General features: G+C 45.9%; 3 protein-coding genes and 1 long non-coding RNA gene across 8 annotated transcripts in view; 2 read left to right on the top strand and 2 right to left on the bottom strand.

Annotated features, from left to right (window-relative positions):
• PHF20 (PHD finger protein 20) overlaps window positions 1-52,595 on the top strand; it is a 65,708-nt gene extending 13,113 nt beyond the window's left edge. For 2 of the 4 annotated variants that reach the window (XM_017836468.1, XM_017836470.1), the window contains exons 5-21: window positions 5,563-5,734; window positions 5,884-5,968; window positions 6,693-6,772; window positions 10,151-10,538; window positions 10,953-11,060; window positions 12,030-12,206; window positions 13,183-13,356; window positions 20,434-20,712; window positions 29,173-29,352; window positions 32,393-32,491; window positions 33,087-33,248; window positions 35,416-35,612; window positions 40,770-40,869; window positions 43,611-43,806; window positions 46,292-46,691; window positions 48,163-48,346; window positions 49,869-52,595. In XM_017836468.1, the coding sequence (XP_017691957.1) occupies window positions 5,563-5,734; window positions 5,884-5,968; window positions 6,693-6,772; window positions 10,151-10,538; window positions 10,953-11,060; window positions 12,030-12,206; window positions 13,183-13,356; window positions 20,434-20,712; window positions 29,173-29,352; window positions 32,393-32,491; window positions 33,087-33,248; window positions 35,416-35,612; window positions 40,770-40,869; window positions 43,611-43,806; window positions 46,292-46,691; window positions 48,163-48,346; window positions 49,869-50,011 (3,124 nt within the window). In that variant the 3' untranslated portion in view covers window positions 50,012-52,595. The remainder of the gene's footprint in view (window positions 1-5,562; window positions 5,735-5,883; window positions 5,969-6,692; window positions 6,773-10,150; window positions 10,539-10,952; window positions 11,061-12,029; window positions 12,207-13,182; window positions 13,357-20,433; window positions 20,713-29,172; window positions 29,353-32,392; window positions 32,492-33,086; window positions 33,249-35,415; window positions 35,613-40,769; window positions 40,870-43,610; window positions 43,807-46,291; window positions 46,692-48,162; window positions 48,347-49,868) is intronic. The other 2 variants (XM_017836469.1, XM_017836471.1) reach the window with 2 other exon arrangements.
• Window positions 52,596-56,466: 3,871 nt separating this feature from the next.
• SLA2 (Src like adaptor 2) lies at window positions 56,467-58,699 on the bottom strand. Its single transcript, XM_017836443.1, has 7 exons — window positions 58,612-58,699; window positions 58,391-58,541; window positions 58,170-58,256; window positions 57,818-57,921; window positions 57,123-57,272; window positions 56,854-56,977; window positions 56,467-56,756 (listed from the first exon to the last, which is right to left on the bottom strand). Exons 1-7 carry the CDS (start codon window positions 58,697-58,699, stop codon window positions 56,609-56,611), a joined length of 852 nt encoding a protein of 283 aa, XP_017691932.1. The 3' UTR covers window positions 56,467-56,608.
• Window positions 58,700-62,534: 3,835 nt separating this feature from the next.
• NDRG3 (NDRG family member 3) lies at window positions 62,535-122,986 on the bottom strand. Of its 2 annotated transcripts, XM_017836481.1 has the most exons (17): window positions 122,932-122,986; window positions 96,661-96,766; window positions 92,756-92,791; window positions 75,120-75,225; window positions 74,306-74,426; window positions 73,781-73,843; window positions 73,396-73,456; window positions 71,662-71,748; window positions 71,068-71,124; window positions 69,478-69,581; window positions 69,067-69,132; window positions 68,568-68,619; window positions 67,234-67,281; window positions 66,531-66,566; window positions 66,390-66,441; window positions 64,570-64,608; window positions 62,535-64,069 (listed from the first exon to the last, which is right to left on the bottom strand). In XM_017836481.1, the coding sequence occupies exons 2-17, from the start codon at window positions 96,715-96,717 to the stop codon at window positions 63,891-63,893; spliced, it is 1,164 nt and encodes a 387-aa protein (XP_017691970.1). In that variant the 5' UTR covers window positions 96,718-96,766; window positions 122,932-122,986; the 3' UTR covers window positions 62,535-63,890. The 2 variants fall into 2 exon arrangements, with proteins under 2 accessions (XP_017691970.1, XP_017691971.1); XM_017836482.1 differs by lacking the exon at window positions 64,570-64,608.
• A 10,368-nt stretch (window positions 122,987-133,354) lies between these two features.
• LOC108507997 lies at window positions 133,355-140,839 on the top strand. Its single transcript, XR_001878308.1, has 3 exons — window positions 133,355-133,442; window positions 140,012-140,224; window positions 140,642-140,839. It is a non-coding gene; the product is annotated as an uncharacterized LOC108507997 (long non-coding RNA).
• The last annotated feature ends 845 nt before the right edge of the window (window positions 140,840-141,684 follow it).

The raw sequence follows: 141,684 nt of genomic DNA, 5'->3' as shown, positions 1-141,684 counted from the left end.
GTAAAAAATACCCAAGGCAGTTCCTCACTGCTTCCTTTCCCAGTGCTGTTGTGAATTCATAGGCTTTAAAGTCTGATTGAATGGAGTGACCTGTGCTCCTGTGAGGGTGGGTGGTGGGGAAATATATTCTATTCTAACAAAGTCTGCTCTGGAGCCTGTCTTGCAACCCTCATCTGTGAGAAAAACCTTGACTAACCACCACAGTAGGAAGATGGAAAAGGGCCTAAAAGCTACTTGGGCTAACTTTGAGCTTTGTAACTGTCCATTTCTGGTAGTCAGCTCAAAACTTGGCATTTAATAATTCTCAGTGAATGAGGCATGCAATGAAAATTGTTAGAGTCAAAAGACCTCCTACAAGAAATAATTTGGCTTTAGCTCCTGTAGATAACTTGTCTTCCCAGAAATCAGTTATAGTTGACCTTTATTGAGGAGTCTGTGTGAGGCATGACTGTACTTAAGGCTCTGGGACCTGCCAATAGGCTAAGTGTGCAAAGCCAGTGTTGAAAACCATGTGGACATCTCAGAAGGATGGAGCACTGCCTTAGACATAGGGAATTTGTTCCAAAATATTCTGGTTGCATGCAGAGTATTTCTCTATTTTACAGGTACAGGAGGATTGGCGTTGTGAAAATGAGTAAACGTAGCTCCTTCCATAAAGAACATGAGTATGAACACTAAATCATATTTACATGTTAATTTGGCTTACCTGTGTAACCCAGAGTTGCATAGGTAAGCACTGATCTGAATCTACCTGCATCTTTGGTATTCTTGAATTTTGTTTATACAGCAAAAAACAAGCAGTCAGGCCTACAAAAATGAGATCTCTTAGCCTGTCTCTGCTGTAGGCTTATTAAAGATGCAGTTTGGTATAGCTGGTGTTTGAGGAAGGCTAATAGCTCGTGTCCGTGTCTTATCCTTCTGACATGTTTGCACAGCCACTGTCTGAGTATGGGTGTACACAACTCTTGCATGGGAAAACTTTGGGGGGGGAATTCAACAACTTACTGTGCTTTCCACATAACCCTTGGCCTAAATTTGAATTTTGGATATGCTGAATGTCCAAAACCAAACCACGTTCTTTGGGTTTTGGAAACACTTGATTTTAAATGACTTGTCTTACACACAGTGCTTTGCAGCTCTGATGTTACAGCTTAGTTGTGAACTCTCCAGTTGTGAAAGCTTTCATTTACTTGCTAAGTTTTGAAACCGGGGTTGTGTGTATTTCTGTTTCCAGGGTTTCTGAACTGTAATTTGTAAGAGCTGGGGGCTTATTTTCTCTGAGCAAAAATATCAGTGGTGTCAGGCTGACACAACTCCTTGGTGTGGATTTGTAGAGGACAGCAGACTGCTCTTTCCCCTGCCGTGTTCACCTGCCCCTGTGTGACCACAACCAGCCCATGGTGTGGTTACAGAACTTACAGAACTTTGTTTGCTGACACTTACTTTTCCCAGTGCTAGACCTTTGGAGGTTTAATTCTCCTGTTTGGTCTGAGGGCTTTCATTTCTGTGCTCAGTACCAAACACATCCGTCAGTTCATGGGCCACCACTGCTGCTCAAATGGCAGTGGTGCTTTGGGAAGTACTTCATTTCAGAGCCCGATGTACCTCCCTTTCATGGCAGTGACTTGTGCCCTGAATTGCTAGGACTTAAAGGGTGTTTGGGTGTGATGCCAACCCTACTGAAGAAGAGCAGATTGCGTGTGTGCCAGCAGAGTAGTCAGTGCGGGGTCTGCTCCTTGCCAGAGTGCAAAGTGAGTGTTGCGGCTGTAGAGCTCATATTGGAGGTTGCTGTGCTGTATTTGGAATTGCAGCATATTGGAAGTGCACTTCACTCCCTGGTGCAGTTGCCTGTCACCTCCTGTACTCAAACTCCAGGGAGTACAGTGAGTACTTTTGATGCTTGGCTTAGTTCTTAGGGCTTGGGTTGATGCATCAAAGTTGTCATGAAAGACTCGTGACAGTGTCTGTTGACCTCGAGGTGCTAAAGGAGAGCAGCTCTGGCCATATGGAGGTGCCCCTGTGCATGCTGAACGGTCTCCTAGTACATAGTGCTGGAATTAAGAGGGTGGAGGAGTGGGACTGCTCCAGTAGGACAGTCCTGCATGGACAGATCCCACAGGGGGTTGCTGTAGTGATGGACATGGACACGCTGTCCTGGCTGAATTGATTTCCTGAAACCTTTTACATGGGATCATTTAAACTCTTCAGTGCTGGCTGGCTGCATCCTCTCTTACTAAGAAGACAACTGCACTGGTTACCTGTACCAGGCAAATAATGGCATCTCTTGTGTTACCTTATTCTAATGACACCTCCCAAGTTTTTCTGTCTGTTGTCTGAGTAAAATGGATGTGAAGAGACTTTTGATTCTGGTTAGGGCTCTTGAGTGTTGAAACCAGATTAGTATTGTGAGAGTGTGGTGTACCCTGTTAAGATTTAGATTGTCAGTCCCATGAGTTTAATTGTTCATGCTGTCAGGAATTGGTCTCAGTACTTGAAATGATGAACCCCCATGGCTGTTGTCCTTCGCAATTCTGGTTCTTCCTTTCCTCTCTGCGTTGCTTTGACTGCACTAAACTTGTCACTTCCCAGCTCCAAGGGAGTGGGAGTTAATAGCAATTCTGTTTTGGTGTGTAGGAAAGAAGAATGGAGATAAACTGGTCCAGGGAATTTCCAGATATTTACCTCTTCCCAGAAGAGGGTAGTTTTACATTTGTGTCTGCCATAAACGCATTTTCATACTGTTTGCTGTGCTTTGACAGACGTGGTCTGAAGTGGCCAGTCATTGTTGACTGTGATCTCTTGAGAGTTACGCTCTTTGAGTTTTTGATTGTCACTTGGGTTCTTACAAAGCTAATGCCAGCAATTTGGGCATCTTAAAAGGTTTTCCCTTACTGTTTAGCCAGTTCCTAAGCCTTGAAAGGTAGAGCTCACCAATCCTTTCAAATTGAACTGGAAAACTGCTTGTTTTGCCCTCCCAGTAAATTGCAAGAAGTTGTCTCTGATTTCAGCTTGTTTTTCCACGGTGTTTTAGATAAATATTCAAATCAGTACCAGTTGGGGATTTCTTACCCAGGATCAGTTAGCTGCCTTGAATACCCATTGAGTCAGCTGAATGCTTCCTTTGTGATTTGGGGGAGGATGTATTGGGCTGCCCTGGACACATGGCTTGTAGTCTCTTTTAGACCTTAGCCAGGCTTAGCTATTGGCCTTTCACTCTGTGTGTCCTCCCAGAGTATGTTGTTTTTGATAAACAGGCCTGAATTTAAGTTACCTCTGCCCCTTGACATGTTCACAGGCCTTTTGGAGGATGTGTATGGATGTGCTCTGTTACTCTTCTGTAGAGATGAGGGAACACTTGTGCCTCCTGACACGGTGTGCTTGCTCAGTGCTGTGAAGGGATGCAGGTGTGGGAGGAAGGAAGCTTGCACTCTCAGTGTGTGGTGCTCAGGACTGTTGGGAGTCTGTGAACCTTTCTGCTTTGTTTTGAAGCTGCCAGTGCTGTCATCTGAAAGGAAGGTGGTATTGGGGAGGGGGCTGTCAGAGTTCATGGACAGATCTAGCACAGGTTCTAGCAGGTTACTATTCCAGTCGAGAGCACTGAACAAACATTAGTTGATGTTCATTGCTTCAGAAAGAGAAGATTTGTTGAGGCTTTGCAGCTCTGGTTCAACCACACTAACTCAGCCAAGCTGAAATTTGGTCTCACTGTCAGGTATGTTTTTCTTGATGGTCTGGACTCCCATCAGGGAGTCTTTAGAAGGTGAGGTGGGATAAGTGCAGATGGCACTGGTGTGTGGTTCTGGGATGATGGTTCTGGAGGAGAAGGTTCTCCTTTTTACCGCGTATGAAGTGGGGAACAGTCTTGCACCATGGACTTAGTTGGCTCTTGTCACTTGGGCTTGTCTCTCCTCAGTGGGAGACAGTGAATTGTGTTTACCAGAGATAGTTATTTGCATGAAAGGGGTTATCTTGATACTGAGTCAGTACTCTGTCACTTCTGTCAGCTTCCCTCTTCGTCTTTGAGAACTAGACAAGTCCCAGGCCCACTGCAGTCCCGATGGCTACTCTCTTATTGAGAGGACCTGAGATCTCCTACCTGGTTTTGCTGCACTCAGATTGTAGGGAATGGGATACTGATTTTTGTCATTACCTGTACTTAGTGATATTCAAAAACAACCTATGTTTAGTAGAACTACTTTGTGACTCTGACTATTGCCCCCTCATGAACTTGTGCAGGGCAGTGCTTGAGGTCACCTAAATATGAAACACCTTGACTGTCACATGAAGGAAGTTGCTTCTTTTCTAGGAACCTGGTAGTGAGTTAGAGATGTCTCTGCCATGAGTATCTTCCATTGGACTTCCTCTCCTCCACAGCCTTTGCTGCATGTGTTTTGGCAATACACTGGGATGAACTAATGGCATGGTTTGAGGCATGTGGTACTGAGTGTTAAGCGGGGCCTTAGTCTGTGGTTGCAGTGTAAGTGTCTAGTGTGGCTTATTTGTATCTCTTTCTAAACAAATCATGACTGGATGTGTCTCACATCTGCTGGAGGATTTCAGTTGTAGGTAGCTTTGCTTTTCCTGTGTGTAGGTAGGGTTGTAAAATGGTAGCCCGGGTTGCATTTAAGTCTTAATTCTGAAGTGTCTGGGCTTTATTGTGTAGTATCAGTCTCCTTTTGAGATGCCACTTCTTTCTACCACTTGTTCTATCTTTTAAGTGTGGTTTACCAGGTAAAGAATACTTGTGGATTTGGGTTTTGTCTTCAGCCCTTTGTTCACAGTTCACTGAGGCCTTGCCTTTCTTTCAAAACAGTGAAAACACCAACAAGTGAAAATGTCCTCCTGGTGTTATTGTGGAGAGGAAAACATTGGTACTTGGGATGTTACCTTCAGTTGGGGTAGTGAAATATGCTGTGATTCCGAAATACTTGTTGAAGTTACAAATTACCAATGCAATTTAAAGAAATACATAGTTTACAAAGTCTTCCTGATCAGAAACATTTGAATTTGACTCATCTCAGTTTTCTCTACTTCTGAGAGATTTATATTTAAAATCCCAGGACTTTGCAGATGAAATTTAACTTTGAGAATTTAAAACTTAGATTAGGTTTAGCGTGCCTGCTGGGCTTTTGCTGTTGCACTGGGAAGATGATTCATGATGCCTGTTGATGGATATCTGGGAGAAGTGAGTGCATTGACCCCCAGGTGTTATTCTTGATAAGAATGAGCTAAAGCTATTGGTTTTGTAAAATGTGAAATATCTAGGTGTAGGGAATGTTTTTCTTACTTTTGGATCTCTAGTTACATTTCTTTTTCCACCCCAGACTAAGAACTCCTTAGTTGTCTCCTTTTGCTGCAGCCAACGTTTGCCTTTGCTGTTCAGTTTTGGGGTTTGTTCTCTGCTTTGTTCAGTCATTCTGTAGCATCTTTATTGCTTATACAGTTGACACATCAAATTAATAATAAGACTGGAGAAGCTAAGCCAAGCTCTATTTGTATGAAGTGTCTGACACAGCTTTACCTTACTCTTAATTAAAGTATTTTAATCTACCTTTGTACCAGGTATCCAGCTCACATTGAAGAAATTGATTATGAAGAGGGAAAAGTACTTATCCATTTCAAACGCTGGAACCATAGATATGATGAATGGTTTTGCTGGGACAGTCCTTATTTGCGTCCCTTAGAGAAAATACAGTTAAGAAAAGAAGGATTGCATGAGGAAGAAGGTTGTGCAGTAAGTAGAACTTACAGGACATTTGAGTATGTAGCAGTTTAATGTGTGGTTTCTTTTAAATATTGGAAGGCTGATAATTGTAATGTTTTAATGAAGTTATATGTTTCAGTAATTCTCAGATGAAGACACTTTTGACTCCTGTCTTGCAGGGGTTTCACATCAATGACCAGGTGTTGGCGTGCTGGTCTGACTGTCGCTTCTATCCGGCCAAAGTTACTTCTGTAAACAAAGATGGTAAGGACTTGTTTCTGGTTTTGTGATGGTTGTTAGCAATGTATTTCTAATTGTATTGGGACCTCTTTGCTTAGATGGAAAGGTAGTACAGCAGACAGAAGACAACTGTGGGAAATTGTATTTTCAATTATGTATTCATCTGCCATCAACTTTTTCAGCCTCTTATCCTGTCCGTGAGATAAAACCTTTCTGCTGGGATATCCAGGCAGTAATTTTTTTAAGTATATATTTGAGAAAAATTATTCCTTAAGTTTGTTGTCAAGAGATGCATGTAACTGCAATAAAACTAGTGTCAGAGCTGCAAAAGCCCTTTAAAAACCAGAGGCGATGTGGAAGGGAACCATGAAGGACTTTTTCTAGTGCTGGGCTTACTTTAGGTTGACTGTGTTGTAAGATCAAGGAGAAAAAGGCTGTGTAATTATGTATCAGAATATTCCACCAAGAAAATTTTGGAATTTTTTGAGTAAAGTGCATCTAAGGAGCAACTCTCTAAAGATTAGACATTCACCTTTATTCTGACCAGTTACTTTGGGTGACTTTGCTGAGTCTCCCTTACTTGGCCTGTGATGGGAGCTCTGCTGTTGAGGGTTCTAATGACATAGATAAAGCACCTTTTGTCTAGAGCTGTTTCAGCTCTAGAGTATTCAGCTGGAGTATTGGAGCTGGTAGGAAATGCTCTGTTAACTTCTGATCTTTGAACTCATGCTTTATTTTCAAATTTTAGGTACTTACACTGTGAAGTTTTATGATGGTGTAGTTCAGACAGTCAAGAACATTCATGTCAAAGCTTTTTCCAAAGATCAGGTAGGTATTGTGCTTGTGCTGCTAGTGTATTCAAAGATGAACAGTTCAGGTGGCTGGATTTGATGAATTATAAAACATGAAATGAATGAAACACCCTTATTGCTAAAACACCGTATGTCTGAAATGAAGTGTCTTAAAATGAAGAGGTTATGTGAATCTTTGTGGTGTGATTTCCAAAGCTCTTGGGTTCAGGTTCTTTAAGTGCACCTCTTGAACTAAAGAAGTCATTGAGATTAGTTTATGTATGCCTTAAAAATAAAGGGATGAAAACTGTGGAGGGGGCAGAAGCTGTTCTTTCCCAAAGTAACTACTTAATTGTCCTGAGGCTTTTAAGGAACATGGCTATTAATCTTTCACCTCACAACTTTGACAAAATAAGCTTTTTTAACTATTCCTTGTTCTGCTTCTGTGGTTTGGCTGTTCTACCAACCTTCACCTGCTCAGTGGTGGGTTCAGCCTTCAGCTCATGATGGAAAGTAGTAGTAAATCATTATATATTAAAAAAAAAATTGTCCTGCTTGTGAAAAGGAAGAAATACTGCTTTGTACATTGATTTTCATGTGTGAGCACTCTGTAGGAAAGGCTGACAAGTTCTAGTCTTGAGTAACTTGGTCAAAGTTTCCTAAGTACCTGTTTCAGAATAATTTTCATTACAGGGAGGGTTTAAAAGTTTTAGATCTTTCATCAGCTGTAACCTGTGGTTTTTTGTCATGCCCTCTGCTTTTAGTTTTCTGAAACTTGTTTGAGCAAAGGAATCGACTCTGTCTCCCCAGCACAAGTGTTAAATACAGATTCCAGGAGTGAATTATCAGCGATACAATTTGAATCTGTCACTGTTGTGAGGAAGTGTACCATTCCTTGGAGGTCTTCAGATTTCTGTATCTGCTAGGCTGAGAGGGAAAACTATTTCAGATTTGCCACAAAGTGCCCTTAGTAGCTTTTAAATGGTTATTTTGGTGCCTAGTTGAAGGTTGACTAATACTCACAAGGGAACTACCTGCATAATCTTCATTGCCATGAGAAATATTTCCACCATATTTAGCATTGAATAGATGAAGTTGAACAATCTGAAGAAAGATTCTGCATAAGAAAACCAAAATATTTTGTGTCTCCCTCGGGGAGTTTCATGTTTCTGCATAGCTCTGGAAAGTTTTTGAAAGGAGCTGAAGGATTGGGTTTTTTTCTCCTTTTAACCACTGACCCGATTTCTCAGTCTAAGAGAATCTCTTTAAGTTATGCTAGAACATTTTTTCTGTCCTTTAGCATAAAGCAGTATAAAGTGAGAGTTTCCTAGTGAGCTCTGTTTACACAACCAGAAGTAAAGTTTAAAAAAAAAATCCTTGAGCCACTGGAGAGCTCAGGATTTGGATCCAAGTGTGAGTTAGGTGAGTGTAGATTCAGGTACAGCAGCGTGTTGGACATGGAGGGGAAGGTGCCTCGCTCTGTTCTTCAGGAGGAGAGGCTGGAGCCACGAAGGCACACATGGCTCATATCTTAGTAGTTGTTAAGGGAAAAAAGAGGCTCCAAACCCACCTGATTCCTGAAGGGAGCAACGTAAGCTGATCAGAATTTCTTTAATGAGAGTGTAGAGGGTGTAACAGGCTATACTGAGCAGTGATAGTAAAATGCTAATGACCTGAAAGAGTGGGAATGTGCCTTTGCAAAGACATGCAGCTTTTGAGAGATCAGTGACATCAGGAGGTGATTCAGACATACTGTATTCATGATTCAGTTTCCTGAGAATATTTTGACTAAGATGGCTTATGAGAGTTCCAGTAGCACAGACTTGATTCAAATCAGCTGGTTCTGTGAGCAGCACAAGTGCTGAAACATAGTGCCTGAGGGTTGTTTTTGAGTTGGTTTTGGTTGGTTGTTTTTTTTAATAATGAAGCTTCTCCCATAGCTGTGGCACTTAAGGAGTTTACAGAAGACAGATTATTGTGATGTCTGGTAAAGGGGATGCTCAGACATTTAAAAAAGGTGAAAGGCTTTCTTCCCATTTGCCTAGTTGTTTTCATGAAATACATGGCAGTTTGATTTCACACTTTTGAACAGTAATTTATTTTTGTTTTTAATCAAGTCTGTCCCAAGTATGGTTGAAATAATATAGAAGGTGAAGCAGATTGCATGTTCACCGTTTTATTGCATCAATATTATTTCTTAGGGCTATGGTCTGAAAATACCTCTAAAGGTATAACTCCATGTAAGCCACGTATAGACAGGAAGATTGGGGTGGGAAGAAGCAAGATGTAGTGCAGTACAAGGAGATAGTGAGTTTTAAGTGTATTCTCTGAAATTTTTGTAGCTCAAATCAGCTGTCTCGCTTTCTTTCCCCAAAGAAGTGTTGAGGTATTTAGCCTTTGCTATCCCCTGATCCCGGTTCCAAGCTGAAGCTTTTTGTGCCCTGCAGAACTGTGTCTGGAAAGGAGCATGGTTGCTCCTTAATGCTTCAGGTTATTAGGCAACAGGAAGAGAGAAGGTGGTTGAACTAAAGGCAGTGTTGGCACATGACCAAATAGAAATTATTAATCCAGGTGCAAAGCTAGAAGGTTTATGTTCATCTGGGACAGCCAGAAGGAAGGGGAAAAAAACCAAAATCAGTGTATATCATCCTCCCCCATTCCCAGTGATGTTAATAGGAAGCCTCATCACAAAAGGGAAGGACATGAAGGAGCTATTGGTACAGGGTGTTCTTCCTGGTCCAGTGTTATCTAATAAGAGCTCTGAGGAAATGAGGTGGCAGTTGAATGTTGCATCAGTAGCGTGCTGGCCAGGGACTCTTAAGGATTTTCATGTCCTCTCATGATGAACACAGATTATAAAAAAATTCCAAATTTTGAGTTTAAGTTTAAATGTGTGAATTCTAACATCACATGGTTCCTGATGACTTTGGTGATTGCAGTTGCTTTACATGACTCTGCCTAGCAATTTTAGCAACAGTTTTTTAGCAAGCTAACTGCAGGTCTGTTTTGAGTGAAACTCTTCTGTGAAAGGAAAGCAGTTTGCACATCCAAATGATTGAGCTGTTTGCCCTTTCCTGTGCTCCAGACTCCCCACTCCTTCTGCAGTGTCCCAAGTAGACTTCAAACAGTACTGCACAAGCTGGTGGGGACTCAACCTGCACCCGAGAACAAAGGAACAGCAAGTCTCTTCCGCCCCTGAATTGTGCAGAAGGGATGTGTTGCACTGTGCTCTTGCTTTGTCCTGTTGGCATTTCACCAGCTCACGTGGCTCTGAGTTGTAACTGGGGATTGCAGTAGAACATGTACTTTTATCCTTTGAAAAACGGGACAGGGATGCAGGACTGCTCAATACAAAGGCGAGGGGTGACTTCAGACTGCAATAAGTTGATTTTCTTATGTCATTCTCTTTGTCTAGAATATTGTGGGTGATGCTAAGCCTAAGGAAAGAGGTAATGAAATTCCGTCATCTCCTGAAAACCGGGAGAAATTTAAAGAGCAGAGGAAAGCAACAGGTAACGCAAAGAAAGACGAAGATGAAAAGACATTAAAGACTGAGAAACGAGTTAAGCAACCTGATAAAGAGGGAAAATTTATAGTCATCTCGGAAAAAGGCAAGGTCTCAGAAAAGAATATATCTAAGAATGGAAAAGAAGATAAAGAGAATATATCAGAGAATGATATGGAATATTCAGTAGATACACAAATTGAGAAGAAGCCTGAGAATGACAATGTAAAGAGTCCACAGGAGAACACAAAAGAAACTAAACGAAAGCGTGGCAGACCACCAGTAACACCTCCAACAGGTATGTAGCTAAGGTTAAATGTTTAGGCCATATGTCAGAACATTTCTAAACTTACCTACAGGAATAAGAAGTGTCTTGCTCTTTCACAGCCTACATCTCTAGAAACTTTTAAAAAAAATTTAAGCTTCTCTTTGTTCAGGACAGCTGAGAGCATACTTGTCAGGTTTGGAGGCTCAGTGGCTTCATCAGAGATTACATTTAGGCAGGTAACTTCCATGTATTATAAAGCCTGCACTGTATTATATGCCTGCAGTAGGACTAAATGCTATTGTGTGGGCAGAAAACGAGGTGAAGCTGTATTTATGGAGGTCCAGTATTTTAGGTTGTAAGGCTTTGGAATTTGTGTTAATGTTTTGAAGCTTCATATCAATTCATATCAAAGCTTCAGTCAGTTTTTCTTCTCTATCTAAACAGAGCCAAGTTCCCAGACACTGCAGCCCATAACTTTGGAGTTAAGACGTCGGAAAATACCTAAAGGAGGTGATGTTCCAGCAAAGCGTCCCAGGATTGAAAAAAACCTGTGTGAGTGTTTTCTGGTACTCAATTCTCACACTATTTATGTATATAAAGGTCTTCAAGCTTAAGGGATGGGGGAGGGGGAAAAGTGTGTAATATTAACCTTAAACTCTGATAGATGCATTGACTGAAATTCAACACCTGTTTTTCTTATATTGGCCATTCATATGTGGCATCATCATGCTGGAATTCCCTCCTAAATCTTGGAAGTTGGGTTTGGGTAAAGGAGGCATCAGCTGTGAGCCTTGATAAAGAAGTTCACAGATGTAGGGGAGGCAGTGATTATATTGCCTCCGATATATAGAAGGTTATAAAAGCCTTAAAAGTTGTAGAAACTCCTTGGTTAATAGATGCAGGATTTACCACGTTATTTAGCAAAGGCACTTTGCTACATAAATATTCATGTCACTGCAGCCAAATAGCTTTCTGCTTTGTCTTTGTGTGTTGTGTGTTGAGGTTGAAGAGCTTGAGCGTGGTGATGAGGAAAGAAAATTTTATTCTCTGTAGTAGTCTCAGGACCAAGGAGGTGAAGATCTGAAGAAAGCTCTTTCCCTTCCTTAGGACCACAGAGTCTTAAAATGTCAGTGTGTGTACATTATTCAGCTTAGGGTCACAGTTGTTTATGTATCTGAATTCTCATCTAACTCCTGCTATTACTTATGTCTGTGGTACAGCTGCTGTTTAGAACAGTGTTGTACCAGATACTGGTTGTATTTGTACTTCAGTTCTGTTACTAGAAGAAAAAAGTTGAGAGCTCATTGTGATAGGCTTTTGCTGTATTTTTATTCTTATTTATAACTGTTACAATTGTAGCTTTTACAGAGGCTTAATCATCCAGGCTTTTTAGCTTTTGCTGTTAACCTCAGTCCTTAAACACACTTTGAAACTGTCACAGAGAGGGGAGAACTTAAGTTTGCTTGTGGGCTATTTAGTAATCCTGTAACTGCATGGTACCATTAAATATGTCTGTTCCAGCTCAGGAAAAATTCAAGAACTCTTCAGATAATGCTGAGAGAGACCAGATCAGGAGACGATCTTCAAGACTCTCGTCCAGTATTAGCCATGAGATTTTAAATACGGATCTTGTCACAACTTCTGCAGAAATTCAGCCCTGGAAAGATGCAGTATGTAACCAAAATGAGTCTGAGAAGGGTAAGTGGCTTCCTGGTGTACTCTGGATTTGTGTGGTGAGGTAGTAATCTACTTGTTATAAGCTCTGTATTTTCGCTCGCTTAACCTGCAGGCTCTGTATCTGCAATTAAAACCTGATTGCATCAGCAGTGCAGGGAAAACTCATGGAAAGTTTCTCTCTCTCTGCTGCCCTGGTTGCATTTTGCTTTTGATTCCCTCTCCATCAATAACCCTGGCATTTCCCTTGGGTGGTGGGAGCTTTTCCAGTGGAGGATAACTGATAACTGGCCTTGCAGAAGAATATTTTCCAACCTGTGGAACTCTCCAAAGAAATAGTTTGGTTTGATTGTGGGGGTGGGTTTGGTTTTTTTTTTTTTTTTTTTTTTGTTTTTGGGGTTTTTGGTGTTTGGTTTGTTTTTTGGGTTTTTTTTGTTTGGCTTGGTTTTTTGTGTGTGTGTTTCTGTCTGTTTTTGTTTGGGTGTTTTGGTTTGGGTTTTTGTTTGTTGGTTTGGTTTTGGATTTTTTGTGGTTGGGTTTTTTTGGTTTTGGTTTTTTTTTAGGAAATGCAGGTTAGGCTTGTGAAAATGAGGTAATTACAAAGTTTCAACACTTTTTCAGATTGAAGAAGTAACAGCCCAGATGCTGAACTTACAGTTCTTACAGTTGAATTCTGTTGAACACAAAAAGCATCAAATGGGATGTTTTATTGTTAGACTTAGGGGAGAGAGCACTCCCTTTTGTGCCCTTTTGGGGGAGCTCTGATAGTGGTTTGAGGAGACCTGTCCTATTTTGGGCTATAAACAGTTACTTAGCCTGTGTGTTTCTGAGAGCTGTAAATGTAGAGTTGCTCCAAGGAGCTGTGCTGTGTGTGACTCCAAGAGCAGTCAGAGCGTGGATGGGTATCGTTCTCCATGTAATGTGATGAACACCCCCCCCAGTGTTCTGCAGTATGATTTTGTGTGCATTTTACTCAGTGGAAATCCTTTTCTTATTCCAGCCCAGTTAGAAATTCCCGTTGAACCTGACCAAAGTTTCAGTGAACAAGGATCACCTGGAAACACATCGCAAAGTGCAGCACTCAGTACAGATGCCAGTTTACAGGAAGGAAAAGCAGAAGACACTGAGTGTTCCTCTGTTACTGTCAGAACTCAAGAACCTTCTGCTGCTACAGGTTCAGATTTTTCATATTTAATATTGGTGCATTTCTTAAGGCAACTGATGCCAGGTGTTTTGTGCTTGTACAAGTGTTACTAACAAAAACTGTGCATTCTTGCAATGTTAGCATTGGTAGAAAATGTGTATTTTATTCCTTATGGACTTGGTTTTAATCTTGTGCTTTGGCGATGGACAGTGATCTTCTTAAAAGTGGAAATCATAACTTCTAAATGACTGGGTGTAATATTTCAGCATGAGTGATGAAGTTAACAAATGCTTGTTCTCAGTGTTTGGAATTCTGGATTAAGTTGGACTAACATCCTAAAAGATCAGGTTCTTGTATCCTTTCCGTGCTGCAGGTATGTGGTAACGTTGCTGTTACTGTCTGGGAGTCCTGATTGTTCATTTTTATATCCTTATGTTTAGACTATTTAGAGGCTTTAGTGCAAATTTATGAAACAGTTCAAACATTTCAGTGTCTGTCTTAATAATATATATATATATATATATATATATTCTCTCTTCTCTTACCTGGGAGTGTTCCTACCTTGCTTTTTCATCTTAAAATTTCCTATGCAGATAGTACACTGTGTCAAAATGTGATGCTGTCCTGTGATTATTTCTCATAACTTTAATCCTTGGATCTACAGCTAAGTGGGAAAACTTGAACTACAGATTTCCTAGTTTCTGCTTTATCAAAAAAGCTGAATTTTAAATGGAACAGAGCATTTGGAGAGATTTACAGTTGCTCAGCATTGCTGGAGTAATGTCTGTGTGCTAACTTCCCTCCTGTTTGGTTATTTCAAATTCCCTGCTACTTGCACATACCCTTTTCCACTGCCTCTGGGGGAACTGCACAAGTGGGATGTCCTCTCCCTTTGCACCCTCAGTGCAGGAAGGAACTCACCTCTTTCCTTTTGCTCAGGTTGGATGTGTAAATGGTCTTTTACTGTTTAGAACTCTTTTGATGTTGGTCTCCTTCAGTTGTTGCTGAGCATTTGTAATTTGGGCTTAGACTTGTGAGAATTCCAGCTGAATGTGTAACCCCTGTGTGTGTGGTGTCAGTCCCACTAATGGGGGTGTGGGATGTGACCTTCTCCTGAGCCTACTTCATGAGGTACAGGCAGGAAGGCTGTGGGAGCAGAGCTGGGCTCACACCTACCCAAAGACTCTGATAGAGCTTGTGCACTCTTGTTCCTGGCACTTCTGTCAGGACTTGAGCAAGCTGGATTAATTTAGGAATATGCACTCACACTGAATTCTGACCTGAAGTTCAACATGGTGGTGGTACGTACAGCTCCACACTTTTTAGCGTGGATTTTGTTTTATTTAATTAAAGCCATCTCGTGTACAGTTATAAATGCCAAACATGCACCTGGGTGACATCCAGATGTGATGAGCAGTTGTTTTTGTTGGAGAGAACTTGTAAGGATGGGGAATAAAAACTGTACTGGGTCTTCTTGAGTAAATACTGTCACCTGAAATCAAAGTACAAAAATCTACATTTCCATACTTAATCAACATTAAAAATGTTATGAACAAGCAGTTTATTGAGACGAGTTTTAAAATACGTCGATTCTATCATGGATAAATGCTTTGTAGTTAAATGTGGATCTGTGTTTCCCTCCTCGTGCTCTGCCTTGCTCACGGGATCATACCAGTCCCTGCAGTGCTGAGGAGCTGCCTGGTGGGGACAGCAGGGATCAGAGCAGTCCCTGCAGTGCTGATGGGGCACAGCAGGCCTTGCTCTTGCACAAGCTTCTGGGGAGGGGTGTGGAGAGGCCTCTGGGCAGGATCTGAAAATGCCTCCGAAAATCTCCTGTGGCTTCCTGCCCTTGTGGAAGGGGTGGTTGTGTTACAGAGCCTGGGCATGTTGTCCTAAAAATAGCTGGTGTTGGAGGCTGAGAGCCGGGTTAACTCCTGTTGTGGGTGATTATGAAGGGAGCAGGTATGCGTGGCTCCAGATAGAATAACTGTATGTCAGACAGTTATGCTTGTTATGCACTCAGTCTGCCCTGTGTATTAAACTGATTTTGGGGCTTGGGAAGGGAAGAAGTGCAGAGTAGATGGTGCAGGTGGAAAATGGGGTGTTTATTGCATGCAAGATTCCCACAAAATAGAGCATGGAAGTTCAGGTCAGCAGTAACTTCTGATACGTAGAACAAGTGCGATATTGTAACCCAATACTAACATTTTTATTTGTAGGCTTTAATTCTAGTCACTTGATGAGAATTCATTCTCTTCCTAGGAAAGTAGGAAAGTACTGCAAAACACAATAACGTTAATAACCTTTATTTTCTTCAGTGTGATATGTTAGGGTTGTTAGTGAGTAATGCACCCTGGTAGTACTAATTTTACTCTGCATGATTTATAGGAAGAATGTAATTTTTATAGTATTTGAAATATCAGGATTTTTTAAGGACAAAAGTGTTCTTTTTAAAGGGTGTTTTTCAGTGGCTGGTTGATAGATGATTCAAGATTCATTATGATTGTATGTTTTAAAATGTATGTTGGTAATGTGTTCTGAAAGGGCAGTACAGCATTTCTCGTCAAAACTTAAGCTCCTTTTAAAATTTTTTCAACAAAATTCTGATTAATGTGCTAGAAGATAAAAATCCTGTTCTGCTGGCTTTTGGCGCCTCTAAGGACAAGGGACCAGAAAGGGTGATCAGAATTTAGCTAAATCAAGTTGTCTTCCAAAAAGCTGGTGACAGTCTGGTGGCAAATCTTTGCAGCCAGTTAAAGCTCTGTTTCATATATCTGAAAACAGGCTTACAAGCACTGTTCAGTAGGTGTGAGTTTACTCTTACAAACTGATTGGACTTTAAAGGTGAGCTGCCTTTGCTTTGCACAGATCTGCTATTATGTTTGTAGTTGTATTTCCCAGCACTCTTAAAATTACTTCTTTATTTGCAGAGACGTGCATCAGGGATTCCATTTGCCTTATGCTTACACCTGTTTTTCTAATTTTGTTGCTCTTAGCTTTGGTTTCATTTAAGGAGAAGCATCCATTTGAGAGAGCTGCTGTTTTCCTGCAGCTCACCTGTGTAGGCTTTGATCCCTTCAAGGGAGGGTAGAAGTTGTCACTTTGAGCTTGCCAATGTGGCAGGTAAATAAGTCCTTCCTGCCTCGCTCACTTAAAGCTCCTTAGAATGAGGCACCACAATCTGGTCCCAGTGTTTCAGTTACACCTCAAACTGCAGGTAGAGCCTTTACCTCCTCCCACCTGGCCCCTGTAAAGGTACATGGAGGGGCACATGGTGCACTGCACGCTCACACCCTCACTGTGCAGCACAGGCTTCCCTGCTTTTATTGATACCAATTTAGTTCCAGCACAGGGAGGAAACAGTGAGTGAGGGTCGTAGGAAATACTGCCTTGAGTAGTTCTTACATCACCAAGTAGTGTTACAAGCTCAAAAAATCATGCCTTTATAAATGTGTAATGACCTGTGACTATTGATTCTGTATGTATTTCTTACACCAGGCATCTCCTTGTATGGATTCTGGATGCACTGGAAATGCTTGGAAGCTGTCCTTACCTAAAATAGTTTGAGAAGACCAATTAAGCAAGATGTTTTTTGTTTCACAACTGAGATCTTGAAAGAAAGAGGTTTTTGAAAATGAAGGAAGAAATATAGTTTGAGAGCTTAAATGATGCTCAGGAACACTTGGTGAGCTCAGGAAAAACAAGATTTCAGAAGAAATAAGTTGAAAGAAATAAGTAATTAGTGAGGTGAGAAGTGGTCCAAAGCACAGTGTGAAAACTGTCAGAAAGGTCGTGGTAACAATCAGTTGTGAAGATAATGTACCAGAGAATATGTGTCCTGGAGAGACTCTATGTGTTTATTTTAACAGCAAGTGAAGAAATAATTTGATCTTCACATAGTATGTCTTCGGAGACCAGAAAATAGAGACTGGAAGTCTCCTCAGTTTAACAGGCAATTGTGTGTGGAGATCTGGTGGCTTGAAACTGCAACCAGGCCAGCTTTAACTGGGGGGAAATGGGAAGAGTTCTGTGCACTTCTGGCTTTCTGGAATCACCAGGGCGCTGCAGGAGATGCTGCAGGATTGCAGACCTTCAATCAAGGTACTGTGTTGCTGCCAAATATTCCTGTCCCAGCAGGAGTCAGGTCAAACAAAGAATGGGTGGTGGGGGAAGAACATCTCTGGTGGACTTGGAAGCTCCACACTGTGTGTTTTACTGTGGACTTAGTGCTCAGTGTGACCCTTGGATCATTCAGCCCTGTGAAAACTGAGGGGTTTCCTCACTGGAACACTGAGGGGATATTTTTGAAAGTTAAAGCAGACACTGATGCCTTGACCTTGAGTGTCTGTGCTCAATGTTGTAATGGCTAATGGAAGGCCAGATGAGGAGTTTTAATTTTGGTTATAAACATGGAATAGAAATAGCAGGTGTGAACTTACCATTCACTTTACTCTGTGCTCAGGGAAAACATCTACCAAGCTCCTCTGAAAAGGCAAGTGCCTGAAAATCTGAAGATAATACGGCAAAACTTTCTCTCTATAGAAACCAGTTTTAGTAGCATGTGTTGTGAGCAAAAATTCCATTTGTAAGGATGGCAGCTACCCCTTTGGGTGTTGGTGTAGGAAGTGATTTCCACAGCACTCAGCTGGGAGCGTTGGCTCTCCAGAGGCTTCCCTGGGTGGGGAAGTTGGGTATCAGCTGCCTGCTGTGCCCAGGTGACAGGGAGTTCTATTGTGTTACTTGCAGGGAAGGAAAATGCCCCCAGATGTGGTGGTGATGGGAATAAATTAAGCAATTTCAAATTGTGTGGGATTTTCTACATTTTTATTACTCTGAAGACATTCCTTTGGCATGTTGCAGTAATCTTTTTGTCTGCTTTCTTTCCCCTTGCTCCATACCTTTATCTCTTATTTCTGAGCTTCAGCTGACATGATCCTGTCCTCTCTTCTAACCTGTAGCTGATCAGTTAAAAGTCATTCCCTGTGGCTTTCTCCGGAGTTTGTCCAGCTCAGTGAAGGTGCTCTGAGCTGGGATGGAGGGCCTCATCCCGACAGTGGTACAACAGTTTCCCTTGTCATCCCTGTAATTTTTTTTGCTAAGTCTTTGGACCCCACTACTCCCTTCTGCTGCAGTTACGTTTTCCTATCTTCGTGTTAGTTATTAAATAATAACAAGTTCTCAGCATTCATAGTCCTGAATGCTGGTTTTTAGCTTTACAGTCAAGAGAACCTTTCTGTGTTTGCTTTCACTAAACCCACAGCCATTGCACTGAGCCTCCCTGAAATACTTTTTCCTTCTTTCTGAATGCAGCTTTTGATGGTCTGCAGCATATTTTGATTTTGGTTTGGCAAACTTTGTCATTCTGCAAGTGCGATTCAGTAGTCTGGCTTTGCTGCAGTCCTGTCAGCTGATGTCTCCGTCAGCACATTCTTAACATGACTGTGCCATGAGCCTCCTGCTCATTAACTGCTGTGAAACCCCCAAAAGCAGTGCCTTCGTTTGTGCTGTTTCCTTATGTAGAATCACTGAGTGTTCTTTCATCCAGCCTGGTGATACAAGTTCATCTCTCCCTGTACATCAGCCTCCGTGGTGTCAGTGCTTGTGTTTTCTCTGTGTTCCAGTTTTATTTCTTTGTCAAGACACAGTCCTTCAGGGCTGAGTGTGCCTCAGGCACAGCTGTCTCGGGTGCCTCTCTGCACTGGGACATAACCTTTGTCTGCAGCTCAGTGACACCGTTTTTGTTGCTGTATGCCAAAAACCTGTAAACAAACTGTCCTGTGTTTTTATCCCAGGACTGTATTGACACTACCTTTAACACTCCCATTCAATGCCTTCCTGCATATGTGCACTTGTAGAAAATCTTATTCTTGTTCAAATATTTCTGGGTCCTTTTGTCCCTTGTTTTCAACTACTTCTAGTGTAACATCCTGATTTTCATTCGTGCTCAGTCACTGTTGCTACATCTGGGTCTTGCTTTTGAACACTTCTTGCTTAATCCTGCAAGTTGAAAATACTTATAAATATGGAAATAATATTTTAGTACTGGCAAAACAAATTCAAAAATTGTATTTGGAAGCTGTTTTTTTTAGAAATTACACCTTTTTGAAATTGTCTCCTAGCTGGAGAGGGATTTTGTGACAGTGTGTGTGTTAGTGATGGATAATTGCATAGAGCTCTTTATATCTGGATGTTTCCCAATTTTTACCTCTCCTGTGTTGTATTGCATACAGATAGTGGTGACAGTAATCTGGTTTAGTTCAAAATGTTTCCTTTGTATGTTTCTTAGCAAAAACATGAATTAAAAATTTCTGAAATGGTAAAACAGGAACTAGGAGTTTACCAGGTCAGTTTAGATACAGCCCCAAGTTGCATGGCAGTGCTCTGTAGAATAGGTGCCTTAAAATGTTCTTCTGTTTGAGCCTGAAAACTTTCCTTGCTGTTTTTGAGGAACTAGGTAACTATAGCTCATAGGGAACGTTTTGTAACAGATGCAGGCAGTTTTCCTTTTGCTTGGTTTCATGCTTTCATTGCTGCTTCAAAATTGAAATAAATTTCAATTTTACTTGAAAAAATGTCTTTGTGACATATTGCTTCCATTGTCCTTGGAAATAGCCAGGCTTCAGTGGTGGGAGCCAGAAAGCAGTAGCAAAGTAATGGTTAGCAGAGAAGCAAAACTGTTTTCCTTGGAAAGTGCTTTCACCAAAGGTGTGAATAGTTATAAACAATTAAATAAATACTTTATAGGACATTACTTAGAGACATAATCTCTGTGTGATTCAGTCTTTTATCTGAAGGAGCACTTATACACTGGTATCAGCTGTTGGGCAAGGGACTCAGGGAAGCAAAATGTTGTTTTCTAACAGTAACTTACTCATAAAAACACTGACTCCATGACAATCAGTTTTTAAGAACAGTGTAGGCCGGAGTTTTCCTTTCAAAGCTATTGACCTTAAAGGCAGATAAAGCAATAACATTTTATTTTTAGCATTTCATGGCTAATATGTTTGAATGCATGCTTACTTAACTTTTTTTGATGTTTTCAGTTTAGGAAACCATTTGATAAATATAGCAAATGCATGGGGGAATTTATCTGTTTTGTTCTTACAGTAACAAAACCTTGTAGGAGAACAGACTTTCTTGCATCAAAAAAAGCTGCAACTGTTGACCAGGATCACAAGTTTAGATGCAAGTTCTTGGACTGTTCAAAATCCTTCCGCAAAGCCAAGTTATTGCATTATCACATGAAATACTTTCATGGAGTGGAGAAGGCTGCAGAATCACAGCAGAACCCTGTAAAAAGAAATATTCAAACCAGAGCTTCTTTGGCTTCTGAAAAAGCTAATCAAGAAAGGTCAAAAAGAGGACGGAGCACAGCTGGTTCACTGTGTAAGTATGGTGTTGATCTCTTCCTTTTTTTTAAACAGCAGCAGGCAGGACAGGTGGAAAAGAACAGAAACAGATTTTCTTTTGGGCTGAAAGAGTCTTTCTAGGGCTCAGTCTTAGCATTTTTCTATGTGGAGAAGAAATACGTGTGCCCATGGTGTTTTAGAGAAGATAATACTGAAGAAATTCCCTTCTCTAGAAATATGGATCATGTTCTGGTAAAGAACTCACTATGCATCTTCTCTTACTTTTTTGTAGCAACTCACTTGCACCTTAAACCTCTGTTCCTTTTTAAAAAATACAATTCCCTGAGTTTCTGACTTGATTTCTGTTTCTCTCCTGGCTTGACAAATAGTATTGGTTGAAGACTTCTGTCCTTTTCTGTATTAGGGAAAAAGTCTGGGTAACTCCAGTTCTGTCCTATTTCTTCCTTGGTCTTTACATTTCATGGGCTGCCTTCAAGCATGTGCCTGGCTAGAAATCCAGTTTCAGTTCCTGAAGTATTTACTGTTTTGTGGGCTGAAAAGTCCTAGTATTTAATAAATGCAGTTGTTTCAAATGGGCTTGAAAAAGATCCTCACACAACATATGGGTAATGGAAAGGAATAAAATGTAATAGTTAGCAAAAAAACCCCAAACACATTCTTTTTTTTTTGTAAGTTATAACCTTTTCAGTTTGCAAAATCACATTCGCTTCTGCTTCCCCCTTATTCTCTGAAGCCCTTTCTGCCCAGTGCCTGGCGTGACGCTGGCATGGCAGTGTAGGTCTAGCGTGGGCTGCAGTGGGATTGCTGATAACCTGGGCAGACTTTGCTCTTGTGGGCTGATGCCTCTTTGTACTGCGGGCCCAGAAAACTTCTGTCTTTTCATTCAACCTCTCTTATAAAATCCAGCTTTCTCCTTGCTGAATTCCTCAGTGTCTTTGTCTTTCCATTTGATCTTTCATTAATATTCTGTTTAAGAATTTCAATCTTGCAAGTTGCTTACAGAGCTTCAGCTCACCACAGCAGAAGATACCTTGTCTTACTTTGCTTCATGGCTGCTTTTCTTATGAGTCCAGAAAACAATTTTTCGCTTGAGGTGCTACTGCTCGTTCCTAAAAAGACCAGTGAAACTTTACATACTGTTATTACATGTAACCCCCAAATACTTCTCTAAGTTTAAATCCCACAAAGGCATAAGACTGGATTAGGTAGAGATAGTTTTCTTTAGATATATTAGGATGTGATGGCTTGCATGTGTTGTACTGTGCATGCAGCTTAACTGAGCCCAAATACTGCCTTGAGGAACACACCTGAGACCAGCAGTGTGAACACTGGCTGCTGACAAGTGCACAGGGATCAAAACAGGCTTTGTGCATCTCATGTGCTTCTCCATTACCAAACTTCTGTTAGGGTCTTTATAACTCCATAATTATTTTGATTTGTGAAGTAGTTTTCCTGTGATTGTCTTGGATGTACCGACTAGTGACTCAAGATCTTGACCCTTCCATTTATCCTTTCCAAGTGCACACTGTTGCTTTCATGTCATCATCTCATCATAATTCCTTGTGGTGTTGAGATGTAACTGTATTTGCTTATTTTAAGCCCCCACCCCTCTCATTGCCCATTTGTGGGTAGATACTTTTCACCTGGATCATTTCCATGATGTGCTTCATAGGATCTCCCTGCTCACAGCCCCTGGGGTGTGCTGACAGCTGGTGAACAGCACAGCAGGGTGGAAGGTGGGCTGTAAAGTTCTCCAGTCACCTTCACGGTCAGAGCCTGCTGGTGTGAAACTACAGTAAGGTTTTTCTTGATGAGGAAAAGTAATGTCATTATATATTAGTTACAGCATATGTCTGATACTAAGTGCCATTGGTTTGTAACTCAGCGTGTGTTCTTAATTTCTCTGGTTTTTGTTGTGGTACCACACAGTCCAAACCAGAGTTAATGGGGTTATGAGCTCACACCATTGTATTTGAAGTTCTGTTCTTCTGTCTTAATGGCACATGTAGGAAGCCAAGTCTGCTAAGCAAGACTTTCTGTGTACTGATGCTTTTATGTCACCTTTTCAAAAGGCTTTTCAGGATGTACTGCTTAGAGTGAAGGCTTTTGAATCCATAATTCAGTCCAGGATGTGCTGGGTCTACTTTTCATCCTTACAATCCTTCTGTGAGCAAAAATTCTCCTGTTCAAAGAGAATATATTTAAATTATTTTACCTTTGGTACAAATGTCCTTTTCTTTTACTTCACTATATTAGGTTGATTTTTAATGCTTAAGAAAAGGTGGGTATTTCTAACAGATAAAGCTTTAGAAATTATGAATCTTGTTATTCCATAAGCTTGAAGATGCTCTTGCTTTAGAAGCTTTGTCACACTTAGGTCCTTATTTGACAAGTTTTATTTTAGAGTTCTGAGACTCCTTACTGTTTCTGCTACACATAAAATAAATAAATGGGGGGGTAGTCTGTTACTAGATATAAAGTGAAAATACTTATTGCCCCTAAAGTTCTAGAAAAATCTGCAATATTCAGAACAGTAGCAAAACTTTTTCCACAGTGCTTAAAATTAGAATTTCAACACATAAAGAAGATGGATGTAAGAGGTCTTCAGTGACCATGTTGTGGCATGTGAGAAGGAGCAACTTAAATATAATTGCTTTGCACTAAAGTGGAGACTGAAATTTTGACATCTGAAATATGAATTGTGCCACTTGGTGTTGGCATCAAAGTTTGAGTGAGCTGGAAAGGTTAGTGTGGGACTGATTTGTCCTGTCACTCCCTTTTTCCAAAGAAGGATCTTGCCTTTGCAGTGGCAAATTTGACAATAGCTCTCTAAGTTCTGTAGTGGCTCTGAACAGAGGGGAAGGAACTACCATTGCTTGCTGCTCGTATTTTATATATGTCTTACAGAATATGCCTGAATAGAGTGACTAGGACTTTAAGGCCACTGGATGTGTTCAGGCAATACCTCTTTAATTAATCAGGAAGTACTATGAAATCATGATGATGAAGCAGCTCCTCCCCCATGCCCATGTTACAACACTTACCTCCACAAGTTGCTGCTATTTGGTCTCCAGGAAAGAATTGTTCTCCCAGAGAAGGCTGTTGATTTTGTGTCCCCCTGGACCACAGGAGATGGAGGTATTCCTGCCCTCAGCTCTCAGGTTGCATCACACCTCAGCAGAGCCACCTCTGGTAAAGAGGAGGGTGACACCTGCACTGATGCGTGTGGGTGCAGGAGCTTCCAAGAAGTGTTTTGAGCCTGGGCCGCAGACACTTCTCACTTCTCTTTTGTCTTAGACAAGAGAGTTGTTTCAGGTTTTGACAGTTCAGATTGAGATTTCTATCAGACTTCTCTCTTGGGAATTGAATGTGGTGGAGTATCTCTGGCAGTTTTGTCAGTTTGTTACTTGTTGATTGCTGTAATAACAAAATGGAGTAGAACTGGATTTCATGCCTGTATGCATTAGTCTTAAGACAGGCTTTTTTCTTTGTGGTCCCTTCTCTTTTGCTGCAGAACCCCTTTGTTGACTATTGAAGTATGTCATCACATACTGTAACTTGTGCCCTACAGACACTTATTGTAAACAACATTCTCTGAAGGTACCAGTTTTCTCCTTCAGATACGTCTATCTGTCCATGTAAAGTACCTGCAAATGGTTATTCTTAATAAAGATTGCTGTGTCTCTTCCTAGACCACTCCAAGGGCACGAGGCATGGAATAGCTCCCTTTCATTCTTTCTACCTGCTGCAACTCAGAATTTGAACATCTCAACTTTGAGTTTTCCTGAATTGGTGGCTTTCATTTTTTAGTAAAATATCTTCATTTTGAGGTTCAGCAAAATGTGGTTCATGCCTTTCATGTTTTCCGAAATCTGAAAGTCAAAACCTGAGTGCCTGCACAGCTCTTGTACCCCACGTCACGCCTTGGTGAGGCTCTCTACTTGATAAGGACTGGAGACTTTTCAGGAGACTGTAACCTCATTAGATGGGAACAAGTAGGGGAGTTGATAACGTGTACAAGGAAGTGCTATCACAGGTGATTTATGTGTTCTTAAAGCTCTTCATAACCACTTAGTAGTGCTGACAGACCTTACAGTGCCCCTCAGCACAATTGCTGTAGTAACAGGGACCTCATCAATTGATACCCGTTTACTCCTAGGACATTGTTCAGCTCCCCTGAGGAATTTTGCTCCTAATGGAAGGTAAAATAAGTTTTGGGACTTCAAAATTACTGTTCAGTATTAGGCCCTGGTTTGGTATGTGGATATGTAACAGTAGCCTCGGTCTAGGAAGATGCTGCCAGTCTTGGCTCTGCTGTGTTCCTTGCCATGAAAAAGAAAAGAAGGGAACAGATCTGCAGTTTGTAATTTGGAGACTGTAGAGAATCTGTTCCTACTGTGGAGTCCATAAAAGGCACTTAGAGAAAGAAAAAGCGTTTTGTCAGTAGGTTTAAATTTTTTTACATAACTTCATTGTTAGAAAATTCTTCCTGCTCAAAGTTAATTACAGTATGTCCTGTTAGTGAATAAATGACTTAATGCATGCATTCTTTACATGAATGCATGTAAAGAGAAAAGGGGCTTTGTCCTTACTCGTATTACTGATGAGATCTGAATTGTGCATGCATAGGGTTGGCAAACTTGCTTTGGCAGCTTAAACATCTCAGACATCTGGTTGTTACTGGTAGCTGTTCACAGGTGAACCTCTGGCCTGTGCTGTAGTGATTGATTGTCAGGTTGATCCTTTGGGGGATTTTTCTGTGTCCTCTGAATTCTGTCTGCCTTTTTGCTAGGCAGTGGGATGTGCATGGTGATCTACAAACACAGGGCTTCTCCTGGCAGCGGGTGAAGATGTGCATTAACACCCTCCTTGTTTGCAGAATTGCTGATAGTCATTGGCTTATCCTGACAACACTGTGTTTGGTGTGTGGGGATGTCTGTGAGTCAAGATGATATGTGGTCTTTCAGATCTTGAATGATATCCAAAATATCGTTTGCTGGATATTCTCAACAAATGATCTCACAGCTGTGGATGGTGAATACTGTCTGATTCACAGCACGAGACTGGGAATGCAGTCTCTTTGCTTCCTGGGAATGCTGAGTTACCTTCTGACCTGGGGTCTGACATCAGTGTTCCAGGGGACATGAAGCTCTTGCCTTGCCTGTCATCAAGCCTTGGTGTGCTCAGGAGTAAGTTCTCCGAAGCTCTATCTTTGTGGTTTCTGCATGGCTGAGGTGGTTTCACATCTCAGCTCTGTATTTGTTGATTTCTAAGATCCTTCACTGCTTGTGGGTCATCTCATCCTATGGAAGAGGATAATCCTTCCAGGTTTAGGAGGGAGGCCTGAAACAACTCCATGGGAGAAGGGTGGGGGCAGTTAATCAGGAGGCCTCCTTGTCTCCAGTATCTTGTGAACATATCTCCTGTTCCTTTTAATGGTATTTAGTGTCATCTGAGCTAGAAATTAATCTGCTCTAATGTTTAATCACCGTGTCACTGTTCAAGAACAGGGAAGGTGTCACTGCCCAGGATGTCAGGAGGTTTTTTGTGCCTTCTCTGATTTCCCTGAGGTGGGACACAGGTGCAGGTGTCTTCATAGGGCCTGCACAGACAGCTTTAGGAAACACATGGGGGTCTCCTATGCAGTCCTAGTGGGAGTCTCCAAGAGTGCAGTCCTGCTGTCACTACAGCCTCACAGTACAGTTGGCTTGGGACTGGGTAGAGGGAGAGGAGTAAGAAACCTTCTGGAGAGTGAAGGTTGGCTTGGGGAGTCCAGAAGATGGAAGCAGGTGGCACACTCTGCAGGTGGTATTAATGCAGGATGGGGGAAATGTGCAAGTTTTAAAGCCACATGCCTAAATACAAGGTCTTGCTTGTGGTTGTTATGAATAATTGCACTTTGTTCTTTAGGGGATAATTTTATAAATTGGCCTGAGTTATACTTGCAAGGGGAGAGGAAAAAGGACACTCAAGTGTGGAAGGTTTGCAAGTTTGCATTTCCATGGCATCAGTTTTGTCCCAAAAGTTTAGGATAAATTTCCAGGGTTTTTTTAATCTCATCTTCTCAAATTTAATCACAACTGATAAAATACATTTCACAGTCCTCAGAGGTCTTGTAGACCTTCTAAACTTTTCTATCAGTGGAACAAAGGTGTTTCAAAACTTAATGTGTTTGTGTCAGTTATTGAAGAAAAATACATCCAGTGTATGATAGAGTACCTTGAGCTCCCCCAGGACTGTGTTACAGGGGGCTGAAATATCTTAGATTATTATTAACCTGTGTGTCATAAAAGATAAGACATATTCTTGGCAAAAAAATCTCCTTAAAATTTAGTCTCACAAAGCTAAAGAGACCCCAATGGACACGAAATACCGTTGTATTGACCCAGAGCCTGCGTGCCCTGATCTCAGCCCACAAGAAGCCCAGATGTCCTGTGCTCTTTCCAAGACTGGTGGGATCAAGGTGGCCATGGGGTTCTTAAATGTTAATTCATGAAATTGAGTTGAGCTGTTGGGAGCAGGGAAAGCTAGGAGGGAAACCTGATGAAGGTTGTCTGATTTGTATGGATTTTTTTGTATTGTAATTCTGGGTTTCTCTGGGATGGCATTCTGTAAATATTTTTTACAGACATTTTTGTTGCAGCGTGGTAGACAATCAGGAAAGCTGGAAAAGGGCTTGTTTATGTGACTTCTCACCCTGTGCTGCAGCAAACTGCATTTCAGAAAGTTTGTTAGGGCACTGGTGTTCCCAAAGAGATTATGAAGTACTCTAATCTTATTTCTCAGCGACCGTGTAACCATGGGAAAAAGTTTTGTCTGAACTGATGGTGTCTTGTTCAACCCCTGGTCATGGAAGTCCTCAGAAGAGCAAATTCTGTTAGTAGGAAGTCTTACAAAAGTAGACCCAGCTTAAAAACAAACAAGCAAACAAAAACAGCACCAAGAAAATGAACAAAAAACCACAACAAAACCTCTTTATACTTATTCCTGCAAGAGAAGTTAGTCCTGTTGCAAATGGAAGGTCATGCATGTACTGTGGTGCTAATCAAGGAGTATCTTCTGGTTTTGGTAATCCTTTCTGGACAAAACCTGCTCCTTTCTACAGTCTTGCAGCTCTTGAGGTAAATAAGCGCCCAGAGAAAGGCACCAGTGCCTGGCTGGACAAAAGGCACCTTTTAGAGTCTTGTATGGAAGTCAGGGTTTTGTTTAATTTCTGTCTTTTGGGGCTGCTGTAAAGCAGTAGGGCAGGTGACTAGAAGATACCAGTTTGATTACAGAAATAGGTATGGGTGGCTCCTGTTCTTTTTTTCTTTAAAGTTCTAATGCATCTTCAGAGTGAGAGGACCAGGGAAGATGTCATCTGATGGCCTTCAGGTTTCTGCATCTTGGACTTCCTTTTGCCTGAAGAGATCCACTTGATCCTGAAAGTTCTGCAGTGTGCCTTGTTATTGCTTCAGCTTGAAATGTTGAGCAGGGCAGGGGGCTTGATACCATTTCTTCTCCTAAGTATGTTCTCTAGGACTCTTTTCCTTCTCTTTTTAGTCACTTCCAGGTTCTACTCAGAATTATTTAATTAGAGGTGTCCAAGAGGCATGTTAATCTTCAGACAAGAAGGAAGTTACCTTAAGTATCCACTGAACTTTTGAGGTGCTTGTGATGATAGAATGGGACATTTTGATGCAAGTCAGCAAGCTGTCACCTTGGCCACTGGGTCTCCCTGGCTTATTAATCCTGAATATTGTACTCCAAAATGTCAGTGTACTGGTCTGGTTTACTCTGCTGTACTACTTGCCTTGCAGCCTTAGCTTTTACCATCTTCCTCACTCTTTTTCCATGTCCAGGAGTTGTTCAGGAGGAGTTGCTGCCTGGAGTTAGGAGAAGTAACTGACTTGACTTAAATAATAATAAATGGAATCTCAGGTGAAGCCATTTCTGTATCTCATGATTTTTATGAATTTTAGGTAGTGATTCTGAATTCTTACATCTCGCTCTTGCTTGAAACACTGTTGTTTCAGTGGTATGTATTTTAAAACTGCTCTTCCTTATATATGCAGAGCTGCTTTATGCCATTTCTATGTGCCTCCTTACAAAGCTCACTTTGAGGACAGGCTGTGGTTCCTCTCACTGAAATAACAAGGCTCCTTTTCTCTTGGAGAAACTAATAAAAATGACCTGACCCATATCTCTGCCAAACTGAACTGTTTCTCTTTCCCCTTTTCTTTGAAGTCGCAGTATTTCTGAAAGAATAGAGCTTTGGGGAATGCATATGCATCCACTGTTTCTTTTTGAAGGGAAAAAACCCTCAACAAACCAAACAAGAGCACTGGAGGTTTGAGCCTTTCAGTCAGGGCTAGGACTGAGCTGAGCAGTGTCTGATCAGAAACACTCCACATGGACTCCCAGAGCTGCTGCTGCTGAACTAGACTGACTTTTGAAAGTATTTAAAGCTTGGTCTTGGTCTTTGTTCTCTTTGTAGATGCTCCTCTACACATAGCCCTAAGGAGTACCCCATATAGAGATGAAAAAATAGAAAAGAGAAGAACTTCAACTCCTGTAAGTGCATTAAATAGTCACCGCCATTCTCTTAGAGACCAAACCAGGAACCACATAGCGAGAGCACTGCGGAGGCCTCGGGACAGAGACAGAGTTGGACATGGTACGACCTTGGGTTTAACGTGCACAGTTAAACTTGGAAAGTCTTGGAAAACTTTTAAGCATTGTAAGGAACTGATAATGTTGATAGCACATGTTCTGTATACCTGCTTTTAGAGAGAGTAATTTTGTATAAATGTACGGTATGAAATGTAAACAGTGCTGTTTCACTGTCATTTGGTAACTTTTCTTGCTGTCTTCATTGGGGTTTATTCTTCCCAGTCAGTGGGTAATATCTTTAAGATGTACAAAGTACTTGAAGTATTAAAGGGCATGAAAAGGTTATTGCTTATTTTTACTGTTTGATATGTGGGTCTTAATGCTGTTAAACTCTTGACTGTCCAAAGCATTAAATGTTTTAAGTAATCCTGTAGTTATTGAGATACCTAAACTTAAAAGGGGGGGATGTGGTGGGCATGAGGCGCAGTGACCTGGGGTGTTTTATTTTGTTAGGGGTGGTTTTTTTAATAGCATTTGTTATAGCGTGTTTATACGAAACCTGCTCTAGTATAGGTGGGTGACAGCCACACAGTGGATGGGGGGATGTGTGTGCACACACATGCACAGAAACAATACATATGTTAAAGTACTTTATATGTATATAAATAATATATAAATAATTTCCAGCGTACCTCTGGATTTACTACATCGCCACTTTCAGATATGTAGTGAGAATTTGAGTCACGGTGATGAGGAAAACACAAACTCTGAGCTTAGACTATTCTGTCTGTAACAGGTGATCTGTGTCCTGCAGATCTTCACCTTCGCTGCCTGCCTGTGTGTTGTTCTGTTGATCATAGTGGTGAGGCAGTGCCTGGCACCTCTCTTTGTGCTTGGACATCCTTTGCTGCCCACCCTTGTAGGAAGGCCTGACTGAGATCCATCAGTCTCCTCGCTGTTCTGACTCAGTGGGACACGTCTTCTAGGGAGTGTGGTATTTAAAGATTAGAATGAACTTTCACATGGTGGAGGATGATGAGTACTCATCCTGGTCCTCATGAACCTCTGCCATTCAAGGAAGTTGAAGTCTTATGTTTTTGCAAAAAAACCCCAAAGCTTTTAAAAATGTAGTTATTGAAAATGTAGCTTCATTTTTAGGATTATACAAGGCAGTTTATCATTCTGTTTGATCACACAAACCTGTGAGGATGCTCCTAACCTAGACAGTCTCCCTATCTGGTCTTGGATCAGTAAGAATTCATTACACTTTAGAGTGCTTGTGAGAAACAGTTTGAGACAACAAGATTCTTCAGTACACAGTCTTTGGAAGGCTCTGGTATAACACTTGAATATTTGTTCTTTGCAGATTTTTCTTTTTCAGGGAGCATGCATTAACTATGGTGTGCAGTCAGAAGATAGCTGTACATAGAAATTTGCAAATACTTAGATTTTTTCAGATTTTAAGACATACAGGTTAGCTCAAGGGGGAAAAGTGTGGAACAAAGTGACAATTTCTGTCATATTTATGATGGATATATTCACAGTGACTGAGGCAGCTTACTCTGTGCTCTTGGATATCTTAAAACAAATCCAGCGATCTGACCATGTGAATGTCAGTTCCCAAACAAAAGGAAGCAAAATTTTCCTGCTTCTGTTAAGCTCAGTTATTCTCTCTTTGCCCTTCTGGAAGAATAAAATGGCAGAACTTCCTTGCATCCCTGTGAGCAGGGAGAAGGGAATGGTACCCGGAGGATCTTGAGCATTGGAAGAACAGGAGATATGAGGGCAGAGGAAAGTAAGAAGGAAGTTGTGCTGACACTTGAATAACCCCCTCAACTGCCACGGAGGGGGGAGGAAGATGGCTTTTATGCTGTCAGTCCTACTGCCCTTGGGGGACAGGTGACTGGGGTGGCCAGCTGCCATCAGGGCAGCAGCTGATGTGGCACTGAGACCATCACTGCCCACGTGCCGGGAGAGGCACAGCAGGGGCAGAGGAGCAGGAAATGATCAAGGACTGAGAGGATGGGGAGGTGCGGGGCTAAAGACTCTCCTGAGCACGTCTCCTGCATCACAGTTGATAAACATGACTGAGATTTGCAGTTTCTCAGCTGTTTGTGCCATAAACACGCAGCCAGTGAATTGGGCAGTTTGCTATTGGCATGTATGAAAGAGGGTGACATAATACACAGGTACTGCTGGTTTGCTTCATAAGTGGTTACAGACCAGCTTAAATGGTTTGTGCAGGAGATTTCTTACAGTATAAAGTGTCTTTAGGTGCTTATTCTGCCATCCATCACCAGAAATTGAAATAAGTTTGTGAACAGAAGGGTGAGTGGCTCAATCAGCCAAGCTCTCTGAGAGCAGAGCTGTTCTGAGGTGCAAGGCATCCCTCCATAGCAGGTGTTGATTGCACCGGAGCTGAGTGAGGATCATTTACTCAAGGAGCTGTGTAAGCATCTGGAAATTCTGCTGCAGAGGCCTAAATCTGAAGGACAGAAGTTGTAGACAAATACTGGGACCTGGAATGCAAGGATTTGTGCCCACGACCTCGCAGCTCGGTGCTCTGGTACCGCGCCTTGAGGATGGACGGGATTGACACTCAAACACATCCCATAGAATAGGATGGAGAACAGATGTTGAGAGAATAGTAATTAAAGCCATTTGAACTAGTTGTTACTCAATTTGCAATGAAAACAAAATATTTGACTGAGGAACTGAACTGAAGTTGGGGGGGTTGGGGTTTTGTTCTTGTCAGGCTTCTGTTACAATGCTACTGAAATGTTCATCCATAATAATTTAGAAAGTGGATATAACAAATCCTTCAGTCTCTTCTTTTTTTATAACTTCTGAAGCGTGTAAATAATAAATGGGCACTGCTGTACAGTTGATTTCTCCCAAACGATATTCTAATTTTTTTATGGGACAATCAAATTAGAACTTTAAAATACACCATTCCAGTTGAGAGCTGGAAATTCTTACAAATAAATTTTCTTGGGTTTTTTGCAGTGAAATGGCCTTGATTGTCCAAAGAAACCGTGGAGGTCTTTATAAGTAGAATAAATGTATATATTTAAAAATTAATTTGCAGTATTGTCTAATTTTAGGTGTTAAAGAACATGAGAAGAACAAAGAAAGAAAATCCAAAGACTATGGAAGATCCAAGTCAAAGAAAAAGAAAAAAAAGAAAAAGAGATCTAAGCCTGGTAATGCTCATTTTTCTTCTGTAGATGAAAATGGCTCTATTATTTTGTTTTGTTACCCAGTCTAGCTCACTCAAGAGCAGGCATTGCAGTTCAGACTGCTTTCTTCACTAATCTGTTAGCTCTGATTTTATTAACTGGTTAATTTTAAATTGTGGTTGGCAAGATCTGTCCACTTTGAAGTCTGTGGGATTAGGGAATGTGTGTAGCCTGTGTGAGTAGCAGTGGGATGTGAGGGCAGGTCTCCAGCCAGCAGTGCTTGTGTGGAAGTGCCTGTAAAGCAAAAGCATTTGTACACCTGCTCACCCTGAGGACTAGTTGGGCTGGAAAGGGTGATCACTTAAAACCTTTCTTGCTTCTGTCAGCAGTGAACAGTGACTGAACAGCTGAAAATTTTCTGCTTCAGACAAGAACTTTCTTGGCTGTCGAAAGCTTGCCCAGCTTCCTGCAGCACTGTGTAGTCCTGGAGCCCCAGCACACCGAGTGGGACGGGCTCAGTGAATGGCTGTGCCTGCTGTGGGCGTGCATGGGGCTGTTCCTCCCGTCAGCTTTTCTTGACCGCAGATTTCTGCTGTTAACACTTGTTACAATTTTACAGGGTATTCCGGCGTTGGGGAAAACACAGATGTCTCACAGGAGCTTTCTCCTGAAAAATCAGTTGTCACAAAATCTATTTCTTCAAATAAATCATCTGCCCACCCGAGCACACCTCTGCACTGTGCTGATTCTGGACAGCACAGGGGAAAATCAAAAGCAAATGGTGAGATGACTCTCCTGTGTGTCTTGCTGGTTCTGCCTTTTGTTGCTAGTAAATATGTGAGCTGCACTAACATACTTGTTAGTGTTTCCTTGTCCCTGCCTGACAAAGCTGGACCCACTGTTTTGCCAGATGATGTTGCTGCTTTTTGCTTTGACTTTACCTTCATATACACATTAAGACTGTTGCCTTTATTTTAGTAATCAGATTAATTTTGCATTTTTTGCATCACCTTATTAACTCTAAAATAACCGTGTTCAAACTTCATAATTACATTTTTCATATTTCGAAAGGTTTCTACAAAGTGAGAGCTCCTTGAAAGTTAAAAATGGTGCTTTGCAAGTTTGCTACAGAATGTGCTGTGTTTGAGAGACCGCTGGGTGTGGTGGTGTGTAGTTGTGTAGATACATTGTGATACCCGGTCATAATGACTCTGAGCTTCCCAATGAGGAGCTCTTGGGTAGCTGTTTATTGAGTAGGTGTTTATTGGTGTCTTCAGAGTACTTCGTACACAGAACTCATAAAAATGTGGCTACTGTGTTCCAGCTTTCATAATCCTAATATCTTGGTCCAAATTACTATTTACTGTCACAAGATGGTACACTAAAAAAGACAGCAAACATTTTGTTCTCTCTCTTGTTCTTAAAGCTCACAAATTAGAGGAAATAGGAAATGTATGACAGCTTGATGATGTACAAGAATCTTTAATTCCTTATTGTACAGCTGCACTGTGGAGGACTATTTGATTATTTTTTTGGACACAACTCTCATTGTTTGGCATTAGGCAAAACTAAAAATTAACTTCAGTTAATTCCACTACATAGGCAAAACAGGAAACATTAAAAACTACTGAAGTACATTTGGTGGTAATGTCTTGAAACACGTTCTGCAAGTCTGAGCAGTTGTGTTTTCAGAGTATATCAGCCATAGAACATACAGTAACTTGGCCATCAGTTGCTCAGACTTCTTTTGATCAATTCATAGACATTGAAAGTGGTGGAAAATATTGGAAATGGTTTTTATTTCATCCTTATCACAATTGCTTTGCTGCTTTTTGCATCTGCAGAAGTTGTACCAGCAATAAAAGCTGTGCCTAGATAAACAAAGTGTGGTGTAAGTAGAAGTGAAAGTCGTGTGCAGTGTGGCAGTGCAGTGTGCCTGACCTGTCACTTCAGAGCACCTCGGGAGTGTCCCAGCTCAGAGCTGGAATGAAACTTTGCAACTACTGTATTGGGTTCTCAGCCCCTTTAATTTGAGAACAGATGTTTCTCCAAAAGATGTAGTTTATAGCATAGACTGGTGGTTCTGGTTTTGCATTCTGTGAGCTAAGTGATAAAAATAGTTTTACCCACTATAGGTGAGACCTCACAACCTTACTTAAGAGTGACTAAAGTTTTCATCTTCCACTCCCCTCCAACTCATTAGATTATTTCCAAATAATTAAAATCCTTGTCTTCTTCATCCAACCCTCCCATTCTATCCCCAAGGAAGATGCAGACATTGATTAATATTATTGAGGTAAGAATCTCAATTTAACCTGCTCTTTCAGTAAAGATTTTCTTGGCAGTTTTATTCAATCTAGAGATGCATTAATGCTTTGGCTAAGTAGTGTGAATGCCTTCTGGAAGAATACCTTGGGCTATGCACTGCCCGTGAGTTGATCAATGGGTCCTAAACAGGAGACTAAATGAAAATAATAATTTCTGAAGCAGGATTAAATTCTGTGTTGCACTCAATGTTTCTGTCACGAAGACATCACTTAGTGAGATTGAATGGTTCATAAAACAGAACCCTCTTACTGCTTTTTGGGAGCTCTACACTAAAAGTGCCAAGTCACAATTCTGCACAAATTGCAGCAACTAGTATGAATCCTGTTTGAATGTACAAGTCTGGTTTTGTTTATTATACTTACCTGTCTAAAGAGAGTTTGTGCCTTTGGTTTGAGACACTGCATGCTGAACTTACCATTTTAATGACAGAAGCTGTTAAGTTGAAATATTTTTAAGGAACTATTAATGAAAATATGAAACTTCATGATGTAGTAACCTTCAATAAAGAGTTAAATTTTGATGTTCCTTAAATGACACTGAACTCATACTTTTAGGAATGTATATCTGCATACTTGGGATGAGATCTTGAGGGTTGTTTGACCTTTTTTGTAATCACTTAGGATTTTATATAAATACTTCTTGTGCAGAGGATGACACCCTGAGTGAGTCATCTATGGATAGCTTGCTTTGGAGTGACGACGACTGCAGTCAGGATGTTGATGTAACCACCAACCCTGATGAAGAAGTTGAAGAAAGTGATTTTGAGATTGTTCGGTGTGTTTGTGAAGTAAAAGAAGAAAATGACTTCATGATTCAGGTATGAATTGGAGGGTAAATGCTCATGTCAGTGGAAGGTGTCAGTGGAAAAGCATTTGTTGGTTTGCTTTTTTTTTCTTCCTGGCAAGAAGCTTGACTGGAACGTACAACTCTCCAGATAGGCTGAATTAAAAAAAAAAAGTAATTACTGGAGTGTTTTGCTTTGAAGCAGAGCTGCACTTGTCCATTCTGCAGTAGTTAGCAAATTCTTGGTTCCTAATCTTCGTAAGGCCATCTGTCCATTCCACATGTAGGTGCTATTTTTAAACCAGCTTCCCAGAAAACTCAGAGCAGCTTCTATTATCTCTTCTGCTTAAGACTGTTGGTAAAAACCTCTTTGGAAGTGCCCTGCCTATTTACTTTTACTCTTTGAGATGTTTGTAAATCGTCAGGAAATAATTCCCTACAGAGCTGCTTTGAACCGTCATACCCAGTTCCTCTCAGCTTCAAATAGTGAAGTCAAACAGATCAGTTACACTTCATTTTTTTTTTCTCTATTTTTGCCATTGCTCCTTGCATGAGCTGGTCCACACTGCTAATTCCCCATCAGTTTCAGAAGCAGCATATGCAGGAACTTAAGTGTGCGATGCTCTTGAACGAAGATGACAAGCTTTTTGTAGTTGCCCTTCTGAAGAAATGAGTTTTCTGAAGAAGTTAGTTGGTTTTGGGTGTTTAGGGGTTTTTTGTTTTGCTTTGTTTCTTTTTAAGAGGCTGCCACCCTCCCTATCTAGATCACCTTTTTCTTGTGTGGGCCTCCAATTCAAAGTGTCAGTAGTGTAGCCTTTGAGGTAATTACTGCATTCTTTTGAGGTTTATTTGTGAAAGGATATGGCATAACACTAACACTAACTTCAGAAATATTTTTTTGGCACATGAACCTCACTCCTCATCTGCAGCTTTTGGAGTCACTTTCCCAGGCATTGTTGCTAACTTTTGCAAGGCTTGAAATACACTTTACAGAACCCCTTACTGGTACAGTTCCTGGCCTGTTCTGTGAACTGCATTTCTCTTTGGCAGTTTGGAACTAGGAGGGAAGACAGAAGCTGAGCTAAACTGGCTTCACAGCCACTGCTGCTGTTTTGGTAGACTTTGCTTGAATGGAGGCAGAAAGTGTTAAGGTGAAGAGGGGAGCACCGTTCAAGTTGCAGCGTGAAGAATTCTTGACTTCTGCAACAGAACAGTAGAAACACCTTTTTTGCCCTGAACATCAACGGCCTAATTTTAAAAATTTTTAATAGTGCTGGCTAATGCAGCTCAGTTTGATGTGTGTCCTTAACAGTGGAGTGGAACAGCTGCCTTGACTGGGGAGTTTTCTCTGGCTTTGCATGCGATTTCATGGAGGTTTGCTGGGGAAGGTGTGATACTTTGTCTCTTAGTGGTGAATTCACTTTGATGCACACCTTTGTGTTAGTGTTGGATGCTGACATGCAGGGCAAAAGGTTCCCTGTGCATTGGGAGGGGAGGGTGCAGTGATGGGCAGATTGAAGTAAATCTGAGTGTACAGGAGAAAAGGAGTCTGACAGTGGGGAATAAAGGGGGTGGATGTTTTCTGAAATGACTTTATACTCCAGACTACCTCTTTGTGTTTTAATTTTCTGGGAAAACTTAGTTCAACACTAGGTCAGGGTTGCAGAATGTAGGGAACTGTGAGCTGGCTCAGGACACAGACTAGGGAAAGCTTTCCTGGAATGTTCTGTGGGCTGCTTCTAAGATCGGCTTTCTAGGTTGAACTAGTTTGGGGTTTTTTTGAGCATCTTGCAAAGTTTTAAACATTTCAGCTGTTTTATGAAAGAATTGACTGGGAGAGCAGGTTATTCTCTCTGGAAAAGAGATGCAGATGGACAGTGTGGTGAGTACCTGCATTCATTGTGAGGATTGAGGCAATAGGAATTGGGAAGCAAGGAGGTGGTCACAAGATTGTGTGGGGCTGAGATGGGGGTGCAGGTTAGGTGGTTTGCTTAAGGAAGCAAATGCTATGCTCCCCACAGCTTTCTGTCAGCCTGTGTTTTTGGGAAAATGTTTTGAACAGTCTGGTTGTCTGTTGATGTAGAAATGCCTGAGTTTACTCTTTTTAAGGACAGAGCAGTAATACAAAGCAAAGCTGCTATGTTATACAACTGTGGAATTATCACAAGGGGAATCTATTTTCAGCTTTTCAGAGGTGGAGTGCCAAGATTGACACTTCCCTTTGGCTTTATAGAGCGAGAATCTGGTGTAGTTGTCATAACTTTATAATTAGGAAAGATTTCTTCCCTATTTTCCACTCACACTTCAATCTGACACTTGGAAAACGAATTCAGAGCTGTCTGCCCTAAGGAACTTGGATTTAGATTGGTCCTTTCTTTCTGAAGATAGGTCATTTTGCTCAGGTATGGGGTTTCAGATGAATACTGTCCTTCTTTGCACTTTTCTCCCTTGGGATGTTTATTTTTCCCTTGCTTTATTATTCTAACTGAAATGTACTGGCACCTGGGGTACCTGCTTGAGCAGGCTGTGTACCCATCTGCCTGGACTTGGGATCAGAGTTAGGAACCAGGGCAGCTTCTTCATGCATGTGGCTGGAGGTTCATTTCTCCCAGGATACATGGATCCCCTCCTCTCTTACAAGAGGGAGAATGGAAAGTCATTTTCTCTTTGAGCTGTGCTCATTTCCATGAATGTGCCAAATTTAGAAATAATGGGGGAAAATGTTAATTTTAAACACAAGCACCTTATTTTCCCTGAAAGATTAGGGACAATTAAGGCTTAATGAAACTCATACACATTTAAAATGGGAGTTGGTTCCATTTAGGTATTTAAACTAATACCCCCCCCCCCGTTCCACTTAAAGATTTTATATAAACTTTCTTTATCCTGAACTTGCCTTAATTAATTGTCTTGAGCAATTTGTGCATTAAGAACGTCATGTATTGCACCACGGTGCAGAACTCCGGGTTTGCATTTATGGAAGTACCTGCTTCAGGTAGTAAAAGTTAAATCAAGAAAAAGTATAAAACCCCCAATCTATTGTTGGTCAATGGTCTTTTTCCCCAGTCTCTGTAACTCTGGAAGGAGGTTACTAGATTCCATTTCTGGAGCCTGTGTAAAGCAGCTGAGTAGCATTGCCCTGTGTTCCCTCTGGAGGCACAGTACTCCCTTTTCATGATGAGGCCCAAACCAGTCCAGACAGACTGTCATTGTCCCTTCTTTTTTTAGGTCTTTACACCTGAACATGGGTATGTTTGTGTATGATGTGTATGATGCAGAGAATTCTGGGGCTGGGTTTGGTGACCTCGAGTGATGGAAGTAAATGGACTTGGGATGTTTTTGTTCAGGAATGTGAAAAGCTGCTTTAAATACATGTCCTTTGTATTCAGTTATTTCTGCTGTTACTTGAATTTTGATTGAAATATTTTTGCACAGCACTGCATGTTTTTCTCTTCCAAATTTCCTACTTGGTGTGCTTTGAATCTCCCTGCTACTGCCTGGGCAGGGGTAGCTTCCCTGCAGCGTGTGTGCCAGCAGGAGCCTGGAGCCTGCATGCTGTGCAGTAGAACCTGCAGGTAAATGGAGGACCTGTGCCCTGGTGGGGTACATACTTAAATACCAGTTGAGTAAAGTAAAAAAAAGTTGGGATGCTTCACTGGAGTTCTGGGCAAAATTGCCTGGAAAATCACTGAGTGCAGTCCTTTGCAATATGGCATGATTTATTGGATGCAGGTGTAACTAGAACCAGGAGCTCACTTCTTGTTTTTAGCACAGTCTGTTTTTCTCAATCCATTTTCTTTGTTTTAGAACACCTTTTTCTAGCTCTAATAATCACCTTTGTGAAAGTAGGATGGTGTCTCTGCCTTTTTTGAAAACAACTCCTTATTGCTTTAGGACTGTTCACCCATTTTGTAAGGCAAAACATTGTTGGTCCCATCCTTCAGATACCTGTTTCTCTACGACCTTTTGCGTTCTCTCTTCCCAGGGCTTTTATTTCCTCCACCCTGGGCCACTCATTTAATGCAGTGAAGTATTCAGAACCTGGTTGTCTCTTTCTCTCCCTCCTACCTTGAGGAATGGCAGCAGATAAGAAGAGCATTAATAGAAGTGGTGTTGAACAGAGATGAGATGTTTAGCAAGTTGGCATCTTTGTAGGTCAGTGAGGAGCAGTAGCTGAGGTTGTTTGCAGTTGCTGATGGGGTGTGTTTTAGCTCATATTGGAATCCTCCTCCAACATTACCGAGACACCTGCATTAGGCTTTTGGCTCATGCTCTAAGAAATAAATCTCACTGCATGGGAAAACAGTGATTTTGAACTGACATCACAGTTTCAAATCAAAATTGACTTAATTTGTAGGGTTTTGTTCCGTGTTTCAGTGGTCTGTAGGCTGCAGTCGAATTTTGTCTCCTGTGAAGATATGGGAGGGGGGAGAAAATAACAGAAACAGAACATGTGAATATAGTTTTTTTTCCTGCTCTAGAACTGCTTAAGAACAGTGGCTCTCAGAACAGTGGCTCTCAGAACAGTGGCTCTCAGAACAGTGGCTCTCAGAACAGTGATTGTATTTTCAGTAGTGTAACTGTGCTAAATAGATCCAAACTGTGTTCCATCTTTGCCAATATGATGCCGCCCCTTGGCAGGATGTTGGAAGCTTTTGAAGCTGGTACAGCTGTATCTGCACTGCAGGTTTGTGCTGGTAGAGCTACCTTTGAAATGGATAAAATGTTAGTGCTACAAGAATCAGTAAAGCATAATATTGGCTAGTCCTGTGTGACATAAGTGTCTCTGGGATTTTGTAATTGAATGTGATTTACTGTTTGAGGGGGAAGCTTTTTAAATCAGAAAAATAGATCTGTTTCACTGGAAAAAGCTTGATTGCATACTGATTGCTGTCCTGGTTACGTGCACATGCATCCTGTGAAAGATCTTCATCTCCAAAGGGGATGTTTTTGTACCTTTCAAAATATCTGCTTTCAGTTTTTAATTGCCATTCTCCAGAAAAACACATGAAAAATGTCTGGGAAAGGCTCAGATTTTATTGTAGTCTGATTCCTTAATGTGTTTGCTTGTCCCTGGAAGGTGGGGGGTGGGTCTTTTTGTCTTAAAATATGTAGATGCTGTGTCTCTTAATTGATGTATTGAGCTCGTGGCCTTCGTTTCTGTTAATGTGCACTTCTTGCCTTTGAACAGTGTGAAGAGTGTCTGTGCTGGCAGCATGGAGTCTGTATGGGTTTGCTGGAAGATAATGTACCTGAGAAATATACCTGCTATATTTGCCAAGATCCTCCAGGTACAGAAATTTAAGATTACAGATCCTTCTTACAGATGTAGTACATTTGCTAGTTTTTATATATATATATAGCTCAAAGATTAAAGTACTTTTTTGCCCGTAACTGTGTCTGTCACTATAGGTAATTTTCAGTTACAGAAAGTTTAATTTCTGTGAATGTCCATGAGTCAATATTGTGGAATTACAGCTGGACAGGAACGGAGTGAATGTTTTCACTGTGATGACCATCTGTCACGTTTTGCTGTAAGAAGGACTGCACTGTCTGGCTGTGGAAAACGAGTGTAGAAGCACTCAGGAAGCTGAAGCAAAGACTCCCCACGGGCACGTCTCAGGGGATGTGGCTGCAGCTCTTCCCCAGCAAGGCTGGGCTTCCATGTTCTTTATAATCAGTCAGCACAGGGCTCTGCAGCTCTGGCTCTTGTCGTTGGCTGCATCCCCTGAGACAGCCTGTGTATTGGCATTTATCTGGGGGAACACAGTCAGAGGGGATTAAGCAACACTTTCCCTGCTCCTAACGATGTATTTTTAAATGTCTTGGTCCACAGCAGGTGAAATTACACTTAGGTGAATATTTTCTGACTTCCTACTCCATGGATTACAAAGCCTTGATGAAAATGGAAACAAATGAGGTTCTTGCTTGAGTCCATGTTTAAAAATGGCAAGAAAATGGATCTCTGGCCTAGTGAAAAGACCTTTTTGGTTTATATACATAGTTGGATTGTGATCTCGGATTTTTTTGGCTGTTGAAAGATACCAGCTCTTTTGTACCTTAACTCATGGATTTGTGTAGTTGGTTTACTGATGTTTGTACTCACAGCAAGAAAAACATGCCACACTTAAATTTTAAACTGTTTCACTACACAGATAACAGCATATTTAAGGGGGTTTTTTACAGTATCTTGCTTCTGGGATTTTAACCCTTTGTTTTCAAGATATTTTGCTTTGTGTCAACTGAAGTTAGTTTTAAATGTAACTAAAATGCACATGCAAACTGTCATCACACTTGAACATCAGAATGCTTTTGTGCAAAAACTGATTACAGTTTAATTTGCTTATTTAATCATTAACTGTTTTTTGAAGGTTCTAAAATTTACATTGGGGAACCTAATTTTTACCTCTGTTTTCAACAAGGAAAATGTCCAACTTTTTAACTGCATTGATGGCTTCTCAATTTCAGTGACTCTGCTTTTGGCTTGAAGTAAGCTAATAGGCTCTGTGGATCTACAAAGAAGTGGCTTTTAAAACTGGGCATGGCAATTGAGCAAAATCTTTTTTAGGAGCTTTCCCCAGTCTAAACTGCTGAGATGTGTTACAGCACCACTTACGCTTCTGGAAATAAAAGCAAATTTGGTGTAATTTTGTCTCAAAACTGTACGAACTGCTATTTTACTCAATTCTCTTTGAGTCAAGTGGGATTTTTAAGACATTTGTTAACATTTACCCCTGCTTAATCATGATCAAGATGCTTATGATGTGACTGATTCATTCAAGCTACACCATATACACCTCAAAAGGGAGCACTTTTTACCTCAGGGTACACATCATCTCAGTTGTTCAGCTGACCATGAAGTTCTAAAAGTCTCCATTTTATTCTTCTGGACTGAACTTTATTTTCTGTTACAGATGGCAACTTCTCTAATGCAGAGATAAATGAGGGAGGGCTAATGTAGGTGTATCAGGAACATCTGCAACGTGGTCCTGACCATACCTAGGAGAGTTCCTTCCTTCTTTGTACAGTGTGGGCTGAGCTGTTACAGCCTTGAAAACTCCTTCTTCCCTGGGTTGATTTCTGATGCCACTTAACACCCCTGTAGTGCCATCCCTTGTCCTTACTCTTTTCTTTTTTTTTAGTTTCTCCTTAACTGCTGAAACCTCCAGTCAGTATTGGCCTGTGTGTATTGGAGAGCTTTTTGGGGCTGTTCTCAGTCTGTGCTCCAGCATTATCCCTGGGTTTGGGGGCTTGCTGCCTGGGCTCTATGTAGGGCAGCAACTGTTTCTCAGGGTGCTGAGCTGTCTGCTGAGAACATCTGTTGTAACAGTACATTTTACAGGGTGTGGGGGAGCTTTTGTTGCATATTTGTTTGTGTGTTTGCAATTTAGCAAGCATCTACAGTTCTACTCCTTCCTGCTAATACCATTTTTTGGCAGCTTAAGTTACTTTTACTGATGCATTTATCACATTTAACTTTTCTTTTCAGTTGTTGTTGATACTTTAACCTCTTAAGCTAGAATTACCATCATTAATAGCCTAACTTAGGAGATTTTCCATCAGAACCTCATCATTGGTTCCTTTAAAATGTAGTTTTGAATATCTGTACTAATACATGTGTGATGTTTAAAAATAAGACCACTGGGAAAGGAAGTTCATTGATTTTTTCTGTGTTTTGCTGTCTACAGAGACCCGCATTCAGACCGTGGTTTGTCATAACCATAGTTAGACTAGACAGTGTGATGTCCTGCTAAAATATGCCTTTCTCTGCCTCAGCTGCTTGTTGCTGGATGTCCTTTGATGAAATTTGGGGTCTGAATGGTTTTACAGTTGGACAGAGGTTTTTGAGTTCCCACTTTACAAGGTCTTCATTTCTTCAGAGTTTTGTCTGCTTTTATAGGATCTTTAGAGGTGCTGTTGGTAAGAACAAATAAGCTTTTGCAATGCTTGAAGATAATCAGAATTACTACCAGTCATGTTAACATACCACAGTTAATGCTTCATTTTAACTCACTCGTTACTCTCACTTTAGGTCAGAGGTCCAGCTTAAAGTATTGGTATGAGAAGGAGTGGTTAAGCAATGGTCATATGCATGGCTTAGCATTTTTGGAAGAAAATTATTCCCACCAGAATGCCAAGAAGATCGTGGCCACTCACCAGCTGCTGGGGGATGTGCAGAGAGTGATCGAGGTGCTGCACGGGCTGCAGCTGAAGATGAGCATATTGCAGTAAGCACATTTCAGTGCCTGCTGGCACCTTCTCAGGGGCAGTTACATTGCAAGTAGAAAAATAGTCACAAATTCAGACTTAGGTTTGTGCTGCTTTGTGGATTTATAACATAGTTTGAATTGCTGATGTGATCTTGGAAAAGGGCTTGGCTGCTTAAAAGCTATTGGAGTGTGTTGAGTGTCAATTGACCACGTGTATAAAAGGGTTGGGAAAGTAGAAAGAGGGAAAAAACTAATAACAGCAGCTTCTCCTGGAGCACCTAAATAGATTGAAGTAAGAAGAGGAGGATAGGTATATAACCTGTAGCAACGTTCTTACAGCACTTACCTTCTCCATTCCAGTAAATTTAATCGTAGCTTCTCCATCAGGAATCAGATGTTTTTATTGGGTGTGGTGTGTTGCTCTGCTGCAGTGGGAGAGCAGATGCACCTTCAGCAACCTGCAGGGGTTCATTTCTGTGCAAAGGTCATTACAGCTATATCTGAAGAAAATAATATAATAATTTATATAAATCTTGATTTTCTTTGTATAAAATCAAGTTTTCTGCATCTTTTCCTGTTCAAAGTCATCCTTAGGTTGTGACGACTGAAAAAAATTTTTCCTAACTCAAATCCAGCAGTTTTAAATTGATTGAATTCCATTGTTATAATTTTATTAGTTGATAAATTGCACAGCGGCAGCTATTTGGAAGGCAAAGCTTTTAGTGCTTTCAGAGTTCTTTAGACCTTTTCCTCTTATCTGTGGTGATGCAGGAGGTCCACTGGCAGGACTGGAAATGCTCAAACAGTGGAATAATGCTTGAAGCAAGAGAGTAGCAATTTTAACATAAGGTTTTGCTTTTCCATTATGAGATCCTGTAGTCAGATCTGCAAGTAATCCCTTCCCTCTTTGGAGACTGGAACATAAATATAAGGCCACTCCTTGGGCCTTTTGTTAAAGAGTAAGACTTCAAATTCTGATTTTCTGATTGTGAATTGAGATTTATGTAGTGCTGAGGTATGGAGCACAGGACAAGTACGTGATGCTTGTTACAGGTTTTGTTCCTTTTCTCTCCCATGCTGAAGTCAGTGTAATGGCCTGGGTTAGTTAAAGGTGGGCTGCAATCCTGTTTGGATCATCTGGTTAAAAGCTTCAGCCCCTGTTTTCTTTGTCATCACATAAATCAGAGACAATTTGAAAAATTACTGAATTAAAAGAATTATTATATTGTTGATGCAGATCTACCATCTGGAGGAGAGGAGATGATTTCACAGCTGCCTTAAATTATTAGGAGAGCATTGCTCAATGTTTCAAGGAGTTGGCAAAGGATCCAAGGTGACAGTGGCAGTGCTATGGGAGGGAGAACCTTCAGCAGGCAGGAATTAAAAGGTTACTCAAGTATTAGTGTTTGAATTTTCATCCTTACGTAACCGGTGCATCATTTTTCAATTCTCTGTCTTCCGTAAAGTTATCCCTTGCTCTTTGCTGAGCAAAATAGTGTCTTAGGTGTAGCAGCTGAGTGGAGCTAGAGCAGAACGCTTTGGTGAGTGATCCCCTGGCTCTCAGTTTTGCAGGCATGCCTGAGAGTGGCCAGGGAGATCCATCCCTGCCGAGCCGGCGCTGCAGGCAGAGGTGCTGCTGGGAGGTGTCTGAGCAGGTCCTTGGCAGCTGTGCTGTGCTTCCCTCTGAGAGACATGGAAGAACCTGAGCTGCTGTAGGATGGGCGAGAGAGCAGTTACTTCACAAGTGAACTGCTCATGTGTTGTTGAGTGCTTTGGTGAGCAGCTGGAAAAGCGGGATCAGCTGAATGGAATAAGTCCATCCACCTTTGCAAGGAAGCAGAGAGGGGGCTTTGGGGCAGCCCCCCCTCTCTGTGCAGCCCAGTGCAGGTGCTGTAGGGTCAGGGTTTGCTCTGCTTTGCTCTCCTTGTACTGCTGGTTTGATGCCTGACACACATGTGGAAGAACATCAGTTACAATGCTCAGTCTAAATTTTTTGTTAGTTGTATCTGTGTAACCTGATATGTATAGTTGTCCCTTCTGCTGGAATAAATAACAGATTAGTCAATTTGAAAACAACTAAGATAAAACTTTTTATCAGAATAGGTGGAGGGGACAATGATATGTTGTTCTACCATACCTTGCTAAAAATATCCCAGTTAAAATTAATTTCTGCTGTTCGTAAAAAGCAAAATGTTCATCAAGGGCAACATTGGTGAGAAATTGTATGTGTCTATTTGCAACTTACTTTTCAAATTTTTTCTTAATGCCAACATTTGGCCTATGTACCACGTTACAGAAATGAAAATAGTGAACCTAACAGAACATTGTAGGAACATACACAGTTGAGGTCAGTGAGACTTATTTCAGAGTACTTGGGCGTTTTTTAGTGATTATGATGACTTAGCATGTAGTGGTTCAAATATTCTTATTTGATTGCCTTGTGTAATAGGATAGTTTGCTCAGTCACTTTAAATGGGTGGTGTACTTTTTTTTGTTTGAACAGAAATAAAGAACATCCTGACCTAAAGCTTTGGTGTCATCCGTGGAAGCACATCACAGTGGATGAAAAAATCCATACAAAACACATCATTCACTTTGAGGAAAACTGTTGCAAAGAGGAGACAGCAAGTTATAGAACTTGGAATGGGACAGTTGAGAAGCCCTCAACCATTCCTTCTGTGGAGGAATCTTACATTACAAGTGAACACTGTTACCAGAAGCCTCGGGCTTACTACCCTGCCATAGAGCAGAGGCTGGTTGTGGAAACAAGAGGTTCAGCCATGGATGATGGAGTAAATAGAATAAGGGAAAATGGAGATGATGCCCTGTCAGAGAGATTTGGCTGGAATCTGGACCAAGAAATATGCAAGATGGAAAATGAATCCAAACACAATTACTCTAAGGTATTTGTATTAAAATAGACCTCTCTGCAAAGAGCATGTGTTTGCCTGGCAAAGAGCAAACCTTTACCTTTTTTAATAGTATTTGGTTCGTATTAAGTTTTTTCTTGTGCTGTTAAACTTAAGTTGCCAGTAAGAGTTAAAATGATAGATGTGATCAATTCCTTCATTTCATATTATAATTAAAAAAACTAGGTTGACTTCTGGACCTCAAGTCACTCAAAGGGTATGGACCATGCATTGTGGTCCACTGGCAGTTCATTGCTGCTTACTTCTGTGTGTTAAATATAGAAATAAACACTAGGGTGCTTCTGTTAGTGGCAATTCATGTGAAATGTGGGCTGAGGAATGTTAGAAACGCTCTGGGAAATGGATGGACCCCCCTCTGCTCTGGAGCCAGGCTGGGAGAGCTGGAGAAGAGAAGGCTCCAGGGAGACCTGAGACCCCCTTCCAGGGCGTAAAGGGGCTCCAGGAGAGCTGGAGAGGGACTTGGGACAAGGGATGGAGGGACAGGACAAGGGGGAATGGCTTCCCACAGACAGAGGGCAGGGTGAGATGGGATATTGGGAAGGAATCCTTCCCTATGGGGATGGGGAGGCCCTGGCACAGTTTGCCCAGAGAATCTGTGGCTGCCCCTGAATCCCTGGAAGTGTCCAAGGCCAGGTTGGACGGGGCTTGGAGCAACCTGGGACAGTGGAAAGTGTCCCTGCAGAGGGGTTGGACTGGATGACCTTTAAAGACCTCTTCTAACCCAAACTATTGTACAATTTTATGATTTTGTGAAATACTGAGCTCCCTTTTTTAGGTTAAAGGTGTGGTGAACTTTTATTTCATGCATATGTAAGCTGAAACTTGTTATTTTTGAATTCTCTACCAATCAAGATTATGTTTCCCAGAAAAGAAAATATTTTATTTCTTCAGTCTAAAAGAACCATTTTCTACATCTTGTCCTATTTCAGCAGAAGGATGAAAAAAGTAGACAAGTAGAATCAACACTGTTGATGGTGTGGTCACGTTTTGTAAAGGGTGGTAATGCTTGAGATGCTTCAGTGAAAGTTTTAGTAGAATTGAGATTAGATTCCTTAAGGAAAAGTCTCTCCTCGCTGCAGAATTGTTTGCTCTTTAGCTGATCACTGGCAGGTGAAAAATGGCCTCGGCGTTCCCTGGGATGCACAGATTCAGTGCAGAATCTTCCAGATGGAAGGTGGCAGGGACATAACTACCCATGTGTGTTACCTTCAGCACATCAGATGCTTGTGAAGTGCAGAGAATAGTTCTCAGCAGAATACCTATAAAAGTATGTCTGTGTTTAGATCCTCTTGCCCAAACCAGTTTAACAGGAGTGTCTGGTCTGTGTCTCTCCCCGCTGGCCCGAGATGAGCTGAGCGCTCAGCGCAGGGGCCTGGGAAGCCCAGGCAGTTTGGCTCCCAGTTCTCTTCACTGTAGCAGATCCTCATGTGTGCATCTCTGCCAGGTGAGAGAGGCCGTGTCGAAGAAAGTCTCTCCAGAGGAAGCGATTGAAATGAAACTCATGGAGAAAGGCAAGGAAGGAGTTGTGAACTCGCAGCTGCAGTGGCAGCTCAATCTTCTAGCCCACGTGGAATCTCTGCAAGATGAAGTCATACACAGAATGGATTTCATTGAGAAGGAGCTAGATGGTAAGTAGTATTTAAAAGAATATTTAGCTGAGCTACCTGTTCAAAACATGTTAACCAGAATTTTACTTCTGCAGACCTACAAAGAGATAGGTGTTTCTTTATCACATTTCCTATAGAAAATAGATACGCTGCTGATGTGGGGGGTGGATTTTCAAACAAAGAGCAGAATTTCACAGAACAAGTTCTGGTTAGGTCATCTCTAAATAGCTGCATCAGATGTCTTTTTACTTTCAGGATTTTGTCATTTTCCAAAACTCTTCTGTGTATCTGCACTTCCCTGTTCCTCGGGGCCTTGCTGGCTGTGTCAGCCCATTCCGGGTGGCTTCTTCGGGCCACAAGGCTCTTATCCTTTCCTGTCTCTTCCAAATTCTTCACTTAAAGGTCTTTTGAGATTTGTTTTCCTAGTAGTGGAAGACTTCCAAACCCTTTGTGTTGGATTAAATGATCCAGGATAGTTCTTTCTCTTTACATTGTTGAGTCTCATGGTTGGTTGTGTAGTGGTTACAACAGCAGCTTTTCTTTCAGGGGTGTTGGGAATACAATCTTTGCCCAAGTAAGAGCCCTCCCTTTATAAGTAAGGTACTGAAAAGCCGGACAGCTGAAGGGATATTTCAGGTAGTGAAGATCAGTCAGGCCTGTAATCAATGCCTGTTTCATAAATGAAGCAGCTCTGGGTCCCAAAAGTTGGACTGTTTTATGTGCTGCTGAGCAGGGGTCTGTGCAAGGGATTTCTGCTCTGAGCAGGCATCTCCTCACTGCCAGGCTGGGCAATGCCCACCAGTTCTGCAGCAGGTCCTGCCCTGGGCTGAACTCACCTGTTGATCTGGGCAGTGGTGGTGGCTGCTCTTGGCAGAGCTTTTTTTTCTGTCTTCAGGGTTTCAGTCTCCGTCTGGTGTCAACATCCCATGAACTCATCACAGTTCAACCTGACCACCTTCCTTGTTGGCCTGTTACATTGTCACCTGAGTTGTCTTCTGCTCAGTGGGATTTCTGGTTCTTGTTTCCCACTGAGAAGCTTTAGAGCAGGAGTTCATTTTCCTTTTACCCCCATTTGTGTTACCCAGTTCTATGTGTCTTGGCCAGTTGTGTTCTGTACTGATAACAGATTTCTTTCATTACCACAGTCCCATCCTTTCAGGATCTTCAGTGGTATCTAATGGTGATCCTAAAGGTACTCTGATGGTATAAACTGCCTGTACCTCAATGTCCTTGCTCTGGAACTGACACAGATCAGAGGATGTTTAGCACCAGATTTCACAATATCTGGTCCTGAATTTTCCTTTCCTGCTTTTTCCTAGGAGCATCATCTTCCCTCCCACCCCCATGTGAATTATTTTGTCATGTATCAAAAGTTAATTGGTGTGAGGGGCCTGTTTTTCTGATTTCTCAAATAACCAAATGTGAAAAACATTGCCCACTGCTTTCTTGAGATTCACAAAAGATTAAAGAACTCCTCTTTTGTGACTTCAGATGAGTTGTTTGCTGAGAGCTGCAGTAGTGACAGTCGTGGTTTTCTTTGCAGTTTTGGAGAGTTGGCTGGATTACACAGGAGAGCTGGAACCCCCTGAACCACTGGCTCGACTGCCCCAGCTCAAACACTGTATAAAGCAGCTGATAACGGACCTGGGCAAAGTGCAGCAGATCGCCCTGTGCTGCTCCACGTGAGGCTGGGCAGGGGCACTGCCACTGGGCACGAAGCTGGAGCAGCTCTGGATCTGTACATCACGTTGGCATGCTGGTTGCATGGGATGCAGATTGACTTCGGGGACTTGCGCAGAAGTGTTGTTCAAAGAACAGCTAAAAGGTTATTTTGGGTTTATTAGGCAATTACAATGCTGTGGAAGAGGCCAGACCCTTGTCTCCAGAGGTTGGATGTCGGTTGATAAATTATACTTAAATTTTCACTCCTTAAAAGTTGCTCACTGAAACGGTAGACATGTTCATCATTAAATTGACTAAAAATTGTGCCACTGAAGAACAGAGTTCCAAGAGCCAAAAATGTTTGGTTGACAGAGGTTGTAAATAACTTTGCATAGTTTAAGTGACTCGTGTCATGTTTTATTCCTTCTGGTTTATGCATACTAGCACTCAGTATTTAATCATTAGGAAATGTTATAACAGTTTCAGACTTAGTAAGTATGAATGTCCAGCTCTTAACTATAAAGTGTTATGTGCAGGTTTGCAAGTAACGGTGGTCTGACCCCCACTTCTGTTACAGTAAATAATGTAGCAGGAGGTCACAGGTGGATTGCACTTATTTTCAGAATAAATGATTGTTTTCCATATTTATCCTGTCACTGTCACATGACTTGGTACTGGGGAAGCCCATGAACATGGTGTTTCTGTGCATTCTTGAGCTCTTTGATCCGGCCATCCTGTGCCTCCTGCAGCAGGACGGAATGTGCCGGGAAAGGCCCGGAGCTGCGCTCCCAGCTCACTCTGCAGCATGGTCTGTCATGGATGTGATGTATTTTCTACCCAGTTGTTAATAATTGCCATTCCAGTTATATTTGGAAATGTAGACTTTTTGCAATACTCTGGACGTGTTTGTTGTAAAGACTCGCTATGAATGTGTGGTTTGGGGAATCAGTTTATTTTATATTGGTGTAAATAAAGCCTCAAGATCTATGCATGAGGTGCTGTCCTCGCAGACAGCGAGTGGGTTATTATCTTAGATGGTCTGTGTTCACAAAATCCCTTTTTATACCTTAAGTTTTAATTTTCTGGTTTGTACTTTGTGAGAGCAAGGTGACAATGCTGCTGATGTTCAGTCATGTTATACAGAGTCTTTGGAAAGTCGTGAGTATTTGAGAAGTTCAAAATCTTTCAGCTGCAAATCACCGCTCCTGAAATAATGGCTGTGACTTTAGTTTTTCTTCCCAAACGTTGCTGAGTTCAGTTTCCTGTGGAACGTAGTAAACTGGTTTTGCAGTGAGAAGGTGTCCTTAAAAAGCTGGATTTGTTACCTTGATTTTATTGTGTGCAATGGTACTACCAAAGGGTAACATTCAGGCACAGTTTTAATGGAAAGGCCCATACCTGTACAAATCATTAATTTGGAATATAGATCTGTAATATGTGTATTCTGCAAAGAATAATGTAAACTTGAAATATCCAATATTGTTGTAGGAGTTACAGTATCTACACAGTCAATATTTTATTTCCTTCAGAAGACAAAATAATTAGGCTGCTCTAGGTAGTAACTAAGGCTTTTGTGCCAAGATTCAGTTCAGGGAATAATTTGTCTCAGTTTTATAGTACTAGTTGGTATATAGTGAATACAACATATGTACAGCAGAAAAATAAACTTACTTTTCTGTAGCACAGTTGGAATAAAGCTTACATGGTATTTAAGGATCACTTGGCTCTCTGAGGATGAGACCATTGCTTACACCGTGGCTCGTTCCTGTCAGACCCCCTGAGTTCACGTGTAGCTCTAGAGCAGGTCACAGTGACCAGACCAGCAGAGCAGCATCCGAGCAGCCCCCCAGCCAGGAGGGAATGTTTGGGGTGGGATGGAGCAGACAGGAGCTCCCTGGGTGCTGGCTGTGATCAGCACTCCTACCACCCTTGCAGGACACGGCTCAGCTGTGCTCCCAGGCCCTGGCAGGCTTCTTGCTCCAGGGGGGAACAACTTCTCAAGCAATGGCTTCTGTGTGCTCACTGTATGTTTTTACTTGTCAGTTAATTTTTGCTCAGGGCAGTACTGGAGGTTTGGAGGAAAAGGTGGTTCCCATGGGTAGATCACATGGCAGATCCTGGAGACTTGTTTCCCTTCAGTAGTGCTGGGGAAGCCCTTACAGATAAAGACTGAAAATATTTATTTAAAATAGAGTAGCACTTCTCCTGATCAGGAAAGATTCTTCATTTGTGCTCTGCCTGGATTCATTTCTGTCCCTGTTTTTGCAAGTTTCCACATTGTTGTTATTAACCTGAACCAACTGTTCAGGCTGACAGGTCACTTTTTTGTTTCTTTAAATCACTGGTAAGTGAATGCAACGTGGAGCCTTGATGAACTGAGCAAACATTGCACTGTGGGTACATACGCGTGTTTGTCTTTGTTGATGCACTATTAGAACCGAGGGGCTGTACATAGAATTTTGCTTTGGAGCAATATTTGCAAAACTTGAAAACTTCTGTATCTTGGTGTTTGGAATAAATAAATAGGTTTTTGTTGGATAAGTCTTAGTAAAGTCTTTGTTTCAATTAATGATTGCTCAATAAAATAACTTCGGACTTTTTTGCTTGACATCACATTGAAATGCAGGTATTGTAGTTTGTCAGGTATATAGAACTTAACTGTTCCTGAAGTCTGGAAATTATTGTTTTCCAGATTTTTGTCATATAAATCTGGAAGTAGGCAGACTGTTATGTACTGGGTTTTGTTCAGTATTGTTTAATGAGGAGCTTGTACATTTTATTCCCAAATCCTAATATATGTAATGGATTAGTACCCGATACGTGTGATCTGACCCTCGTCTTTGTTCCATTTGGATGAGCAGCCTGGCGGGGCAGAGGCAGTGCAGGACTAGGGATGGGCTGAAGGAAGGAGCTCGATGCATTTGAACAATCCATACAGAGAAAACACGTGGGCATGGGAAGGGGAGGAAGCTGGTGAGTGCTGGAGGAGCAGCGTACCTGGCACAGGCTGCCTGAAGGCAGGGCAGGCATTGGTGTGCCTTCAGGTGCATTTCTGGTTCAGTCTCTTCCCCTGTTTTCCCAGCAGGAGAGCAAGTGTATTCCCTGCTCCTAACAAATTTTCCTTTCTAATTTCTTTCTCAAAAAAAAGCCACTATTGTAAAACTGGATTTTAAGGCTGGAGGGCACATTGCTGCTGGAGCCTGGTTTGTGAGCCCCTGGTGGCAGATCCCGGCGTGTCTCATGGCTCGTGCAGGTCTTTGCTGATCACTTACATGTCAAAATTGGGTTTTGAAGTTGCGGTCTGAATTTGACATAATTCAGTGGTATGTGTGCCATGGCTTGCCATGTTTTCAGGAAAGTGTGCCCTGGGATTTATTTCCTTGCCTGGTCTGAAGGCTCCTGCAGATGCTGACTCTGGCAGCAGAGGCTCAGTCAGCTGTCAGCCTGCCTGTGGTAGAGTCACCTGGAAGCTGCTCAGCCGAAGAGATCAGACACAGCCATGTTACTGTTCTCACTGTTAATTGCCCAGAAGAGGATCTGTGATTGCAGGATCTGGTGTTGATCAGGGTGCAGCCCATGGCTGGTGTTGGTGCTCGTTGTGCTGGCAGTGCAGCAGCCCTGCTGGCCCTGGTGCCGCATCCGACTGCAGGAGTGCTCGTGCCCGGGGCTGCCTCTGCTTCCTCGGCAGAGTTCTTGAGCACTGCAGGCCACTGCAGTGGTTCAGCAGAGTGTTTCATATCTGTGTGCTTAATCCTTCAGGGTGCACAGCAGCTCTTGTGAAGTGAAGGAACTAGGTACAGCTCTTGTTCTGGGTAAAACCTGCCACAGGTACCCAGAACAAGGTCCTGTTTGAACAGACAAGGTAACAGTAAATACCACATTTTCTTTCCTGGTACAGCAGAGATGCAGATAGAAAAACTGAGAGCAAACCAGCGACACTGGGATTCATCCTGTCCTGCAGCATGTTGCTGCTGGTGGTATTTGTGTGCCGTCAGGTTTTTGGACAGGAGGGGCTGGATGGGGCCATGGATCCTTGGAATGCTCCACACTTGGGCCTGAGGCCCTGCATGGCCCCGTTTCCCATGGCAGGGGGGGAGGAAATGTGAGCTGCATTGGGCTTAGGAATAGGAGCTGTGTGTACCTCCTGGGCTTTCAGACTGGTGGCTTTAAGTCCTAGAGCTTGAGTACGGACATGGCAAAGGACACTAGGGAAGGACCTGCTCCTAAAGGGGTGGTTTCTGTGCCCTCTTGTGTCTGTTAGGGTGAGGGTTGGCTGGATGCTGCCCTGAACCCGGGCTCCAGACACAGCTGTGTCCTTTGCACAGAGGCTCAGAGCTGATGGAGACACTGCCTGCTTTGCACCTCCTCTTAATCCCTTCAGAAGTCCCTTTGATCCCAGCAAATGCTGGGCAGGTGCTCCAGGGACAGATGCTCAGTTTGGTTTGAGGGGGATGAAGGGCAGTGCATAGTCTTGTCTGGCTGGGTCGCACATCTGGGTGTCAGTAGGTACTTGTCACTTCAGAGGGGGGTGGTGACAGGGCTCTGGGGGAGGTCGTGCTGCCCACAGTGTGGCTCACGTGGCCACAGCTCACAATCCCCTCAGGAGAGAAGCTGGGGAAGAAGCTGGGAAGCTCCCCTCCCTGTGAGGGTCCTGGGCAGTCAGAACACCACCAGGGAGGACCTGCTGGCTCTCCAGGCTCCAGCTGTGGCTCCTCCCCTGCCCTGGCACTGGTGGGTCTTGTCAGGGCTTGTTGAGTCCCTTCAGAGCCCTTGGTGTCCCTGTCCTGCACTGCCTGGGACAGGAGCCCCGTGGCCCCCCTCCCTGGCTGAGTGAGCGCTGCTGCTCCTGGGAGCTGTTGGACCCACTCTCTGCTTCTTGTCACCTGCTAAACTCTGCCTTGTACCCACGGGGTTCAGAGGCTGCAGTGTTCAGCCCTGGGAGGCAGGGAATGGGGCTGGGCCATTTTCCAGCATGAGTGGCACGTGCCCAGAACAAGGAGCTCTCAGGACAGGGAAGGTGGTCTCAGAGGCTGCTGGTGATGCGGCAGGATTTGAACAGCCTTTCCAACCACATCTGTCCCATATTACCTGGCTCCAGGTTAAAAATAACAGGAGCAGCAGCCTCTTGATTGTGGCAGTAGAACCACCCATGTGTGTAAATGCATCCAACAACCTGGGTGCATGGTGGAGGAAGGAGGCCAAGACCCTCCTCACTTCACACAACGTGGGTCAATGGCAAAAGTAAAGGATGCAGAAACCCTCTTGAGTTGCCTCAGGGGCCCCAAGGGTGACAGCAGGAGCAAGGCCAAGGCTGAGGGGCAAACCCCAGCTTCTGTCCTGTGCTGAAGCCACCTGGGCTGAAGGTTGGGGCTGAGCAGGTCTGTAAAGCTCTAGGCAGAGAAGGAAATGAGAAAGTGATGGTGGGTTGCAAGAGTGAGCTCATCAGACAGGAACAGGAGGAGGGGATTGGAGCATGTCCAAGCCTGGGGGAAGGGGGGTCCTGCTGCACTGGCCTTGGGGTGCAGAGGAGGGAGGAAGAGAGGGGATAGTGCCGAGCAGTGAACCCTGTGGCCACAGAGGAACTCCTGCTTTGCTGATAAGGGCCTGTTGAAAGTGGAGGCTCAGGAGTGTGGCTACTCTGAGGTGTTTCTGCTGCTGCCCAGGCCCCTCAGCTCCGTGGGGTAGCTGAGATCAGGGTTGTACATGAGGGTTGTTTGCATTCTGCTTTTCTGAATCTACTCCTGGCACAGACCTGTTTCTTCCCCCATCATTCCTAGAACAGCAGTTGTGACATTAAATTACACTTTTAAACCTCTTAGGTTCATAAATTTGCCCGAAGAGAGGGCCAGCCCTGACCTGTGGCTGCTCACCCCAGCTGGGGGCAGGAGCAAAGCCCCCAGGCTGTGGTGGTGAAACAACCCCAGGGACAGGTCACAAAGTGTTCATCAACTCAGCTGTGAAGGAGATGCCTTTTAATTGAGACACTACAGATGATTATTGCTGCATTTCCAGCAGGATCCTGTTTTATGGAACTTACAATCCATCTGTTAAAAGGTTTAAAAATCAGCTGCTTTGAGCACAGTCAGAGGCTTGTTTCCCCCCGGCTTCTGGTCCCAGCAAGCAGATCAGTGAGTTGGGGGGGTGAGAGCATGAGGGTCTGTGGCTGCTGCTCACAGGCCCTTCCTGCACAGGCACCCACACCCGGAAATGTTTGAGCATGAACTTGGGGGGTCTGACGGGGTTGGGCTGTTTTTCCACGTGGGCCAGGATTTAGCCTGCTGGGCGTTTACATCCTCTCTCTGCTGCTGTGGCAGCGCAGATGCCAGGAGCGTCCTGTTGCAGCCTGTGGGGCAGGCAGGGCTCCTTCTCTGTGCAGCCTCTGCCGCCTCCTCCTCCTCCCAGGGGCTCTGGGTGCTCAAACATCCCATCCCAGAGTGCCCAGCTCGGGGAGGATGGGCCCTCGGGCAGCCCCTTCCTCCTGCACTGGTGCCTGGCCCCACCGTGGTGTCCCGGGCCCAGTTTCCCCAGCATCGAGGAGCTGGGGATTGTGGCTGAAAGCAGGTGAAGGCTGAGCTGGGGGATGGGTGTCCAGCACAGGCTGTGGCCAGCTGGGGCCTGTCCTCAGCTGTTCTTTGCCCCTTTCTCTGCGGGGTCTGGCTCAGGGTTGTCGGTCTCCGAGAGGAGCAGGTAGGAGCTGATGGCTTCCCGCAGGCCCAGGCTGAAGGGGGAGTCCTCCGGAGGGGATGCGTTCTCCGAGAGCAGGAGGGAGCTGCTCGGGGCAGATGGGGCAGTCAGCAGGCAGCCCCCAGAGCTCGTGGGTCTGGCAGGGCTGTGGGAGCCCCAGCTCCTGCCCTGGATGTCCTCACCTGTCGATCTTGTCCCAGTGCAGCGACGGTTTCTTGACGAGAGGCGGTGTTGGAGCCGGGGCCGCCCTCATGCCGTCTGTGGAGCAGGGCTGGCTGAGGGGGCAGCACAGCCCCGCGCTGAACTCTGGGCACGGGGCCAACAGCATCAGCATCGGCAGCCCCCGGGCACCTGGGCAGGTGGGGCTGCCACCTTCTCCCCCTCCCTCCCTCCGGGGCACGGGGCATCTCCACACACACGGCTCAGGGTGCTGGGGCTGCTGGGGCATTACCAGAGTAGTGGTCCACCAGGCTGTGCAGGCTGGGGAAGGTGAGCCCAGGGGAGATGTAGATCCAGCCGTTCTCCAGCCGGTGGATGCGGTAGTGAGTCACCGAGGCCCAGGCAGCGCGTTCCCCGCGGCGCAGCGACAGTGAATAGCAGCCTGGAGGGCGCGGGGCCGAGGGCTCGTGGCTGGGCTGCCCTGGGCACCCACCCCGCCCCACCGCCCTGCCTGGGCTCTCCTACACCCTGCGGGGCTCTGCCGTCACACAAGTGGTGTCACCCTTCTCCTCATGGAGCTCTGCATCCCTGTGCCAGCCCCGTGCCGTGAGGACCTCCAAACCAACCCGGGGATGGGGGAGGGCTGGGACATCAGATGTCCTTGGTGCCTCAGCCATCTGCACCACAGCACCCGGCACGGTCTCCCTCACAGGGTCCCCTTGGTGTGGCGGGGCCCTGTTTCATTTTGTGGGCTGAGCTTTATCACTTCCCTTCGTAACCCAAAGCTGTAGGAAGCCGATGGTGGTTTGCTCTTTTGAGGCCCCGTGGCAGGGGCTCAGCACAAAGCAAGAGAGCAGCAACACCGAGGAGCAGCCCGTGGGGAGGGCCATTGCCAGGAGGTGTGAGCGAGGGTTCCCTCCCCCTGCTCCTTGGCAGCCCACGGGGGAGGACTGGGAGGGGAACAGGAGCCGGCCCGAGGGCTCTCACCTCGCCTGGTCTGGCTCTCCCGTATCAGGAAGGACCCGCTGTGGTTGCCTGGACGGAGCAGCAGCTCCTCCGCCTTCTGCCGACTGACGCCCTCGTACAGCCACCTGTGCGGGCAGGGGCGCTGGCAGGGACCCCAGGGCACAGCTCGGGGTGCAGCAGCACATGTCCTGGGGACACTCCAGCACGCCGGGCCACCTCCCCCAGCCCCAGCACTGCTCCACGGCCCAGGGGGAGACACAGGGCAGGAGGTCCTGGTGCGGTGGCCAGGGTTTGGCCTTGGGATTGGCCACATTCTGGCGGTGGGGCCGTGTCCCCGGGACCCTCCCTGGGACAGACCCCACCCAGCATTTACCCGTGCCTGATCTTGGCCACACAGCTGCTGGGGACGTGGCATTCCTTGCCAGACACCTCGGACACCACCAGCCACCACTCGCCGTCCCTGCAGGGAAGAGGGATGATCTGGCCTGAGGGGCTGGGGCTGCAGGGTGCGGGAGGAGACCCGCAGGGTGGATGCCACCAGTGTGGCCCCATGGGCTGGACACTGGTCAGCTCTCACGTGGTGCGGAAACTTACTCGGAGAGGATGCGGAGCTGCTCCCCCATCCTCAGCACAGCGGCCACCCCTGTGCCGGAGGGGAAGTCACAGAGGGCCAGGGCCTGGAAACTGCTGGGGGCTGCAGGGAAGGTGAGAGGGCTCAGAGTTTCCCCCGCAGTGCCAGCTCCCGCTGGGGCGGGAGGACCCGGCACGAGGTGGGGGTTGGCCCGGCACGAGGTGGGGGTTGGCCCAGCACTTGCCTGCCTGGGCCGGCAGCGGGGGCTGTGTGGTGTCAGCAGATGCTGATGGGATGCTGAGCGGCTTCTCCCGTCCAGGCAGATTCCCCATCCCTGGGGTTCAGCCCCTGGGCTGCTCTGTCTGGGAGGGATGGAGGGCCTCAGGCTCATGGGTCACATCCCCCGTCCTGTGTCCTGGGCAGGGCATTTCCATGGGATGATGCCAACACGGTCCAGGGCAGGGCTTTGGGCTGGGGCTGAGCCTGGCTGGCAGCTCCTGGGGGAGCCCTTCAAGGAAACCATCCTCCCACCACCACAGAGGGTGGGATGTCTGGGGACTGCCCAGGATGGGGCATCTGCAGCCTCATGGGGGACAGCCCCTGGCCAGGCTCACTCTTTGCATGCTGCCATCCCACCCCAGCCCCCTGTCCCCCAGGGCCTGGGGCACCTACCTATCCCAATGCCCCAAGCTGCTGGTCCCCAGGGGGATTCAGGGGCTGTGGAAAACACCTGTTCCAGTTTCTTGACCATGGAGAGGTGCAGTTGGAGCTGTGTGTGACCCGGACCCGTCCCAGGCTGAGCTCCCCTCCTTCCCTGCCCTGACTCTGTTCCTGCTCTAGCGAGAGGTGAACGCCACTTACCTGCCTTCCGCTGCTGTTACCATTATTTGGGTGCTGTCAGGCCCGAGCAGCCATCGGCCAGCTCAGCCCTCCCTGCATGGTGGAGCCTCGGGACACCAGGGTGCACGGGGACCCTCTGGCACAGTGGGTGGCAATTGCTGCCCTTGCCAGACCCTTTGGTCCACCCTCAGCCCGCTCCAGGGCTGGGTGTCGGGTCCCAGCGCTGGGGCTGCTCCCAGCGGTGCTGCCGTGAGGGCTCTGAGGTGCTGCAGCTGCGGTTGCTGCTTCCTGTGACGTGCACACACTAGACCGGGTTTCTCCTTTTCACTCAGTCCCAGGTCGCTCAGCTGAGCTCCCTGGGGCCCTTGGTGTGGGCACCAGGCCCAGGTAAATCCCTGTGGGCACTCAAGGCACTGGGCATTGCATGGGATTTGTGGGTGGGCAAGTGGGAGGGATGGGCAGCACATGAGAGTGGGAGCAGAGCTGACACCAGGAATTGTAGGCTGAGCTGGACATGCACCATCCCCAGGGTGGTCTTAGTGAAGGGGGGGATGTCCCAGGGTGTCTCCTCACCTGCAGCAGCACCAGGGCCAGGTGCTGCCCTCAGTGGGTGAGTGGTGCTAGATGTGCTGGGCAGGGGGCGGTGGTTGGGATGCTCATGGGCATGCACAGGTACCTTGCTAGACAGCACTGCCCCAGAGCCAGCACTGCCCTACAACCAGCACTGCCCACTGTGCCCACCCCAGGCTGGGTTACGGGTGGGAGCAGCCCCAGCTCTGTCCCATCCCCGCCCTCAGCCCATCCAGGCCCAGCAGCTGCTGCTGGTGTGGGACCATTCGTTGCCCAGACTGTGTGTGTGGACCATCCACCTTTCAAAGCACTCACTGTGTGGCTCAGCCAGCACCACCTCCGCTGCCCCCATGCCCCCCACCCGTGTTCCCCTCCTGCTTTACCCCCCGAGGTCAGGACCCTTTGATGCACACAAACATCAACCCCCCAATCCTGCCCTGAGGAAGGTCCTTGGGATTTGCTGCATAGCTCACGGCCCAGCTATGCAGTGTGGACTGTGTGTGTGTGTGTGTCCCCCCCGCCATTTCCTGCCGTGTCTCCGCTGTGGGAACAGACACTCGGCAGCCTCCTGCCACAGCTGCATGTCCTGCTACTGTTTGTGCTGAAACTTGAAAGTTTCTGGTCAGCTGTAACTGCCTTGACAGTGTGAAATGCACTTGAGTTCAACAGGGCTTCTGGGCCTTTTGCTGGGGCTCAGGACCCTCCCCCAAGCCTGCCCTGAGCTCAGGCAGTGCTGTTTTGCAAGAGGTTGATTATGTTTGGGAGAAGAATCAATCGCTCTTGGAACTGGTGGTGCAGCACCATTGGGGTCCTTTTGGATGTGGGGGACAACCCTTGGTGTGCCATGACTGCCCTCCCCACCTCCAAGCCCTGCTCTGGGCTCAGGACTAGCAAATAAAATAGGGCCCCAAGTTCCCCTCCGCAGCCTGAAGTGGGTAAAGTGGCTTTCTGGCAGCACGTGGATTTCTGGGTCAGCACAGCCTCCCCAGCAGCTGAAGCCCTGCAGCCCCCTCGCAGAAACCTCAACCCATGGCTGCAAGTCACACTCTTCTATCAGTGACCCAGAGCTCTGCTCTGCCAGACTCACCCTGTGCTGCTGAAGGAGACACTTAACAACACAGAAATTTGGCATCTTGGGCTGGACGTGCCACTGAATGAACCTGCCCCGAGGTTTCAAGCAACTGGGAATTCAGTGCTAAAGGAACGGGAGCATGGGAAAGTGCTGGCTCCCTCTGCCTGTCCTTCCCTGGCTGAGCCCCCTCCACTGGGGCACCCCAGCTCCCAACAGCAGAAGAAGATCAGGGAAACACTCCACCATTTTATAGGGACTTACTCCAACCTCCCTGCTGCTCCTCAAGGGGTGGGAATGCCCATCCATGCCCTGCAGACAGTGGCATCCAGCTCACACCCCAGAAGCTGGGTGGGTTCAGGACCCCAGCCCAGGAGAGGCTGTCTTGAGCTCAAGCTCCTTGCCTGGATTTAGTTGGTGTTGTTCATGCTGCCCAAAGAAACACTGTCCTTTACTAAACTAATTTCTCACCTTGTATTTTGCTTTGATTTTTTTGCCCTTTTAACAGGAAAAGCACTTGCTTATGTAAAACCAAGTTTACTTTTCCTAGTTATTCTTGGGTAATAAAATCTATGGCAACCATCACTACAGATCTTGCCTTGCTTCTGCCTGTGAGCCACCATGGCAACAGCATGCTAAATCACTCCTCTTCCAAATTGCTAAAATCTCATCTCTGTATTAAGCTGGGCTCCTAGTCCAGGAGCAGCCTGGAGCTTGGTGCTCCACATCATCAGGAACAGCACTCGCCAAGCTTGCACCTGCCCCTGCTGCAGGATCATTTCCTCTGACTCATTTCCCTGTCGTTTAAATATTGTGTTTCCTTTTTTTGGGGCTGGAGACAGGACAGTTCCTGGGTGCAGCCCGCTGGCGTTAGATCCCAGTGCTGCACCTACACTGGCTCCTCTCCTGGTGCTTTTCATCCAGCACCTGCATCCAGAGGCGCTGAACTTCCTGCTGTGCCTGGGGCCAGGTCTCCTCGATGGTCTCCTGTCTCCTTTAGATTCAAATGCCTGTTTGTGCTCATCCCTTTGTACTGCCACTACTCATTCATTGACACAACTGGCCAGGGTTTCCCATTTCTCAGCTATCATTCAGTGTGCACTTCAGAAGAACACTTCGTCTCACTCCTGCAATGACCTCCCTCAAAGGTCTCATAGACAGTCCAGGCAGGATCCCATCCCACAGCACGACAGCGAGACTGGGACTAACTCGTGCCCAGCACCGTAACCCTGCTCCAGCCCCAGTGGGCTCTCCATGGATTATGGTGACACCTGACAGCAGGGCAGATGTGCCAACAGACATCCTGCTGCCACCCAAAGTGCCCTCTGCCCTCTCGTGTCATGGCAGTGGCCTTGTCACAGGTTTGCAGGTTAACTGCTCCAGGGAGGGCAGGGGGCTCTGAGCACTGCCTGTCAGGAGGTGGTTCTTGCCGGTGTTGCAGCAAACCTGTTGTTTTGTCTCCATTCCGGACGTTTCTAGTTGCATTTTGGTAGAGGCCAGCTCTCTCCAGCGCCCTTGGACAGCCTCTGCCAGGGGCCACTGAGCCACCAAACACATTGTCCCAGTGCAGAGGTGCCCAGTCCTCTCCCTGCCATGAGGAAGAGTTTGCCTCTTGCTGCAGGAGACACCCAGACTGGCAAACACAGAGGGGTGCAGTTTGCCAAGAGAAACACCAGGAGCACACGGGGTAACAATGAAACTCAGTTAGTTATAGCTTTATTCAATAACTGGTACAAAGTTCCCCTCAGGCAGAGCCTCCCGGTCCCATTCCCTACCTGAAATGGAGCAGAATGTGAGTGTGACCCTGGGAGGAGCTGGCTCCCAGAGGGTCAGGGCTGCTTAGCAGTGAGGAAAGGATGTTTTGCTCATCCATCAAGACCTGCAGCAGCCTGACCACTCATCCCTTTTCTCCCATTAACACCAGACCCTGGCATGCAGCAGGTATCTGCTGTCCACCCTTGGTGACCCGGCCAGGTGTAAAAAGGCAGCAAAATTGTGAATCCCACAAAGACAGTAAGTAGTACCTGCATAGAGTGTTCACTGCTCACCCTTCTGACCTGACTCACAGGAATGTGTCATTGCTGGCTGTCACTTACATTCCTGCCCTCAGGTAACTGCACCCTGTGCAGACCCTGCCTGGGCAGCAGCAGTGGGAGGCAGAGCTGGCAGTGCAGGAGATTCTGGGATCTTCACCTGGCAAGGGGCACTGCTTCCCATTTCACAACCTGCTCAAGGTTAAAGATTCACCTGTGCCAGGGTAGAACAGTGACGACGTGTCACTGCATCCTGCCCTTCTGCCGAGTCAGCAGAGGGTTGTGGAGGTGGTCTGGGAGCCAGGGCTGCTGGAGTTTAATCCCTTGTACTTGGTTAATAGTGCACCTTGTTAGTGGAAGTTTACTGGTAAATTATTTGCTCTTTCAGGAGGCTCAGGTAAGAAATCACTCTGCTCCTTCTTAACACACACACAGATGAGATCAAGACAGTATTCCTGACCATTTGTTTTTCTCATGGCTGCCTGGCATGTGGGAACACACAGACCTTCCAGTGGGCTCTGTGCCCCAGGCAGAGCTCCATACAGAGCACTGCCTGCTCCAACACCTGGAGTGCCACATCCTTGTGGTCTTGCTTTCCCACGTCCCACCGATGCCATACCAACTGCACCACAAGGGTCCTTTAGCAGAAGCACAACTAGAAAGCAATTCTAAACCTCACAAAGCCACAGAAATTATATTTAAATGAAGAGGGGAGACAATGGCTGTCATCTGGATTGATACACAGCACAGACAGGAGGTGGCATCAGCATGTACAGTAACGGGACTTACTAAGACCGCGGAATGTCGACGAGTTTTAAAGAGGCTCTGATGCCAAGGGAATACAGAAAGGATCAAAGTAATGCCAAGTACAGACTACCAAGGAGGTGGCTGCTCGGATGGGCATGCACAGGTTAGAGAGAACAGTTAATGCCATGTTGGACAAAATGCTAGATTCTGAGTGGGTTCAGTGGGGCAAGTGGAGCTGTCTAAATCCAGAAGAGGGGCTCCTGCCTAACAGGATACTTCCATGGTTTGAGGTGCAACCTGGAGGTCAATTCCTTCTGGGGTTCCAACACTTCCTTCCCCGTGGGTGCTGGCATGGGAGCGGCTGCGGCTGCTCTCTCCGGAGCCCACGCTGGACGAGGAGTGGCTGCGGGAGCGCATCAGCCGGGTCATGCTGGCGGCCGGCACTGCAAGAGAGAGCACAGGCACTCAGACCAGGAGCAGCTCCTGGAGCCAGACCACAGTCACTGGGGCATGTCACTGGGTAAGCACAGAAAGAGCTATACCCTTCGTGAGGAAGAAAACTCACTCTTCACCGCCAAAATTAAGTCTTTGCACGTCTAAAGCAAGATGTTTAAGGCCCAATTTCAAAAGGTCCAAGGTGAGCCAATGCCAGCAGTGTAACTGATCATTTGCAAGTGCAGTCACAGCAAGTGTCTGTGCAAACCAAGGCAGCTGTGGCATGGGTGACCTTTTGAAAGTCAGTCTCGTCACTCCAGAAAACCATGGAGCTAAAGTCATGCAACAATCAACAAAATACAAATGAAAGGTGGAAACCCATGGCACACACACGGTACAACGACCAGCCCACCCACAGCAGGACATGCTGAGACAGAGCAAAGCACCCGGAGAACAGTTCCACCCAGCACACAGAGCGGGGCCGAGGTGGACGCACGGTTGGAGGTACCTGACTCAGTGCTTAGGTGGCTGAGCTGCACATAAGGGACTGGAAACAACATGAGACAAGGAGAGGGATGAATACAGGAAAGAGCCAATTAGTTGCGGCGTGTGAGTAGTGACTGCACTGCTCCTGGGACCCCCAGACACCTTTCCTTCCGCTCCCCACTCACACGCTGTGCTGAAAGCTCCCAGGATTTGTGAGAACAGCTGCTAATGAGCCACTCAGGGAGACACCAAGCTCACCCAAAAACTCATCAGGGCAGATGTCTGCAAAGCCTTTAGCTGAAAATCACAATGCACCTGATGACATTAACTCCCCACCACACACTGCACACCCCACCCCTGCTCAACAGAGATGTTGTCTCCCTGTGTAACTTGACACGGGACAGATATCTGTCTTTGGGATGACAGAATCAGATTCCTGCTAAAAGCCTCCTGCAGGGCGTTACCTTCCACCTGCAGTGTCAGCACAGGAAGGTCCAGTTGCTTCAGCAAATGCAGAGCAGGCACAGCTGTTGGAGAACTGGCATCTGCATTTCGAGCAGTGCCTAGCTGTGATTTGCTTCTCCCTTGTTCTCCCCAAGAGAGCTGGCCTTGCTGACCATGCTCTCCAGTTGGGAAAACTATTCTGGGACGAGCCACTACTTCTGGAAGGAGGAAATTGCCCCCGTCCTTCCTCATAGCTGCATATCCTCTTGACAAGAGAGCTGACCTCCAAAGTGATGCTGAAGTCCTTCTGATGACAGCACTTGAGACTTTGCTAACACCAGGAACACAAGAGACATGAATGTTGAAATGCTCTTGGGTTGTGAGGCTGAGGGATCCTTCTCACACAGCATTTTGCTCTGCAGGATCAAGCGCCTCTGGCCAGCCTTGGAGAACATCAGTGTCCTACACTGTTCCTAACTCTGAGGAAAAGCACAGAACCTCCCGCTGAGCCCTGACCATGATGTGGCAAAGAACTGCTGGCTGTGTGGAGACCATTGCAGGTGGCACAGCTGCCACAGTGGCCATGCTGAGCGGTCAACCAGTCACACAAACCAACTCCTTCTCTAACTCCAGCTTTTGAAGCTTCATCATCCACAGAACGGAGCTCCTGGCCCCAGCAGGCGAGATAGGGCTGCTGCAGTGCACAGAGAAGCCCTTCTCCTGACATCCCCCAGTAGCAAAGCCCTTCTTGTAGGTAAAGAAGCCCTTCTCCTCCAGTCTCCCAGGAGCACCAAGGGAGAGAGCTGAGCAGCTGTTAGCCTGACGCACTCAGGTGACAGTGACTTCTGCCTCTAAGCACAGGGAGGAAGCCAGAGGGCAGGGCATGCACTGGCTCAAAGCACAGCTCTCTCTGGGCTCCCTGGGTGTCTCAGAAGTCACTCAGCTCCCTGTTCAGCCATTAGAGGGATTCGTTCTGGGCTATTGCTTATCCCTAGTGAGAGTCTGAGAGAAACAGGAACATCTGAGGAGAAAGGGAAGAGCCCTCATGTCCCCGTCCCAGCTGTGGGGCTGCACCCTCCTTCCCCTTAGAGCAGGTTTGCGCAGAAGAGTTGTTGTTCTTGGGAACACAATTTTTCTGGACTGGCACAAAGACGGACTTACAAGGTTTTACCAACACCAGCAACCAAAAAGGAGTCACCAACACATGTCAGGGAACAACACTGGTTTGCTAAGGCTTGTCAGCACACTAGTTGATTTTCCAGCATGGATGGATCTCCTGGCAACCACACTAGATCGGGGGTAGGGACACAGATGCCAGTGGGCTTGGATGGACCAGAAAGGCTGAGTTCCCTTCATGACAACCCTGCTCCAAACCACAAAACTATGTTTGCCACTTACTGTAGCCCATTCCCTGCACAAAGTACTTGAAGGCTTCAGTCAGCTTGCCGGGCTGTGGAAACAGAGAGGGTGGCTTTAGTGCAAGCAGAACAAAGGGCTCTGTACCATCCAAGTGCCCTGGGAGAGCCAGGTGTGTCTCACCTGAACCACCTGGGGCAAGCCCCCGCAGTCGGCCATCTGCAAGAGGAAACAAAAGGCAGGTTGAGCTGTCCTTCCCACCCCAGGAGGACAATCCCACACCACACCAGCCCTGCCCACCCCCCAGCGCTGAGAGCACCATCCTGGTGCTTCTGTCACCTCACCTCTACTGTGGCTTCTGTCACCTCACCTCTACAGCTGGAGCAAGGCTGGGTGACACACCTTTTGGGACCTGCTGCTGAGGGAACCCCACACCTTGGAGGCCACGCTACCAAGGGATCTCAGGCCACTCTGTAGAAGGCCAGCAGTGACCCTCCACCACCTCTGCTTCCCCAGCCACTCTGCCCAAATCTGCCACTTTGCACTGCCATGTAGCAGCTGTCTGCACACTGTGGGGCCATGGGGGAGGGGGCAAGGACTGGAAAAGGGAATTTGTTGCTGCAGAGCACAGGGTGGAGGCAGGGCACCTCTGTTAACCCTCAGAAGGTCTTCCCTGCCAGTTAAGCTGGCTGTAAAGCAGGGATTCGGGAACCCCCTGACAAACTCTTCCCTCCCAGCTCTGGCTGCACAGAGGAGAGAACACACTCTAAATGACTGTCTACAAACTTCCTAAAGCCAAATGCATGGAAGGCAAAAACCTAAGTGGAGCTGGGCTCGGCACAACCAGTGTCTGTGCAGGCCAGAATGATTCTGGAGTGGCACTCGCCTTCAGAAGGGTTGTTTTGGTTGGATCAAGACGTGAATTGCATTCCACCTAGAATAAAAGGAGAGAGGGACATGGTATCACACAGAAAACTTGAAGAGTCAGATGTAAAATGCAGGGCAGCTGCCCCAGAGGCAGTGGCTGTCTTCAGCGATGGGAGTTTCTCTGGGGCCAGGAAGGACTGAGCAAGAAAGCAGAGAGCCTGTAGGAAGAGAACAATGAATAAAAGATCCAGGGAGGAATGCCAGGTGTTCCATCTAAGGGATCTTGTGATGACAGTTGTGACTTCAAGTGAAATCACTCCCTGCTTTTGCAATGCACCATGAAACCCTGGAGCACCTTCTGGGCTCTGACAGCAAGGGAGGGAAGGAGACTTCTACACAGTGCAGCATGAGGGACATCACTTACTCCCCTGGCCAGAGAAGGAGGCCATGGCCTCTGTAAGGCTGTTGCAAAGAGGGAATATATGGGGGGCATATAGGGAAAGCAACCTCAGCAGGGGAGGTTATCGTGGGCTGGGAACCTGGGCAGCCAGACAGTTCACCAAGATGCAGAAGACCTTACTCTGTACCCATGCTGTGGTCAGGAAGCAATGGGAATCCTCAGGGATAGTATCCTAGCAAAGTCAAAACTTGCAGACTTTGTTTCAGACTTCCAGATCAAACAGAGTGACGAAAAGGCAATAGGCCATAGCCAGAAAATGCCCTCCATGCACGTTTCCTAGGTCCAAGCTACTGCTTTAATAGATTCCTACACTCTTCCATGGTTTTAGACAACTGCTTTTGTTCATGACCTCCTGGTCTCCCCACGATCACCGGCTGGCAGGGAGGAGCAACATCCACCACAACCCCACTGCACTGTGCCATGCCCCATTTACAGCTGTGCTGGGAGGGAAGTGGGTTATGGGTGTCTGCAGAGGACAACAGGAAGGAGATGCTCCTAAAGCTGCCTTCCCGATGATGCAGTGCTTTAACAGAGCTCTATGGGACTCCACACCACAGGAATTGGAGTCACACTGGATATTTTTAATCTCCTGGTAGCCTCAGTGTAACAGCAAGAGAACAGCAATTCACAACTCAAACCAAACTGCAGGCAAAGGACACGTGGTCCAGAACAGGGTCCTTTGCATCACATGTCGAGTACGGTGCTCATTCTAATCCTGCCATTCTCACCTCAGAGCTGCTCCGAGGGCCACTGAGTAGCTGAGGGACCAGAAAAGAGCCTGGGACAAAGAGCCACTGTCTGTGACTGATTCTGGGCAAGGTGAAAGCACCGCAAGGTTGCTCAGTGAGTTGTGGGGTTAATGTCAGGAGAGGAAAGCGTCCATGGGTACGTACCACTGCTTCCACGGCAGGAGAGTTGTCACCAACGACGAGCAAGGCAGGGCACCTGGTCAAAAACCAAAACAGATGTGTTGCAGTGCATCGAAGGGATTCCTGAGAAGGTTGAGCTCTGTGAACCAACAGCCTCATGAAAAGTTAACAAAAAAAGGCTCCTCAGAACTCCTGCCTGCCAGCATATCTCGGCATTTTGTTGCACCAAAACATTCTCCAGGGCTTGCACACACACCCGTACTGTTTTCTCTGCACAAATCACCTGCCACTGCTGCTGCTCTCATGTGCTCTGACCCTGCCTTCTGGAGAATCTCAGGGTGTTCTTAATGAGAGGGCTTCCAGACACCTCTGTGCCCCACTGCAGATGACAGTCCTGCACCGCAGCCCGAGACTGTCCCAGACAGTCTTTCCAGTGCTTGGGCTTGGTGGGGTTCTTGCTGAGAAAGCAACAGCATCTTTTCTGCTGTCAGTAATTGAGACAGGCCGATCCAGAGCAACTTACTTGAGTGTTTTTGCAGTTGTTTCATTGACACCAACAACCGGTCTCTCAATTTCCAGGTCTTTACGACTGAAAGATAAAGCATAACAATTCTCCATCAAATCTGCAGAGGAAACTGGTTATTGTGGGAGCACACAAAATCCAACCATGAGTGCAACAGCCCCAGCAGTCATCCCCAGGAAATAGGATCCACACTCTCATGGCATTGCTGTGTGCCCAGAGATGATCTACTGAGGTGTCACAGGGTCTGTGGGCAGACACGAGGGCTGGGCTTGGCTCAGGATAAAGCTGAAGACTAGGTTTAGGACAAAGGTTCCCCTGACATGATATCCAGTAGGATAATACATATGGCAGCACATCTACTGAGCAGGAAAGCTATGGGAGCAGTCTGTCAGGCAAAAAGCTATCCTGTACCTGTTGTATGAGGTGAGGAACAGCTGAAGGTTATCCTGGTTAATGTCCTGTGCGATATGAAGCCTGTATGTTTGGATCAAATCTAGATTTGCCTGCAGTTCCTCCTGTACAAAAGCAGAAGAATTGAAAGACAGGAAAAAATATTTTTCACAAGTAAAGAAACAATAGTCATAAAAATAATAATAATAATGGCCAGTCTTCGCGAGCGAAGATTTGGGAAAGGTCATTAACCCTTCGAGCCTGCGCAGTGGATTTTTTAGGTGAGACACAGCGTGCGCTGAACTGAGCCCACCCTTTAATCCTGAGGTTCAAGCTTGCCGGGGCCGAGCAAGCTTGGACAGTGGCAGTGAGGGTCTCAGAACGTAGGTTTGTTTAGAGTGACCTTCTCTTAGATGGATTGCCTTACAAGGCTGATGAGCTCCATCTGCCCGGGGGGCCGGGAATCGAACCCGGGTCGCAGCGGTGAGAGTCCTGCACCCTAACCACTAGACCACCAGAGGCCCCTTAGTCATAAAAATACTGAAGCATTAAAGTGCCTCATTCCCTGTGAGTAGTGAGACAGAGGGCAGCAACTCCAGAGTACATCAGTACCCAGGAGACAGGAGGGGTATGTGACGTGCCTGGCACCTGCCATGCTTTGGTAATGTGACTGTGGTTTTACAACTGGCAGCACTCATCTGCTGCAAGAGTTGAGGTATCCTGAGATGGGGTAAGTTAACTCCCAAGCCTTGGTAATGTTTACACAGACACAAATCATTCTGGGTTAGGAAGGTCTTCCGCTGATGCTTAACGTTCAAGAAGCAAAGCTTTATAGGTAGGCAACAAGACTGGGACCAAAGGAAAGTTCAATTCCAACACCCAGTTCTAAGAAGAAACTGCATTCCTAGAGAGACAGAGACAGAGAGCAGGGAATGCAAGGAATTCACATAGAGTGAAGGGGCCCAAGAGCAGGAAGAGAACAGCATGTGCCCTGAGCAGGAGGAAGGTGTGCCAGAGAAGGAAGCACTCCTTCCAGGGTTGATGTATTGCAGGAGGGCTCCAGATCAGGAACTGATTTGCTGTGTGTCATATACAGTGTGTACGAGGCACAGGCCCTGCCATTGCCCAGGGGGAGGGAAACAGCTCATTGCTGTATCCAAAGTTTTCAGGAGGGGCTGGTTTGCCTCTCCTGAAACTGAAAGGGAAGATGAAGAGCAGAATGCAGCAGGTCAACATCTGGACACATACAAGATACCACTGTCAGATCCAGCTGATCTGTGGTATCTTGAACTCAAACTCCAAAGGTTTCCACGCTGGCCACAGAGAACTGGCTGCCACTTGTTTCTGCAGGCAGTGGCCAGGGAACCGCAAGGAGTTCTGCCACTAGTGTGTGGGACACTACTTCCTTATCATGCCCAGAGACAGTCAGGGCAGGGGTGAGGATGTGCGTGCTCCCTGCAGCATGCAAACCCCAGTGTGAGCCTGACACACAGAGAAGATGGTACTACCTGTGGCAACCCTTAGCTGATGGACCTGAGCTATTTGGGAGCAGCTACATACAGAAGTTAGAGCTCCGTGTTGCATGGGCAACATTAACACCTGGGTACTTACATGGCCAAAATGATGCGCCAAGACAATATCCACTATGTTGGTTGTCCAGCCTGAAAACTGAAGAGTGACTGTGAATGAGGAGGAGGGAGAGTAACTGGGAAATACAGTTTCATTACACATTCCAAAGCAACTCCTCAGAGTAAAGAAAATAACAAGTGATAGAAGATACAAACGCCTGAAGTTTTGGATGGGCATGCAAAGCTTCAAAGAAACATGTGCACACACAACATAGCTCTCCAGAAACCTGGAACCTTAAATAACTGCAAGAGGCCACAATAATTAAGAGATCCATTCAATCTCAGTCAAATGAAGCTGCAAGCAAGAGTACTAAATCCGAGGAAAGCTGAGTGCTTTAGAGCCACTCACCTCCAAGCAGTTTATCTGCATCTCTTGTTCACATATGATCACACCCACCCCTGCTCCTATGGCCAAGGCCACACTACACCCAGACTGAGAATGCAGCAGGGACAGAAACCAGATTTTACAGTTCTTGCCAGAAATGGACGAATTCTTTTATTCTGTCCTTTTTTCTTACTTTACACACTGCTCAGTAAGTGCTGCGGAGAGCAGATGTGCGGGGAAGCAGAATCTCACCTTGGATGCTGCCCAGTCAATCCATCCCTTTGCACATGGATCAACATTAATAAGAACGAGTCCCTCCACCAGGTCGGGGTGGCTGAGCTGTGGGGAGAGAGCACAGGCACACTCAGAAGGATCATTCAGCCCACATGGGGAAAAATGGCTGGTGCAGCAGCTGGAAAGCTTCTTGCAAAAGGTGTAGGACAGTGAAATGCAGACAAAGTGGGGAGCTCCTCTGTGCAGGGCAGCCATCGGCTCCCAGCCAGACTGGACTCGATTCGGCCATGGCACAGAGGGACCGAGTGCTCCACAGCCCTGCAGCCCCAGCAGGCCTTGGCAGTGCCTCCTGGGGACCTCGGGCAGCTGCAGGTCCTGTTGAGGCCCTGTGTGTCTCAGGGCTGGGAGCAGTGACGCTCTCTGCTCCAATCCAGCACAACTGTGAAGAACCTGGACAAGCTCCTGTGCCTGGAGAGCAACTCCTTCCACTCCTCAGGAAAGAGGCAGTCTCCCAGTGGAGATGGGGCAAATGGCAAAGAAGTTGGTGCTGAGGCTCCCAAGTCCCTGCAGCCTGGGCAAAGGCCTGGCAAGCGTGAGCTGCAGGGGCACCTGCTCCATAGACAGCACCTCTGCTGCCCCCCAGCCTGCAAACACCCCTTCCCCTGCTCCATCCTGGCCCCCCCAAAACCCTGCAGTGTAACTCAGGCTGTGTGTGGGGGAAACATGGGTACACAGCACTTATGACAACTGCTTGCAAACACAAACGCAGCAATCTAATGCAACCAGCCACCTCTGAGCTCTGGGCTCACTCCAAGGCTGAGATTCTATGGCAGCTCTCCTGCTCCATTGTACAGATTGGTGAAGCAGAAGGAAACACCCCTGTGCTCAGCAGGAAACTGCCTACAGCCCAGGAAGCATGGCAAGGGCTTTGTGGCACTTCGCTGTGCTGAGCATAAAGGCTGATTTACACGAGCTCTTCTTTTGCAGGGCTGAAAACTACACAAGATACAGAAAGCAAGGAACAGCCAAACACCAGTGCCTCACACTGCTCCAGGCTCAACCCTGACTGGAGGGAATGGGAAGCAGAGAACTTTGTGTAGGAGGGGCAGCTGCCCAGCACAGGGGCTTTAAGAAACAATAATGGCCTAAATAATTGACAACTCTCTGCACTCAATAACCTAAAGAAAATTTTACTGAAAATGTCAGATTTCTGGGTTTTTTTAACACTATCTCTGAAAGACTCAGGCAAATTCCTGGGCTGTTAAATGATGCCCACTGATTTCACATAAACACTGCACTAGAGAGAAATGTGTAAGCAGGTACTAAGATAAAGACAGCACACTTTTATCTAAGGGTGGAGTACAAAATCTGCTTCCTTCCAGTGACAAAGCACATTCCTCATCAGCACTGGTTTGCAGTACATCACATCAATTCTTTGGTGTCACAAACACTGGACACAACACATAGTAATGCAGGCAGTCTCTGCGAACACTCAAGGCTGGCTATTCCTAGCAGTCAGAATGGGCTCTGATGACTCAAAAGCATCACACTGCAGTCTTTCCACACCTGGCATAGTTTCAGAGTAACTTTGACTGCTCCAACATAACCATCTGGCCGGAGGTAGCTCTCCCAGGGCTCCCTGCAGCCCTGCTGTAATTATTAACTGCTACTTTGCCCCTGCCCCACACACTGCCTGTTTGATCAGTGAGGACCACAGCTCACAGGAGTCACAAGCAATGAAGAGATACTTACTGCACACCTGCTGAGGACATAAGCACCAGCTCCCAGGCCAATCCCAATGAAGCTTTTCAGGCTGAAATACAGGCATTTCACAGTCAACAACACTAACTTAGCTCAGCTGAAGCATCCCTAGTGGCAAAGCCTTTCCCCTCTCTGCATCCAGCTGTGCACTTATGGCTCGTTTTCAAAACGACCCAGCAATGATGCAGCAGCCTTAAATTGCCTCAGGTAGCAGACAGTGTTCCCAGCACAGAACTAGACAGGGGCACACTGCTTGGGAGATGCTCAGGTCTCTTGGGACACCTCAGTGAGCACTTCAGATGTGGCAAGCAGAGGCACAGGTACGTGCTGGAATGGCTGTCTCCAGCTGGCTCACCCCTTTTCCTTTCAGACTTACTTCAGGTGCGTCAGAACAGCAGGTAACATTTCAGCCAGTTCATCCATACTGGGATACTGGTACCTGAAAACCAAATACATCTCAATAGAGATTACCTTCCAGTTCTACCCGAGGTAGGAACATCTGACAGGCATGTGCACAGGTTATTAATTTGCAATGATACTGTGTGTTCCAGCCAACTGTGTGGATCCCATCCCTCAGAACAAGACTAACAGAGCGGTGGTCTTTTGGGCAGTCAGATTTCTGTGGCAGGATGGACAGACGAAATGCCAGCTCGACTGCAGTGTGCTGGGCTCATGCTCAAGTCAGACAACTGGTACCAGACTCACCACTAGTGAGGGCTTTACCCATGTCTCAGTAATTAGAAAGTTCCCTGACTGCCCCTTGGGAAGCCTCCTCATCTTGCCATTTCCTCTGCTCCTGAGAGCTGCCTCCCACTACACTCAGCCTGGCAGTCCCAGCTGGCACAAACGGGGTGCCACTTCAGTACAGGCTGAACAACACAGGTCTCTGCAGAGCTCTTACCCAGACGGGAATGGAGGGGCTCCTTCCTGCTGGCCTGGTGCATCCACATGGCACACAGCAAAATGCTGGGTAATCTCTTGCATGTCTTCGAAGTTAAAGAATGCGTTAAAACAGGATTTGTCTGCAACAACAACAAAACAAAATGAGACATTTCCTGAAGTTCTATTGCAATCCACCCTCCAAACACATGGCACACACCTGCAGGAGCTCAAGCCCCCCCAGGCCCACGGGGCAGAGGGTGCTGGATGGCGTGTGCTGCTGTGCCTCAAAACTGCAACATAGCAGCAAGTCCCAGCAAAGGCACTGCCACGACTGGAGGGCAGACAAACAGCCCAGCCTGTGTGCTCCAGAAAGTAGGGCCTTGTTCCTGGTACTCACAGTACCAGGAGGTACTCACAGTACCAGGAGAAGCACCCGTGTGAACGTAACAGCACGTGTTGGGTGGGAAGACATGTCGAAAGAGAACTGAGCCTGCTAGAACATTACATTGCTTCTGCAGCCTTGTAGAAGGGACTTGCTCACCTGCCCAGCACCCAGGGAAAGGAGACCCTATCACACAGTGCAACAAGTCAGACAGAGCATTATAGTGTGTTGGGTGGACCTATTTCCACCTTTCCACCTTGGCCCTACCTTTCAAGGGCTGTTGGAATGGACAGGGCATGCCACATGCTCTCTCTCCCTCTCTCTCCTGCAGACCTTTATCTTTTCACCCTGGAATGACCTCAGCTCCAGGTCAGGCCTGCTGCTCCCCACACTTAAAAGCAAATACCACAAACAATCACTTTTTCAGGGTCCTGGGAATGCAAGGGCTTACGGTTGAGGCCAATGTCATGGTATGTGAGGATGACAGGTCTGTTCCCCTTGGGTGTGCCCCGCATGGTGACATGAACCACTCCAAAAGCTGTCTCAATGTCATGTTCCTGCAGAGAGAGAAGAAGGAGCCTCAGTGTTATGTGTGCTGCCTGCACCACAGGGAAACCTAACTGAAGGCCAGCACCAAGGGCCTTGTCCCCACTTCAGCACTGCTCTCCTACCCACAGTACAGCTTTTGCAATCACAGAATGGTTTGGGTTGGAAGGGACCTTAAACACCATCTCATTCCACCTCCTGGCCACATGCAGGGACACCTTCCACTAGACCAGGCTGCTCCAAGACCTGTCCAACCTGGCCGATCCACAACCCTGCCAAATCTCTCTGTCCAATTCCTCTGTACAACCGCTGCCCAAAGCAGGTTGCTTTTGTTGAGATGTGTGAAGGGTCCGGGCCTGCATCTTCCCATGACCAAGATCTCATTTCAGTGGCTTTCAGTGATGTTGCTGCACTGTAGCAGAGCTGGGTGTCACATGTGCAGCTGTGTCTAGGGACTCATAGCATCACGAATGCAGCTCCACTTCCACAGCCAAGCCTTTGTTCTCCAGCTGGTGACCTCTCTCCAACACACCAGCTTACAAGTCTCTTGCCAGTGCACCCCCCAACGCACCCCCTTGGCATCATCCTGTCCATGGCTGGTGGGAGGGGACATAGCAATGCCCAAGAGGCTGGCAGCCTCTGGGGACCATGTACCAGGGTGTTTGGGAAACAGCACAACAGAGAGCAGGCAAATGGGACAGCAAAGGGACCCAGGCTCTGCAGATCCCATCACTGCCTGCCTGTTAGGTTGCTCCCATCCACACAGGAGTAAGTGGCAGCTTTTCCTTTCAACGGCAGTAAAAATGAAAGATCCAGACACACACATATGTGTTCTCCCAAGCTGCCTGTCTACTGCAGCCCCACTTTGGCCATTTGGCCAAAGCTCAGCTCTTGCCCATGCTGCTGCATTAGTGTCTGCTGACCTGTACCCCAGGGAAGGCTGACAACTGTACCTCAGCCAAACACTTTTTTCCATTATACCAGGTTTGGTAATGTGACACTGAATCATCCCCAGTGCCTCTGGCAGCTGGCACCAGTATGGAAGGTTATGCTGGTTTCCAGCTGGGCATCAGTGGAGCAGTTTCACGACCTGTTTCATGATTAATTGCCAGCCAAACCATGTGTCTTTTCCCAAATATCAAGAGCTTTTTGCACTGTGCCTTATGTCAGACAGCAAGAGGAGCACGAGGCCTCCTGGTACCTCTTCAGTTTCTGTCCGGTGCAGAAACAAGCCACAGCCTCATAAGGACACATGCAGAAGTGCCCACAACATTGTCCAAGTTGAACTAAAATAGCTGCAAACACAGTGAGACAAACACTGATCTGGGATAACTATGGACTTTGGAAAAGCTGTGGAGATGGCAGGGAGGCTGGGTACACAACATCATCTTTAGGTCCCTTCTCTCATCTACAGAAATCAAAGGAGAGACTTACAGACACTATAAAAAGCACCAATTACTTTCTTCATATTAAAACGGCATCTGCTGAGGAAAAAGCCTCATGGTTCACCCTGAAGTAAGGACATTACACCTCAAAAACATGTTTTACTAGTTTACATGAAGCATGTGAAATATGGTTTTGAAACAGTAATTTCCAATACCCTGAAAGTCATTAAACCAAATACAGGACTGGTGAGAGTACCTGGCTTGCAGCACATCAGAAATTCACTTCACCTCCCTTTTCTGGGCACTCTGAAGGCCAGTTATGGGCCAGACTGATTTAGTTCTTGCAGTGGAAGACCTTCCTTCCCCCAGCTGTGCTTCTTTTCAAGGGCTCCAAAGCCTATCCCCTTCCCCCAAAAGTGTGGCAACAGGAGAAGCTGCCACAGTTAAATCACCTGAGGTAGTCTGAAGCCTTCTGGAGCTTGGCTTTGAAGGATTTGTGAAGACACCTCTGACTGGGGCTGGGGTTTACCTGCATGCAGCTGTTGCACTGTGCACATGCAGAAGCTGGAGTACCTACCTACACAGCAGCAGAGACCCCTCTGCAGGCGAGGTTACCCAGCCTGATGCTCCCATGGAGGGGGCAGGACAGGACTAGTCTGTGTGTGTAAAGTGAGCATGTGTCCATGTGGCAGGAGTGCCTGCCCTCATGGCAAGGCTGCACAAGGCAGCCCAGGGCACAGCCTCTGCTTCCTGAGCTTCCAGAAAACCCCCAGCTCTGCCCCTTGACCATGTCTCAGCTCTTGGGGCTGCTTTGCTGAGCTGGGCAAAGCCCTGTCCTGCACAGCCACAGCACTGGCCCCCAGTTTAGTGCTCTCCAAGCCTGCAGGTGTTAACAAGCCCTTTAACAATAAAGTGGCAACTTTTGGAGAAGGCCAGGAGTGGTGACTGGCAGTGCTGGTTGCTGGAATGGTGAAACACAGGGAACTCACGGAAGAGCCCAGCCGGTGCCAAAGCAACCGGAGCTGGCAACCCCCGTCTGCACTTCCCTATGCCCCTGAGCTCACCAAGGCCTGGACTGCCATTAAAAGCAGGTCTGCCTGCCAGCTCTGGCACTTGCTGGGCTCTTCCATAAGCAGCTTTAACTCACTGAGCTGGCAGGGAACTATCCAGTTGCCCTTTTCTTTTCTTTTTTTTTTTTTTTTTAATCTTACTTTGTTAGACTTCTGCCAGGTCAGTGAGTTAAGAAGCTCATAGAGAGGTCTGGCAAATGCTGGTTGTGGCTCAGAGCCCAAGGGGAGTGCAGAAGGAATAACCCTGCCCTGAGCACGAGGCCGGTTAAACTGACTCATGGCTTGTGCGGGGGGACTAGGGAGGGTCTAAGGCAGCAGCAAAAGGTCAACTATCAAACAGAAGCACAAAACCTAAACTGAGGCAACAGTGAGAAAGGCACAGAAAGCAACAAAAGAGCTGGTGACAAAAGTCTGCACTACAGTCTTTTCTGGAATTACACTGAAACTCACTGCTCAGGTCACACCTGCCTTCACTAGGTGAGCTACAGGACAAGGTACTAGAAACAGAAACACCCACTTCCCTTCAGAGCCTCTGCCACACTGCAGCACCCTGCACTTCTGTTTTCTGAAGCTGAGCTTGGGTCTCAGCTCTCTAGTGGGAAAGGAGAAGAGTTTCCTTGAGCTAATAATTAATCCTTGCTCTCCTGCTTACTTTGACATTGCTAACTGTGTAAACTGTGATTTGGGGAAATGAGACAGTTTGTTGAGAAGAGGTTTTCCATGTCCCCACTGGGCACCAGCCCAATCTGAAGGGGACTTCCCTGGCTACTCCTTCAGTCCTTAGTGATTCCAATACAGGGAATGTCCACTGAAGATGGAAGCAACATGAGAAATCCCATCTTTGAGAAATCCCATCTTTGAGAAATCCCATCTTAAAAAATCCTAGGAAGCAGAACTTTAAAAAGTTTAAGATGCTAAATCTGCAAACTTCTTACTCTGCCCTATACAGTGACAATGCCTAAGACTGGTAGTGCTTAAGATTATTTCTTATTTCTCTTGCTAGTTTCCAGGCAGGGTGGAAATCCTCCTCCTGGGAAGCAGCTTCCCTCCTCTGGTTAAAGCATTTTACTTATTGAAGGCTTTTTCCAAGCTCTACAAAGGAAGCAGCAGCCACTAAAATTGAGATAAGGGTTTCTACCTTCACTTTTTTAGCTACAAATCAGCTATCATGCTGATATCTTTTTCAAGATTATCTGGAGAGACAAGACCGAGTTTCACTGCCAACTTCCCTACGGGTAATCAGTAGGAAATGTCAGGTTTTCCAGTGAACTCCATTTTCTCTGAAACTTTGCCCTTTTGTCTCAACCTCTGATTGCAAAGGACAAAATAATTTTCAGATGTCACACAATTAGAGCACACATGACTCCCCTGTCACTGTTTGTCTCCACAACAGCTCTGCCACGTATCAAAGCCACAGGACAGCACGAGACAGAGGCTTAAAAAAGAGCCTAGGTATCACACTTTGGATGGCAAGGAGGATCTCTACACTTATAAGATACAACTGCTACCTTGAACTGCCCCCCCCCCCGAAGTTATTTTGTTACATTATTACTGGCTTATTACTCTCCCAAACATGGAGCAGAATAACCCAGTTACAGCAGGCACCAGAGCACTCAGTGAGAACAGCAGCTTGTCTGGCTGCACCTGGAGTCCTTGCCAAACACGTTTCCTTCACATCTTTTTTGTGGACACCCTTCCCAGCCCCCCAGCGAGGTGGCCTGCCTGTGTTACCCTGTGTCACTGCCTCCATAACTACTGCCCAATTCCAAACACCAACTCGGCATGTTTTTCTCCTGGTATTTGCCTATTGCTCATGTAGAAGTGTTGAGTTGGAAAGTATCAGACACCTAGACTCTGGCATGCTTGGTTTCTTTCTAGCCTCTGCTCAGGGCAGCTTTGACACATTGCATCAGTGTAGCCTGAACAGAGACTCAAGGGTTGTTACCTTGCAGCTGTGTAACTCCAGCTACTGTCTGAACACTGATCTGGTCTAGTGCAGGGAAACAGTGATAGGAGAAAGCATGTGGAAAACATGGCCAGGAGACAGCCAAATTTTTACAAACCTGCAGTCTCCAAAATAAGGGAGATGAATGCGAGACAAGATCATGACCTGCCAGTTGTGTTTTGAAGAGCTTAATAAAGTGTAATTTTCACTTAGGGACTGGAAACTTTCAGAGGTTTTTCTGAAGAGATTTTATCTCCTGCCTTTATTTGTAGAGTAGGTAAAGAATAAGCAGCAGCTGCAGCCACCCTGCTGCAAGGGGAGGCAGAGCAGCGGCGGGGTGGCCGTCACAGCCGCGGGCAAAGGGCTGTGCCCACACACCCCGATGGCCCGGGCTCTGCCAGCAGGGCAGGGGCACGGGGCCTGGGCAGGCAGCTGCCATCGATCTGCTCAGAGCAGCTGGGAGCCACGGCTTCAAAAACTGGCACTGCCTGCGGGTCGTGAATGAGAAGAGCGACAATGGAGGAGGAGCAGGAGGCACGGAGACCAGCTGTAGCTGCAGCCTGCTGGGCTGCCTTCAGGAGAGTGTGCTTGTGCAAAAGCATGTAGTGATATTTTCTCAAACATATGCATCTTGTAACAGTTTCCCTTCATTTTTCCAGCCTCCAACAATCTGCAGGTCAAATGAGACTTCCTGAACTAGAGCTGTGGTCTTCCACTTTAAGAGAACGGGGCTGCCACCTCCTGCTACTTGAGCCTGGCTCCTCCCCCTGTGGCCAGAAAAGCTTAACAATGTGCAGGGAAAAGAACCACTAATTTCCCCACCTTGTATCTGCTGATTTCACACGAGACCTCCTAGCCCTTGGTTTGGAAGCTGGAGAGCAACTGGCTCCATTTCCACAGTCCCCAGAAGTGATGCTCTAACAGCTCACTGCAACTCCCTCACATGTTCCTTTCTGGGCTGACCTGCTTGGGACTATCTGGGTGGCCCTGGCACAGCAGTTCTCTCCTGACCATCCTGCAGTTCTCTCCTGACCATCCTGCTGCTGTGCAGCTCTGTCCTTGCTGAGCCCAGGGCTCTTGCAGGACGTCACTGGCGCTGTGGGTGCACGTGGCAGCACAATGAGGTTGCTTTGTTCTCTGTTCCTGACAACAAGGATTGATTTGCTTTGCTGAAAGCCACGAGCCCCTCACTGACATTGTCACTCATCCCTTGCAATATTAGGGTATTATGCCCCCGTGTTATCGTCAGCCCTGAGCCCACGCTTTCATATTCCACTGCAGGAAGCTTTGACTCAACATGCAGCACACTTTGTTTACCCAAAGGCAGATAAATTTTGCCACTGCACCTTCCATCACTTTTTCCAGATCATTGAAGAGTATATTTTAGCAGTGCAGGTCCCAGCACAGGTCTCCAGGGTGCTTCTCAAGTGATCTCAAACAACTGTGAAAACAAATGCTGGGGTTTTTTTTAACCAATATTTCATCCATGAATGGACTTCTCCTCTGACCACATGGCCTCCTAAGCCCCTTAAGACATATGTCTTATGATTCCTTTTGGTAAGGGGCCTTGTCTTTTGGAAATCCAAGTTGGCTGCATCCACTGAATTCTCTTTTTTTATATCACTACTGACTCTTTCAAAGAATTTCAACAGCTCTGTAGAGCAGGACTTCCCTTTACAAAACTTACATTGACCCTTTCCCAATATTGATCAGAGTAATTCATCCACTACACTTTGCTGTTTTTATCAGTCTGTCTGGTATAGCTCGTCAGTGAATTCCCAGAATTCCTGTGGGATGTGTCTTACAAACTGCCTGTCAGGTGAAGCACTGGGCACCATGGCAGCTTCAACAGAAGAGCATGGCTCTCACTTAACACCTCAACTACTTCATCCTTAAATTCATTTAAAACTCCTCCGTTGAAAGTTCCAGTTAATAAATATTATGAAATATTAAAAGCTGCTAAAAAAGGCATAAATATTATCTTTTGTACAGCCTCTGCAGCAGGCACTGTGGTTTAAGACAGGCTCTATGCTGACTCCCCACAAAGAGCACTCCAGCACAGTAACCTCTGTGAGCTGCTCTGTGCTAAGCTTGCATGCAGAAGAAATTAAATTTAGATTTAATTCAATACAACATTATTACTAACTTAACCCTATTTCAAGGACTTATAAATATAGCTCTATTTTCTATAATGGTTTAGTTTGTTGTGTCTGAAAACTTTCCACATGAGGTGAAAAAGATATCAAGTCCATACCATCACTAAACCCTCTCACAGGGGCAAACTGTGGGAGGGGGGCTTGAACTTAAAAATTAGATTATTGGGAGTTTCAAACCACCACATTGCTATGGCTAGATCTTCCTTGAGTCCTCCTTCCAGAGCCTGAGAAGTCAGTAGCACTCTGCAACCCCCGCCATGTGGTTCCATTTTGATAGGTGGAAGCAGGAGGGTTATTTTCTTCACCTTGCAAATAATCTCTCACAATCCCCTTCTGCCTTTGTTCTGTTCATATATTTAATCTGCTAGAGTTTATAACCTTTTCCATTTTCTCTAGCCTTTTTTAAAATTGCTTTTTTGTTTTCAATAGCCTCCTTGCCCTTCTGTTAGCCATGCTGGCTTTCTGGCACCATTCCTCGTCTCTGCTGTGATGGACGGTGGGCACTTGCTCTCTGCTCAGTTTATGTTCAGTAATCTTCTCCATTTCTGTGCAGTTCTTGTTTTGAACTCTGAGTGCAAAACCAGTGAAGTCTTCTATAGTTTGGTGGTTTGTTGTTTTTTTTTTTTTCCTTTTCCCCAGGGATGTTGATCTGGAACACATTATGGCTTCTGTCACAGAGCAGCTCTTGGAAGGAACAATACGTTTCTCTGCCCTTGTCAGATCACATCAACAATGACTTCTCCCATCTTGGCACTCCCTAACCTGTTGCTCCATAGAAGTTTGTGGCTAAAATGCAGTGCTGGTGCCATATAATGGGTGCAACTTAGATTAGCTGACTTGATGAGGAAGTGCCATTGAAAAGAGTCCTTCTCCTGTCCCTCTGCCCTGCCCCATGTCCAGTGAGCTGCTGGTCTCATGGAAGTCTGTAAGCAGGAGTGCAGCGCTGGGGTCACTGCCCCACTACACTGGGAAACCAAAGCAACTGAGCCTGTGGCCACAGGATCTCTCCTTCAGGTGGAGGGTGAGCAGTGCAGGTGCACACATGGTAGGAGAGGCACTGACCTGCCTTAGCTATACTGTTAAGATACACTTCCAGATAGGGCTTGGGCAGAAGAACATGTAGTGGCCACCAAAGGAAGGCCACCAATGCTACTGACCATCTCTGAAAGCCCTGTGGTTTTTGCTGTGATCTTTATGGTGCCAGCTTCTGAGAATCTCTGCTCTTGGTCAAAGAGCCCTGAGCTTGAGAAAATGAAATGTGTGTGAACCATAGAAGCTCAGATACTGGAAGGTGATAAAACACAACCCAACAGCAACTTCAAAATATCTGAGATCAAACCCAAGCAGGAACTGCTGGGAAGCATTTCTTGCTGGGGATTTGCAAAGGTCAGACAAGGCTGGGACATTATCCTATTTGTCCTTAACATCTCTGAATGCTTCTTAAACCGAGGAGGAAAACCCACACTCAACTATGACTGCCAAAGGTTAAATCTACTGTGGCACTGATTATGGCAAGAAGTGGGCACACAGAGGGCAAACAGTTCAAATGCAGGAACCACCTCTGATTGCCACCTTTGGCCAGAGAGGGAAGCAATGACAGTGCCACTGGCACTAAAGAATCCCTTCAGTGCAGGGAGCTCGGGGTGCAGCTGCAGTGGGAACTGCAGGTTGAGCTCTGGGGGGCAGCCCCTTTGCATAACAAAGGGCACGGGGACCTGTGGCCCAGCGAGGGGGGATGCGACACTCGGGGGATCGGACACTCAGGGACACAGCCAGAGACTGAAGACCCCCAGACTTTCCTGCCCTTCGACTGTGAGGGTATAAAAGCCCAGAGGTTCCTTTGTTCGGGGTCCCTCCTCAGAGGCACCAGCTCCAGCTGGTATTTTGTTATTCAGTTATTGCACCATGATTAAATTATTTTAAGGATCTGGAGGTCTGAGACTCTGCAGTGGGAAACCTGGGCTGGAGCCGGTAAGGAAACCTGGTCTGTGAGGGGAAGGAGCAGTTGCAAAGGGTCCTCAGTCCCAGCTCAGGTGGTGCCAGAGTGGCTTCCAGGGTGGCTCCTGGGTGGTCAGACAGAGGAGTTTCCTTAACAACCCTGAAAACTTTCCATACTGAGAAAAAACATTCTGAGTGAAAGAGTGAAGCATCCAACAGCAGCTCCAAAGGCGCTAATGCCTCGAGCTCCAGAAACTGCCAGGCAGCAGAGAGAGGTACCTGGGTGCCAGACCACAGTGGTCCAAATTCCAGCCACACTTCCTCAGCCCCAGGTCAGAGTGTGATCCAGTGCTTAAGTTTTTAGAAGTTTAATAACTTTAAAAGTTATTGAAGACTTAAGTAAACCATTTGTTTCACAGTGGGAATGATTAATGATGAGAATTCATATTACCAGTACTTTTCAAGACTAATTTATTAAGCTTCTCTTTTGGCATTACCAGATGACCTCCCAGTGCGAAGCTGCTCTAAGTTCAAAATTAATTCCTTGGAAAAACTGAGAACTAATTTAATGTGCAGACTAACAATGAAGAACACATCTGTGGAATCCCTTCAATTTTTTTTTTAAACATTAAAACCTGGCAGAACACAGAGCAGTAAGGTGTCTATTGCTTGCATTTTACTCAAGCTTGTTGAATGTCTGTACTAGCAGAGGGCTGGAAACATCCCAAAAAAACCTTTCAACTTAAGCACATTCAGCTGCTGGTTCACCTAAGCAAAGGAAACTGCCTTTGCTGCTTTGCTGTAAGGTGGAGGAGATGCAGATTACTCAGGGCAGGCTTTCCCCTTTTCCAGTGACTCTGGCTACAGCTATTATTTACTTTACATCATCTTTGCCAATCTTGGCAAAGGTGAAAAACTGCACCATGCTCCTGGGGCAACCTATCCCAGCTACTAACTATGGAGAGATTGAAGCAGAGATTCCATTGTCTTGCTCTCAGCAGCAGCTGCCCTCAAATTTCTACACATTACTAAAACAACACCACAAACTATGCCTGCAAGATAAGAAAAAAATATTGTCAGACTGTAAAACATCCCCACCTGTTAACTCTTACCATTATAGTATCGCCAACCTCAAGGCAGTTGGCAGGTAAGTGCTTCCCACCCCCTCTCTGAGCAAAATTACTTTGGAAATAGTAGAGCTGAAGGAGATGGCTGCATGGGAAGCAAGACTAAATCAGACCTAAAGCAACATCGTGAAGTAAATTATTCATTTCCATGCACAGCAGAAATTTATTAATAGAAAACACAATATGATTTATCCAAGCATGCAAACGGTTTCTGGTACTCTGTGTAATTGCATTAAGTCTTAAATTAGAGAAATTCTGGGTGAGAATTGAGAGCAGCAGTAGAACGAGGTACTCAATCTGATTACACAAACTCAAGAGCATCAGGAGACAAAGGTGCTGCTGTTGCTGTAATACAAACAAGCGGTTGTGTGTGCCTGTTCCAAAGGCAGGTGACAGTGAAGGACAGATCCAGTGCCTCTCTGCGACCCTTGCTCATGCTTTGTGTCAGACAGCAAGAAAGAGCAAGTCACCTCCAAACACAGATTCTGCCGGAGAACAGGCACTGGTTCTGCACTCAAAGAAACTCAAGTGAGATACAACAGGAGCATGGCAGGCAGGCTGGGTTTGTGCTCCCACAGCAGAGAACACAAACCCCTACAACCACACAATGCTGAGACCAATAAGCAACTCATGACAACAGCGACAGGTCTGAGCTGGAGCAAGATGCTCTCTCTGCTGCCCTGCCCATGTGTTCCAAGCAGCAGTTAAAGCTATAACTTTCTTGTACTCCAGTCAAGTATCCAGTGTCATGAGAAAGACACCCAGCACAGACGGAGGAATACATGGGTTAGGGTTAGATCCCCTCTGTCCCAGCTCAGGAAGGAAATTGGACCTCGTAGATCTGCACTGCTATTTTCAGTCAGCAGAGTATGAGACTGCAGCCTTCCCCATGGGCTGCAAACAGAACAGGCTGATGGCTCTGGCACTCCCCCATCCCTGGGCAGTGGGCTCAAGGTGCCACCACCTGCAGACACACAGCCTTTGTAAACCTGAGGCCTCAAGGGAGATCTGAATGTGCTAATACACAGGTGAGTCTAAAATATTTTGTGTGACTGCTAGACCCCAGATCACCACAACTCCTCAAGGAACCTGTAAAGTAAGCCAAGGGCCACCTTTCCAGCCAAGGACAGTCCTCCTGCTGACACGATGTGCCAAACTGCATTTCAGCATCTTGCTGAAGACCATGAACATCTTCAAACCTCCTGAAGAAGAGAAAGCAGGGCCATGTTCTGTGTCTCCAAACCTTCCACATCCCCAGCAACTAGAAGTGAGCCTCACTGTGTTGAGTTAAACCCAATACTCGTTAGTTACTCGTTAGTTGCTGTGAAATACCATTAATGAGTGTTGCATAAGGGATGGAAACAGCTCAGCCACTGCCGCTGGAAAGGCACCATTCAAACCCCTTTCTCAACCTAAAGCATATACATCTGCTTTGCTCTAAGGACTCACTGACAAGAACATTAAAAGCACAGGAACTTCAAACATCACAGCTGCATAATCAGCCTCTTTGGCACACTGTTGCCACAGAATACAGAAAGCAAACACAATGCTTAAGTAAACCCCAAGGAAGGGTTGTGCATACATAGTTAAAAATAAGAACCATGTTTCAGTCCAAGTCCAGCTAGCTAAAACTTTCCAGAACTGAACACTGCAGTTTTACAGAAAACAGAGCTTTTAGATGGAAAATCAGTGATGGGAGGAATCAGAAGAAAAGCTTCCCAAGAAACAAAAATTAAAAAAATGTCCAAAATAAAAATCCATTTAAATAATTTTAGCTTTACAATATTTGTTGTTGTGATGTCAGGAGAAGTCAAAACCAGTACTTTAGTGGTGATGCTAGTTTTAATAAGATTAGGAGCAGCATTAATTTAGCAGGCATTAAGTAAACTTGCTTTCTAGATCAAAACATCTTCTGTGTTGTAACTAATTTCACTCTAGCGCTTTGAACAAAAGAACTCGTTGTACAAATCAGAGGAACAACGGTCTTCAATATCCCAGCCAAAAAGTTTCACTGCTGCTGAGAACAGCCCCAGTTATTCACACAGAGAAAGCAAACCCTTCCTCAAAGAGCTAACTTTCTATGTTATTTCATCACAATAAAGAGAAGATGCCTTAAAACATCTTGTATTCAACACCAGTGGGTAGCACTCACAAGCTGGCTTTAATTAAACAATGAACACAGTTTCAATTCAACCTCTCCCACATCAGCAAATGCACACGATGGGATATTTCAATAACCTCTCAACAGCAGATACCATCTCTGACTGCACAGCAAGCAAAAATAAAGCAAAGAGACTGGGCAAGAATAACCAAACATTTAAAAATGCAGATTAAAAAGCTTCAAACAAATGTACTTCTGAAAGAACTCCTCCAAAACTGAATAATTAAAATGTGGTCTTATTGAACAGTGATACTTTAACTAAAAAAAAGTGCAAAAAATTCCTCATCGAGGCCTGTCATTAACTCTGCAAACATTGTGCTGTGTTTTACTCTGGACTGCATTTTCCATGAATACCAGCAAGGCATCCAGCAAGCTTTTGTATTGGGAAGCTTTATTCCTTTCCTCCAAGGGTTTATGCATGCCTTGTCTTTTCTGTTTCTGATGAACCCTGTATGTCCTGCACTTACTTAGTCCCACCTCCTCCACCCATTGTTTGCTTTCTGCAAATATTCAGCCAAATCCCAAACCATCTCCACACCCCAAGGCCCCTTCTCCTGAGAGCCAAACATTTCTCTGCCTTCCTGCTGGTGGGAGGCAGCAGAGGGGAAGTGTCAGCTACACATGAGATCAAATGGCAGCTTATGTCAGACTGAAACATAATACAGGCTTATTTGGATAGTTTTACAAATAATATGGCCAGTCTTCATGATTTGGGAAAGGTCATTAACCCTTCGAGCCTGCGCAGTGGATTTTTTAGGTGAGACACAGCGTGCGCTGAACTGAGCCCACCCTTTAATCCTGAGGTTCATCTGCCGGGGCCGAGCAAGCTTGGACAGTGGCAGTGAGGGTCTCAGGACGTAGGTTTGTTTTTAGAGTGACCTTCTCTTAGATGGATTGCCTCACAGGGCTGACAAGCTCCATCTGCCCGGGGGGCTGGGAATCGAACCCGGGTCGCAGCGGTGAGAGTCCTGCACCTTAACCACTAGACCACCAGGGGCCCCGTAGTTTTACAAATATATCTGCATATTCCTTCATTTCTATTTAAAGCAAATCATCTGGAAAGAGGAGAGAGATTTAGGCTGAGACAGAACACCTACTTCTGAAGGCTGAAGAGGGTCTGGATAATAATAAAAGCCCAGGCACAGCTCTGTTAATGGCACAGGTCACCACACTATCTGTCCATCTGCAGCACAGACCGTTTATTCCACCATCTGCCCATGGACAGTGGAAAACGCCAAGCCTAGATTTCATTAGGGTTCATATAGCTTTCAAGTAAAATGTAGGTCTCAGATTTAGGTTAATACCTTTTAGTTCTGAGAATAACCTACATTCCTATTGATAAAGACCCCTAAGCCCCCACACTATCTCTCTATTTCATCTCCATTGCAGTTACCAGATTACGTGGCATTGTTTAACTGATGCCAGGCAATCTGTTATATGTCAGGGTTAGCTGGGGTTGCTTGCAGATGTACAGCTTAGGAAAACCAGGGCAGCTCTATCTGGAAGTCAGTTGTACCAGAAAAGCCAAAAGCTTCCTCACACACAGTCACCTAGAGTAACAAATTTCAGAAGCAGGAGGATGCTTGTGCTGTTGACTTTGCCCAGATCTGATCCTGGCAAGTTATTTAAACATAAAACCAAACATGTGAAGAAATGAATAGAAATTCCCAATGGCATTGCCCCTTTTCCCCAAAGGAAAGAAAGATCTTACAAACCTTAAATATACAAGTTACCTTGAAAAGTAACACATGCCAAAGGTGTACAGAAAACAGCGTGGGGAACCTGTGTGCCTGGCACTACACACCTCCTGGAGTCAGTGACAGTGCTAATGATATGCTCCTGAGCTGGGATTAAACTAAACACTTCTCCCATTCATAAGCATGGCCCAGCTGCAGAGAACATTTTGAAACTCCAGCTTCCAGCCAGAAGGCCGTCTAGAGGCACCACAAAACAAACAAACACTGAAGCTGGATGTTACTCCAGCTGTATCCAAGGCTAAGCTCTGGCAGGGCATCAGTGAGTCCTGGGAGGAGCCGGGACACTGAGATTAGCTCAGCTGGTTAGAGCACGGTGCTAATAACATCAGAGGTGGTGGGTTCAGTACAGGCCATTCACTTCAGAGTTGGACTCAATGATCCTTGTGGGTCCTTCCAACTCAGAATATTCTATGAAATTCTGGGATGGACTTACAGCAAATGACCTCATAACTGAGGGCACAGAATAACATAGACTGAAATAAAACAGCACTCCCTCCAATAGGTCAAGATCTTATACTGGGGAGCTCAAACTGGACCTGCACTGCCAACAGGGTTATCAACAGTGCTGACAGAGTCTCACCTTTTCCTCACCACCCCCTTACCTCGCCCCACTGCCTGCAGCCCTGCAAGCACAGCCTAGGATGTGGTCAGCCCCAGTCCAAGCTACAGCTTTGTCTCCATCTAAAACAGCTTCTTTTGAACTATTAGAAAAATAAAAAGGTCTGAAATGCAGGTCTCACATCACTGATGCTGTGCTCTCATACTGCAAACACTGCATTGTATAAGATAATCCATCCCACAAACCCTTTAATTTTTGCTTTAAAACCCACCAGGTCCCTTGCAGATGTTGTTGCTATTGGAAGTTGATTGGGAACTTCACTGCACTGTAACTGGAAACCATCTTCCAGTTATCAGCCTTCATCAGTCAGTTCGTGCCTGTTCTTGTCAAACTGAGATCCTCCCCAAGGCTTTTCCTCCCTGTGAAACTCAGGACAAATTAAACCCGTGCCTCAGTCTAGGTGCTTTTAAGTCTTTCTCTACACAACAGGATCTTCCTTCCTCTGAAATCCCTGGCAAACTTCTTTACTTCAAATTGCCCTGACACTGACTCAGTGTCACAGAGGCCTGGATATGCAGCCACATGTGCTTTGCCAGATCAAAAAGCAGCAGTAATTTTTCACAGGACAAAACAATAGCTCGATCTCCCAGTGTAAGAACTAACTGTTCCTGGTACTAGCAACTGAGACAGATAACCCAAGGACCCAACACACCATCTATCCTTGCTGGCAGATTTCAAACAGAGATTTAATCTAGCCCTTGGGGTATTTTCCAGGTAGGAGCAGAAGAGGGGGTTGTCAAGCCAGGTGTGCCCTGAAAGTGCACCTTGTAGGGAGAGATGCTGGAGAAAGGTGAGGTTAGGACAACATTTACAGTCACAAGAGACACTGTATTAACATCTTGCTGAAAAAAACCTGTATTCTAAATGAATTACCAAGAGGGCTCCCGGAAGGAACATCTCGCCTCCTGCCCAACTGTTGCCATGGCCACCAGCTCACTGCTGATCTACAGCAAAGCAGAGAAGCAACAAGCATGTCCTTCCAGGCCCAGCACTCCCCAGAGCCCCTCTCCCTGGCTGCAGCCCACTCAGCTCTTCCCAAAGCTCAGCCCTGGGGAGGACAGGGAGCTGAGACAACAGCAGCACTGAGTTCTGTGGGGCTTGCCCAGCTTCACATCTGGGGCTCTGTTCAAAGAAGGGCACAAAGAGGCTTTGCTTATTGAGGGAAAGCATAGAACCAAAAGGCAGCAGCCATTCACAGCTCTGTGACAGGGACTCCATCCCACCTTCCCACTCTGCTCCAGCTCCCAAGACCACGCTGCTCCCAGCCAGGCAGGGCAGGGGCACACCCAGAGCTTTGGTGGGTCAGTAGAGGATTGGCAGTGGAGGCCAATAAGCCCTGGCATCACATTCACATTCTTCCCAATCCTGGCAGACAGGCCACTGCAGGAAGTGCCTCTGCTATCTAACAGTTACTCAAAGGCATTGCACCTATTTTTACCCCTTACCCATCTGACATGGGAGCACACTTCACCTCTAGAGGTGAGAGAGAAGATACAGATAGATGGAGACATGATGGTACAGGAAAGTGTTTTGAAACCATTATCCTTTATTTCACAGAAAAATCATTGCTTAACACTGCTGCTGCTTCTCAGACAAGAAACTACATTTACAATGTGCTAAAATTAGTGATTTTTATACTTCGAGGTTTTAAGATAATAACAAAACTCACGATGAATGGAGCTAAAGCAGTATAGTGGCATGTGTCTGCCCAAATGGGGGCTACTGTCAGTGATATCAAGAGAAGAAAAAACATAAACTACCTTCATAGGACTATATTTATTACGTTCCTGTTCTGCAGAGGCTTGCAAGTGGTTTTCTGGAACAATCCCATGAAGCCCTACAGGCTGGGGACAGAGGGGCTGGAGAGCAGCCAGGCAGGAAGGGAGCTGGGAGTGTGGATGGACAGGAACCTGAACAGGAGCCAGAGTGTGCCCAGGTGGCCAAGAGGGCCAATGGATCCTGGCCTGGCTCAGGAACAGTGTGGCAGCAGGAGCAGGGCAGTGATTCTGCCCCTGGACTCAGCACTGGGGAGGCCACCCCTGGAGTGCTGTGTCCAGTTCTGGGCCCTCAGCTCAGGAAGGACATGGAGGGGCTGGAGCAGGGCCAGGGAAGAGCAGCGAGGCTGGGGAAGGGACTGGAGCACAAGTGCTGTGAGGAGAGGCTGAGGGAGCTGGGGCTGTTCAGCCTGGAGAGGAGGAGGCTCAGGGGAGACCTCCTGACTCTGCAACTCCCTGACAGGAGGGGGGAGCCAGGTGGGGGTCGGGCTCTTCTCCCAGGCAGCGATCAGTAGGACAAGAGGGCTCAGTTTTAAGCTGTGCCAGGGGAGGTTTAGGTTGGATATTAGGAAGAAATTCTTTACAGAGAGGGTAATCAGCCATTGGAATGGGCTGCCCAGGGAGGGGGTAGATTCTCCATCCCTGGAGGTGTTTAGGGTGAGACTGGATGTGGCATCAGTGCCATGGGCTGGGAACCACAGCGGGGTTGGATCAAGGGTTGGACTTGATGATCTCCGAGGTCCCTTCCAACCCGGCTGATTCTATGATTCTATGATCTACATCAACAGACTTTTATTAAATCTATCACATGGTATTGCAGCCCTACCCCTGCTGGTGTACTCCAGCAGCACTGTGTGACCTGTCCTGCGCTGAGCAGAGCACTGCAGACACAGCAGCCTCCCATGACTGGAGAGAAGGAACAGCTGCTGGCTGCATATCCACACACTCAGTGAGAAGGCAGCAGGATAATCTGGCATGGAAAAAGAGCCTGTGCTCCACAAAATGCCCCACGAAATCTCAGAGCTGCGCTCCCCCTATCACAGAGTGTGTCCTCTGTCTTCAATGCTGGTGGAGCAACCACTCCTCTGAAAGGATTATTCTTATGGCAACCAGAGCCACTGGGCTCATCTCTGCACCATCGATAAACTCCCGAAAATGACCGTGGCTGTGTCAAGAGCCAGGCCCAGCAGAGCAGGGTGTTGTATCTTGGGCAGCTTGGTGACTTCCATCTCCTCTCAAGATAAATAGATAGAGCATGCAACCTCCTCCTTTCCCAGCCAGTGAACCAGATGGGATGTGACAGAGCTGAAGTTCCTCAGCTCTTTTTCCAAGAAACTGCTTTTCAGGAGACCAGCCATCCTGCAAGATGTTGTGCAGCCTTGGCAGAGCAGTCCAGCTCTGCACCTTAGAACTCAGAAGAAACTGCTTGGCGTGAAAGGGTGAAGGGCAATTTCTGCCACTGGACGTATTCCAGTTCTTACTGATTAAACCTTAATAGGAGCTAAAATTAAGATACAGATTTTCTTTTCATCTCTCTCTCTCTCTCAACATTACTGCTGAGTGATAGGGAGTCTATCAACCAATCCTTGTCTCCTACACATGTCTTACCTGACAGTCGAAGTCCTGGAAGTTGCGAGCTGCATTCTGTTAATGAAAAACAGGAAAAAGAAAAAAGAGTTCAGCACAGTGCCCCAGAACACCCCCAACAACATCATGAAAGTTCCCCTCAGAGACCTCTGTTTTAGTACAGTCGAGCATAGCTGCAGTCAGGTCAGCAGCAAAATATGAGACTTGTACGAGTAAACCTCATGCAATTTCTGCCCATTTCTACACAAATGGGGCTGTCCAGAGGCTGCCACCTAAGGGGAGCATCTGTGGGCACAGCTGAGAGCATTCGAGCAGGGACAGTGCACATAGAAAGGACCATGGTCAAAGCTGGCCGGGTATAGGTTGGGTTTTGTCTGGTCCTGCCGTTCATTAAGAATTTGGATGCAAAACTCTTGAAGGACTAACCCTGGGATCTCATGTAATAAGCACAGGAAAACAGGCCATGCAGTCACTGCCATGGGCATGGGATTGTTCCATGGCACACACAGGGACCCTGCAAGCTACTGAAACTCCAGCACATGGGAACTGGGCTCAGCAGCTCACAACTGACTGCTCCCAGAGGGTGACCCACACATGCAGCTGAACACAGTCAGGACAACACACATTTGGCACCCTGCAGGTTTGAGGGGCTGCAGGAACCTGTCTGTGTGCCCACACGCTTTGTTAACACTGTCTCTGACCACAGAGTAGGTCAGCTGCTGAAAAGGCTGAGCAAATCACTTGAGACAGCATTACAGCTCATGTGTTTAAGGCATAGCTCCTTAGTAGTAAAATTACAACTAGGATCACATATGCACAACAGAAACACTCCAAACATTTCTTCTGGCTGAGCACCCTCACTTCTCTCCATGTGTAAACACATGGCCCTGTTTTCCTCCCTGCAGGGCCTTGCCACATTAGCAAGAACAGAGGTTGCTACCTACATTCTGCAGTTTGAGACATTTGAGATATCTGCAAATCTGTTTTAAGGATCCATTCCCTCCCTTTCCTCATCTGTGGTAAGTATTGAACCCCGTCAATGTTTTGAGCATAACATGGCAAAACCCACAAATCCTCAGGATGTGGGAAAAGAAACTAAAAAGCAGTCCCTTCTTATTTCAATTTGAGACACTGAAATTAATTGAAATTTCTGACGCCACCACTAGGTCGTGAAGAAGGTCAATTCAGTCACCCAGTGCCACAGAGATTAAGGACTTTAAAAAACCTCTGGAGAAATGAGAAATTTCTGTATCCAGCACTGGATTTGGATGGTGCATGCTAAGTAAAGAAAAGGCTGATCTGAATTTGTACTGGGAAAAGCCTGAGATCCCCTGAGCGAGTGGAGAGGAAATGACACAGAGCAAGGAATGAAGGTCTGAACTGGGCTGCTTGTTGTCAGGGTGTACCATGAGGCACAAGCAGCATTAGGGCTGAAATGCCCTGACTCCTGCATACTTGATTTTAACACACCAAAAATCTGACTTTAAACCATTTATTCATTGTCTTGGGAAAGTTTAAGGCAAGTTCTCCAGGCTTTCTCAAAGCACAGAGCTAGCTGGGTTGACACAACCCAGCCTAAGGGCTGCCCATTTCACCTCCTGAATCTGGCTCTGGCATTTCAGTAACTTTTCACTGGGGCAGTCCTCTCTTTTTCTCTCTCATTCTACTAAATGGGAACATTTGAAGTTCCTTTACTTCTCCAATATAAAGTCACTGCATTTTAGTGAGGCTGAATGAGGTGAACCAATATAGTGTATTTTACTTCCCTGCACTTGCTATCAGGCTTAAACTACTCACAAACAAAAATGTGTCTGTATTCTTTAAAAGTCAAGCTTGTAATTTTTTGCTGATTTGAGACAGAACATATCCAGGACTCAGTGGTCCCCAGTGTCATTACCTAGAGTCAGACAAGTGAACAAGATATGACCTGTTTCCATTTCCCAGGCAATTCCACTGTTTTGAGTATTAAGACACCAGAGCTCCTTCTCTGTGTACAGCAGCCTTTGTACCTGAAGAGTTCATGAGCACTCACCCATTAACACCTTAAGAGTTTTACTGTACTATTTCTGGCCATTAATCCATGCTGGCTCAAACTCCTACATCTAAAGTGGGTTGGTCAGTAAAAATTTTAGTGAACTGCCAGCTCAATAGATTTTGGACTCTGATATGCTGCACAGAACAGCACGTTCTGGCACCACACCCACATGCTCCATAAACTATGTCTAAAAAGCACACATGTATTATTTTAAGCTTGAAAACCTTACTAAGGGCTGGACCTTGGAGTTGGCCACTCCCTGAGGCCCTCCCTTTGTTTAAACAAAGTGTAAAAAGGAGAGCCTCAGCACACCTCTTCCCGGGCAGTACTGAGGATGGTTATGGAGCCACTCACTGTATTTTTCCCTACTGAGGTACTGTATGCTTTCTGTAAGTTCAAAACAGAGTCAAGGAAAGTAGGTATCACTCTATATGTGCCCTTCTGTGTGCTGGTTACCACCACTGGGTGTTCTGTTCTGATGAGCACACTGCATTTGAACCAGAACTCACCACAGCCAGGACTGGATGGCACTGACCAGGCCAGACTTGACAGAGTGAAACTTATAAAGTGAAACCCACTGTTTCGGCATGCTGCCATACCTCCTACTTAGGTCAGCTGACTGAAGCAAGGGCAATCTACCCTCTTAAATTCAAACATGGAAAATCCCAGGAGAATCATGAGCAAGATCTGGGGCACTGCATTTAGGAAGCTTGTCTTCTGTAAATGTTTAATTCTTGTTTTGAAACCACAAACTGTTCTCAAGGCCTGTATTTTAGCTGCTGGTCTACACTGATTTTGTACTTCCCAGACTCACCTTCCAGGAAACATTTTAAAAAATTGAGTTGAGGAAGCCCAGCAGTCAGCACTACTCTGTCAGAATAGGCAGTTGGACTGCAGAGTTCAGCTGAATTTTTAGATTTCACAGGTACTAAAGAGATATGCTAGAACACTAGAGAAATGAGGAAAAACTAATCAGTACAGACTAAAACACAGCAGAATTTCAGAGATTTCACCCATTTTGTGGCAGACAGCCCAGTCTCCTACAGGCACACAGTGAGTGGACAGAGCACCACAGCCCTTTGGCAGCACAAGCCAGTTCTTGATGATGCCATTAAACAGCAAAGCCTTGGGAACTGCTTCCCATACCACTGGGCTTGGCTGTGAGCTATGGAAAGTGACCCAACTGCATTGCTCATAATCACAGTTTGCAGGTGCAAGATGCTAGATCTTGTTGGGATGCCTGGAATGACTTAGGCACTCGGAACGACAGTTTGTGGCAGAATCCAGGGAGGCCAGGGATCTCCTAAAGCCTAGCTTGCTCTTCTCCAGCCCACAAAAGAGAAAGACTTAAACAGCTGCTGCAATACGATGATTTTCAGAAGTCTCAGTATTCGATGAATCTGGACTGCTCTAGCTGAGCTCTGGAGACATTAAAAGGAAACAGCTCTCCATTACTAAATCCAGGGAGATGGGGCTGGTTTGGGTGTCAAAACACTAAAGGATAATTTAAGACAAAATATTTTAAACAAAAAAAGAAAAAAGAAAATAGGATACAATAATCCAAAGTTCCTCTAACAAGGAGAAACTTATTAGAGGTTCTATAGCTACATTAGGTCAGGAATGGGATCACCTTCCCATTTTCTGCCCAGCCTCTGTAAATCCTCACTACAGGCATGACATACTGTTTGGCCAGGACTCCAAACTTACCTGAACTGTGGTGGTCTGTCATTCCCTGAGACTTTGGAAGAGTGTGTGGCAGTAAATTACCAGAGTGGGGTTTTTCAGTACTTCAGATATTTTAAGTTGTAAACAGCTTCTGGCAATCAGGGCTCCTTCCCAGACACAAAGTCAGCCTGAGTACACTGTGAGAACAAAGCAGCAGCACCATTACCTTGTCATTCAGGAGCGGTTTGATCTCTGTCAGCTGAACATCCTGCAGTTCATCCATGGTGCTGGAACTGAAGCCAATTAATCCTCAGAGCAGCAAATGGATGATTCTGAAACAAAGACACACTGTTAGAAACAGCATTAGAAGTGAGGCTAGTCAAGGAAAGCTTTCAGATTTTTTTCATTAGACTTGTCTGTGCTCCAAATGAAGCCTCCAAGAAGCTGGTTCTTGGTGCAACACAAGGCACCTGTAAGTGCAGAAGGTAAACCCAGTCGTGCTCACACTGTCAGTCTCCTTACTCCTTGTCCTGCCCACAGAAAGTTGTTCCTGAAAGCTCAGGCCTTTCTACTGAGAAAGTCTGAATCCATTTCCATGATGGTACTTCAGCCATAGTGTGTCTGGAAGTGAACTGGACATTACTTGATCAGCTGAGTGAAAAACTATGTTCAGTGACATCTTCCTGCCACGACAAACAGACCTGAACCCCAGTGTCCTGCCTCCAAAAGCAAGGCTCTGCTGACACATGGGAGACAGAGGTGTGGAGATCCAAGCTCACTGGCAGAACAGCCCAGAACCCGGGGCAGCCCCTGCAGCAGGTGGGATATTGTTACACCCTGAGCCCGCTTGGTGGGTTTTCAAAGGGCTTAGGTACTTAGAGTCCCTCTGGCAGCACACAGGAGAAAACAAAAGTTCTCATGAGGCTGAATAACAAATTTTACTTGCAAACTTTAGAATGTTAAGGTAGAATAAGGTACTTGGCAAATTTTAAAGCAACATCCAATTAAAGAAAGGCACTTCACAAAGCATTGACTTAGCAAGCTCCAACTCAACCAACTTTAAGTTATCCAGATTTCGATAAGAGGAAGTTAGGAGAAGAGAGAGGGAGAGAGAGAGAAAGGAAAATGAGAGCGAAAGATGACCAGTCACTGCCTTGGACTCAGCGAGGTCTCAGGTGCTGTCAGGTCCAAGGCAGTGGGACATGCCACCACCACACCTGTACCACTGCTTTTATCTGCTCTGGTCTCCCAGGGCCCTCCCCAGGTGCGGCTTTTGGGGTGCCAGTGGCTTGGTAACCATTTTGGGATTAGACCAGAGGCTCCAGTGGGCGGGATGTGGAGCACAGACCACCCCACCTACACAGAACTTGTCCTACTCCCCCCACCTTAGTTGCTGTTTTGAGCCAGTAATCATTTCTCCAATCTCCTACAGATATAAAAATGGTCCCCAGATATGGCTGGTCCAGTGGAATATGTCAGGTAACACTGTTAACTGGGTAGCCCAAACAATCAGATGGTGCAAAGTCAGCAAAGGGAAGAAAAAAGTATAATCAACAGTACGTGAGGCTGCCATATGTCTGTGAGAAATCACTGCTGCCACGGAGCCAGAGGAGAAATCTTCCAGTATAAATACAGCAGTAAGGATGTAGGAAAATATGGCTGAGTTTACCAGGGATTTAATTACTCCTCTGGAGGCTCTAGCTGTGTTTCTACACAGAAGAATTTCTAGAGCAAGCAGTTGCAGCAATATGAAGACGGCTCTGGCAGGAGATGGTCATGACGGATGGTGCAGGTTATCTAGCTGTTCAGGAATATTGCACCTATTACTGCAGATGGCATAAAAGAAGTCACAAACAGAATGAAGTATGTGGTGGACTTCCTGGGCACCAGCTGAGTGTGCTAGGAAAAGTCTCTTGAGTACTGTCAGGAACAAAATTCTTTGTCCAAGATATTATAGGCTACTAATCACAGAAGAAAAAAAGTGGAAAAAGAACACGTGTTCCCCAGCCACCTTAATTCCACACAAACATGTCTTGCCCTGGGAAGAAGCAGTCCCCATCACCCCAAATACTGTGCAAAGCTGCACCCTTTGTGCCAGGACTAACTAACACTGGTGTGGCTGAAGCCAGTCTGGCACAAAACAAATGGAAACAAAATGCCTTTTCCCTCTGAAAATCAGCCATAGCAATTTCCCTCTCTTTTATGTCCTTTGCTTTGGGAAACTTTAAATTACTCTTCCTTTTCAGCTTTTTTGCCATAAAAGATACCAGTTGGGAGAGTTTCAAGAAACCAGTTAATCTAGAGGTAACAACTCCTTACCCCACAATGAATCTTTACTCAGAAGAGGAGTAAGAGTCATTTCCTCTGTAAGCCCCAGAGGAACACTGGTTACTGTCTTTCTGATAAGATATTATGGAATAAAAAAAATACTTCTGCTAAGGAATTACAAGTTCCATATACACTGGGGCTGATTAAGAGCTCAGCATCTACCAGGTTCTCTCGAAAACAGCATCCCATGAGGTTACAGACACAAAAGGAGTTTCACACAAGCATCACAAAGCTTATCTGCAGATAAGCTGCAGACAGTACCAGAATGACCACCTTCACCTTATCTGGAGAGTGTATCCCTTCTCTTAGGCTCCTCTGAAAAGACACCTGCTGGGTCCCATGGCAGGCAGGAATGTGATGCTTATTCTTGGGGTCACCCAAGAGACCAAGAAGTTGTCCATCTCTCCAAAGGGATTAAAAAGCTGTGCACACACAAGCCACCTTTCTCTGTGGGTTTTTATACAACAAGGGATTGGTAAGTTCCTGAGTCGTAGGCTCACACCTTGCCTTTTTGCCTAAACCAGAGTCTACAGGGAAGCAGGGCATCTAATAACCCCTCTCTGCCGAGCTCTGACTGACCAAAGAACACGTCAGAGCACCAATTGCTCTGCATTAGATTGCTCAAAGATACTTTTGCTGAAGACTTGAAGATATTTCTCCTAGTTTTCCCCTGGCTATACAAAGAGCAACAAGTCCCAGAGAGCCCTGGGATGCATCCTGCATAAACCTGCCCAGGGACACCATTTGCTGTCAGTGTGAGGAGGTCCATGAAGTGTGCAAAGCCTAGAGAGGCAGAGACACACATTCTGTAAATCCCATGCAGTACTATGTTCATCATTTATAATATGAGAAGAATAAAAACTTAAGTAGGGCTTCAAAGCAAGGACTGTCAAATGCTTATATATCATCAGCTCTGATTTCATACTTGGTCTCTAGATTCAATTACAGTGCACACAGTAAACAGCATCACTCTGAAATTAATCTGATGTTTATCTTCCTGGTTCACTATTGCTCCAAATAGTGCCTCAGGGGAAGGGGAGTCTCCCAGGCAAACTCCTATGGCACTGCCCATAATGGGCACTGCTTGTTGCCCCTTCTTTAAAGCAAGCTGGGCAGCAGGAAAAAAGGCTGCTGGTTTGGATGCTGAGCTGAGAATTACTTGACACTTCCTTGAGAGAGAAGAGACAACCGTCCTTACCACCAGCTGGGCTCAAACAGCTGGGAAAACTTCTGTAGGGGAGTTCACAGAGGAGTAAGAGACCTGCTAAGCAATGAGCCTGCAGCACAGTCAGCCTGGGAGCTCCTCTGCTCTCTCACCCAGGAGCAAGGCCTCCGAAGGGACCGGAGAGAGCCCAGTGCTGAGGGGAGCCAGGAAGCCATTGAACATTGCTGAACTGAGATTAAATCACACAGAAAGATCAAACCTACACAGCCTCAAAGGGCCAGAGGGTGAATTTTTTTCCTAAACATTTTGAATCTAAATCTATTCATCTAGCAAATTTGATTTTTTTTCTCCTTTCCTGGAAACTTAAAGCTTTTTGATGGTTTTTTGAAGGAAAAGGTACAGGTGGCCCCCACTGCTTGCAAGCAGCTTTTTTTAGCTTGCTGAACCAGCTCTTCCCAATCCACTCATTCTGGAGCTCTCCACAAAAACGGCTGTCACAGCTTCAGGATGTCATTTCAATCCGTTCAGAGGATATTCTGTAGGTAGATGCATGCACTTTTCTCTTCCCAAGGTCTCAGCAAGCTCAGTGTGATTGCCCTGGACTGAATCTGGGTAACTTATGATCACAGCATAAGATCTGACCGCTCTACAGGACTATTTGCCACTACTTCAGGCAAGCACCCTGCTATGCCAACAGCAACACACCTTTTGGTTTGAGACATGGCAAAGGGGCACATTTGAGCAAAAGAGAATGCTGTGTAGCAGAGAGACCTTGTAAAGCACATCTCCAAGTGCAGAGGCAAAGGGAAGGGTGGGATGTGGTTGATCTGGGGCTATTCTCTGCTCCAGCTGTGTTAAAGACTCCTTGTAAAAGCTCTGCAGACATGTCTGCCCAGGAAACAATCAAATTCCTCCCTCCACTCCTCCTGTTATTTAAAGAGACATACATGTCATTTCATAAGCTGACACAACAAAGCAGCATAAATATTCATAGCACTCAAAAGAGCTCTGTAGAAGACAGACTACAGGCAAAGCAAAAGGTTTGCCTGGAACGATCCCTGTATAAATCATACATTTTTTCTATAAACGTCCCTGTACCACCTGTTTTGTAAGTATTCCTCTTGCCTCTATTTATATATTACTATAAATACACTCAAATCCCCCAGCTGAAACCATCCATCCCTTTCCAAAGGTTTCCTGAAGGCTGGAGTAGACTCTATCCTCTTTGAAAATCAGTAAGACAAGAATCCAGGTGAGATGTGGTGAATCATTAAGCATGGAGATTAGAATCAGGGTAGAAGACAGAAGGCTACAAAAAACCAAGGCTGGTGAGCCTCAGAAAGGAAGCAGCTACCTATAAATAAGACCTGAAATCCATGTTTGTGTGCTTACTCCAAGATAAGGCTGCTCTCAATTTACAGTTTCAGTATACAAAGGAAGAAGTTGCAGTAAAGTGAGTTCAGTAAGTCAAGAGCACGAGTCCTACAGACCTGAGCATGAAACCACATCATCTGCAGGGACCAAGGCTCCAGGTCCTGGTCACTGAGGCTCTGGCACAACTGCTTCCCACAGAGTTGGGAACTGCAAGAGCTGCATCTTGACTTCAGCTGTTTTCTTATGGGGCTGCAATCTCTCCACACTGCTAAGGAACTCAATGCAACAAAACCTTGCATTCAGAGGCTAAAAATTCTTGTTTGTTCATCTCAACTTGAATACAGCTTCTAATTTGTTACTTCCATAGCCTGTTATACTCCTGCTTTGTATGTTAACCACACTGGGGCAAAATCATACCGATCAGTGATCAAGCTATGCTACCAAAAACGTGCACTCCCTCGGTGGGCAGTCCAGCACAGGCCATCGGAAGCAGGTCCTCTCTAGGGACTGATGGCACTTACAGCCATGACAATCCAAGTTATGTTCCTGAGAACCACCCTCCGACACAGCCGCCCACTTCTAAGGAGATGGAAAGCAGAAATGCTGCTCCTGGCATGGAAAGGAAGATGTGAACAAACCCAGGATCTGCAGCCCATGCCAGAACTCAAATACTCTACCCACAGCCTGCACGTTTGCTGCTCAGGCATTTCTCCAGCTGTGTGTGCTGTGCAGCTCTCTACAGCAACTTTCTCTTTCTTCATGGGGGGATTCCCACTTTCTGTGTCTTCCAAGCTTTGCTCTCACACACAGGAAGACCAGCTGCTTGCCAGGGCTCTTGAGCCTGGTTGGGCAGACTGGAGCCTTGGCACACAGATCTCAGCTAAGTTTCATTTATGGGCCTTGAGACCCTTGGGCATTCCTGTTGTGTTGCTCCTCAGCCCTCTGCAAGCCTCTGGGCAGCAGTGTGCTTCCCAAAACCTGCACAGGCTACTCTGTTTTCTACACTAAAATGCTAGCTGACATTGTAAACTTCCAGCAAAACAGGCAAAAGATCCAAATTCCCTTTAAAAATATTTTCCTAGGTTACTCACTTTGCGTTCCAGCTCATATATTTCTGAGAATGCATCACATGGCATTCCATCTCCAAGAAAAACCACGTGCCTGCAGAGGAACTCTGTTCTGCTTCACTAGTGCAGTGCCAGCTCCCGCACTTGAGCAACAGCAGCTTCCTAACCCACCATGCTTTTACCTCCCTGAAATCTGGGCTACACCTAGGAGAGAAATGCCAGCTGGTAAATATAATTTCTAAGGAGCTTAAACAAGACCTACATCTAACAATGGCTTTGTAAAGAAAAGGTCCATGCCCAGCTTAATTCTGGAGGAGTCCAATTCTAACTAAAATCAGCATCACATTGCCACAGTGAGCAGGACACCATCCCTGCTGACCATCTGAATTAACAGGCAACAACTACAGGGCCGATTAGGCAAGAATACTGCAAAAGTCTTCAAATTGTTTTGCATTACCTTGACCAGTACCCATGAGAACACTGACCCACGTACTGCCCTGTACAGGACAGTCCCAGAAGTTTTAGAGATGGGACACCCAGGATATAAACCGGCACGAGAAATTTCTCCGATGAAAATGATGCAAACTACTGTCTTTGAAAGAGCCTTTTCTGGTCATGGCTCTTTCAAACAGCCTTGCAGCATTTCCCTGAATAAGCTGTTCCACCAAAAGCAAATGAAATAAGCAGTGGCTGCTACCATCAGTCATGTGATTCACATGATGTCCCATGTTCCCTTCATGTCCGCTGGCATCACCCTAAAGCAGCACCCACATTACCCAGCGTCAGAGTTTGCACAGCTCAAACTAAAACCACAGACCATTTTTACCAGTTTCATGGCAAAGGACATGTTCAAATGAATCTGTTCGAGGACTCTTTCACCTCTACTGAGCCACCTGCTTCCACTACCCCTGCAGTTCAGGAGGTCCCAGCAGGCACGGCTGAGGGCTTTCGAAGGTTTTGGTTGGATGTTTGTCCAAACCAAAACATCTGTAGCTCTTCATCAGCTCTGTAACCATCACAGCATCCACTACAGCTTCTCCCCATGCCACCTCCTCTCTGTCCCTCTCTCCCCACCTTCCAGCTCTCACCTGCAGAGGCACTCATCACTCTTTGTACCTGACCTCACTTGCTCCCCAGCACTCACTCTCCGGGAAATGCTCTCTTCAGCCGCAACCTACTCTTAAGCAGCTTATGCTGAAATTTGACTGCTTTCCACCAGACCCTTCACTTTCCTCTGCAGTTTGACTTTCAAGCTTGCTTCTGCTTCATTTCAGCCACGCTTCCTACTGACAGTGCGTTTTTACATTTTAAGTGAAAAAAATTAACCAAATGTGAATACATACTGCACCGAGCAAAGCAAAGTGTTCCAGGGCAAAGGGGGTTGGAAATGTTTAAATGAGATTTTAACAATAATTTTTATCACGAAACAGCACATTTCAATTTACTGAAATTTAATGTTGATTTTGCATTTTATTTATCTTATTGAAAAAGCTGCATTTTCACTGGTTACCAAACGTTAAACTGCAGTGATCCAAGACCAGGTTGGACGGGGCTTGGGGTAACCTGATCTAGTGGAAGGTGTCGCTGCCAATGGCAGGGGGTCAGAACTGGATGATTTTTAAGGTCCCTTCCAACCCAAACCATTCCATAATATAACCATTACACTCAACTGAGCCTTCTTGCTGTGTGGGAGGAACCACCTTTAAGTTATTGTATAGCTAAACAAGCAATTAGTCAGACCTCGGTTTTTGTATTTTCTAATGCAATTTTGATTGACATTTTTAGTTTATTTGTGTGAGGTGCTACTGGGATGGAAGAAGGATACTGAGATCAAATGCATAAGAAAGAAAATCTGTACAGCAACTTTCATTTAATTTTTTTGTGCTCACTCATATATATAAATTGTACAACCTAAATCCAATGTCATAACATATATTCACTGGTGAAGAAATAGCATCCAGTAGTTTTGGTCACATCTCTTGGCATGTGCAGTGTAATGTAGTGCAGTCTGGATAAACCAAACTTAAAAATCATCACAGACATGTGAAAAGCTCAAGAAGAACAAACAGTTCTGCTCCTCAGCAGCTAAGAAGACACAAATGCTTCTGGGTTCAGCTCATTCAGGAAATGAACAGCCTTTCCCTGTGCTCTGTATGTCATACATCTAAACCACTTCTAGCTTCACAGAGCAAACCCAAACTGTTCTTCTTACTTTGTTCAAACTTGAATAAATGGATTTTGGCCATCAGAAAGTAGCATACTTGCAGGCAAAAGCTGATGAAACATTTCAGCATCTCCAATTCCAAGTTATACACCCTGGTGGACATGGGAGAGACCTTAGGTTTTATCACAGCAAATATATATTGTTTAGTATTAAATAATGATGGGTATTGAATATAAGAATATCAATGTACACAGAAGACAGATGTAAGTCTCAGGATGCAGTTTCATCTGCTCTAGCTACAAACTGCTTGCAAAAGGGGCATTCAAGGGACTGATATAAATTTTAAGAACATTGTATGAAAAACAAATTGCTAAAATAAGATTTTTATTATATGGGTTTTGCTCCTTCCTCCTCAATAATGAAATTTTCCCCTTATGCATGCAGCACTGCTCCTTGAGCTTCAGTGAACAAGCTCTTTCAGTTTGGCCCACCCTGTGTCATCTGAAGGACAGTCTGAAGTATCAGTGCCATTACTTCAAACCCACTGCAACTGCTGTACAGCTGTCCCATCATTTCCAGTCTGTGAATTCACTTCCAAGCAGAAAACATCCTTGTGTCAGGCTGAACTATATGCCCGTCCTGAGGCAGCTGGCCAGAAGAAACAACTCTGGTTAGCACAGTTAAAACCAGTAACAGATACAGGACAACTCAGAATCAATTTGTGAGGAAATTTCATTATTCGTTTAATACAATTGTGGGTTGCTGCCAAAAGGGATGCTCCTGTTCTCCCCCCTGTGCCAGCCAGAACTTCCTTCCTCTCCTTCCCTTGCACCAGGCCAATGATTATGCAATAATCTGGCAAATCAGATCTGCTTACTCCCTCCCTCAAGTATTTTTGCAAGACTAGCTTTCACTTGGATCAGTGAACTGACTGATGAAAAGGCTCCTTCAGTTCCTTGTGTGCCACCTTTTTTCTAAATCTGCCAACTACAAAGACCTTGATTTGAGGTTTGATTGTAAAAAACCAGGTGTTTGGGCAGCGTTAGCTCTTCAGCTGAATCAGAGAGCAGATGCTGTACATGCTCACTATGCTGCCAGAGGATATGCAGGGTCTGCACTTAGCCTCTAATCCATTTAGATAGAGTGGATACAGAACAGAACTATGAGTTGCCTTGTTGTAAGGTATTATTTCAGGACATAGAGGAACTAAAGTTTCACCTGACAGCCTCTGAAAAGGAACATCAGACCGTACAACTCTCTACTCTGCTTTGTCCCCTTGCAGGCAGAACCCAATCCCTGCCTCAGGCAATGTCTGGAATGCTTGACTGTAACATGAGCAGACTTAATGCAGACTGTTTGCCAGGCTACCTTTCTGCTGCTTTAGTGAGCTGAAGGAGCCTATCAGACAATCACATGAACATCAGAACAAGCTCATGTCATGAGGACCAGACATGTAACGAGCTCTGGAGTCATCTCCAACTCCTGCAGTCTAAGCTGAGGATCATGTACATCAGAGTAGGCAAATATACAAATAAAGCAGTTAACTCACTACAGTCTTCATGGTGCTCCCTGGATACAGGTAAGCAGGGCTGTAGCTGTAAATGAACATCTAAGTATGCATCAGCATGGGCATTCATGTTATAAGTTCCTGAAATGGATAGAAGCCTTTTGATAAAACAGGTCATAATGTCTTATTTCAGAGAGGGTAGAAACATCCCTGGAAGTGTCCAAGGCCAGGATGGACAGGGCTTGGAGCAACCTGGTGCAGTGGAAGGTGTCCCTGTCTGTGGCAGGGGGGTTGGAATGAGATATTTGAGGTCCCTTCCAACTGAAACCAGTCTGTGATTCTGTGATGCAGCAATGAACTACATTTTCTTTCAGCCACTGTGAGCACCCCCCCTTAGGAGTTACGGGAGCAGTTTGCAAACACCTGCACGAATACAGGAGAGAGACAGGATGGAAAACACCAGCTGCTTAAGCACTACATCATTCATAAGAATGACTTCTGTCTAATGTCAGTTATAAAACTATATATAAGGTAGATATGTAAAATACCATTGGAAGGCAGTTGATGTTTTCCATAGAATTAGGAATGCCTTTCTGTAACTAGCTGGAGGCCAAAGGAGGATGGCACTCTGTACCAAATATGCTTCCCCAGATTTTAAGTTTGTCAGATAAGGTCCCAGGAGGAATCTCTGATCTACTTACCAGGTTCCATGTGCACCCAAACCCAGTTTGCTCTCCACAGATTCCAGTGGTTATTCTTGGTTGCTTGTGAGTTCAGATCTTCCTGCAAAAGCTCTGGCCATTACTGCCTGAGATCTGCCAACGTCCAAAAGACACATCCTCTTAAAGGTGCCTCGTTCCCTGGTGAGATTCTGTCCCTCCAAACCCAAACCCTGTTGGCATTTTAGGCAGGAAAGAACATCTGCTTTCCTTTTGCTCCATCCTTCTTTCCTTCCCTTTCCTCATTCATGCCCAAATTGATTCATGTTTGAGTGGTCAAAATCAGAAGCCAAAGCTATCTAATGTGTGAACTGGACTGGGCAAACAACTTATATCAGGAAAAGAACAGTTTTAGAAAGGTAGGTTGAATCTGCATAGCTTTTGTTTATTATCGGTTAGAAGTAATAATTTCTTTTTTCCTCACCCAAACTTCCTTACTACAAACCAAGGTCCCTGGTTTAGATCAACTCAGAGCTTCATTGTCATTAAGAAATCATAGTGTATGTTAAGGTGGTTCCTATTAAGTGAAATTCAGTTTCATATACCTGGGATGCTGCAAAAACATTCACAAGCTTAAGACAGCTTCACATCACATATCTCACAATGGTAACCCATGATCCCACAGACACTCCAGCCAGGACATGCAGTTATTGTAAACAGACCCCCGAGGATGTCAAAACACAAAGGTATTACTTCTTTTAAAACTAACTGAAGATCTCAATACAAGTGATTTAGTTCTAATACTCTAATTCTGAATGAAGTTAAACCACCACGTGGGTTTCATGTTTAACCCCTCCTTGTTTAGAAAGACTGGGTTACAGCAAATTAATTCCTGATTTCATTCCACAGAAACCAGCATGAGACAAGGACACATCACATCAAAGCAACAGTGAGGGAACAAGCTGATTACACCAAAGTCTAAAACTAATTTCTCGAGTAAGAATTACTAAGAGGAAGTTTCTCAGAAGCCTGTTGAGAGCCTCTTCCGTGGGTGAGGATGGCACGGCAGGAACACGGCAGGGCTCCTGTGTAGGGACCCGAACACAACTGCAGAGCCACATAGGCTGGAAGGGATTTCTGGAGGAGAGATTACTCCTTTGCAAGCAGGAGTAATTTCAAAGTTGGATCCAGTTGCTCAGGGCCTTATGGATTTTCAAATTTCTGTGGATGTAGATTCTAGCATTACACACCACTCTCATTGCTAAAATAGTTTCCTTTAATCCAATGCGAATTTCCCTCGCTGCAAGCGGAAGGTAGATGAATAAACAATGAGATTTTTAACCTTAAAGTATCACAGACCAGAGTAAAAAGAAAAATTAATATCCATAAGTAGGTGTGGCTGCTACAGCCACACATCAGAATTATTTAAAAATTCCCTTTCTAAAACTGTTTAATAATGAATAAGGAGTCAAGTCAGACTTCACAGTAAACCATAGATGAAGCAGAAATTCATCTGGTAGATTTTTCAGGGCAGATGTTAATATGTCAAAATAACAGGCTTAATATTAAATTGATTGCCAACTCTGAAAAATGTTCACTACTTTCCAGAAAAAGAACACATGAAGAACTGCTCAGGGTCTGAGCAGTGCAAGATCCAGCCTCAGAGAGTTCAAGAGCAAATGCCTAGGATGTGGTATACCTGATAATTGCCTGTACATCCACATGTACCTCAGACAGGGTCTATCTCTCTCAGGTCTGTAGAAGCTTCTTGCCCAGTGCACTGAAACACTGCTGTTCCTTGTGAACAGAGGGTATTTACTCTCAGGCTTTGTGCTGCAGAAAAAACAGTAAGGCAGCCTCACCCATGAAATCGAGTTTAGTGCCTCCCTCCTTCCCTGACAGTCACAAAAACAATCAAGAGCTTGACCTATTACACCCAGAGTACTTTCATCCCAATGTCACAAAACAAAAATACACAATATAAAGTAACACTCTGCAGGCTATATTGAAGACTGACTCCTTCTGACAGCCCATTTGCACAGCTCTGAGCAGCCACAACTTCCCAGAAGTTCGCATGTGCTGTCCAGAGAAGGACCTTCCCAACCCAAGGCTCTTGGCAAATGGGAAGGGTTAGAACACCAGCCCCGACCCTACAAAAAGCCTCTTGACAATACCTTCTCCAAAGACAGGCTAGCTTGCCAACACTCACCCCAAGAGAAATTATCAAATATTTTTACTTGGTTTAGTATTTCCTTTTTGTAACATTACCTGCACATTTCTCCTATATTAACCTTTAGGCAAAATTAAGTTTAAAGACACTGTTGATGCAAGCATCTTGGAAATAAAATGAGAGCCCTGGTTACTTCTGGACTGATTTTATTCCTCCAGCTTTACTCTTTTTCCCCTCCCTCTCCAAGCCTCATTGCCATATCCTTTTGGAAAATGGAAGATACACGACCTACCTCATGTCCAGCACTGCAATGTTATAGCTGTGATATCTAAAAAGACCCTCAGAATATATTTAAAATGTTCTGAAGAAGGATAGTCGTACCATAAGATGTAATTAAGACAGTATTAGTCAGGTGAATTGTGGTACTATCAGGTGCCAAACCCAATTGAAAAGACTATCATATTAGTTTAAGCCACCATCAGGGAACCAAAGCGTGGATTCTCTTTCGAGCCTCTCCCACAGCAATGTCAGCTAATGAGTTTTAGCTGACTTGTGCTGTGCTCTTGAGTGCTCTCAGACCTCTCCACACCCAGTGATCTGTGAAAACTCAGTAATCCAATTACTCTGGATCAGAGTAACACTTTAAAAGTAAAATGATAATAACCCACCTTACCAAGAACATTTCCTCACCACCTCCAGAGCTCGGTCCAGTCTCGGGCACAGCCATGCCCTGCTCAGGAGCAAGGCCCTCGAGGCCACACGCTCACACTGCAGCAGTGGCTGGGGGGTTGGCTCAGCAACACCAGCAGAACCCACCACTCCTCTCTTTCAAACTCCGAGCATCTCAAAGATTTGCAGATTGAGGTCACAGCTTTTATTTAATGAGCTGGAAATAATGACACGCTTCTGTGACCAGCGGCCATTCTGCAGGTCAGAAGCAGATGTTAAATACAACCCCAAAGCACAATTCTTCTGTGCAGTCTATGAGTCTAAGTTAGCAATGTCTCTCTTTACAATTCAGTAAATAAATGTTTAGCAAGGTGCTCTGAACTGGCCTAAAATGGCAAGAAATTAATTCTGTCAATAAATATGCAAACACAACAAAGCACAGGTAATAAACCACAAATAAATAGTACTCATACACTAGAACCATGTCTGGTTTCCATGAAGGCAAAACCTGCTGCTGTTTTGGAGCAATCCCAAATTGGTTTTCTATTGTTTTATTCCTGTAGTAGATGAAGCTGGATGTCCTACCACAGCATAAGAAAATGCCACCATCCCAACTCACGGTCACAGAGCGTACATTAGCTCTTGCTGCCACTCCAATCACAACCTCAGAACACCAGACACAAGGCCAGGCTGTTTGTTCTGAGCTGCAGGAACCGTACTTGACTTTACCAGGTATTTCCACTAAAACCCTCTGTTGAGAAGTTGCACTGATTTTCCCAATGAAAAGTGATCAGAGGGGCTGTTTTAGACAGCCAGGCTGCATATCCCTACTCCACCATTTGAAAGGATTTCTCTTGTGAGCAGAGCTCTAGAGCTAAGCTTTCAAAGCCCTATGAACAGCGTTCTGATGAAGTGTTAACTGCAGAATAAATCAGCTTAAATCCAGGGAATTGTTCCAACAGATTAAAAACTCTGCGCCAAAGAGAAAGGAGGAGGTCGTGCTCCCACTTTAGAAATATCTTACTTTATTTTGAGCCTGCCACCCACTATTTCCATTTGGTGGTCTTAGTCCTTTTCTCAAAAGAGATAGTGAAAAATGGGTTCACATATGCTCCATGCTGCTAAGGCTCCGTGCTTCCCTCACACCCTCTTCAAAGACCTCTTTTTGAAACTGAAGAGTTTTGATCAATTTATCATTCTTTACAAGGAAGCCATTCCACACCTCTGATCATTCGCATCAACCTTGCCAGGATGTCTCCCAGCTTCACTGGGCTTTGAGAGCGATGGGACCACTGCTCCTGCAGCATTCACACCATGGCTGCACTGGGACTTTACACACCAGCAGGTTGCCTAGTTTGATCACTATTATTTTGCCACAAGTATCTAATCTTCAATTTGCTTTTCCAAACACTGAGATAATATTTTGGTAGAACTGCCTGTTATAACCCCCAGTTCCCACTCTGTCTGGAAAAGCTAATTCAGAGCTCACTGCTGTACACATACAGTGGGGGCTGTTCTCCAGCTGCATTACTTCACTATGCTGAATTTAAAATGCTACTTTATCACTCAGTGTCATAGGATTTTTCCATGTTTCCTCAAAGGTAACTCTTCCCTTTACTATAACAATGTATGTTTGCTGATAAAAATAAATTTGTCACCTCTCTTCCATTTATTTTTATAACTCTGACTTCTCTATGCTTTTGGCTTTCACATCATTCTCTGGCAATGGTTAATATTGTGAAAACACTGTATAAAATAAACCTTCCATCTGTCTGATTTATAGCTAAATTGTTATTGGACGTCCCAATACTCCTCATGGTCTCAGAAATGCCAGATATTCTTCACTCACCGTCTGTGCCAGTCCTCCTTTCATAAAGCTTTATTACTTCCTTTTGTCCTCCCAGTGGCTCCTTTCCGAGGTGCAAAGTCCTAAACTGTTTAATGTCTCCTCCTCTCTCCTCATTCCACACCTTTGCTCTCTCTTGTCACCTCTCTCTAGTTCTCTTATACTCAAAGAACTTGCCAGATTACACTGATAATGAGCTCCAGTGTAGATTATTCCTATGATTTTACTGCTCTGTAGGACTATTTTTCATGCTTCCTCAGGGAGATATATCAGAGTTTCTCTTTAGAAATGTGCCTTAATGCTGCCATATATCTTCATAAATGTGCAGGCAACCTTCTACACAACACCCTGCTTCCCCCACCACTCCCAGAGTTGGGAACTTCATTAAAAAAAAATTGTTACATAATTTTAAATCTAAGATGCTCATATGTTCCCCCTAGACCTCAAGTTGACCTCAACTTTTAATTTATCTTTTTTTAATTAGTCCTTTTATGTACATTTGCTCCATTTATGTAAGAGCTACACAAGGTTTTTGCCAGGGAGCTTCAAAGAGAAAAGTGTCCATCCCCTGCAGCAGGGATGGACACTCCTCTCCTTGCTCAAGGGCTTCTATCAAAGGAAGGGCTCAGAGGGAATCATCACAGGCTCAGGCGTTCATTTATTTTCCAAACAATGTGTTGATCTGATTACGTTGCATAAGTTCATCCCGATACCTTTTTAGGCTGTTCTCTTGGCTTCTTATGTCGACATTATTCAGCACAGTGAAGTCAGAGGAGATCAGTTTCTGTGATCTGTCTGAACCTCCTCTCTAGCACAGGATAACAAATTTTTCTCCATAATTCCTTCACCAAACCACACATGCTGGGAGTCCTGTTTCTTTTGGGATCTTTGAGTCAGCATGGAATAACTTTGCATTTTATGAAGGGACCAGCACTTTCCCTTGCAGCCCGATACACTGGCACCAGATACACTCCATTAAATATTCACCTCAGGTAGAATTTGAACGTTTTGGTTGTCCTTCAAATGAAACTGTAATCAGGGGAGAAACCAAAAAGAGGTAAGAGCTCCAAGGCTACTTCCCCTGCAATGCCTCTGCAGCCTGTTTCGAGTAAAATAGAGCCCTCCCTTCACCACCACTGCCCTGTGGGCAGGTTGAAAGCTGTTTTCTATTATTTATTATGCAATCACCAGTAATAAAAGTCATTGCTCTTCATCTAGCCACTGCATGAGAGAGAAAGACAGCACAGCACTGGCTCAATCAAGCTCCTTAACAGGCCAGTGGTGATGGCCATCACCACATTGTGCTAATGCAGGTGCTCAGAGGAAGAGTTGTCCACTTGGAGATGTGACTGCTCATCCCTTGAAAATGAGAAGTATACAGGCATGCCAGTAAAATAAGGATGGAACTTTCTAATAGTGGCCCAGAAATCACTGCAGTCCTTGTCTGTTTGGCCAGACAAGAGAAAGAGATCCCCCTCCTGCTGCAACTGCACTCAGGAGCTCAGAAGAGCAGAGTCCCAGGGCAGCACCCTGTCTCTCCCTGTACCTTTGATGCACACAGATGCTTGAACCCACAGGGAAGCAGTGACCAAGGGCATGGAACAAGTCCCTTGATTTATGGAAAGGTGAGTGCCACTCTTGAAAGCTGAGGCTTCAGACTATGGAAAGCAACCTGGAATCACTGCTGCTCGGAAGACCTGGGGTTTTCTTTAAAACACAAAAGAAAATCTGAGTCTAGTGATTTATGATAGGATAAAAATACTTCAGACTTCACTAAAGGAAATGTTTCAAGATCAAGATTTAAACTCTCTGAGCCTTTCCTTATTGAAAGTTTTGACAATACAAAGATTGTATTTCCTCAAGTCATTTTTAGGCCAACAAGGTGACTGATGATGGTGTCTACAGAAGCAGATCATTTTAATGTGGAGACATGATAAAAATAGCAGCAGAAGTGCTGTATTTGCAATCAATCCATAGCCCAGAATGACATTTGAAGGCTAGAGATCTGAGAAAACATTAATATATCACATCAAAGGAATCAAAACTACAGAAAAGCAAGCTATCTGCGTTGCAACACTTCTTAGTTTAGGCAATTAATGCTCAAGTAGAGAATTAGGTCTTCTGGTGCAATGTGTTTCAGGCCATTTCAATCTTTTTCCCCAACAACTACTTCCTACCAATGAGAGAAAGTACAGAGATTGATATTCTGGAGACCTCCCTAAAGGGCTGAATAATACCTGCCTAAACATTTCTTATTTTATGAAAATTAAGTACTGACAGTATTTCTCCTGTCTTTATATAAAGTCCTAAATTCATATTCCTATTCTACTATGAATTTCTTCAAAGGTTACTATGCCACACAATGGACTTTATCTTATTTCTTATTTCTTCCTTTCTTCTGTTTTTAAAGACATCACAGGCTTCTCTGCTTGCTTTATTGCTTTCATTGTTAAGAAACTCCTGTCTTTAATAAAGAAGAATGAAACAATTAAAGTCAAGAGAGGAAAAGCAGTTATCTTTTGTAAGGCCCAAGGAAAAACCTCCATTATTTTTCTACTACTGACAACAAAAGATAATACAATGCTCAGTGAATGCCTCCTCCATCTGTCTGAGAAATCCTGTGCAACACCATTTCCAAAGCTGGCTTTTGAGGGCTGCCTTGTGCTTGTTTTGCAACCCCAACAAAACATTTTTTAAACAAGGAAAAAAGAAGCTGAAGGCCGTTTTCGCAGCCCAGAGCAGGTCCTGAGGACAGGGGAGCAGAGCAGCTCGGTGCCCACGCCCAGCACTGCCGTGTGTGTCGAGGTCTGTCAGTGCCACACGAGCACTCAGCTCACTGTCCCTTCCCAAAGGATCTGCTGCTCCACCTCACAGCGCTGCACACACCCATCTGCTCTCCACTGCGAGAATTCCGACAGGAATGCTGCTCCCTTCGGGATCACAGTTAAAAAAAAAAAAAGCAGATGACAGACTTATTAGAAGGCTTTAGGGGTCACTGCACTGCCAAGAAAAACAATGTTCAGTGAGGAAATATCATTTTCTAACACTTAAAGCCACCACCAAAAATGGAATGCATTCATGTGGAACAGGCACAGGACCCCCCTCCTGAGAAACCAACTGGTAAGCTCTGCAAATCGTTTTAAAGACATTTTTATACTGGTGTGAGTGGCAGCTTACGTATAATTTTAGTGGTCTAGAATTACCCTTGAAAACACTTTATTTAGGCAATTACTAGCAAGCATAACAATAAAAGCCATTTCTCATAGTGTAAGCTCAATCACTCTCCAAAGGGCCCGAGGGGTTCATTATACCAGTGAAGCTTCTGGAGTACACACATGACCAGGCAGCTCTGGCACTGACATGGTTGCTTCCCAGATTTCCAAGAATTGCTCAAATAGCCAAATACAGGACTGTCAGGCTACCTAAAATGTGGAAATCATTGTCAACATTCATATGCATTTACAAAGAATTCATGAAGACAACATGGAAGTACGTATCACACAAAATGTATCCATTAATATTCAACACGAACGGGAAACAAAACAAACAAACAAAAAAATCCAAACCAAACCCAAAACAGCAAAAACCCCACAATATTTGGTAAGAAGAGTGCAAGGAGTGTCCATCAGTGCCCTGGAATGACCATCTCTGGCCAGAGAGGAACCAGAAAGGTGGTATGACATTAAGGTTTGAAAAAACCTCTAAGATCATCGAGTCCAACAATTAAAAAACTAAATTGTAAAAAATCTTCCATTTACCACCCAAAGTATAGATAGATCAGAAAGTAAGAATCTTTTTTTTTTGAGGGAGACAGTTTTTTTTTATTCCTGCACCTCCACCTCCATGCTCCCCAGCATGCCACCACAGAAGTTCAGAAAAACCAGGATAGTCCCTAAGAAAATCACATCAGCAAGGGTCTCTAACTTGCCTGCAGGTCTGGGGTGGGAACTGGAACACTGGCTGAGTGACAGGGAGTGCTGCAGTACAATCACTTTTAAGGCAAGGAACACCTCTGAGTAACCATCACACATCTGAGATGGCTCCCTCTGTTAGAGCACAGCCTCAGCAAAATCAGGCAGCAGTTACTGTCACAAAGCACTCTGGTCACAGATCCTTTGGCCACCTGCAATATGTCCAGACAAGCACATATTCAAATACCATGAATAACCTCAGCTAAAGAACAACAAAATCAACCTGGCTTTAAGCCTTTTTTTAAAGAGTGTTCTCCAACTGCAAGCATCACACTTTGCAATTGCACATGAATAACCCTTTTGCATGTAGGAAACAGGAAAGATGCTGGTGGTTTCTATGACTGACTACAGGAGCTGGACAGCCATGAACTCCAAGTCTACTTAAAATCAGTTAAAACCACAGAAATTCAGTGCCCCAAAGGTACTGCACACTGCACTGCCCAGACAGTGCAATGGTTCTGCTCAGTGTGGCCGAAAGAATATTTTAAATCTTCCCTCTCTTATGGCAAGACCCCTGTAAGGGAGCGTTCCCAGGCCGAGACACCCTTGGTCACTGCAGCACACAGCCCCTGTGGCTTCTCCTCCTGGGGGTGGAGGCCTTGGGGGTTTTCTTAGTGTGACACTGGGGAAAAAACCCATTGAAACGACACTTAGGCAGAGACGACCTGAACTTCTTCATTGGCTCTTTTGTACGGACAAAGCTATGGGCCCCTCTGTGCTTTCGTACTCACACTGCTGGAAAAGTCCAGCCCTTTTGCAATTTAGACATTTGTGCAGAAATCTTGATGGTGCCAGGGCGGTAACGGAGAATGGCAGCTGGGAGCCCTGCAGGACTCCATGCCGACTCCTGGCTACAATAACTCAATCCTGTGGCCCAGCAGTGTGCAGGAGTGCAGTGCCCAACACCACCAGGCCATGTATGGCCAGGGAGATGCTGCTACGACCTGGCACTGCAGGTCAGCACAGCTGAGGTCTCACCAAACAGATGTCCTGATTTTATAAACACCACCACAGCAGCAGCAGCTACAGCATTTGCATTATACAGGTGTTGCACTGTGTAAAATGCTGAAGAATAATATCCCTCCTCTTAAAGGAGGCTCCTTGCTGGGAGCCAGCAGCCCTGTGGTCCCACAGTTCTGCTCCCAACTCCAGAGGACTCCCAGAGCCTGCCATGCCCCATGACCACCCTGTGCAGGGATGGAACCGAGGGGCCACTCACTGCCAGGTGACCTGGTAAACTACTTATTAGCCAAGTATGAATTGGCTGGAACGTTTGCTGGGTGTTCCATTCACCTACTCCTAGAAATAACAAAAAAAATTCTCTTATTGATTTGGGGTTTTTTAATAATGAATGTTTCTAATTAACTACTTATCAGGAAAAAACAGTTTTGTTCTGTGGCTGAGCTAATCCATGTGAAAATTTTCACCAAGTCCTGTGCCTTTCTCTCCTTCAGCTCATGGATAAAGCCCAGTTGCATTGTAATATGAGAAAAAACCTTCCCTGACTTCTCTAAGACCATATGATATGTATTTGACAACCTTTTCACCCAAGCTAAAGGAAAAAAGAAGTTTAATTTCTAATGAGGGCCATTTCTTTGATGAAAACCACGTTAGAATGAACCACATAAGCAAAACAGCAAATGTAGAGTTCTCATACAATGGCTAAAAATGCCTCTGCCAACTGAGCAGCATGTACTTGCTCAATACTCCCAAAACTGTTATGTTAGTCCTCCACCAAGGCAGAGACAAGCCATGCAGCACCTGAACTGGCAGCACAGAAAAGCAGATTTAAACCACTCCTCAAGTCACATCTTCCTACCACCTTGAAAATAAAGCACAAATCCACATTTAAGCCCTCATTTTCTGAAAGAAAATACACCAATCCAAGCCACAAAACTATACCTTTACACCAATCAAGTTTTTCTTTCAGCCTATGCAAAGGTAGAAACACCTACACAAACCAAAAAAAAACCCAGACCTTGTTGGCTAAGTAATAAATTTCAAAACTATCACAGCCAAAAGAACCTAGCAAAAACATAAGCACCTAACTTCAGTTCTCCACACAAAGACAACCCAAAAAACCCTCAGCAGAAAACTATTATGAGTGATAACAAAACCAGAGAATTCAGATACAAATTTTCAAGAATAGTTGATTTAGCAAACAGAAATTTCATTAAAGATCTTTATCCTCTGTATTTAGGAAGCTTAAATGTACACAGACCCCAAATAATTCTAGCATTTACAAAACACTGCAAGGGTATCAATCACAAAATTTGTAAATTTCCAGTTGCATATTTTTAAAATATTAATTTTTTAGGAACGATTGCATGATAGAAGTCCACATATAGGATAAAAAATATTACTATATCCCTATTAATTTACATAAATGCACTAAACTCCTCTGCTTATTCAAATGTCTTTCTGCCTCAGGCCAGGGAAAGTGTCCAAGAAACAGTCACAAACCCCACTGAATTAGTACCTGGGTGTAATTCATACACCAAGTCATGCTAATCTAACTACAGCATCAAAATCATGCCAACTTGAAATGAAAAGTGTGTGCACAGACACTTAGACTGTCTCAGTCTAGACTACAGTTCAGCCTGTAAGGTCGCAGTTTCAATCAGCAGCAGCAAGCACAGAAATACGCACTTATCTGACTGAATTGATTCTAATTAAATCCCCACGTTTGTATACTGCCAGTACAGCAACACTAACTCAGCGTTAATTTGTAATTTGCTGGGTTCATTTCCAGTCAGATCTGTTTGCACCCTGGGCTCTCACTGTGTGGAGTGCCAGAGGAACCCAGGACAGGCAGAGCCTCTCCGTGAGCAGCGCTGGAACTGCCGCACAGACGCACCCAGACAGGTGCTGAACCTCGGGAAACCCCAGGGGGCAAGCCCAGGTCTGGACTAACAACCAGCTGAAAACAGAGCACAGAGGACAGGCATAAGTGGTCAGTTTTCCCAGGGAGGGAGTCAGCCAGGAGCCTTTTGCAGTGCTCTGCTGCACACTGTATTCATAAACAGGCTGCAAAAAGGGGCAAGGAGTGGAGTGAAAGTCTCCTGAGGATATGAGCTGTTCTGAGAACAAAGAGAAGGGCTGGCTGAAGATCTGCAAAAAAACCCTCTGAGAGTGAACCACAGGGAAATAAAATAACAGATGAAATTCAGTGCAAACAAAATAGCGGTCTGAAGATAAGTGGTCCTTATTTCACATATAGAGTGGTGTGCTCCAAACTGATCATTAATACTCAGAAAATCTTGCTGGAGTCACAACAGGTTGATTAAAGCATCAGTTCAAAGCCATTCAACATATGAAAAAATAAAGCTAATGTTAGGAAATTATTAGTAATAAAATCACCGCATAAAGTTATAGCATGTCTGCAGCTTGAATGCTGGATGCAGTGCCTGCTCCTTCCTTTCCAAAGGACATAATGGAAGGGAAAATATTTTTTACAAGGAAACAAGGTTTGAAAACGTGAATGAGGAATAATCAATCAGGCTAGGGCTCTTCTGCCTGGAAACAGAGATTGCTGCAGTGACATAAGACAGAAACCTGTAAAATCATCAGCTGAACAGAGAAGGTAAATCAAGATCAGTTGTTCACTATGTCTAAACAATACAACAGCTAAGAGATAGGAAATGAAGTCAGCAGCTGTCAAGTTCAAAAGAAAACAAGCAGAGGTAGTCAGCACGATTCTGTGCTCTGGAAGGTCTCCCCTGGGACGTGGCAGTGCCACACATTTAAACAGATGTGAGACACATTCTAGTTCACAGAAAAATGCATTAAGCATGAACAAAATAAAAGCAAACAACATCTAACTCTTGACATCCTACAGCTGAGGAGAGACAAGAGGGCCATCAGGCAAAGGTTTATATAACATATCCTGACCTTATGCTCTTCTCTTTTTGATCACTCTTAGGAAAGAACAGCAGACTAGATGGTCCCACCTGACTCGACGGCTGTTCTTACTCTGCAAAAATCAATTAGGTCTCTGGTACTCCTCAGCCCTTCTTTGAACTTATTCAGCTTGCTTACCTGGCAAAAGCTGATCTTCTGGGGACATGAGGACACAGAGGGGCTGGATTAGTGCTCTGATTATTTAGCAAACTAAAATGGATCAGGAAAACCTCCAGTAAATGCTGAAGGTGGTACAAGACAGAGCAAGAATAGGACCAGCCCTTTAGCATGCCAGCCAGTTTAAGATGTAACACACAGCTCCATGACTAAAATACAGAAGAAAAGGAAGCTGCAGATTGCCTATCTCCTCTGTTCAAACACACAGGTAAAAAGTCACAATTCCAGCTCCTGGGAGGGGCAGAAAGTGTCAGTTTCACATTTTTAATCCATCTGGTAGTTAAAAGGAGAATCTGGTTTATACACGACTGAACAGTAAAGGTTACTTCAAAATTAAACATTGCATTCAAAACCTCTACTGTTTTTACCCTATGTAAAATAAGGAACACCTCTTTGGGGAACTATGCCCACTGTAAACAGAGAAACACATCCAAGCCTGGGAAGGACAATAACCAAATGAAAACAGAGCCGTTCCTTCCATGCTTCCCACAGCACCAACTGGTTTACTATAACAAAGTGTGCTATATCAGTCACAGAAGACAAGAGGATATGACCACGTAGAAAACAGTGAGTGATCAATAAGATCATTAAAAATCCAGTAAGTCCCATTTACAATTCAGAATTTACAAGCACAGAACTGAAGCCCAAGTGAGGTTATAGAAACCTCTCATCAACTCTGGTTTGCACAGTCACCCAGCCCTTTTCATGGCAGGACCAAATCAGAACTGCTCTGCTTTATAACTAACCTGACTGGACAGAACACTGAGAATTCCCAGGGAAAAGCAAATGTAGCATTTTATTTTTCCTCCCAAACCACATTCACGTGAAAATGAGACCACTGAGAAGCACCGAAACACCTATCAGGAACGCTGTCTTCAACATTACACAGGGAAACAGCGGCAAACCCCTCCTCTGCTCTCATGGAACCACTGTGGGTTAAACCAGGCCTTAATGATCCCAGCCACAAATAGCCTGAGCCAGCCCTGCGCAGTGCCCAGCACGGGCTTAGGCAGCACACACAGATTTACTTGTATCCAAGACACAGCTGACATGATGAGCACAAGATAAACCCTGCTCAGGGGGGGTTATGGTGTTAGCACTGCCTACGGAAACAAAACTGAGGGTTTGGCTTCACCATTTTCCAGGAAGCAATAGTGCCGGCAATCCAATAGAGTTATTGTTTGTGAGAATGACAATTAAGTAATTAAAAATTAAAATCCTTAGTCTCTTACACGTGAAAACCAACCCCCAAAAAATTAAAGATGAATTGCTTTCTCCTTTTTTATTTTTGTACTTAAACTATACTATGACTGTAATTTTTTGTGCTTCTTATTGAAATAGCTATATATTACTACTTTGCTATAATGTTTACCTTGAGCATACAACAGAGGAATGTTTAAGCAAAAATGTCCCAGTAATATCTTCAAGAAAATTTTCTAGTATATCTCTAAGGAACCAAAATACATGTCGTACGTAATAAGGCCTCTGAAATCTAAATGTACCACCACACTTACCAATGAAAAACACTGATGACTGTGTCATACATGAACAATGTGAAATATGAGCTGCAAACAGGAGCACTGGAGGGTTTCTGAAGGTGATCAGAGACCAGGAAAATGCAAATCAAACACGTTTTCTCATTTCAATTAATTTTTAACCTCAGATACAAAATGAGTAGCTAGGAATGTAATTACAGCCTCCAATAACGCTGCTTCCAGAAGTTGTGCAATTTTAATTGTATAGCATTGTTTAATTTTCACTGTGTAACATTTCCGCTTCTACACCTGCAAACATCTCAATACAAGCCAAATATAGCCCACACCAAGCTGCTGCCCTCAAGACAAGTTTCCATGCCTTGTGTGCCACACACAAGCTAAGTTTCAAAATTCCAAACAAATAAATGAAATCGGAACAATCACTGCCAGTCCTGAGCTCCCTCCACAATCCCCAGTCCAATGGCCAACAATCCAGATGAATCCTAGCAATCTTCTTGCCCCTTCAGGGATCTACCCCCAATTCACTAAGAGAGGCATCTAGTAAGCTCTGCTCCCCCAGCCCAAGTAAATTATTACACTAGAAAACATCCACACTAATTTTAAACCCAGCTCTTCGACTTTACATCACCTTTTCGCTTTTCACCACAGACTGATCCACTGGTGCCAAACATGGTTTGACAGGCTCCAGAACTTGGAAGAGTGTTGTTTCTACAGGTAAGGCAAGGCACAAGCTAAAGCAATAAGCCCCCAAGTCCTCCTGAATACAGGAGACTCATGAGCATGCCTGGCACAGATAGCAGAAGCAGATTCTTCATAGAACCCAGGAATGGGTTGGGAGGAACCTTAAAGCTCAACCACTTCCAACTCCCTGCAGAGACACCCTCCACTAGACCAGGTTGCTCCAAGCCCTGCCCAACCTGGCCTAGAACACTTCCAGGAATGTTGCATTCTTCTCCACTTGTAACCCCCATCTTCTCATCACCTCAGCATTCAAGCACAAAAGCTCTTCTGGGTTTCCCAGATGCAATTTCCGCTGATCCTTACCAGATCTTTCCTATTCTCTGGAGCAAACACGAGTGTGACAAAGTCACCCAAGTCCTGCTCCAAGCTGACAGCGATTCACATGCTGGGATCACACACGGGTTCCATCCTCCTTTCAGGAGCACCCAAAGCACGGGGCAGACACCAGGCTCTCAGTCTCCGCGGGACCCCCTCGGCTCCAGCCCCCGCCGGGAGCCAGGACAGGCCTCACCTGCTCTGCAACACCCCCTGTTCCACGCAGCACCTCATAATCAGGGGCTGTGAGACAGCAGAACCGTCTGATTTTGCTATAATGTTTTAAATTGTAGCTTAATTGTAGCTCCTTGTGACTCACATTAAATACAAAATAGAAAAAAAAGAGACATTAACCTAATGTGATGACTCTAGTCAAAAAATCTTTTACAAGCTATTCCTTTCGCATTCATGTTCCGACAAGGCAGGGACAAAATAAAGAAAAACACCCCGTTTTCGTTGTCCAAACTAAATAATACAAACAAGAATTTCGAGATGTGAATACCAGGAAGGAAAGCTACAGATGAGAGCAAGTAGATGAGAGCAAGCCGAGCGCTATTTACATGAAGGGACCGCAATAAACCCGTGCGCTCCCCAGGCGTCCCTCCCGCTCTCCGGCGGAGCGCGGAGCGACGAGAGGTCATTTCCCAGCGCGGGGTCAGCGGGTCTCTCCGCCGCCGCCTCCCTCAGCGGGGCCCCGCCGTGACCCCCCGGCGGCCGCGGAGCCGGGCGCGCCGGGACACACGGTGCCCGCGGGCGCGGCTGCCGCTCAGCCCGGCCCGCCCGCCGCCGCCGCGCGGCACCTGCTGCCCGGGGGCGGCGGCGCGTCCCGGGGCCGGGGCGGGGCCGGAGACGCGGGGCCCGCGGGGCCCGCGGGGCCGGGCCGGGCAGGGCAGGGCAGGGCAGGAGCGGGGGGCCGGGGCAGACCCGCGGGGCCGGGCCGGGGCTCACCTGCACCGCGGGACCGCCGCTCTCCGCCCGCCGCGACACCGCCCGCGCTGCGCCTGCGCGGGGCCGCCCTGCGCGGGGGGCGGTGCGGCAGAGAGCAAGGCCCCGCCCCCCGCGGGACAAGGCGGCGCGGCGGGAGCGCCCCCCCCCCCTCCAGCCGTGAGGGACGCGGACAGGGAGGGAACGCGGGTGGGGAGGGTACCACCGGCCGTGGGGAAACGCGGGCAGGGAGGCAGCGCAGGCACTCCCCTGGTGCAGGTCCGGTTCGGCTCGCTGACCCCCCCGGTGCTGTCCCTCTGTCCCCGCTCGGGGATCGCACCCCCGTGGCACAGCAAGCTCGGCCTGCCCGGCACCTGGGGTTGCGCCCCGCGGAAGGCGTGTGCCGTCCTCCGCCTCCTGCTGCCTTTTCCTGCTCTCCAGGAAGCCTCCAACTGGAAACGCTCACTTCGCGGGATAGTGTAGCACACCCGGCGCCTCTCGCCTCGCCCCCAGTGTGGACCCGACCCAAACATTTAAAGACAAGGTACTACCCAAACTTACCCCGCGCCCTGGTTTCTGATGCCACCCTGTGGTCCCGCGAAACGCTTCTACCTCAGCAGCTGAAGGCTGGTGCTGAACAGCGCTGGAGGAGGCGACGCAGAGCTGAGGAGTGTGTAGGTAAATCATTCCCGAGCACGTCCCGGGAAGGGTCGGGCTCTTCTCGCCGGGAACAAGTGACGGGACGAGAGGAAAGGGCCTCAAGTTGTGCCACGAGACGTTTAAATTGGATATTAGGGAAAATTTCCTCACTAAAAGGATGGTCAGGCATTGAAACAGCCTGCCCAGGGCAATGCTGGAGTCACTATCCCTGGAAGTGTTCAGAAAATGTGTGGATGTTGCACTTGGGTGTTGAGGAAACTTCCCGGTGTGACCATTCCCGGGACTCCCTGGCAGTCGCACTCCCACCACCAGGGACTTTACCCGCAGCACTGAAGCCCCTTTGCAGCGGCGGCTCCCGTGCCTGGCAGGTCCCGCTCGGCTCCCCGCACACCCCACTCACAGTCACACCAGGGCTCCCATGGAGAGTCTCAGGTGTCTCGTTCCACAAAGCAATTTATTCACGGCACAGTAACGCGGGAGCAGCTGGAGCTGGTACCTCCAAGGAGGGACGCCCAACAAAAGACCCCTGGGCTTTTCTCCCCTCCCAGTCCAAGTGTGTGCAAGTCTCAGCTCTTCCTCCCCAGTCCTCAGCTCGTGCTGTGTCTCTGAGTGCCCAGGCACCCGGCTGGGCCACGGGTGCCCCTGCCCTCTGTTATGCCCAGGGGTGGCAGTTCCTCTTGCCTCAGGCTCCCTTCAGGCAGAGCAGAGTCTGCAGCTGGCACTGCGGCTGCACCCGAGCCCCCTGCGCCAAATGGACTCCTCAAACATGAGGACATGGTTCAGCGGTGGCCTTGGCAGTGCTGGGTTACTGATTGGACTTGATGATCTCAGAGGACTTTTCTAGCCTCAGTGATTCTATGTTATTTCATCTGGGCATGTGCTGCAGAAGATCAGTCCAGGACCCTGCGAAAGGCAACAGCATTTGCCCTAACTAACACCACCTCCTCCCACTGTGCTTTTGACTGACACATGTCCTTTTTTTCCGCAATTCTCCCAGATAGTGTGAGTTTCTATTTTTCTCAGAGCAGACACTGAAGAAAAAACCTTACACTGTGGTGTTGAGCATCCAGTGCAGCAATAACCATGATGTGATGGCTCTCTGGCTGTAAAGGCAGTCAGGACTGGGGCTTCTCAATGCTTTTTGCAGTCACTCAGACATGTCAACCTGGCCATGTGAGTCAGTCTAGGAGATCAGTGGCAATGAAACAACCACTCCCTCCATCCAGATCTGTAGTTCAAAATCCTAAGACAATCTTGAAACAGCATTGTATTTTAATTCAACTAATTATTTTTCAAGCTTTATAGAAAAATGAATTGTTCACTACAAATTGATACAACTGTCTTAAGCCAACTTAAACCTCACCATCACTTGCTCAAATGTGTACATTTAGTACGGATAAAAGGAGTGTTTGCATTCAGAAGAAAGCTGTATTTGGAAAAAAACAGCTAGAATTCAGTCTGTCTCTGCCAGCCTCTCTTCTGCCTAATCCACGTCATATTTTCCAAAGTACTGTTGTTTTTTGTTGCAATCGGAGATGCTCCAACATCTTCTCTGCATATTTGCATTCAGCACTCTCTGAAGGAGAGTGTTTGCCAGAAGTATCAGCTTTGACAAAACAGAGTCTCTATCAAAGCATCTAACTGGGCTGGAAGGCTGCTGGGATGGGTCTCAGTCTGCAAGAAGTTCAAAATCTAACATTTCTCCCTCTGACAGCTTTTGTGACAGCACAGAAAGAAGCATGCAGCATATATGCTGCTGCACTGCAAGGTGAGGGGAGCCTATTCTCTTGATTTTCCCAGAGGAGACTCATTTGATTGTTGAGGGCTGTCCAGGCTGATGGATGGCTTGTTTCCAGGAGGGACAGCAGGGATCAGGTGACAGCCAGGGCTGGTCCCGAGCAGGCACCTCTGTCTTCTGTGGCAGTAGTCAGGGGAACAGTGGGACACAAGCTTAACTCTGCCATCCCTACATCCACAGGCCTCACCAGGTTTGTTCAAATCTCCTGGACCAGTGGCATTGATTTCCCAGGCCTTTGCAGTTTCATGCAGAGAGCAAAGCTACCCCAGCAGCTCCCGGCTGGAGCCTGGTCTCCTGCAGCTCTGCCTCGCCAGGATGGGGCTCTCCTACTGTCCAGCACCTTCCCAGGCTACACAGGTGGTGACTGTCCCCTTCAGTCCCAGCCAGGATATGGAGCAGCTGCTCCCCAGGGGTGCACGGGGAATGGCAGGCCCGTAAGGTGAGCTGTGCAAGAGGGCCTCATGCAAGGGCTTGTGTTTCCAAAGCAGTGAGCTGCTCACGTCCAGAAAGCTCCCCTCATGGTGTGCCTTGGCTCAAAGAGCTCCCACAAAAGGCTGCTCCTCCCCATAAGATGGAGCATGGTGACATTGAGGACAGGGGGGCAAAGCTGCTCTCCACAAACCTCATTGCTTTGTATCATGGCCCATGGATCATTTGTGTCTTTCTGGGGCTTTCATGGAAGTGGAAGAGTTGAAAGGAGCACTCTGCTTGTTTCGTTGGCAAGTCGAAAACACCTTCTACACTGTCACTGCACATTCTTCATGTTGACCATTTACTGAGGAGTCTGGGGCAGTGCAGCTCATGGTGCAAAAAGGGCCAGGCTGAGCTTGGCCGCTCGGTGTTCTCAAGGCAGAGAACTCCTTGTGTAGGCTGGTTTGTGGCTGAGGGGCACAGACCAGGTGTGGAGGGCCCATACACCCACCCAGCAGCCAAACACAAAAGGCTCTTCTGCTCCTTTTCAGCAAAACCCCCTTTCTGCCCAAGCTTGGCCCTGCTCCAGGCACAGTGGCCAGGAGCACTGGCTCTGTTTGTGCAGGTAGGGGTGGCTCCTGTCCTCCTACCTAGAAAACAAACTGCATCAGGTTCCTTCTGCCTCTACAAACCTTTGCCTTTCCATCAGTAAGTGTTTTGTTTAGTAGTTGCTATATCTGTGTTCACTTCCTAGTAAGTATAAATAGAAACTAAAGCAATGAAAGCTCAGCATGCCTGAAAGTACAGCTACACATTAGAGGTGTGTAGTGGAAGTGATGGAAAATGTGGGAATGTGACTGATGGAATGCATTTTTTCACATCTCATTTTCTGAAAAAGCTCTAAATGGGACAATGCCATCAGGGTTACAGTAAAAGGGAAGAAAATCTTTGAAAGACACCTGTGATATTGGTGCAGAAGAGCAGGCTGAGAAAGTAGCCAAAATATCCAAATTAAAGCTATACGTATAAATGTACATAAATGAATGGTTAAGATTATAGATATGTTATCTATGATATATGTTAATGATATATGACATATACATTATATGTAAGATATATAGCAAATTGATGTCAATAGGTATAGATTTAACTGAAGGCGTGGTTCTGGAGACTGAGTAGTTTGGGATGGAGCTTTGGACTGGAAATATGCTCAATGTTTGTAAAATAATTAGTGAATTAAAACATGAATGATAGAAGACATCCTCTAAGAAAACGCATGGTACAGTGTGATAAGAAACTGATGAAATGCTTATAAAACAGGGCTCTACCTTAGATACCATCTCCTGAAGCTCAGTCACAGCACAATCACAGCACAATACTTGCTTCTCTACAGGAGACCTGTGTGACAAATCTTGTGCCTGGTCCAGAAAAAGTCCCGTTCCTCACAGGGCTCGCAGAGCTCTAAAGCAGCAGCTGTGGGCAGTGGTGTCTTTCTGGACAGGCAGGGTGGCATGAAGCTCCTGGGCTCTCTGCCCAGCTGGGTGCCAGCAGTGGGCAGGGGGAGAGGCAGACCCCAGGAGGAGCAGGATGGGATGGACAAGGGTGTGATGAAAAACTTCTCTATGAGGCCCAAAGTCAAGATAACTCCCATGTCTGTCTGCTTACTATCCAAAAGCAGGGAGGTTCAAGCCTAGAAAAAAATCCAAAAGATTTTTGAGAAGGCAGCTGAAGCCTTGCTGCCATTGCTGTTTACTCCAAAACAGCTTCAGGCTGTTCCCTGGCTGAGATTTTTTTTTATGGGGAATGAATCAGCCAGAAAATCTGTTTCAAACTGAGGTAAGTAGAAGAAATCCTGAGACAAATTGCTCATAAGAAGAAATTACTTGCACTAGATCATACTCACTCAGTGCGTTGTAGACTAAACAAACATTAGTCATCTACCTGCTTATGTAACCACAGAATGAAATGCCCTTGATATGAGAGGAATGGGACATGGCAAATGCCATTCTGCTTTTTAAAAGGGATTTGGGGAACTACAGACCACTCAGTTTACTGACTGTATCAGGCAAATGTATAGAAGCTATTCCAGAGAATGTGATTGATAGAAATATGGAAAAAAATCTGGTAAAAATAGTGATGAGTCATTTTATAGAGGAGAAAGTGCTTCAGTGGCAAAGCAAAGAGGCTGCATGTCCCCAACAACTGAGGGCAGGGGTCCATCTGGGGACAGAGCACCTGGCTGGGGAGGCCAGGGTCAAACCCCGTCCCCGCTGCCAGAGCGGGTTGCTGCTCCCTGGCAGCTGTGCCCACTGCCCACTCCACAAAAGCGATGGGTGGTGGCACCCCGGTGTGCCCCCACTGTGCTGCTGGGGAGCAGTGTGAGGGGGCTGAGGTGAGGTGCAGGGGGTGATGCCCCCGTGCCTGCAGCTCTCAGTGCTGAGTCACTGGATGGAGAGAAACCAGTGACTCCTGACCAAACTGTCTCAGATGAGATTTGAAAATGAGCCATGAATTTTGAAAGGAGCTTTTCAGAGAAAGAGTTGAAAACTGCATTTTTACTTCCCCAGTCTCAGTCGAGTTTACGTAAGATCTCATCCCAGGTGCTGCTGCCTGCATGCTGCCTGCAGTGTAAACCACAACAGGGCTTCTCGGAGATTGTGACTAGTAAGACCAGCAGTAATAGCCCCATTAGTGGATGGATGACCATGTCTAGCATGTAAAAAGGCCTTACAACAAAACAAACCTTTTCTTTTTGTTCTTTGAATGCCAGTGGTCTTCGTCTGACATTGCTCTTTTTTTGAGAGCTGTGGTTCCAATCCTGGAGGAAGAGTGCTGGCTGAGTGCTGCTGACTTGTACCTGATCAGCCAGGCTTGTGTTTGACAGCACACCATCACCACCACATCCTTTTGGGTCACAGGGTAAGAAAACACAGCACACACAGGCTGCTACTGCAAAGTGGTGACCACAAGCAGTTTTAAGCTCGAGTGACAGCTGTGGGCAAAGGGAACCCCCCACCCAATACTGACTCCAGTTTTCTGTTTCTAATCCCCCAGCCTTTTTTCTCCCAACACCCGAGGTCTTTTTCTGTAATCCCTTTGGGGTTATTGCCCCCGCACACATGCTCCTGGAAATTTGGTGTTCAGTTTTGGCTTTCCATTTCTGTGGGCTGCATGCCAGTGTTTTGCACAGCACAAACACCAAAGGCTGCCCCAATACCTGCGGTTGGTCACCAGCTGGCTTGGAGCTGTGTGTGGACACCTCCTGGTCAGCCACGGGCCTGTCCCTGAGTCCCAGCCAGGTGCAGGTTATGTGCAGCCCATGGGGTCAGGGCTAACCCTGATCTTGCCTTTTCTTCTTGTTTCATTTTCTGTTTGCAGTTAAATTTTAATAATTAAGTTAATGTCTTATTACATAATCTTTTCTAGAATCGTTATATTATCATAAAAACCAATCACAGAACAATCACAGGGTTGGAAAGGACCTTAAAGCTCATCTCATTCCATCCCCCTGCCATGCTCAGGGACACCTTCCACTATCCCAGGTTGCTCCAAACCCCATCCAACCTGGCCTTGGACACTTCCAGGGATGGGGCAGGTGCAGATTCCCTGGGCACCTGATACACCCAATATGTTCTGCAAATAAAAAAAAACATATGGAAGTGCACCTGTATTTGTATAATATATTTGTACACATTTGTACAGCTTCCCATATGTAGAGATAGATGTGTATAAATATCTCTCTGTCTAGCAGGTCATGTCAGTGCCACCCTGGAGCTGCACAGCTGGTGGCCTCTGCCACCCACCCTGGGCTTGTGCTCACTGCTGTGCTTGGTACAGCCCCCAGGAGAAAGGTGCTCTGACTCTGGGAGGAGACAAATAAAATACACGTTACTGGAGGGACTGTGAGAAGGAAATGGGGAATAGCAGGAACAGCCTTATGCCCCTGCTGTTGTGATCTTTAGGGTCTTCCTAAGGATACTGTAATTTGCAGTTTACATCAGTAAGCTTTTCAGTTAGTAGAAAGATCCTTATATACACAGTCATTACAATAATCAGCCATACAAGAGTAGCAATAAGTAAAAAACCTGTTGGGTGTGGGAGTAGTTGTATAACAGCAGCTGTTGGAGCTAAATCCACAAAGGTGTCCCACCATCAGGCAGCAGCAGGAGCCGCTTGCCTTGTGGCACAGATGAGGTGCTGATTCTGAGGTAACACTTGTACTCCTACAGCATCACATGGCACACGTCTACACCAACAACAGAATGTTGCTGTTCTCCATCACACTGCTGTTCAGTTTCTATCAATGACTGTATGTTATCTTCTAAATTTCTTGTGAACCACAGAGTGCTGTTATGGAAACCACCTGCTCTTGGTCCGAGGAGGGCCCGCGTTTGGGCCGCACACAAGGAGTGCTTGGCAGACGCTGAGTCAGGTGTGATGTATGGAATTACCCAATGATCTCTGTCATTGAGGATGTATTCAAATAAGATTTATTTTATAAACCAGATAAACCAATGAAAGCTCCAACAACATTAGAATACAGATTTGCGCTCTCAAGTGGAACTGGAACTACCCAACTGTAAGAATTCTCATGATTTCAGAAGGGTAACCCAGAATGCACAATCCCTCACGCAATGAGGGCTCTCAGCCTTGAGGAGTTTCCTCGGGGGAGCCCCTGTCTGCTGACCCTCAGCTCCGAGGAGGAGCAGCTCCACTGATCCCCGCTGGGGCTCGGTCTGTAGCCCCATTGAATGTGATCTGTGGTCAGATACAGTCACGTTACCCCTCACTGAGCGAGGTCTGACCTCCTGCCCCACCACAGCCACCACGCGGGTGTGATGGGGCTGGTCGTGCCGGCCAGCCGGGACATGGCCCGCTCACCGGCCGGAGGGGCTGGTCCTTGCTGGGACGGGTGCACTGCCACACCCTCACACAAACATTATCATGACACTCGTGAATTGGGGGAGTACTACAAACCCCAGTGTGGCCTATGGGAATGACACAAAGTCAACCATCCCAGCTGGTGACAACTGTGACATTATCTGATAAAGCTGTTGAGGTACATGTGATGGGAGGGTTAACTGCTGGATTACAGCCGTGAGAAGGGACATGAGAGGGTATCCTGAGGACAAGGTGGACCCAAAGTTCCAAAGATGTTGGGATACTAAAGTCAGCTGATCCAGTGCAGATAGAAACAGACGGAGGCCAATCCCTCTCCTTAAAAAAATACCCAGTATCTCAGGAAGCAAGGAAAGGTATAAGATCAGTAACTGAAGATTTTCTGAAAAAAGTGATGTCAATTCTTCATGAGTATCCTGTAATACTCCTGCCTTGCCTGTTAAAAAACCTAAACTAGGCCTGGATGGAAAAATAGTTCATAGATTTATCCAAGACTTAAAAGAAATTAATTAATGGGTAACTGTACTGCAGCTAGTAGTTCCTGATCCTTCGACAATGATAACCATGATGCCTTGGCTAATGCCAGTTGATTTGTGTGCAGCCTTTGTCCTGTTCTAGTGCATCTGGAATCTCTGTATATTTTTGCTTTCACCTGGGAAAGGAAACAGTCAACGTGGACTAGATTCCAACATACCTGGTGGTTGTGTTATGTGTGGTCCACACAAAAGAAATGTAGAGCTATCATTTCAGAGGTTCATCTGTGCCTAATTGTGCCTGATTATCCCCCTACATCAAAGGTCTTTCCTATGCACAACACAACCACCTTTCCCGCTCGGTGCAGCCTGATGTTACGGCCCCGTGAGCCATCGGCTCCACTCCGAGTTCCGTGCCCCACAACTCAGTGATGTGCAAACCCCACCGTGCAGTCCTCTGTGCCACAGAGGAGCTTTGGAGTGGCCAGAGAGCAGGAGTATCCAGCACTTCACATGGGCTGATACACAACACCCAGCAAATGAAAGCTTTGGTGAATCCTGGGTGGGGCTCCACAGGTTCTGCATGAGGCAAAGAGAAATCATTTCATACTCCGCAAATCCTGGGGGACGTGGTAAGGGGTGTCTGCTTGTCCTTCCAAGATGATATTTGTGGTCCACGTGCCACAATTTCTGCAGGGATGGATCTTCCCTACTGAGAGCCAGAAGACTGCAGGCGGGCAGGCAGCTGGGAGGGGACACAGCCAGGACAGCTGACCCCGGCTGACCAAAGGGGTATTCCAGACCATGTGCTGTCATGGTCAGCAAGAAAAGCTGAAGGAAATGAGCTGGTGAAGTCCAACAGTTGTTGGGCTGAAGTGAATTTAACAAGGGACAAGTGGCAAAAGCCGCCTTTGGCGACCAGCCCAGAGGCCCATGTATCCTTGGCATAGACTGTTTCAGGGGAGGGTAATTCAAGGACCCAAAAGGGCACTGCTGGGCCTTTGCTGTAGCTGTTGTGGGCACAGAGAAAATTAAGCAGCCATCTCCCTTGCCCGGCCTCTTGGAGGACGCCTCTCTTGTGGGGTTGCTGCAAAGTTGAAGAACAGCGGGTGCCAATGGCTCCTCCAGTGGTGCACTGGGGGCAATATCCCACTGAGTGACACTTCCCAGTTCCCATCCATGAGCTGATTCGTGGCCGTGATCAGCAGGACCCGCTCACAATTTAACTGCCCTGTATGGGCACCATGAAAGTCTGACAGGGGGGAGCTCACAGTGGGCCATCACGACCTGAACAAGTGTCGCTGTACCAGATGTGCTGGAGCTCCAGTACAAACTGGAGTCCAAGCAGCCCAGTGGTGCCGCAACTGACATTGCCCATGTGTTTTTGTCAGTGCCTGTGGCAGCAGTGTGCAAGCCACTGTTCGCTGTTATGTGGAGGGGTGTCCAGTACACCTGGAATCGACTGTCCCGGGGGGGGAAAGCACCACCTTCCCATTTGCCATGGACTGACTAAGGCTGCACTGGAAGAGGGTGATGCCCTGAATGTCTGCAGCACATCGGTGACATCATGGTTACAGATGCAGAATAAGGGCTGAGACCACCTCTCCTCAAGACTTTGTTGAGGGGACTTCTAGTCTGAAATCACAGGAATCCAACAGTGACCAGGAGCAGAGAGTCCCTGACCCTGGCTGGGAGGGTGAAAGGGACGGCCAGATTTACTGTGCTATGTGGATTCAATGGCCTGGCACGTGTGGTCCATGGAGTACGGGGCTGGAGGGGGACAGATACAGGGTGTGCCCTAATGCCATCAGGGTGCAAGGCCTGCACCCCTCGGGTCAGCGCCTGCCTCGGTCGCTGCCCGCGTGGCTCGAGCTGGACGGGCCCAGCTCTGCCTCTGGGGCGGCAGCGGCTCCTCAGCCCGAGGCTCCCGGGGCGGCCGTGCCCGGGGCGGGGAAGCTGCAGGCGGGGCGGGCGCGGCCCCTTTAAGAGGGAGCGCAGAGCGGCGGAGCCAGGCGCGGCTGCGGCCGCTCGGCGCATGCGCACATCCTGACCCCGCGACTTATTCGGTGCCGCCGGCGCGGGGCCCGCGAGCCGGGGCGGGGAGTGGCGCTGCAGCACGGCCGCGCATGCGCAGGGCGCGGCCCCGCCGTGCGCTTTGTGGCGCTGCCGGAAGCGGGCGCGGGCCGAGCGCAGCGAGCGGCGCTCCTGGTCCCGCTGCCGGAGCCGAGCGGCCGCGGCCCCGGCGGCCTGAGGGAGCGGCCCGGCCCGACATGCCTGCCGGGCCCTCGGCGCAGGTAAGGCGGCCGGGCCTCTCGCCGCGGCGCCGCCGAGCGCGGGGCCTGTGGCGCGGGCGCCGCCTGGAGCCTCCGCTGCGCTGACCTCTGTACTGCCGCTGCGGGGCCCGCGCGGGCCGGGCGGGGCCGCGCCTTCCCCGGGGCTCTCCCCGCGCCGAGCCGGGGCTGCGGGGCGGGCGGAAGCGACCCCCGGGGACTCCTGCGGCCCAGGGCCCCCCTCGGCCGTGCCCCCGCCCCGGGAGCGGTGGGAGGTGTCACCTCGCCTTCCTCCCGTGCGGGCCCTGCGAGCGGGGCCTGGCCTGGGGCAGCGCAAAGTTTGTGTCGCTGCTCCCCGCAGACTCCGACCGCGGCCCGGGGGTGCCGAGCGTGCCCGGCCCGGGCTGGGCCTCCAGGGCTCGGCCGGGGTTCTGCTCCCCCCGCCTCGCTCGGTCTCCGGGGCCTACGGGCATTTATTGCTATTTATTTGGCGAGCAGTAGATGTAGCGAGGCTTCTCCCCAGGCCAAGGGTGTTGTGGCTGCGGGAGAGTCCTTCTTGGGCAGTTTGTAGAGTCCCACGTGAAACTGGACTGAGAAAGAAGTGAAATTGTAAAATAAACTGTTGAGTAAAAATTATTCTCAGTCTGAGTCAGGCAAATGCATTGTTCGTGGTTGAGTTTGTTACATGGTTTTTGGCAGAAATGAGGGGTGCGAAAACTTATTAAATTCTCAGATGACCTGCCTGGGAGATAATTTTCTCGACCCTTCTGTTAAAAACGAGTGATGGTGAGAAGCAAAGTAGTAGACTGAGTAACAAAGTTTGAAAACAGAGTAACAACCAAAACATACAAAACTGACTGATGTTTTTGCTTTCCTATTCTGCTAATCTTCAGCTATTACAGTGGGCAGCTTCTGGGCAGTGGCTTCCCCCTGCTCCCTGCCTTGGTTGGTGCCCAGCAGTGTTCCCGGGAACCAGGAGGGGGTGATGGGGACAGCGAGACCCCAGCCTTGTGGCTTAAATGGCACCTTGCGTTTGAGACCCAACCTTCCCTGTGGCACAGTCATGTATTAATTTCTGCTACAGTAAGGCAATAAAATCTGACAAATTCATCTTCCCTGAGCAAAGGTAGTTGGGATTCTCTTCTCTTACACTCTGTAGCTCCGTGGCTGAATGGCCTGGGAAAGGATCACAGGAGTTCTTGTTTTTTCTGTGCCTGATCTCTTCCTTCCTGACCTTTTTTTCATTTAATAGTAATCCTGACATGCATATTCATTTATTTTTTAACAAAATACTCACTTAAAATGCCAACTTTGTGCTAGTCTTTCTCTCAGATAGGTCTTCTGTTTGGCTCTTGCTATTTTTATTTTTTGCCTGCTCCCTGCCTGTTATCCTTTACACACAGTGTGTGCCTTGAGGAGAGCTGACCTGTTGGATGGCTCTAACAAAGAGCTGTGCTTTGTCTGTCCTGGTGGGCTTAATACCAGAGGTGCTGAGTTAGGCTGAGCTACATGGAGGTCACTTTCTCCAACATGAACTTGCAGAGTGCTGAGACAAGTGGGCACATGGCAGCTGTCTGTTCTCAGGATGTCACAGACCTGAGGAAAATTGCTCATAAACCTCCCTGCTGTGTGCTTTGGGGAAGGCAGGTTGTGGTAGGATGGCTTTTTGGCAAAAATTGTTTACTCTAGAGAGCAGATGTTGGTACTGTTGGATAGGAGAGGTCGTGTTAATGGCAGGGATTTCTTGCTTTCTGGGAAATGCTTACAGAGCGTATCTAATATTGCAGAACTTTGATGTAGACCCTTTATGTGGATGCTTCTCTGGTTTAGGTTCAATTAGGCCTTCAGCCTTCCTTGAGTATCTCTGCTGATGGTCTTTGCATCTACTGTACTACTGACCACTGCCTCTGCTCTGATTTTTTGGTTCTACTAAACCCCAGTATGGATCCACCTTTGGGACAGCTCGTCCTTGTGCTTGAAATTCTTTTGCGTTGTGGGCAAGCACTTCATTGTACATGTGAAGCTGCTGAGTGTGAAGGACTAAATGTTCCCGTTTGCCCCCAGCACTGCCCTCCCTCAGCACACGATTTCTGAGGAGCTGCTCCATACGCAGGGATTGAGTCCCTGACCTCTCCCCTGCACACACTCCAAACACCCCACCTGAACTTAGGCTCTGACCTACTGCCCCTTCCTTCAAAGTAACTGCAGAATGTGGCTGTGTTTACTTAGGTGATTCTCACTGTCTAACTTCAGTCATCCAGGAGTTTAAATATTTTGGCTGCAGATGTTCATATTAAGTTTTTGGGAACTGGAAATAGAACTTTTTTTTTTATGGACTCATTACTATAAGTTCTTTCATGCTCACCAGCTTGAGAACCGAGGATCTTTGGTCTTAAATGCTGAAACATCCAATTTCAGTGGTTTATATGGTGATAGCTACTGAACCTCTTAAGCTGAAACAGATCTGGAGGAAATACATTGAAACTAGATTATTTACCACACTAAGGAATACTGGAATTGTGCTCGGTTTCTTAGTAGGTGATAAATATTTTAACTTCACATGTCTGCTTTGTTTTGCCAGTGTTAATGCTGACAATTTTTTTCCAGGTCTGTCTGTGGGAATCTGGAGATGTTTTATTTAGTGCAGCCTTCAGGAACATACAGTGAACATATAGTATACAAGAGTGTGTAAAACTGCTTGGTAAACTTCAGGGGTTTATTTACTCTTCTTTCACCCCTCCTCTTAATTAGCCTTCTGAGAATCCTTAATGATTTGAACTCTTATAAGACGTGTGTATGTGAAGTATGGTTATTCAGCTGCATGAAACTTGGGAGATATTAGTTGGGCCAGTGAGGGTCCTTTATGGAAGCTGAAGTACAGGAGTCAAAATCAGGGTATGCTATTGATGTGGTATGACAGTTGCTTTTTTTGTCTTCAATTTGCTGTTGCTGTTTCAGTAATGAGTGATAAATGCAGGCTCTATGAAGGGAGAGGGTCCTGCTGCTGCACAGCATTAGGTGCCTTTGGTCTAAGGCAAACTACAGAGCTGTCAGTGTGTGGAATCTGTCAGAGCACTTGCTCGGATACCATCGTGTGGGGAGACTTTCCAGCCTTTTTTAACTCATGTCCGGTTATAAGAAGCTGCACACTAGATGAGTTTAGCTGTACACCAATCCTAATAGATGGCAGCAATTTCCAATTCAAGTGGCAGTTCAAGTGGAGTCTTAAATGAAACTTCTAATCCTCACAAATAAAAACTTCTAACTGCTAAACGTAAGGGGCAAATAGATTGATATCCTGAGAAGTCCCCCTCATAAGGATTTTGCATCTGAAACAATTACTTGTTTCAGTACTCCTTGTGTATGGATAAGACTAACAGAAGATTTTCTTTTATGGCAAGACCAAAGGAAGCCTCAAATATTAATTTTGTGTATGATGGCCAGGCAGCAGGCTGTGCCTGTGTGGTACCAGAGGTTTTGGCTACCGTGTCCTGCTGCTAAACCGCTTAAACATGACATATTGTACAGATATTCTATACAGATATCCTGTATCTGTTACAAGTGCTGCTCCTTGGAAGTGTGGAAGGGTCACCCAGAAAGGCTTTGCATCTTTGCTTTATCATGGCAGGGAGCTGCATGAAGGTGGGTGGTTGTGTCCTAGTGCAATGAGAGTTTTCCAAAATGCAGTAGGATTTGGGAATCCTTGTCCTTTCTGAGTTTTGTGTTCTAGATGAGAAAACTTCTACACAGGCATTGCGTACAGTTTGCTTGGGCTGTGCTGCGTTTCCACACATCTGGGCACACTGCTCTGGGCCGAGGGAGAGCAGCCACAGAGGGAGAGCAGCCTGTGCTGTGCTTATCACATCTGATAAGCTCCTACCAGGAGCCGTTCACTTCAACCCTGCAGCCAGAGGGTGGCTATGGAAAGGACATGCTGCTTTATCAGTTCCAATCAGTTTATTTAAATCAGCCTCCTCAAATGGTGTTACCTGCTTCTAATGAACTTGTATCACAGGAGAGGGATGGAGAGTGCTTCCGCCCTTCCCTCGTAGGGAGCAGCAAAGCTGGGGGGCAGGGAGAAGAGACACTCTGCTCTGGGGGTAGAGGCACAGGGCTGTGGGACTGAGAGGAGAAGGGGAGGTCCTGGAAAGTGGATGATATCTCACTTCTGTCCCTTCTGCTTCAACTTCAGACAAGCTGGAGACTAAGATGGCGTTCAGGGGACAGAAGGGGTAAGATAAAGAGACTGTGGCTATAGGATATGAAAGGAGAAGTATGGAAACTTAGATAATGAAGCTAAGCAGAGACTGAAGCCATCACTGATGATTGTAGGATTTCGGGGCTTTTGTTTGTTTCAGGGCTTTTGTTTGTTTCGGAGGGTTTTTTTTGTAGTGGATATTTGGGTTTTTTATCCTGTTTTTTGGTTGGTTTTCTTTTGTTGTTTTGGGGTTTTTTTCTGTGTGTGTGATGGTTTGGTTTGGTTTTGGGTTTTTTTGTGTGTGACTTCTCTGTGTCATGGAATTGTTGTTTTTCTCTAAGCCTAAGAGTTTTGCCTGCAGTGATAGGAGCATCCCCCCTGCCCCAGCCTGCAGAGGAGGGAAGGGTGAAGGATGTAGGGGATGTGCTTCCTGCAGGCTGCTGCTGCTCTGGTTAATTCACTTTCAGTTGAGCACATGTGATTGCTACCTCAAACCAGAAAGGATGTAGTTTGGAAGACCAAGATCTTGCTGCTTCACTTTCCCTCCTCTCTTGAAGGGAATCGCCAGGATTTTTACATGGGTTTTGAGTGTAAATAAACACTTGGGGAGTCAGCTAAATATGCAGACCTGTTTAAATGGCGGCTTGTCCCTAGGAAGGTGTATTTCTAGGCCTGGCTTCTTTTTTGGTTTTGGGCCAAGGAGTGCCTAAGAGTTGTTCATAACATTCCCTGTATAACTAACTGGCTTCCAAATTGTGCCAGGCAAGTGTAGTTGGCAAACAGACCTTGGAGTGCCATTCGTGACAGCTTGAGCTGATCTAAGCTGTGGCTGTTGGACACTCCTAGCTTTTCTCCTGTGCCAACCCTGTGGTCAGCTGGCTCAGATAAGGGATAAAAGACTGCTGGTGCTGGTAGGAGAGGAGGAAAGGAGATGATGCAGTTGCAGTGCTCAGGCTGCCATGGTGCCACCTGCTCGAGCAGGAGTGTGATGTTGTTGTGAGCAGGTACAAAGCCTGCTGCTGTCAGAGGGTGCTCCTGCCACCCCTCTGGCCCTGGGTCCTCACTGCTCCATTGTGTTGGCACAGATGTTTGTCTCATCTGAGTTAGATCAGATCTTGATTCACCTAAAAGCTGTCTCAGCAGACAAAACTGGGTGCTGGCTTAGCTCTCTGGATGTTTTGATGTGTGGATCAAACCTGGCTGCGTGTGGCAGATCTCCCTGAGCTGAGGCTGGAGGGCATTCCCATGCCTGGCTGCTGCCCTGCCCCGGGGGGGCTCTACCTGGGTTCCAGCCCCGTCCCTGCACAGCAGTGGGTGCTGTGGGTGCTGCTGGGGACACAAGGGTGCTGCTTCCTGAGAGGGACTGTGGAAGCACAGCTTAACTTTTGCTGCTTCTAATCTCCTCCCTTGGTTGTGGTTTCACAGCAATGCCAAAAAACCCACCCTAAACCTCCACCACTGCAAAAACCTGGTTAGTTCATGGTCACTTGGCTTCCTGATCTCAGACTGCAGTGAGGGGAAAAGCACAACTGCAGTTGTGCTGGGATTGTTGCTGATTGGAGAACTGTGTCTCCTCTCTAGTTCTGAGAGTGCTCCCTGAGAAATTTCCTAGTGGCTTTTCTGTCTGGACTCTGTGGGACAAATGTAGATTTTTAGAGAGTGACTGTGTGTGTTGACTTTACAAGGATTTGAAATGCATTAGAGCATACCCCAATGCCTTAGGTTTGGAACATGTATATGATGAAACTGTAAAGTGATGCTGGGTTTAAGTTAGTGATGCACTAGGACTCAGTCAGTCCTGAACTCACTGCAGATAAAGGGCACTCTTCACTATCACTCAGTCACATTTTTCAACTACAAGTTTTGAGTAGTGCATGTTGTAGGAGAAATACCTTATGAATGTAAAAGAGGCTGAATTTTTGTCTTCTGAGATGACTCAGGTTTTCCTGAAAGTTCCCTGGTATCTATTTTTAACTACTATTGAGGTAAAAAAGGGAAAAAGGGATGAATTGCAGCCATTGCTTCTATGAGCAATATACTTGTAGAACTATTTTCTACTTAGCTGAAGATGCCATGTAAGTGAGAGCATCTTTCCTACAAAGATGAGGCAAGCAGAAGTGTGAGGTGAAGTCGCTTCTCAAGTTTAAGTGTCTCAAATGGGCTGATAGGCCCAAGCTGAAACTTTCTGTAATCTCTAATAAAGCTCTTGGCTATATTAAAACATATTAAGGTTGAAGAACAGCTGTTGGAATCTCTTCCTGGTCTTCAAATGTATGACGTGGACATGTGCATCTTGAATTTACAAGGGTCTGGATTGTGACACACAGCCTCAGTTTGGTAACTCATGTCACAGACATTTCTACTAATCGTCTTTTTTCCTTCCTTGCCCCCCCAGGTGTTGTTTGGATTGTAGCATAGAGGCACTATGTACTCAGAGTGGAGATCCTTGCATCTTGTCATTCAAAATGATCAGGGGAATACCAGTGTACTTCACAGCTATCCTGAGAACGTGGGGAGAGAAGTGGCAAATGCAGTGGTGCGTCCGCTTGGACAAGCTTTAATTACATCATCTGTTGGAAGTGAGAGTTTACTAAAAACAGACAAAGAAGTAAGTGCATTTCTTGGAGATCATAGCTTTCAGAGTGGCAACTTAATGGTTTTCTATAGCCTCTTTTATTTTTCTCTTTTTAATAGTCCAAGTTTTATGAAATGTGTTACATTTTTAGGTTACTAATCTACATAAGGCTTCTATTAACAGGTAGTTCATCAGCTCTTGTGTGTTCCGAAGAACTCTCTCTACAGGTTAGACTTAAGAGATTCAGGATTTCAGAGTGATTTGTAGTTTATTCATATTCTTCATAATATCATGATGTACAAGTTAGTGGTTTAGCGTTTTCTTGCAGGATATGTTAAATAGAATTGCCCATACCACATAACTACTTTTGTTGAGTTAGAACCAATGTGCTCTGACCATTATTTACTTGCTAATATTTCTTTTTAATAACTTTTGCTTTGTGTTTGGTAGGTAAAATGGACTATGGAGGTGGTTTGTTATGGACTGACTCTCCCTCTGGACGGCGATACTGTGAAATACTGTGTGGATGTATATACAGATTGGATTATGGCTCTTGTGTTACCTAAGGACTCCATTCCTTTACCTGTTATTAAGGAACCAAACCTTTATGTTCAAAGCATTCTCAAACATCTCCAAAATCTCTTTGTACCGAGGTGAGTGTTAGGGCTGGGGTACTCAGGAGGCTGAGGGAGTCCAAGCTGTAGTCAGGAGATAACCTGTCAGAGACCTCGTGAGGCACAGAGGTTCATGACTAAAATAAGACTGGGTTTGCTGCAAGATTAGGAGGAACATGTTTGTCCACACCTGTTCTGTAATTTTCAGTAGCAAATTGAATTGTTGCTGCTAGGTTTAGGTAGTCAGAATCACAGATCATTCATAGACTTTAATGTTTACTGTCCTAAGAAGATCTGTCTCTGTTGGATGACTGGAGGGCGGGGGAAAGGCTGAAGAGCATCACTGTGCAACCGTGTGCTTTTTATTGTGTAAAACTGAGATAACCAAGAGCACCTCATGGCAGTCCCAGCCTTTGGTGATGCAAGATTTGACCCCCTTTCTGATGTGCTGGAGGATCTTGCAGTAAGTGACTGCTTTGTGACTGCATCTTGCTGCCTCTTAAATGGGCATGGTTATGCTGACTGTGCTTCACTGGTAGTTTTGAAAGAATCCCATGGAAGTGTGCTTGCTGCCTGACATCCTTGGATGTTGATGGTAAATAGACATGTTTCTACATCTTGGATCCGAGTGCTCAAACATCATACCTTGTTTATAATTTATGGCAAGTTTACCTGCTACTGTTGAACACGTGTATCAGATATGTAAGAGGAGATTCACTTGACTTCAGGTCGATGTTTAGTATATGTCCATAAGTATCAGATCATCTGCTTTTATCAGTATTAATAATATATCACTGCAAGTGGACTTCAAAGTGCTCTGCTGCACTTGGGTCACTCCACTTTACCTGCAGGCTTTGTTAATAAAGGACTTTGAATAAT

The sequence above is a fragment of the Lepidothrix coronata genome, unplaced genomic scaffold, assembly GCF_001604755.1.
Source record: "Lepidothrix coronata isolate B3197 unplaced genomic scaffold, Lepidothrix_coronata-1.0 Scaffold278, whole genome shotgun sequence".
In the NCBI taxonomy this organism is placed as follows: domain Eukaryota; kingdom Metazoa; phylum Chordata; class Aves; order Passeriformes; family Pipridae; genus Lepidothrix; species Lepidothrix coronata.
This window is presented reverse-complemented; position numbering and strand designations above follow the sequence as displayed.

What these genes read in the sequence shown, in the direction of transcription:
- SLA2 (XM_017836443.1), bottom strand. Translation starts at nt 58,699, where the DNA reads ATGGGGAATCTGCCTGGACGGGAGAAGCCGCTCAGCATCCCATCAGCA. An exon ending in CAGCTCCGCATCCTCTCCGA is followed by an intron (nt 58,257 to 58,390) that starts GTAAGTTTCCGC and finishes TCTTCCCTGCAG; the next exon opens with GGACGGCGAGTGGTGGCTGG. An exon ending in CACTGGGACAAGATCGACAG is followed by an intron (nt 56,757 to 56,853) that starts GTGAGGACATCC and finishes TGCCCCGAGCAG; the next exon opens with CTCCCTCCTGCTCTCGGAGA.
- NDRG3 (XM_017836481.1), bottom strand. Translation starts at nt 96,717, where the DNA reads ATGGATGAACTGCAGGATGTTCAGCTGACAGAGATCAAACCGCTCCTG. An exon ending in AACCGCTCCTGAATGACAAG is followed by an intron (nt 92,792 to 96,660) that starts GTAATGGTGCTG and finishes TTTCATTAACAG; the next exon opens with AATGCAGCTCGCAACTTCCA. An exon ending in ATGTCCTCAGCAGGTGTGCA is followed by an intron (nt 71,749 to 73,395) that starts GTAAGTATCTCT and finishes CTCTCCCCACAG; the next exon opens with CTCAGCCACCCCGACCTGGT.